The sequence below is a fragment of the Gymnoscopelus microlampas genome (genome assembly GCF_963454915.1).
Source record: "Gymnoscopelus microlampas genome assembly, chromosome: 13".
Taxonomy (NCBI): Eukaryota; Metazoa; Chordata; class Actinopteri; order Myctophiformes; family Myctophidae; genus Gymnoscopelus; species Gymnoscopelus microlampas.
Genome location: NC_139950.1, coordinates 26,361,443 through 26,498,331, shown reverse-complemented (window position 1 = coordinate 26,498,331; position 136,889 = coordinate 26,361,443). Strand labels below are relative to the sequence as shown.

Below are 136,889 nucleotides of genomic sequence, written 5' to 3'. Positions count from 1 at the left end.
AAATAAAGGACACATTCACCTTTTGACTGGAAATTAATAACAAATTATTGCAGACAAATTTGGTGCATTTTGAAAAAAATGGACCGGTGTAAACGGCTAATTCAATCATTTGGAAACGTTAATGCGAATTAATTTGTACTGTGGAGAGAACTGTTTTCCACAACGCTGTGGAATATAGATTATAGACTATATAGACTTTTTGAGTCGTTTGTTTTATTTTTAGCTTATACTCCGCTTTGAATCGACTACATCAGTCAAAAGTAAGAATAGGCTACAGTTCCATACGCAAATATTTGTGGAATATCCTATTTATGAAAAATAAACAATGTTGATATTCGTATAGGCTATAGATAAAGTGAGGTCTTTGTAAATCTATGTTTCAATGTATTTAACACTCTAACCATTCGCCAATAGTGTTAACACCAAGGTAATCGATCAAAAGGGAAACATTTTGACGTGATCACATCTTAATATCCCGTTGTCTAGTTTAGTTCGTGTGTGTGTGTGTGTGTGTGTGTGTGTGTGTGTGTGTGTGTGTGTGTGTGTGTGTGTGTGTGTGTGTGTGTGTGTGTGTGTGTGTGTGTGTGTGTGTGTGTGTGTTGGTGCGCGCGCGCGCGCGTGCATTGGTGCAAGTGTTACAGTCTGAACACCTTTTAATTTTTTATTTTTTTTACCTCAAATGTTGACGTAATTATTTGGGGACATTGTGTCACACAGCGGGGCTTAAGAAGACTCATGAACAGGTGCCGCTTTCATATCTCTCTTTCTAACGGTGTAGCCTAACTTATACACCCTCAACCGGCAGCCGCGAGGAAACAGTGGTTTTCAACTCTTTTCATATCAAGGTCCATTATGTTTTTGGCATTTGAGCCACGGACCACCATTTGATAAGATTTAGACTCTCAGACCCAAAACTTAGGATATTTTGTTGTCGTTGGATAAGATTTTGTCAATTCAATGTATTGATGTTGGTAGCCGGAGAGATAATAACAGGCAAAATAACAATTATTTAATAAAGTAAAGCAGATGTTTAGCAATAATTTAACTCTTGAGAGGGAAATGACACCAAATGGACCCTTACGGGTCCATTTGGTGGCATTTTACGCTCTCAAGAGTTAAAGATCAAGGGTCCATGTTGGTACCAACTCTCCATCATTTAGCTGGGGACCACCTGGAACACCCTCATGGACCACTGGTGGTCCCTGGACTACTGGTTGAGAACCACTGGATTATAGTGATACTGTAGGCCTGCTTTTAAAATGGAATTTGGCGTTGTTGTTTTTTCCATTCATCTGCTTCTACAAAAGGACGAAACAACGTCATATATTGCTATATTCTGACAGCCCTTTTGCGTCAAAAAGGATTGGATAAAACTAAAGAAAATATAATAAGACGCCCAAGTCTCGACTTCCCAGGGAATTGGAGACTTGGGCGTCTTATTGGGAAGTCTTCCCTGCTGAGAAAACGACGTGTTTATCGTATCTGAATACAATTTGGGAAGAATTGGGAGATTTTTGTGCCTTAAGCGTCGGGTGTCCTCACTGGCCCTGTTGCTGTGTGGATGCATGGTGACAGGCGGTCACCGCGCCCAGTCAACCTGATACCACAGTAACATTAGACACAGCTGAATCGATTATCTTTGCGGCATGGAAAACACGGCAGGTTTATTTCGACGTGCATCATGTGCGGCCGGGTTTAGAGAAAAACATTTCGAAGAGATTCTGGATTTGGTAGTATAGGCTATAGTATGTAGCCAATAGTCTTGCAGAAGTTGCAGGCCTATATGGGCGGGCGACATCGGTACCAATATCCGCCCCCACCCACACTCACTCTCGGGTGAACCGCACACTTGGCGTTAAAGTTCTTCTGAGTTGTGACTTTGAGTTAAGAAACTATACCCAACCCAATAGTTTGAGGAAGTTTTCATGCATAGGTTGGTTTCATGCCAACCTATGCATATGTGTGAGTGTGAGTGTGAGTGTGAGTGTGTGTGTGTGTGGTGGGGGGGGGGGTGTACCAACCTGACCTTGACCTAGCACACCCCTCTCCATCTGTTGACGACAAACAATGTTATTCCATGCACTTTCTCCTCATTCCCTCTCTCCTCTCTCCTATGCTTACCCCGTCCCCCCCCCCCCCTCATCTTTTCCTTTATCCACCTCTCCTCCTCCTCCATCTCCCCTCCTCTCCCCCGTCCCACAGCTCCAGTCAAGGCGACATTGATCAAAGCCAATATAGAGCTTACGCTTGGAGCCCACGCACGCCCGCGCAAGGGAAGGGACCCACGCGAGGGAATCTCAATATGTAAATGACAGCGTCATAAATCAGTCACGCGGGCATGCTTAATGCATTGGCGGTAGAGACTGCGTTTGTGTGTGTGTGTGTGTGTGTGTGTGTGTGTGTGTGTGTGTGTGTGTGTGTGTGTGTGTGTGTGTGTGTGTGTGTGTGTGTGTGTGTGTGTGTGTGTGTGCGCGCGCGCACGGGGGAAAGGTGAAAGTAAGTGTGTATATTTGTTTCTTCATTTTTAGCTTCCATTCAATCTCCTGAATTTGTGTTTATTATTTTCAGTTATTTTAGTTAAGCCACAAATTCCTAAAGGCTACTGTTAAGGGAAATGCCAGTATAGCCAAAGGCAAATAGGCCTTCAATGCATTCAATGGTTTTGAAACATTATTAAGCTCTTCTGAGACGTAAAACATCTGTTATAATATATTATGATTTTTGTAAACGGGGAAATCCAGGCCTTTTGTGCAAAGGCCAGTGTAACAGAGCCGAGGCGAGACACACAGCCCATGGGTCCAAACATCCCCGATGGTCACATGCGTCCCTTCTATTCCACGCGCGACAGCTCCGGGGAAATTGAGTGACTGGGCGCTCGGGCGCATTTCAATATATGGAAATGACCGGGGGCCTCGCGAGATAAATCAGTCCTTCTCCCCTCACTCTTTTCTTTTCGCTCCCCTCCTACCCCTCGCTCTCTCAATCTCCCCCTCTCTCTCTCTCTCTCTCTCTCTCTCTCTCTCTCTCTCTCTCTCTCTCTCCTCGCTACCCTCCACTCTCTCCCTTCATGCTCCATCCTACCTATTCCTTCCACTTTCAAGCACTGGCTGGCACGAGGAGGCTGTTATTGTAGCGTTTGTTGTTCCTTCTCCCTAAACGTCTCCCTGCTTTTCGTTAACCTCCGAATTATCACTTTTCGACCGTTCGTTTGACTCTGAGACTGAGGTGCAGAATTAGTGTATAATAGGCTACAGATGAAAGTTACAGAGGGATAAATGAACACTTAGAGGCCTCATATAACTGGTGAAAATTAGCTGTTTGTATATGTGATGGTACGTTGACATTCAGTGATTGATGCGTCAACGTTAATATAAAACAAATACTTTAGCTCTCGGCTCTGCTTTGAAAAACTGATGTAAGTTATTTTGCACAAAGGAAGGAAGAGAGAGAGAGAGAGAGAGAGAGAGAGAGAGAGAGAGAGAGAGAGAGAGAGAGAGAGAGAGAGAGAGAGAGGAGAGAGAGAGAGAGGGAGGGGGGGGGGTGGAATAACATATAGAAACCTGGGAATTAGCTTGAAATCCCCGGTAAATCTAGTCCCTGCCTTTCGCAATGGAATTCCAGGCTCCGGTGGTCTTCACCCGATCGCCCAGCATTACAAATCCATGCGAATGGATCTTGATTTCACTAGGTGTCATTATCACACCAGGGGGGCAGGAGAGGGGGGGCGCGCACGCTGCTCGTGCTCTAGGCCGGTGGCGTTAGATGGAAATCAGACGAATTATTTGGCTATAGGCAAATTATAAGCCCCCACCCCTTCCTTCCCCATGTACCTCGCATCTCCTTTCCTCCTTTGTCCTCTCCTGTCTCCTCTTCTCGCTCCTCACTTCTCATCCCCTTCCTGTCCTCTACCATTTTCCTTCTAACCCTTCTCTCTCTTCCTCCTCCTCATCTCTCACAGTGCCCTCTCTCTCACCATCTCCATATCGTCCACAGTCAAATCCTGTGTTCATTTATCCAAACGTATAACACTAGTAGTAGGCCTATACACCCTCAGAGTTAAATTCAAGTCAAGCTAAAGGTGTAGTTCAGCCCAAAAAAATTGGCTACTTATTTTCTATCAATTACACGCCCACCTGAAGCCTTGATTTAGCATTTTTCATGGGGTGTGTAATTGATAGAAAATAAGTCAATTTTTTGGTGTGAACTATTCCTTTAAACATGGCGTAAATCCAGTGTTTTGATGGCAACAACGTGAAAGCGTGTTTGAATAGCTAAATATCTAAATCCATAGGCCCCATGCAGCACCAACCGCGTAATGTAGGCGTACCATATAGATTCCGCCCTCCACCGTCTGCCCGTTAATGCGCGGACATGTTTATGGCTGTAGTAGTTAAGTCGTTGTTAATTTTACACTAAACGGTTGTTATGAAGATGAATGGCGTTGAGAGAGATGGCGCACTTGGGACGGCGCAGCATTTATCTGTGCAGGGAAGGAGGGGGGCTGACTCACACAGCCTAAATACTGTGGAGCTGGGGCCTATAAATCCACCTTATTGGAGGGTGGTGGAGACGTGTGTCTATATGTGGAACGTACAGGTTACAACGCGTTTATTATGTCAACTAAGGACTCGGCATGGGGGCTGAAACATATTCTCTCTCTCTCTCTCTCTCTCTCTCTCTCTCTCTCTCTCATCTCTCTCTCTCTCTCTCTCTCTCTCTCTCTCTCTCTCTCTCTCTCTCTCTCTCTCATCTCTCTCTCTCTCTCTCTCTCTCTCTCTCTCTCTCTCTCTCTCTCTCTCTCTCTCGGCTCTTGTAGGCAGCTAAAAATCGAGCTCCGTCTTTCGTTGCACTTAAAAACGCGGACTCGGGCGCCATCTACTGTCCAACTAGAGACATTGACATGGACGTGGAGTTATCGTTGTCCTCCACAGTGTCCAGATAAATCAAACAGAAAATCGTTGCCAAGACTTTTTAGAACTTAGCCTACTATAGGCTCTACATACATACACACACACACACACACACACACACACACACACACACACACACACACACACACACACACACACACACACACACACACACACACACACATATATATATAGCCTACACGTACACACATAACACAGAGTAGATATTTGTAAAATTAAGGATAATCCAAAAGTGGAGGTAGATGACGAGATGGATAAATTGCGATGTTTTTCTCCCTCGGCTGAATGAATGCCACCAGAAGCCAAAACGGTGTCACGGTTCATGTTGTAGCCTATAAGGCTCTGACTGACAATTGTGTGTTTCGGGTTTGTGCACAATTCTGAACTGAACACTGTGCATGGATTATATTTCTCATAGTGGCTCTATTGTCCTATCTATGATTATTTTGTATTCATTATTATTGACTGATTGATTTGCCTATATAGCGAACATTTGAAAACTGGACATATTTGAAAGATGGAAGACAAACATCTCCGTGAAAACTCGTCCAATGTCCATTCCTCCCCTAATTTTGTTTAATAGTTTAGCATAAAGCGCTGTTTATTATAGAATGACTTGTAGAAATATCCAAATAACTGTTGGACAGGACCATATTCGAGCTGTTACATACAACAGAATAACTCAGAGAGAGGCCTATACGTACAGTATATATATTTTAAAAACAATATTGTCTTAAACAATATAACTAAAATATAGGCCTATATATTCAGTATATTCTTCTGAATGCCTCTGCGGCTACCAATTCACTAAAACCGTTTAAAAGTGCTGCACATTTGAACTCTCTGTCGGCTAAATATTGTAGGTGAAAATCACTTTGAAGTTGTTTAGAGATCAGTCACAAGATGGGAAATATGTCGATCCCTTCTGATTGAACAAATGCTCTAAGAAGAAAGAACAGACAATTGAAAAATATTATCATCATCATTATTACGATTATCTTATTATTATTATTATTTAATACACACATGACAGCTATCATTAGTCTCTGTTAAGCACTGTCCTACTAATCATTAGTCTATCAGGGCTATAAATCCAATCTAATAATCCCCCAAAGTCAGACGTACGGTCTACGTAGCAACGAACCTAAATTAAATTGGCGCTTGTAAATTGTCATAAGCGCAGCAGAGCTTTCTACACCTTCAGAAGGATGAATACGACGTACCTCCGAGAGCTCAGTGATAAATCATGTATTTTTAATGAATATCAATAGAAGGGGGAGAAGAAAAAAAAAAACCAAGACATGAACCCGCTATCTAATTTGATTAAGCGGTGCTTAGGGCGGAGGGGGGAGGGGGGGGGGGGTTGCTTGGGGAATAGTGTGATAATGACTGGTCGGGCGTTAGGCTAACACCAAAGCTATTTTAATGGTCTCTAAAGCGCTGCCGGGGAGCCCAACTATTGGCGCCGTTCAAACGACTAACAACCAAGGGGGAGAGAGAGGAGAAAAAAATCCATCTAATCTGACATGACACCCCTTATGTTCGGCCTGTTAGCGCGCAAGAGTAGTTAACACGCCGGGAGTTGAGCGCACCTGTCAAATAGTAGTAGGCCTAGGCTATAGGAACGCAAGCGACCCTCTCTGTGCGACGCACAGGCCCGTGTGTGTGTGTGTGTGTGTGTGTGTGTGTGTGTGTGTGTGTGTGTGTGTGTGTGTGTGTGTGTGTGTGTGTGTGTGTGTGTGTGTGTGTGTGTGTGTGTCTCTCTCTCTCTCTCTCGCTGGAGCTTGTGAGTGTGAATGTCCTCTTGTTATATCATCCCACCCAAAGAGAAGAAATACAGAAACTCATCATACACAAAGTAGTGAGTTTTATACCTCTAAATAAAACGTCACACCAACGTGGCACTGGCAACTGAAAACAGACCCCATGGTGATGTTACCATATTGGTAAACTGCATGGACCTGAGTTGCGTCTGTATACTTGGACGGTCCACTTTTATCGGCTACAAGCTCGCCAATGCATGGCTTGAGCTTGTAGATCTGCTATTTTTTACTAATATTCCCCCAGAATATGGATGCTGGGGACGGTGTATCAAGTGGTAAAAGGAAAAGCTGTTGTAAAAACAAGAGCAAGTGATTTGGGGCCTTTACGAACCCCTGTTAGAACAGAGTGAGAGAGGACTAGTTCAGCACCAAGGACAGCGCTCACAGCCAAGGAGCGCAGGAAGAAAGTCAGATTTATGAAAGGTTCTCTCTCCCTTATTTTAGGTTAACACTTTCCCGTAGATCTACTTCGAGAATGTGTGTATAGACTAAATATATGGAAATTCTACTCAACTGTAGCTATTGATGAATATGAATATTTAATCAATAGCTCAATGGACGCGCATGAATGTGTTGGAATGCAAACAAACACGTGGACAGCGTTGGTAAGGATGAGGAGCTAAAGAAAGACCAACAACGAGAAAGGGCGTCTGCATTGGGGTTTAAGTAGTCTAGCAGTGGTTCTCAACCTTTTCAGCCCGTGATAAGCCAAAATAATCACATTTGAACTGGGGACCCCCCACCCTGACAAGCACTTGGAATAGTAGGCATCACATTTAGTTTGACTCGGTTCCACAGATAAATATTGTGTAAATAGCAGATCTACAAGCTCACGATGCCTTGCGTTGCGAGGTATTGTGAGCTTGTAGATCGGCTATTTACATAATTTCTGTCTTAGTTTTTCTTATATTATTTGACAATTTGGCCAATGTTTCACCAGTTAGTTTGTTGATTACTTTTGATGCGGTAATGGTCTTTTTTCTTTTCTTTCTAGGTATTAAAAAGGTTTTTAGTTAAAAGTCCTTAAATGGTCACTTCGCTGTCATCTGGGGACCCCCCAAAATCATGGACCCCACAGGTTGAGAACCACGGGTCTAAAGGTCTCGGTCTTCCTCTCCTGGAGAAGCAGACGTGTTTTGTCCAGTCTAACCACCGTGCCCGACGGTGCAATACACATGAACAAACCACAGGCAGAGGAGAACACAGATCATTTACTTTCTCCTCTTGGAATATTCACACACAATGTAAAATCTGAGTGCTGAATTAACTTTGAGAGTGGACAAATGTAACCAAGGATCAGTTTCCTATACACTCTCGGAAAAAAAAACGACGTTGGCAATCTCTTTTTTCAACAATACATTCTCAGTTTGGCCAAAGAGCAGCCTCGTTTAGAAAAATAAATCCTATTAATAACAGAAATGTTATATTACTGCACACATATATGCAAAATGTATATGTACATTTTTTGTTCATTTTACCGGTCCATTTCGTTCCATTTGTACACTTTCAGAGTTACAAATGGATAAATTAACACTGATGATTTGTATAAGCTACATGCTTAGTGGGCCTTTTGTTTGCTGATGGCATATATTGCCGTATCAACCGAAGAGAAAACAAACTGTCATGTTGCTTACAAACTCCGTATAGCAGAAATAATGTCAAACTGAAATTCCCCATTAACTTGTAATGCCACGAAGGATATGAGCAGTACTGTAGCTACATAGAGAAATCGCGAGTGTTAGTTTAACCAACATTTATCAAATGAACTAACATATGTATCAAGCAGCACAAATCCAAAACCATTTGTTCTATTCGGCAAAAGTAACATGTTTACTGTGTACTGTGTTTAATAACTTAAGTTGTAAGGTTTAGAGCAGTAAAGTATTGTAATCATTCGCATATAGGCCTACATATTGTGATCATTTACTCACTGTTACATGTTTGATGAGAATGCTGTCTTCTTGTTTCTGCACAGCTGTTGGTTGCATTTATTCTGCATCGTGGCCTAAATGTAAAATGTAACCCACACTTCTGTAAAGCGAACTGACAATACATTTGAACTGAAAATGAATGACTATTTCATCGGATCCCTGTTATGGAGGTATAGGTTAAAGTAAAAACATAATATAGACTATAATAATAAAAAATATACATCAAATCGTCTCCCCTTTCATCTTTATGTAACTTTAAGGTGTGTTTTATTCAGTAGTTCAAGTTTAGTGAATACAAACAGCTATTGGAGGTGCATTTTGGGGAAATGTGTCTATGAAGATTACAGAGTAATAACTGTAATTCAGTGGTGGAAAATAACTAAGTACATTTACTCAAGTACTGTAGCCTGCTTCAGTACAATTCTGAGGTATTTATTTTACTTTACTTGGAGTACTTCCAATTTTCAATCATTTTATTTCTAGTCCACTACATCTCAAAGGCAAATATTGTACTTTTACTACTTATTTGAAAACGTAAGTTAATAGTTACTTTCTAGATTAAATGTGTTAAAACATACATTAACCACTCCAGCCCTATACATACTTTGGCTATTTGAAATGAGTAGGCTACTTTTACTTTTGGTACTTCAAGTATATTATTAAAGGTAGGGTAAGTGATTTACTTTGGTTAAAATAAGTGTTAATTGGCTCTTTATTCTGATAGTACTCATTGCTATAGAGTGTTTGTTCAGTAAAAGGGGTCTCCAGCTCTTTACTAAACAGAAAATGCATTTTCAGTGCTCTCTCCTGATTGGCTTAAAATGTGTCACGTATACCTGAAAATGTACTATATTCTGTTTAGGCTACTAAAGAGCTGGAGAGACCCCTGTTACCGAACAAACGGTCTGTAGCAATGATTACTATTAGAATATAGTACTTTAACCTTTTTGACAAAAATTACCAACACATATCACTTACCCTATACCTTTAATATTATGCCAATACCTTTTGTACTTTTACTCAAGTAAATTTTGAATACCAGAATTTTACTTGTAACAGAGTATTTCTACAATGTGGATACTTTTACCTGAGTAAAACATGTGAGTGGCCCACTTCTTCCATCACTGCTTCTTCCTACCTTGTCAATCACCACCGCTCTACTATCTGAGCCATGAGTCAAGCCCTTCAGTCCATGCAGTGCTTCTGTTTCACCACGGAGTGGTGCTAACGAGCATGTGAATGGTTCAACATCACCATCTCCCCTGTAGATAAATCACAGCACAGGTGAATGCAGAAAATCTTACCTGAAAAATCATACGCACGCACGCACACACACGGATGAAAATGTGCAGCGTTGTGAGCTTGTAGATCTGCTATTTTCTTATTTCTTAAACTCTTTTTTAATATATGGACATTATTCGATTTTTCATTTTATTTATGAAATACTTTTGAAAAATGTTGAAATTGTTTTTAATTGATGAAAAGTTGTGATTTTCTTTTATATAGGAAACAAAAAAAAGGAGACATTTACCCGTGACCTGTAAAAATTGGTCCGCGACCTAAAGATGGGTCCAAACCCTCATTTTGGGACAGGTGGGAGAAGTAGCCTACTCATAGATGTTACTTAAGTTAAAATAGCAATACCACAATATACAAATACTCTGTACAAGTAAAAGTTCCATACTCGAAAATAGCAGATCTACAAGCTGTAGATCTGCTATTTTCAAATAGTATAAAAGTATGTATAAAAGAGGGTTTAATAGATAAATGCATGTTTTGTAATCATCTACATCTACCAAGTAACTAGTAGTAACACACATTTTCATATAATTGTTGTGAAGTAATAAGTTGACAATATTGGAGTAATATAAAGTATCAAAAACAGACATACAGACATCAAGTTAGTAAAAGTACCTCAATATAGTGCAGTATTTAAAGGTAGGGTAAGTGATTTGCGTTGGTTAAAATAAGTGTTAGATATCTCTATATTCTGATAGTACTCATTGCTATAGAGTGTTTGTTCAGTAAAAGGAGTCTCCTTGTATCTCCAGCTCTTTATAAAACAGAAAATGCATTTTCGTTTCAGTTTCAGTTTCATTTCCAATTTTATCCAACCAGGACAGAGGACTCAATCAGGATACAGATTAAACAAGTGAAATTGGAAGTGATGACACTAAGAAATGAGCAGGCAAAATTGGAACTGGAACACTATACAAATTAAGCTTAAAATGGGTACTTTCTCCTGATTGGCTGGGATTTTGACACCTACCGAAACATGTATTTTCTGTTTATTAAAGAGCTGGAGAGACAGGGAGACTCCTGTTACTGAACAAACACTCTATAGCAATGATTACTATCAGAATATAGTATTTTAACCTTTTAACAAAATACTTTTTGTTTTAACCAAAAAATATCACTTACCCTACCTTTAATAAAGAATACTACAAATAAAAATAGAATATGAATTGCAGAGCAAAACACATTTAGTCTTGAAAGTTCCAGCTCCTCACTGGCAGGTGAGTCAGTAGGATACCACAGCACTGACAACACAGAAATGTGTGTGGGGAGGAATCAATTAGCGTAACGACTAAATTGGGGAGAAAAAGGGGAATTTTGTTTTGCTATATATACTCTAAATGTTTAAGAAAAAAAAATATAAAAGATATTCAAAACACAAACTCAAAAATGTAAAAAAAACAAAAAACAGTAAGCATCCTGAGATGCTTACTCGGTTTTAATGGGTTATAATATCATTTTAAAAACAATGTAATACTTCCAAGCTATTCTCAAATCTCTCACCGACAGAAATTGATGAGACAATCACCGAAATATGGTGAACTAGCCTCTTACCAGGTTGCAAGGGAGGCTTTCTCAAAAAAGAAAAGAAAAAAAAGTTGAATATTCAGCACAATTGTATAAAATATATGAAGGGGGTCACTGCTTTGTTTGTCTCTCAGTTAAGGGGTCCTTGACCTGAAAAACAATGAAGATCCCTGCTATAGATCATTCAATAAGGGGGCCTCCCAGTCACCCCATCTCTTTAATGAACAGATAATACACTTTCAGGTGGGTTACAAGAAATGTCATCTAATCAGGAGAGAACTCATTTATCAGCTTCAATTTCACTGTTCCAGTTCCAATTTTGTCAGCTCATTTTTTTGTTTTTGTTTCACCGCTTCTATTTTCACTTATCATGCATCCTGTATGAAGTCTCTCTCCTGATTGGATACAATTGGTATCCCGACCTGAAAATGTATTTTCTGGGAGAGACGGGGAGACCCCAAACACGCTATATCATCAGAAAATAGAGCTATTTGACATTTTAACAAAAATAAATCACTTATATAACAATGAAAAGCCTTTGGTGAGTATCTCTAACTATTACATGGACACTATATGGACTATTTTAGATTTGCATCTGACCTCCCACAAAACACTTATACTTTTCGTCCGTCACAACTTGGTGGCACTGCTGCTGCTGAAGGTCTCTTCAGAACAAAAGTTATCTATTGGAATGTCATCAATGTTCTACGTCTGGTTGGGACTGGGAGCATGTATTAAAACGTTGGGTCTTTGATATATATTTTCAACACAACACAACCTGTGTAATGTATGAAAAACAATGCTTTTAATGAATGATTATTAAAAAAGGAATGCACATGCACTAAAGACTGACATTTGTCCTTTGTCCTCCATGGTCACCATCTTTTATCTGTGAATTTAAATGCATTCTTCAGTTCCTCTTGTTTAAAGTTGCTCCTTTGGAAACCAAACATCAAAACAATACATTAAATGTAATGAGATCAGTCAACGCTTGTGTCGTACCAATTCCTGCCACTAGAGTGGAGTAGAAGCAAGAGTAGATTACATTTTACTGCTGGATCATTCTGAAACAATTCGTGGACCTGAGAGAGGGCTGTGATCATGAACAAAGATCAACCATAATAAAGCAACACCATGTTATTTCCTGAACGTATTGACACCACACACTGCAAACAGTAAAATTCACGTTATTTAATTATGAACATGTTAACACCATACACTCCCAGAGGTAAATGAATACGGAGGATTTTACTGTGCAATTTAGAGCCCACCATCCTTATGCCAAGAGGCTGAGCATTATTACATGACCTACCTTGTTCCTGATGGCGTGTCACTGAAACAAAAGAGAACGTTCTTATGGTCAGTTACATCGACAGCGTAAAACAAAATGAAACACCAACAGAGACCACTGCCTTCAAAAATGCCATGTCCTTTTTTTTCTCTTCCACACAGTCTTTTATTTGTAAATAATAAAAATGAACTCTTGAATATAAAACATACACATCAGTAGAGCCACATCTGTTATACAAACAAGAACTGTTGCAGTGAATACTTTGTCTTTCGTCTAGAATGGTGTGTTGGGAGTTGGAGGGGTGAGGGGGGGGGGCATGGTACTGTAAACAATCAGTATTCCAGGAATAATACTGACAAAGGAAAGGGCAGTAGGCCACACCGCCGAGGGGCTTCAACAGAAACATCCGCGAAATGTACGTACATCCACGAATTTTTTAAATATATTTTTTCCCGCCGGCTTCAGAAGTCCAGTCCAAACTGTGTGTAGAAAGAAAGAAAAATAATGAAAAAGGTATTTTTTCCCATGTAAAATGAGAACGAACAGAAGAAAAAAAAATAGAAATAAAAGAAAAACTTGTTCCCATCATGTTTGTTCATGTTTGGTTGCAACTGGGAAAAGGAAAAACAGAAAGGCCTGTTGTCGGTGCCCCCTTGTGGCTCAAGGCCGCTCAGCGGCTCGCACACCTTCAACTAGACCAGGAATGTTTTGCGGGTTGGCGATGTGTTTTTGTTTGTTTTGTTTTGTTTGTTCGTATTGTAGATTTCCAAGCCATTCATCCCGACTCTTATATACAAGGTGTGCGCGTCTGTGATGGGTGTACTGTCAGATACACTCTTTTTTATGTTCATATATCTATATCTTTTATAATTTCTGTCAAACTCATAATTATAATATACATTTAGCTGTTATAGACACATTCTCTATCTCTGTCTCTAGCCGCCACTCCCTCTCATTCATCATACACTATAATTATAAATACACCTCTATGTCCTCAGGTAACCCCCAGGGGCTGGAAAATGCACAGTACTACAGAACAGCACTGTTGGATCAAAGGGTTTAAAACTGAAAAGAAATGAGAAAAACAAAACAAAAAAATATTAGCTTTCAGAGACTTCCTAATATGGAGATTCAGACCCGGAGTGGTAGGCGTGGCCTGGGGAGGTGGGGTGAGTTTTTTTTTTAAGATTCCCTTCCCCCTATTGGTCCGCTCCTGTCAGAGGGCGGGGATGGCTTGGCTTTTCTCTGTTCTTGTATTCATATTCAGTACGAGCAAACTGTACAGGTACATGCAACATACAAGCTGGCCTAAAAGTATGTGGAACTAACACACACAAGTCTAGTCTCAGTTTTTTTCCTTTTTTTCCCTTTTTTTTTTTTTTTTTTGAGAATTCTTCATTAATTCGTCTCGTCAAAAAAGAAGAAAACCAAAAAAACAAAAACAAAAGAAAGAAATAATCGTGCATGCAGCTTGGGGCCGGGGGATGTCCCCGAGTCATGCTGCTCCCTCCTGCTGTGGGGGGGTGGGTGGGGGGGGGGGGGGTGTTTAAAGGTCAAAGGTTGAGGGAGATGGGGATGGGGTCAAAGGTTATTCGGGCAGACGTGATCAGGCCGCTTTGTGGGGTTGTCGATCGTTTTCGGAGCACCATCGCTCGAAGACCCATACGTACACACACGTAGGGAGTCTGCACCTTGTGGTACCATAAGAGAGGAGAAATAATACATACAAAAAATGATCCAGCATGTAAAACAATAACAATTAAAAAATAGCTAATTCATTAATTTGGCCTCTATTTTTGAATCCCCTTACATTGTTTAAAGACGAAGACCACTAGAACTTTTTTTCTTTGGTTCTCCGTCCAAATAAAGGAGTCAAGCTAATCCTTGTGCTTGCGTTCATCTCTTGACAAGGCTAAGAATGTGCACGTGCAGGGCTCCCTTCCTTTGGCAGGCGGTGAAACCATGCCAACTGTTCCCCTCCTGCGTGTCCGCGGTGATGCCGTTACCGCGGTAACAGTGATAGAGGCACCAGTGCCGAAAAAACAAAAAAACAAAACAGGATGTGACATCAGCAGCTGTCAAAATGCTGCGTTGCCTATCGCTGTTCGCAGTCGACCACCTGCATCATTAATACACACATCCCTATGGCCTAACGGTAAGCTCTACTCTGATTGGCTGGGGGACAGCTTGCTTCGAGGACTCCCCCGTTTTGTCACTCGTTCGGGTGGGCTGCACAAGAAGAAAAGAAAAGAAAGGATGAGAGACAGAGAAGGAAAGGAAGAAGGAGTGAATATTGCAGGGCTCAGCAGCCCAAAGGGAGAAGGAAATAATGAAAGGAACATTTTGAAAACAAGAGTAGGGAGGAGGAAGAAAGGATGAAAAGTGATTGTCAGACTCCAGCTAAGCTCTGATTGGCTAGTTCTCTCTCTCTCTCTGTCTCTACCTCTCTCTGCATCTCCGTCTGGCTATTCATTGGTTGACGGGGCGTCTCGTCTTCCCTGGGCGTGTGTTCATGCACTCTGCTTGGGTTCAGGTCCAACAGCTGTGGTCCATTTTTATAAAGATATATCTTTAGGAGGGGGACAGAGGGGGGAGATGGGGGGATTGGGTCGTTACGGTCGCCTTTCCGGTCACTAGGATCGAACACCCGGAGGCGGTCCTGAGTTGTCCAATGACGTCTGGGAAGCCAGCCGTGTGAGCGGGGCTAACGTGGGGTCCACCAATGAGGACGGGGGAAACAGTTTGTACCAGCCAATCACTGTGCTGGAGAGGTCCAGCTCCTCCAATAGGATCTGTGCCACGCCCATGAAGCATTTGTGGTCCAAGCGTCCATAATCGCCCCACACTATGACCTGCAGGGCAAGAGCATCAATGAGGAATGTACAATATATAGACTGTTTAAAAACAAATCTATAATACAATATTGTCATTTAACTCTGAGTACAAATCCAGAAGGTAAAATAAAAAATAACAAAAACATTTGTACATTCTCAGAGTTATACATTCAAGAGTTTCAAATGGTCCATTTGGTTCAACTTGTACTCTCAAGAGTTAAATGTACACAGATGATTTGACTGTGTAGAGGTACTGCAGATAAGATGACGCATATCAAAGACTGTCAGTGGGAAAATGTTGGTCCTGGTCTGCAAGAATGGGCATTGTTCCTGGCACATGCTCCATTTGCCACGTTCTTTTCAGAGAAATGCGCATGGTTACAGCATTGTTTACTCTTCACATAGGAACCTGAGAAATACAACCTGCACAGACATTAAAAAGGTGTTGTCATTAAATATATTGACTACTGTCACTTAGAATTTCATGTCAAGATGACAGAAAGACCTTTGGTTTTTGAAAATTGTATCAAAGGTAAGTCATGATGTTACTTGGTTGTATCTGATTAATCTCCCATTGACGTCGTCAATACATTAAATGATGTATAATCTGGATGTGCCAACTCAACCCAGACAGGAAGAAGAGCATTATGCCTGGTCTTGCTTGCCTCCATTATAAACATCCTGTTCTGTACATTCCTGCAGTTAAGCAAATTTTGCCGTTGCTAAATGGAACTCTATTATTAAGATGTACATGTGACCAACAATCACCACTTGGTGTCGCCAAACTAACAAATCCTTCACAGTATGACTTTTAAAACAAGAAAAGAATGACATACAATAGATGTCATTGTGACTGGAGAGCTAGGACATATTATCCAATGTGAGAGTGTGTGACGCGTTGTGGGCTTGTAGATCTGCGATTTACAAAAACTTTTGACAAAATGTAAAAAACGTGGAATGTTTTTGCAAACATTTTTAGACCACAAATGTTATGCTGGTCCCTGGCACTAACCTTGTGGTCGTTGGACATGGATACAGTCAGTGGAAAAAGCATTCACATTTTTTACTTTAGTAAAAGTATCAATACTAATGTAGAAAATGTAGAAATACTGTGTTAGAAGTAAATGCCCAGAACTAAAAATGTACTTGAGTAAAAGTACAAAAACATTGGTATCTAAATGTACTTAAAGTACCAAAACTAGAAAGTAGGCTACTCATTATGGAGAATATCCCATTGCACAAGTTGTCAAATGTATGACATCTTTTGAAAATAGCAGATCTACAAGATCTGTGAGCTTGTAGATCGTCTATTTTCGAATGGACGAAATGTATATGAAGGTGAAGTGGTTAATGTAAGTTTTGTAATAATAATCAAAATCTACAAAGGAACTAGTAACTGAAGTTGTCAAATAAAGGTAGGCCTATTGCGCACATAACAGGCCTTCACATAATGTGAATAGACCTACTGTAGTGTGCACATAACACTATAACTAGCAAGGTTAACATTAGCCTAGTACTGTAGTAGTTCAGGTGACACATTGTCCAAACAATAACTAGACAGAAAAAAAGAAACACTGTGGAAACACGATCGCATCGTCCGTCATCAGCGTCATGGCTGAACGTCAACCTGGTTTTTGCACTTTCTCCATTACAACCCGTACATCTACATAAACGTTCAGGTTTCAAATATAAAGTGCTAACCACATGGCCATGGATGTTACAATTATATACGGGCCGTCAGAAGTACCCGTGTCTTCCGTATTGTTCAATGAAAAGCATTCTAATTCGATCAGTGGCCTCTTTCTCCGAATTTTCTCCATGCATTCAACTAAGCGACCCTAGCGGTTGGGAGGTGTATTGCAATCTGATACATTGTAACTGTATGAGGAAATGGCCGTCGATCGGATTAAAAGTGTGGCGATCAAGTTCAGCCCCCATGGCCACACACAAAAGTCGGCGTGCCTGGGAGTATAAGTACAATATTTGCCTCTGGATGTAGTGGAGTAGAGGCAAAAGTATTGAAAATTGGAAATACTCCAGTAAAGTAAAAAAAATACCTAAGTACTTAAGTAGGCTACAGTACTTAACTTAAGTATTTGTACTTAGTTACTTTAGCTCTGTCACTGTCCCCCTGTAACCATTGAACGCCGACACACGACCACAATAACAGAATAGTAAAGTTTTCAATCTATCAGATGTACATCTATAGACAGACAACAAACTAAACAATATAATTGAGAACAGAAGTTTAAACACAGCTCCAGTCGGCCGCCCGGTGGTCGCGATGCGGTCGTGAGGAGATGCCCCACTGGCGACTCGTAGATCTGCTATTTTCAAGCTGGTGTAGGCAGCAGGTTCTCTGGTGCTTTTCCCGCAGCATTCGCAATTTATATGAATGTTTTTATTTAGTAGCTGTGCATGTTAAAGTTAACCTGACGCTACCAGATCCAAACAGCTTGCTCCACACATTGTTTCACAGCTTATTTGGATCTGGGATCTCGGGAGCCAATTCGATGACGGGGCTGTTCCTTTTTTTCAAGATACTTGGTAGATGATTGGATGGGACCGTCTGTCTATCACCGTGTGGGCGTGCAAACACAACCAATCATATCGATGTGTCTACGTGACGTATGGTCGTGGCGACACCAGGAAGTCAACACCGTAGTCCAGTATTTCACCACAACAAGAACGCTCAAGAAGTTGCTAAAAAAAGTTATCATGGAGGTCGGAGATTTTTGCCGATTTTGTAACACGAATCTGCGCATAAAAGGTATTTTAACGGGTACAAGGAAGATATTTGATAAGCCTAAGCCTGCAAACGAAACAAGTATTAACGAACGCCTGATAGCGTTAGGTTTAACGCTGTTTAAAGACTCCTCCGTATCGTGTCTGATGTAGGTCATGTCTTCGCTTGTTTCAAAGAATGGAAGAGGATTTTTCCATTTTAAGGCGATGGGAAAAAGAGGACAAAGACAGAAGACCTCCAGAAACGGCTACCGCTACAGCAGAAACACCGACGTCACCTGAGGCATCCTGCCTGTGGTCACCAAACTCACCTCTCAGCGTTAAAGCGTTTTACTCTTGAGTCTGAGTCAGTCAATAATATAGCCTTACAGTCTTTCAACATGTCCACGATACACTTTAGATAACGTATATCTCATTGTGCTATAAAAGTCTGTGCAATAACTGATGCCAAGTAGTCAAAAATGTTGCAATAATTCACTGTTGCTGTTCATCAATGACTGGACCAAGTGCATCTTTATTTTTCTCATTACTTTCAAACACAGAAAATATGTATCTCGAATTTGCACTGTTTAACAAAGGGTACTTGAAAGGGATATGAGAGTGCACATAGTTGGGACCCTATTGAATATAGGCTACGCATGTTGTATTGTTTTTATAAACCTGTTATATATATATTGTTGTGATTTTCCCCTACCTGAGTATGCGCAACTGTAGCATTTAGTTGTTTTTTCTATAAATAAATATTTTAATTTGCCTCACTTGTTCATGTTTACTTTCTAAAACAACATCATAACATGTTTGTACAGTATCAAAGTTGGATCCCATGTGTAAAATGGCAAACTGATCAATGCCTCTAGCCTAATGATTTGAAACGATCAATTTTAACAGGGGGGGGGGGGGGGAGCAGGGATTAGAGTCATCATGCATAGTGAAAAGGGTGACATACAGTACCAGGACAGATGTAAAACAATGATGTACTTATTTTGTGATAAAAGGTTATCAATCTAAAAGTGATATATTTGCATACCTGGAAAAGAAACACCAGATTTTTTGCAGCGACAAACTTTTAATCACTTGCTTATGTTCAAATTACATACAAAACCATTTTAATTATGAGCATTCAGTCAACTAAATATTCCACAGCAGTTATCAGCAGGAACCCTGTTTGGGCTAACAGTCACGAGAGTTGCCTCCTCCATATTCAGCATCATGGTCACACGGCCTCTGTTCTTGTTATCAGCAGATGCTGTCAACGCTAAAACAGGTAAACCTGAAAGACAATAAGTGCACATATATCAGCAAACAAGCATTAATGAAGAACTGCTGTAGGCTATACTTTCTATAGTGTTATAAAGGGGAAATAATTAGGTTATTTATGTTATTGGGTAGCTTCAGTTAAAGACTGACATTTCCACATATCATACTGTATTTTCTTTACATGACAAATAACTACACTTGGACAGCAACACCCAGTCCCCTGGTTGAAAGAAAAATAAATCCTACATTGAGTCTAGGTAGCAGCAATAGTAACGTGCATAGTTGCATTACAACAATACAGTTACAGTAAGATCTGTGTTTAACATTTGGTCTGTTTGTGTGTGTTAGCTTATTGTTTATAATATAATGTTTGACCTAAATAAAACATAAATGTTACAACACTTCGTCTTTGAACTACTGTAACCGTATTTAGAAACACGCTGCTCTGTTTTGTTTTACAGTTTAACATTACAGTGTATGTGTAGTGTAACAATTATACTATACAGCCATTTAACGGCGTTTAGCTTACCATTTGTATGCGACGTGAACTTCATCGACGACAATGCCCAGTAGGTTTTCACGATACACTTGTGAGGAAAGCATATCACGCCATTTATCTTCCAGTAACCACGTCTCCGGGCTACCAAAGACCAGCTGACATCGGCCGTCGAGGATGTCGGTGTGTGCTGCATTATCTACGAGTTGCCCAGCATAGAGTCCCAGATTCGTAGCCTCTTTGATTTGATCTGCTACGAGGGCAGTCAAAGGAGACGATCAATATAGGCTTCGGCTTCGTCCCCAGTTCTTTCGCTACCAGTGGAGCTAGTTGGTAAATTAAACTCTTGCCGAAGCCAGTCGGGAGGAGAGCAAAAACATCTTTTCCACGCAGAAAAGCCTTCAGTGCCATACTTTGCTCTTCTTTCAAAGAAGAAATATTGTCCAGTTGAGAAATAACTAATGTTATTGCAGCATCTATCGTCATATCGGTGTTGCTCATGGTAGCGGCCATGTTGACTAGTGAAGAAACTACAAAACAACAGACGCTTCTATATGGCGTCACATCCGTCACATCCCTTAGCTCACGCTGATTGGTCCGTACCGGGAGCGGTACGGTGTTAGCTCAACCCCTTGAGCGATCTCAGATGTAGCTGTCTTGAGGAACCTGGTTACTCAATACCGCCACCTCTGGCAGGGTCAGGTTATGTTAAAGTATTGAAGATTGTTAAACTCAGTCTAGGTCTAGGACAGTGGTTCTCAAACTTTTCCAGGACCCCCAAAATTAAATGTATTTGGCCGCGGACCCCCATCTAAAATATTTTGTTTCAGGGACCCCCCCCCCCCCAGAAGCAAAGACTTGAGTTACAAATGTTCTCTTTAACAATATATATATTCAAAGGTTTGCACACATTTTCACGATTTTTCAAAAGTAGCAGATCTACAAGCTCATAGCACGGCACTCGGTGCCGCGCTATGAGCTTGTATATCTGCTATTTTTGAATAGCCAAAGTATGAAAGGTTAAAGTTATTGTGACGCTGTATTACCACATTTTTGCTGGGGACCCCCTACCCCCTCAAGGACACCTGGGGGTCCCCGGACCCCACTTTGAGAACCACTGGTCTAGGAGCTCTGAATTGGCATGTACGTGCTGTCCTTCGAACCCTCTCCTCGGGCAAAGGAGAGGAGCACGGCATGTGTGTCGCACGCAAGCACGCACACACACACACACACACACACACACACACACACACACACACGTGTCTCTCTCTTTTTCCTAAATAGTCAGTGTATATGTCGCTCAACTAATAGCGAAGCATCACAGGGATGCCCGTAGACACATAGATATATATATATCTATCTGTCTGTCTACGGGCTCCGGCCTTGGAGGGAGCGGGACTCCCGCACTCAGTCTGCCCGAGACAGCAGCAGCTGAGCGGCGAGACGAGAGCTGAACGTCCGCGAAATAACAGGAAATACGGCAACATGATTTTTTCTTTAACTTGTTAATTTGTGTATATAAAATATAGATTCCCTGTCGAATCTCCTAATTACACCAACATTATTCTTGTGAAGTAGGTAGTTTGTGCTTTTTTATTAAGATGTATTAAGTTCGCTTTGGTCATTTCTAGCATGGGGAAACACCGAGTGGTGCTCCCCGTCACAGAGTGCCCTATGACGGGCTCATGGAGAGCAGCGTGGGGGGGTAGCGACCAGACGGCCCGTTCAGTTATTTAGCAGCTTGTTTATAAACATTCTGCTGATTTGTTTTCCATAAATAGGTTATGTAGTAACTAAATATAGACTTATTTCTCATCTACAGCTGCTATTTTTCATTTTTGACTTTATAATGCGCATCTGCTTGCACAGGCCGTTGTGTGTGTGTGTGTGTGTGTGTGTGTGTGTGTGTGTGTGTGTGTGTGTGAGTGGAAAGGGGTGGGGCTAGGCCGGCCTTAGCTGTGAAAAAGGCCTCTGGTTCTCTCAGTGTCTGCAACTCAAATGGCCATTCTGGGTGTGTGGAATGTCTGACGTTGAATTGTAGGCGTGCACTCGGCAATAACCTTTATAGGTGGGCGGGGCTAAGAGGAAATTCCTGGCATAACTTGAAGGAGGAGATAGAGGACTGGATTCTCCAGTCAAAAATGAAGACATATATATTGATAGACGTTTAAGATAACGCACACGCGCGCACACACACACACACACACACAGAGAGAAGTGTTTACCTGTAACACTTTGCCCTGGGGACTCTCCTCGAACAGCAGGTGCTGCTGGTAGAGAGGCTCCAATGTCTTCCGTGCAATCTTGGTTTTCTTTTTGGCTTTACAAGCTCCATTATCCAAAAGGTACACTTTCACATAGGGAGCTGGATGGACAGAGGAAGAGAGAGAGGGGGGGGGGGGGGGGGGGGAGTGCAGTTAGAGAGGACCGGTTGTGCTCCCACAATTATCAGAAAGAAAGAGAATTATCTTACACATAAACCTAATAAAAAAAAACGCCCTGTATCCCTGAGGAAAAGTCAGTCCGAGTTACTCCACTCCTCAAGAAATTGCAAAGTTGAGAAGGAGAGATGTGTGCAATGCGTGTGTGTGTGTGTGTGTGTGTGTGTGTGTGTGTGTGCGCGTGTGTGTGTGTGTGCGTGCGCGCGCACATACTCGTACCTGGAAGGGATTTAGAGCCAGGTTTGGAAGTAAGGCCTCGTGCCCTGATCACCTCAACCTCCAGCTGACCTTTCTTGTCCATCATACCGATCTGAACATCTCCTATATAAAACAAACACACAAGCACGCACACACACAAAATGGGAGTTGTATGGAAATTCTCCAAGCACCAGGATTTCAAAGAGAATTCACAGAACAGAATCTGAATAGCAGTGTTGAGCTGTCACTCACCCATAGCAGGCGTGGCCAGTGTTTGCCGACCCACCAGCTGGGCGGGGCCTAAGCCATCCAGGAAGTCACTGAACTGACTGTGCATCCCTGAGAATATTAGACTGAAACACACACACACACACACACACACACACACACTTAATATTGATGGACCATTAAGCAGATGTGTAAAGTAACTAAGTACATGTACTCAAGTACAGTACTTAAGTACAATTTTGAGGTATTTTTCCTTCCAATTTTCAATACTTTTACTTCTACTCCACTACATCTGAGATCCAAATATTGTACTTTTACTCCGGTACATTTATTCAAAAACTTTAGTTACTAGTTACTTTGCAGATTTTGATTATTATTACAAAACATACATTAACCTCTTCGGCTCTATATACTTTGGCTATTTGAAAATAGCCGATCTACGAGCTCACAACCCGTCCCTTTGCACCCTGTTGTGAAATATTGTAGATCTGCAATTTTCAAAGGATTTTCATACATTTTAAAAAACTTGTGAAATGGGACATTGTGCATAATGAGTACTTTTACTTTTGGTCTTTTTTTGATGTCTTGCAGAAGGGAATTTGTTCTGATTAGGGGTACCGGATCGGTCTAAGAATCTTTGTGATTGCAGCAGAACCAAAATAAGGACCAATACATTCTATATCATACAGTATATAAAACTGCTACACAGCAAAATCCTGCTGAAAAATATTTTCAATTTATTTCATTTTCAATGTATCCATTTGTAATTGTGAGAGTACGCACGTGGACCATTGCAGGTCCATTTGGTTACATGTGTACACTCTCAAGAGTTAAACGAACACACAGGGTTTTACACTCTGGTACATACTTTCCCTCAGAGCTGTAGCTGTTCATGCTGCCGTCTGTGGACTCTCTGCTGGCCTGTCGGTTCATGGCGGTGCCTCCTCGCGGGAACTCCACCGCCATGCCCGTCTCCACACTCCTCTGGATGCTGGAGGCTCCCTTACCTTTCTTCCCAGGCGCCTCTGTATAGCAGTCACAAAGGGAACACAAGTCAGAGGTCACCCACATTCTGATCTGGGCTGCCTTGTTACCAGGCGTGTCAGAGAATGAAAGAAATATCAATATCGTTGCTGTCGGGTGTGTAAACCAAAAAGTGTTACTTTTCAGGAAATGGAAAAAAGAACGTGTGATCCAATGGATTCAGTGTAGTTATCATTTTGTAGATCGGCTATTTTTGCTACTAAGTAGGGCATTTACGAAAACAAAAATGTAAATATGGGCATAAAAGCTTTCTACCCGACAGCAAACATATATAATTCTGAAAAGCCTGATAACTATGGGCCAAGATATGTTGTGTACACTCCAATGGTGATTGGTGACATAACTTAGCAACAGATTGACTGGCATTATAGGTCAAATGGGAGAAATACATGATTCCTGCCAGATCAAATAAGCACAGCATATTGACCTGGAATAATCACATATTTAGAAGAACTGAACCGTTTAAGGGATTTAGATCAATCTGAGCAGGGTGATGATGTCACGGGAGGTGGGGTTTAAGATAGTGATGACAATAGAGTGATTGGAGAGTGATGATCAGGGAATACAGAGGAAACGCTGTCATGTTGGAGGGGTGATGGGAAAAGGAAACACTCCAACATTGTACATTTCTCCATTATGTTCTTCCCTTTTTTCTAGCCTAATGTGAATCCTCTAGAGTCTAAAATGAAAGTTGTATCACCAAGTCTATGAATTCTAGATGACCAACAGAGGCAGTGTATTTACACTGGATGCTTCCATCTAGCACATGCACAGGCTCAATAATCACACTAGGTCACCTGTGAGGCCCCAGTATAAAACCCCACCCCATCCCCATAGACTGTTCCAAAAGAATGCCAAGATTCCGAAAGACAGAGAACCCTGTCTCGTAGAACCATATTCTTTCTATCCAATTTTATCTGACTGCCAGAAGCAGTGTTTTTACCACTGCATGACTTATACCCTTAAGGTCACAAGGAATGCTTGCCATGCTAAGGGACATAAGCATAAGACAGCTGTTGCCACAGGATGTTGTTGCCAAGCATGCAGCAGCAACATTAACCTTGTAGAACTGGGCAAAGTTGTGTGACAAAGCGCAAATAGCAGCAGCACAAATATCCTGTTCAAGAACTCCTTTCACTGCAGCATTTGATGTTACCACTCTCCTGGTAGAGTGGCATGAGTGGGTGGGTGGGTGGGGGTAAGCTGGCAACAGATGTCACAGGGCCTCTCTGCCAGTAGGCATTGAGACAGGCCCTTGTCACATACTGGCCAACTGCAAACTGAGTGACCTAGTCTGGTCCAACTGTACCAGACTGACTCTGGCGTCTGGGTTTCCCAGGGATTGAAGTTACACCAGAAGCTTGTGATTGCCCTCCAACATAACTAACCAGACAAGCCTTAGTGCAGGGGCATGAAACTGCAGTTCATGCATGGGCTAAACGACACCACTTGCCTCATGATTTAAGCCCCAAGACATGCAGGACATTGGATCATGGCCATCATCCACTTGGAGGGGGGCCAAGCAGGAGACACAGATATGTGACCCTAACATTGGACCAGTAGCAAGTACACTGTAATCACAATAAAGTGAGTGGCAGGTGGCTTGCAACACAGCAGTTACTGAAATAGCCAACGGTTATTCTGGCCCAACAGTGATAAAGCGGCCCAGCAAGCACACAATTAAGTCCTTGCTTGCACGTATCAAATTTTACTCTGTTAAACACACAATTAACAATCAGTGGCCTCAAATGGGAATGTTGTTGTCTGCAAAAGAAAGTGGAACACAAGAAAACTGCCACTGAGACAATAATGGCACCCACAGCGGGGAGCTAATTTAACGTTAGTAACCACCAGCTGATAGTTGACCACCAGGAGTAACAGGCTAATACAGGTCTACCGAACTTAACTATGTTAATTGCAATGTGCCCAACCACCGAGGCAAAAACAAGAAGCCTAATGCAAGAAGGCTAATAATGAGAGTGGTGAGCGGTCATAACCGGCTCGACATCACAGATGGATAACCACCCCGCCCCGGTGAGGCAAGCGAAACCTCTCCCCGCCGATGTAGTGCAAACTATGACTGACCACACGAGCTGAAACAGCAAGATGACCGGGCTAACTGCAGTTGTGTTCCACGAAAAAGGAGGTGAAATAGACTTGTTGCAGCCTCTATCAGGCTTTACTGACCTGCTATCATTAGTCCACTCCACAACCATGACAAGATACTGAATGACCTGGGGTTTAAACTGGGGCGTAGGCCCCATCATCGCAGGTGACTTTGTTGGCATAATTACTTGAACATGCACAAGATGGAAGCATCCAGAGCTAGAAGCATCGTCTCTGGTGGTCAGGGAGAATGAAGTAGCAGCTCACAAAATGGCCATTTCATCCGGGAAGTTAAGTGTGTTGCCACTCAAATGGTGACTGTGGATTTTACACTTAGGCATTTAACCGATGTCCTCATCTAGAGCAACTTGATACAAAGTGCGGTTATAGATTATGCTTCACTTCCTTATATACCAACATGGTAAAACATTTTAAAATTCAAGTAAATACAAGATGAAAACCAGTGTGTGTAAACAATGTCAACTCTCCAAACATTCCATGACAAACAATCTCTCTCAAACGTACTTGAATGTATGGGTGGGATGGTGACTATGGTGGTTAGCATGTTAATGCAATCTTACAGAATGCAGCCATCTTTAAAGTGATAGTTCAGCTTTATAAGAAGCCTACGTGGTTTATGATTAAGTGGGCGCCATTAAAGTCAATAAAAAATGGGTACAAAAGAGCTGGCCCAAAGAAAGACTTAACTTTGAGCCGTGCAAAAAAACTCTGAACTAGAAATGTGGAGGCTGGGGTGGTGGAGGCAAGGCCTTGCCAGCAGCAGCGTGTAATGTATAGCAGCATAAGAGTAGCAGTGATCACGTTGTAGGCGGGAGCCATATAAATGGACCACCTTGTTGTGACAATGGGCAGAGATTGGTGCATAGAAATGCGTGGCTGATTAGAAAACACTTATTCAATCAGCAGACTGACAGCTGATTGCAGCTGGGGCTTATGACTCCCGTGTCCTGCATGAACGAACGCAATGCTTCATTTCTATGAACAAATCACAAGCAATGCCTTAAAAGCAGTCTTATTATATTTCAACTTACTTTTTCCCTTATTGGTTTTCACTACCACTTCTGTCAAAATGCAAAACACAAACAAAAAACATCTATTTCCAAACCCGAAACTCACCGAAACCGATCGCTTCACATGAATCATTACAGCTTCTTAAAAACATGAACCATTTCTTTAGGCTACAGTTATGGTGGTTGGAATGTGTAGAGAACACAGCAAAATCCACAATTTAACACGGACAGTGTACAAACTGACCCGTAAGGGTCCATTAACACTAAGGACTTTTACAGTGTAGGAAGCGTGCAGGGGAGGGCTGCTTGTTCTGTGTAGTTATGACACACCTGCTAGCTGTGTCTGTCTCGTGTTTCTGTCTGCCCTTTGCGCTAGCTTGGAAGCTGTTTACTGAGTAAAATCTGTAGTGTTGATTTAACTTGTGCACAAATGGAACCAAATGGAGGGTCCATTTGCACACTCATCGAAGTTCAATTAACCTGTGGTTTAAAGTAACTAAGTGCATTCACGTATTCAAGTACTGTACTTAAGTACAAATTTGAGGTATTTTTACTTTACTCAAGTATTTCCAATTTTCAGAACTTTTACATCTACTCTACTCATCTCAGAGGCAAATATTATACTTTTTATACAGTTGAAAACTTGTGAAATGGGACATTCTGTATAATGAGTACTTTCTACTTTTGGTACTTTAAGTACAATTTGATACCAATACTTTTGCACTTTTACTGGAGTAAATTTGGAATTCCAGACTTTTAATTGTAACAGAGTATTTCTACATTGCCGTATTGATGCGTTTACTTGAGCATTGAGTACTTTTTCCAGCACTGCAATTAACGATTAACGATCTTAATGTGCAGTTTCAGCAGGTTTTAAATGCTTCCGTCTATCTTTGCAGGGCTTGCACAGGTTTTCAAAAGTCAAATTCAAGTACACTACAAGCACCTTCAAGGATCATTTAACCAACTTCCCTCAAAGTAACATCCAGTTGGAAAGCCACACATACATATTTAAAATATTAACGTGTTATTATTATATGCTGTTTCAAGGAAACTTTCTTTTACAATACCTACAACGAATAAAACATTTTCCAGCACCAACACTTAATGAAAGCATATTCCAGCACTAACTATTTGTCACCCTGTCTGTCTACTCGACAAAGTAAAACTCTCTGTGTTAATCTACGCATTTGTACACACTCAGAGTTAAATGAACACTCAGGATTTTACTGTGTACCTGTTTATCTAACTATGTGTCTGTCGGAATATCTGACATGACTATTTGTATCTGTCTGTCTATGCTTTACCTTTCTGTCTTTTGGCCGCCTTACCCCCCGTCGCCTCTGAAATAACACACAACAAACACAAATAAACAACACTGGAATGATTGAACACATAACTGGAATGTGTGACAGTCTGTGTGTGTGTGTGTGTGTGTGTGTGTGTGTGTGTGTGTGTGTGTGTGTGTGTGTGTGTGTGTGTGTGTGTGTGTGTGTGTGTGTGTGTGTGTGTGTGTGTGTGTGTGTGTGTGTGTGTGTGTGTGTGTGTGTGTGCGCGTGTGTGTGCGCGCGCGCGCGCACACCCGTATGTATATCTATCTGTCTGTCTGTCTGTTTGTCTGTCTGTCAATCTCTGTCTATGTCTTCTAGACAGACTGTCTCACTCTGTGGCTCTTACTATGTCCCTCAGCCAGTCTGGTTGTGTGCTTGTGTGTGTGTCCACATGTGTACCTATAGCTCTTTGTTCTCTTTGTCTGTCAATCCACAAGTGATGCGCGGATCACTGCAAAACCCACAGCACCCAGGGATTTCAGATTGAACCATAGGTTTATCCATAGTTCGGAGAGGTTGAAAAGAATATTGCGATCTGGTCAGGTGGGTGCAGGTCAAATACGCTGCAGACAACATTGTTACAGCCTAAATTTCAGTTACATTAACGTAAAAAACGTCTGCGCGCTTTCACCCTTTTTTGCGCTTGCTGACTTTTTTGTCTCTCACAGAGGTAGAGGGGCAGAGCGAGAGCTATTCCTCATTAATAGCGTATTCATTTTGATTCAACTTGGGAGCGTCACTTCAGCAAATGTTGACCTTTCATAGGTTATACGCAATGTGTAGTAAGAACTTGGCCTGTAGTTTTGACGTTTGCGGTCTACATTAATACGCTGCCCTTGTGTTTTTAGTGAACATCAGTTATAATGCTTTGGCATGCAGCAAATTTTTCACTTTGAAGTAGTTCTAAATAGGCAGCAGACCCATGCTATTTTTGTGTTTCCTAAAGACGGCGGATCAGGTTCGGATCGTTGTACGTGCATGAAAATGGGCCGACTGGTTCAAATGTGCTCTCACACCGAGTCGGGTGGTCGCAGGTTGAACAAAACCTGACCCACGCATCAATACTGTCTGTTCATCTGTCTGTCTCTCAGTCCATCTGTCTGTAAGTCTGTCCATCTGCCTACATCCATCCGTCATTATGTCTGTCTGTCCATCCTGACCTGTCTGGCTGAGTTGGGAGGTGCTGCGGCTACGTCTGGACGGAAGGACTGCCACCACCCGTTGGCTGAGGCTGTTGCGACGCTTCTTGACCCCTCCCCCCAGGCTGAGCGCCGTGTCTGATTGGCTGCCGTCAACGTGGTCCGTGCCGTAGATCTCACCGCTGACACTGGTGCTCTTCAGCATCTGACGACCTGCGGCACGCATGGCACGGCTGGGAGTGGTGGAACACCCACACATTCATACACACGCATGCATGCGCACACACACACACACACACACACACACACACTCACACACACACACACACACACACACACACACACACACACACACACACAGACATGTAGGGGTGCAACTGTTAATCAATCGATTGAATCCATTATTTAAAAAGTATTGGATATAACTAACAGGCACGGCCTACTCAGGAACGATGTTTGTGTCCCTTTTATGCCCATATATGGAGATCTCTGTAAATGTCTGTCTGCCTGTGTCCCTTTTATGCCCATATATGAGGATCCCTGTATCAGTCTGTCCATGGCCCTTTTATGCCATTAAATGGAGATCCCTGATGTCATCAGTATGAACATTTCGGTCAGATCGGCGGTTCTGGACAAGTGGATCATTGAAGATTTGTTTTGCGTTGATTCATTAATATATAAAAAGTAATAATAAAAAACATAAAAAAATGTGCTTCTCGATTACTCGGTTCATCGAAAAAGTAATCGATGATTAATTGAATAATTAATCATCTGCTAAGAAAATAATCGATTGTTGCATCCTTAAATCTGCAAACACAAGGAAGTGAAAACCATCGAAAGTGTTCAAACATTTGGATTGGAGGGGGCAAAGACAACTGCATGTATGTCGATGGTTCTCAAAGTTGGGTCCTTCAGGGGGTTCCAGGGGGTCCCCAGCTAAACTACTGATAGTTAGGAACCAAATGGACTCTTACAGGTCTGTAAGATGGACTCATGAGGGTGCATCTTACAGGTCCATTTGGTTCCATTTGTACAAATACCACTGACGTTATGTGTACCTGAACCTTCCCCGGGGTCTCTCTGACTGTATGGACATGTAGCTGGTGCTGCTGATGCGAGAGGCACTGCTGGTACGAGAGATGGCTGACACGTCGCTGACATCGCTGTCCGAGGACTTGTGGGAAACGTTCTCGCAGCTTCTCCGCTGGTCCTTGTAGAGCTGCTCAGAAAATGGTTCATGTTCAGCCGACACTCCAAATACCCGACAAACAAAGTTACATTACACTATAAGTAGAATACACAGGAGAGCTGTTCACTGTTTAATGAAAAAAAAGAGGGAGGGAGCGTCTGACCTCCCGTTTGTTTTTGAGGGCTTTCAGGTCCAGGTCCTGCTGACTGGAAGTGGTGGCAGGAGAGGCCCGGTTGGAGTGAACCCTCACCTGCAGTTGCCGCACACGCTCTTCTGATGCCAGGGCTACACACACACACACACACACACAAGTATGCATGTGTGCATACAACGACAATTCAGTGAATGCACAAAAACAGACAAAAAAATCTACGCAATGTAGCGTTAGGATGCAGAATAATTGCTTCTTAAATTGCACATTTAAATTAGCACGTATACGCGTGACACACACTAACCTTGTTCTACATTGCTGCTCTTAGCGGGGACCTGTGGAAGCTGTCTCACTCTGCGGGCGGAGGACAGAGACGAACCACCTTGGGGGTGAGACCTGGGGGATGGAGGAGGAGGAGAGGAAACAGGGAGATGTGGGAAAGGAGCAAAGTCAGAGAGGAGGAGTCGAGGTAGCGAGACAGAAGGAGAGAAATACGGAGGGAGGTGAACATAAATGGCAGAGATTACAGCCGAGAGAGAGAGAGAGAGAGAGAGAGAGAGAGAGAGAGAGAGAGAGAGAGAGAGAGAGAGAAAGGAGGACATGCAAGAAAGGCACACAGACGGATAAAAAGAAAGCGAGGGAGATGGATGGGAAGAGATAGAAAGAGGATGAAGAGGAAAAAAATTAGAGTAGATAGAATGAGAGGGTCAGTCTACAGCAGACCAGTATGTATACCACAGCACCAGTCCTATACTGGTCTCAAGGACTCGGGGTCAAACACTGCAAAACGTTTGAGCCACACATCAGCAAAACCCTTTCCTCTTTTTTAAGTAAAACTCTGATTTGACTGCACACAACACAGAACATTCATTGACATCAAGTGATTGCGATTATTACTCTGGAGGTTGGAAGAACTCACTTATTCCCACTTTCATTATAGGAACATTCTTTCAGTTGTCCCCGCTTGCCTTATTATGCAGAGAAAATGAAACAAAATGTTGTTTGGAAACATCAACATATCCTATTACATAGGAACTTTTTTGCAAGCTGGACCTCGGCTGAAAGGCCAAACAGCGCAGAGGGGGCATCGCCTGTTGCAGCAGTTTGTCAGAATGCATGTTTAGCGAAAGCAGGGAACTAAACCCTGGTACACTTTTGTCAGTCTGTTGCCATCTAAAGGTAGGAACAAAAACAAAAAACTGGTCTTGGGACACTGATGTCAGCAACACAGCTGCAGGTAACAAAACTATATAACTGGATTTTAGGTGTGCCAATGTGAAAGCATTGACAGTAGTCAACAATATTGTCATCGGCACATAATTCTACCAAGGTGAGCCTAGCATGTGTTTCACCTTCTATGGTTTTAACCTTTGGAGGGCGGCAAACAAACAAAAGTGTCCAGGTGCTGAGGTACACTATAAGCACAATCAGCATTTGGGGTGGAAGCCATGTGAGGACAACACAACCACAATGACGGTTATAAAAAGATCCTGTTGTGGAAAAAAGCAGCAAATTAATATTCAGACAGTGAAAACAAAGGAAGCTTTAAGCAGAAACACCACATATTGTACCTGCACATTTATTGCTATTTATTCACACTCATTCATTATTACCATGTATTCACATGAAGACAAAAATCAATGGTTAAGAAATCCCACCAGCATTGACTGTGGCTCAACGGGTTGAGGCACAGTCAAATGTTTTTATTTTTTATTTTTTATATTTCATGTAGCAATTGAAATGAATGTTAAAGACCAGCTGAAATGAAAAATATGTTTTTCACAATTTTAGAGCATATCCGTGGTCATAAAGGAGATGGAATTAACAATTAGATGCAAAACATTTTTCTTTTCATGTGGTCAAAAGTCCCGTAATTACTTCCTGTCAAACAAAAATGTAATGTGTGATTACATTAGCAAGTCCCTATGAGTAATCATGAATCCTGATTCACCTGTGTGAGTTCCACAGCTCAATGTTCCTGCTGTTGGACTGGTGTTCTGGTCAGAGAGTGCATTACAAACGTTCCCGTTTTAAACTGAAACAGTACACTAAAATATATGTCAGAATTTGTTTTAGGTGAGAAATAGGCAATGTACTATAGTAAGTAACAAACATGCTTCAGCACTGCCTCTCTCTGTTTCTGCCTCAAGGTGTGAGTGCCGACACAAGGCAGGATTCCCATAACCCGGGGTGACGGGAGGGTTGGTATAGACTGTGATTGGCTGAGCCTCTGTTTTCCCCAAAAAAAATCACAATAAAGGTTGGGAAAAAAAGCCATTGCTGCTGGACTTTAAAGGGGTACCATCAGGATTTTCAATGCTATCCCTCTATACTGTATATGTTTTAGGGCTAATGGTCCATTAGCAGCTCCAAAGTTGTACAGGACACTTATCTGTGACCACACACTATATCATTTTTAGAGACTATTATCATCATCAACAATTAACTTAATTAAATGCACATTGATAGTGATAGCGTCCCTTTAAAGCAGTGCTTCTCATCTCAAGTCCTAGGAACATGGCAGTCCTCTGGGATCCCGGTGAATGAAATTAACTATACTATACAAAACAGAGACCCACACACACACACACATTGACAACACATCCACTCACCTTTACACACACATGTACATACACATCTACACGCTCACACTGACACGCACACAAAGCGGAGAGCTGTGCCAACAAGTCCAACACACAAATACAACACGCACGCACACGCGCGCACACAAACACACAGTTGAAAAATGAACAGGGGAGTTCTTCTCCACTGGAGGGGATGGAGTGATCAGCCCGGGTCTGATTTGATTCTATGGGTCAGACTCAATGTACAGTATGTGTTTGAGTGGGGAAGTAGGGGGAGGGGATGGTCCCCTTACCAAGCGGCCGCAGAGGGGCCTTCTTTCCTCTGGAGCCCCTCAGGATGGAGGTGGGCTTAATTTGGACTCTGACACACACACACACACACACACACACACACACACACACACACAACGCAACATACAAATCCCACAGAGCCCAGCCACACAGTGCCAAGCAGCATGCAGAAAATAAACACGAAAATAAGGAAAGGGATAATAAAAATGGGGACAGGGGTGAGAAAAGAACATAAACAAAAATTAAACAAAAGGATAAAGCAAACAAAGCCTGCTAAATATGACATCAGCAAAGCTGACAAGCCAAGAACCTAGTACTAATGTACTGAATAAAAATACCTGGTCCACATAGCCTATAAAGAGGCCTAAGATAGATGGGATAGCAAGTTGCAAGAATCTAAAAAATGTACCTGGATCTTGATAAGCAACCGTACAAGTTGGTGAATTACGCTTGGCGGATTTCATGAAATCCTTTTTTTTCTCCTGCATTAAGATTTCCTATGTTCAAGCTGCAATCCACAGTTTTGTGTACATTGTCTCCCTCTCCTGGCAAAGAGAGGTAATTGCAAAGATGTCAAGCCTACAGTTAAGTGTATCTATCGTCCAATCCAAAGGCCATCTGCTTCAAATGACAGGTGTCCTACCCAACACCAGGATTTAAATGTCCGAATGGAAGAGTAAGGAGACCACCTCCAAACACTGCAGATGTGCAAGTTGTATTGTACTACCATACTGTACTCTACCATAGAGAATGATTAAAATAGTATTTTACTTATGATATGCCCCAACTATAATGCCACGATCAAAGGAATATTACTATGGCTCTGAACGTTGCACACCTTTGTAATGTTAGTGGTCTGGGAAATTAAGCTTATTTATTTATTTATCTCTGTGTTCCATGAAACTGAATTAAGACATTAGACAAGATGAGTGCAAGAACTGAGAGATTACAGAAAGACACATATGTCTGACTGGTGTCTAATTCCTACCAGTGTATACCTAAAAATATAAAATCTGAATAATAATAATTGTGTAAAAATGGATGCAACGATTTTTTGTAAACCTTAATATTAACACTAACAGGCTAGTTATTATGACAACACTGATAAACATGATAATGTATTAACCACTTAAACCCCATACTTTGTTGACCGGGGTCCAACCGGGTAACCATGTATATAGGGTTTAAATATTTTTTCTCAACGACGGGCCCGGGGACCTGGTCCACTTGGTTCTGTTTGTACACACTCTGAGTTAACACTGCAGATTTTACAGTGTAGATTAGGGTCCCAGAGATAACCCTTAGTACACTCTCGGAGTTACAGACCCGCTGGTGGTCCCCAGACCCGACATTGAGAACCAGTGGTTTAACTCATTGACTGCCATTGACAAGTATACTCATCATTTGGTGTTTTCAGTGATTTCCGCTAGAGGGCGCTGTTCCACAGCCTGTGAATCATGATGATGATGATGATTTAGACCACAGCCAAAGTTCAACAAAATGGAGCTGGTTTTGTTTAGTATCATAGGATTCATAAAAATCTGTTTTCTCTGCTTTCTGTTGCTTTTTTGCGAAAACAAGCTACATTCAACTGCCCATAACTATGGAATGGATTATCACAGCGGCACAAATTATTTTCTCTGATTCTACGAGATCCTCCTACGTCTTTTAAAGCGATCGGCGGGTGAATCGGTGTGAAGAGTAATATTCTATGAAGGTTAGTGAAAACGCTCTTAATCGCTGGCAAGGGCAGCTACAGACGATGTTTTAACTCTGGCAGTCAATGAGTTAAGTGGTTAATGGTGAATGGCACTGCTACTCGGCTGTGGTGTGGCCTGCAGTGCCTTACCTGCTACTGTCAGGAAGCTTCCTGCCAAAACTCTGACATTCAGGGGCTTCCAGGATCCCAGGTTGCCTGGAGAATGGCAGAACGACGAGTGGAGAACAATGATACAAGAACAGAAAAACAAGGATGGATGGGGGGAGGATGGAGGACAGTATGATGGAGGAATACATCAGTACAGATCGAGTTGGATTCTCTTTGGGCATCCATTGACTTTTGACTTTATGAGTTTATGAGCTGGACCAAAAGGAAATAAGGAGTGTGATGTGATTGATGGAGGAGGGGGGGGTGTCACACTCACTCGCTCATTCTTCAACTACCGTGTGTGTGTGTGTGTGTGTGTGTGTGTGTGTGTGTGTGTGTGTGTGTGTGTGTGTGTGTGTGTGTGTGTGTACCTCTTCTTTGTACCGAGGTGATTTACAGCCTCCTGAAAAGGGTGTAGCATCCATATTCTCCATTCAAGCCATAAACATGAGAATGATGAGGATGACACATACACACACACACACACACACACACACACACACACACACACACACACACACACACACACACGCACGCACCACGCACAAACACACGCGCACACACACCCCTATGATGTTAATAATGGGCAATGTGAGTTACATGTCATTTGCACTGAACTTTCAGCCTTGACCAAAAGCACCTCTTCAGGCACTGGGAGCAGAAGACGAGTACACATAGACTGCACACAGTAAAACCCTGAGTGTTTATTTAACTCTTAAGAGTACCCTCAGAGTTAAATAAACACTCAGAATTTTGCATTTGACTATAGGGCCAGAAGAAATTAAACCTCATACAGAGCGCAAACTGAACAGCACCATAACCAACAAACACCATAGCGGGGGCCAAAGAAACACAAGCTGCACGGCCACAACTAAACGCTCAACAACGTAGACAGCAACAAAAGGGCACCAACTACATGACAATTAATCTGCAGCACGTACAAACTAGAGCAACATCACGTCACCACAAATAAAAACAGCCATTGGAGTTAACTTGTGCACAGCGGCAGCATCGAGTGGACAAACAGGAACGTGTTAAAGAAACAGCGCTAAGCAACATTGTGGCTTTTGACGGGGTCCCACATCATGATTTGACATATTCACTCTCACATGTCCACACATTATTCGCCACGCAGCTGACTGGTAGTAGTTGTGCACCGGTGCCACACAAACAGCCGATCTGTAAGCTCACAACGTGTCGCATCTCAGCTTGTTGTGAGCTTGTAGATCACCTATTTTTGGCAACCAACACCGCCGCACAACTAACTATATTTTTTTTTTTTGGGGGGGGGGAAGGGTCTTGAATTCAATTTAATCATTTAGTAGTTAATTAAATATGTATTCCAGTTGCAATTATTTGGTTTCAAGCGATTTCAGAAAATAAAACAAATTATAGTAAAGAAATGTAATTAAAACGTAAAAAGATTACTTGAAAACAGCAAAAAGATTTTCCTACAGTACGTGTCACTTAAAATAATTATGATGACATAAATTTGATGAAGAATGTGATGAAACAAAATCAATCCCTATGCTCGTAATCTTTTGCAGTGTAACAGGAGCCAGCGGTTAGGAGGTACAGTATAGCAGGAATAGTTAAGAGGGTTAGGTTTGAGGTTAGTACATTTGCTACCAGCTACTAAGGACACCACCAGAGTCTAGCAGAAGTAAGACAGAGGGAATGGGAGTAAGGATAGCTGCAGACGATACTGTAGGTAGAGCTTGACATTTGCCCAAACCCAATCTGGGAACCCATTCAGTTTAAGAAAACATATTTTCTTTAATTGAATAGCCTTCTACTATATTTAACCTCTGGAGGAAAGCTCGTTTCAATGCCTGAATAACGGGAAATCAGGCTTGGCTACTCCCCTTTATGCTAATGTGCTTGCTTCCTGCTCAAGGGCCTGCCCCCTAGGAGAGCTCATATTCAACTAAACAGCGATCCTGCAGACAGATTTTCATTACAAATTGAAAATCTGTCTCATGAGAGATTAGTCCAAACCCAATGGGACTTGACTAAACCCAGGAAATGAAAGTCCAGTCGAACCAAATCCATTGGTTTGGGCTCAGATTGAAAAATATGACAAATCAGCCTGTAGTGCGTGGTTTGGGGTTCATTCAAAATTACTTAGGGTTCGAGTCGGGCGGGGTCAAGCTCTATGTAGACGCAGTCACCGAACCAGGTAGGAGTACCTGTCATCTTCAGGAGAGGCGTGTTGGATTAGAATCCTGGGGCTCGCCGGACGCCTCCAGGGCAGAGAATGGTACAAAGGTTTTCTATGTACAGGGAAGACATGATGGCTCAATTTCAATGAAGCTGAACGCACCCTTGCACACACTATGCTCTTCTCCAAGTAGACGCTTCATCACGCTCTGCAACTGAAACCTTCACCACAGATGAAGACCCCTCAACACAAGATCTGACCTTCTCATCAATTATCTATCCAAAGAAGGCTTTTGACAATGTGTAAACTTTTAAGGAATTTGATCCAATTTAGCCTCACAACCCAGAGGGTTGATTTAATTCTGATGGTCCATTTGGACCACCTGCGAGTTAAATGAACTGATTGATTTAATGATTTTACGGTGCATGTTAAGAGAAACATTTTATCCAAAGTATTTAATACTCCACAAAAAGGGATGTTTTGATTTTCTAAGGATTTAAACCACACTTCTGATGTGATGTGAACTTAATGTTAATGTAACAGAGATTACATATAGAACCAAATGGACCTCAGTGTCAGTGTTAATTAACACTGTGGATCTTATTTTGTGATATATCCTTCCCCTTAACACGTACAACTTGACAAGAGACCTGTTGTACCAAAGAGTAAGAGTTAACATCTAAACCTTGACAGACCTGCTCTATATTCTGAGAGCTGTACTCATTGCTATGTCTCTCCAGCTCTTTATTAAATGGAAAAGGCATTTTCAGGTCAGGATACCAATTGTATCCAATCAAGAGAGGGAGAGCTCACACAGGATACAGATTAAACAAGTGCATTTGGAAGTGATGACAGAAAAAAATGAGCAGACAAAATTGGAACTGGAACACTATAAAATTGAAGCTGATAAATGGGTACTCTCTCTTGATTGGCTAAAATTGGCAAACGACCTGAAAATTAATTTTCTTTTTATTAAAGAGCTGGAGCCTGGAGAGACAGGGAGCCATGTTACTGAACAAATACTCTGTAGCAATGAATACTATCAGAATATAGCTTTAACCTTTTAACAAAAAACATTTTGTTTTAACCAAAAGATATCACTTACCCTACCTTTAACCACGTTTACTTTAAAAATGTTTTTAAAAATTGCGGAAATAGCAGATCTATGAGCTCATTGTTGTTGTGAGCCACTGCTACTTTTGAATGGCATAGTTATACGACAAAGTAGGACTTTCTCAGTATTTCTCAGAAACATAAAGCGATATACAACTTAACAGACCTGTTTGGATCCTCAGTAAGAGATATCTAAGAAATCTCTTTACATTATTTTGTGGTTGCAGCTGGGGGAGGTGAGATCACCAACAACCAGAAAAAACACACCAGAATTCCTTTATAGGACCCACTGGGAACACTGGTACTGATGGTTGCATGTCAGAGCACAAGATCTGTGCTTCATATAAATCACACATAGTGAAGTCCTTTAATTTAACAAAGTGTGCCAAATGATGGAACACATTTTTACACTATAAGTGTTAAATTAAAACTGAGGATTTTACACTGTATGCATGCCATGACATGACTGTGTAGCAGCTGTAAACTATCTAGTATTCCTTCAGGCATAACTGTCCCACAGACATAAGTCAACCTTTCTAAAAAGGTACAACCATTAGATTCTATTATTTATTCGATTAGTATCTTAAGAAAAACAGAGACAATCACAACAATCTTATGCTCCTAACTTCAAACTTACTGACTCAACCGCACAATCTATAGATAGTAGAAATGTTCTTTGAGAGGGCAAAGCTCTCATACAGAAATCACAGAAATTATTAAAGTAATGGCGTGACTTCCCTGTGGATTTGAGACATCATGTTGATGACGTTATATTAATGATGGCATTCTCAGGTATTTACTTCCTCGGCCTACTGGCAATGTGCACAAGAAATATGGTGCCGATTGGTCCAGTGGTTTGTGATTAGCCGCGGAGAGGCACACAGACAGTCACACAAACGCACTGACAGACCCTCTTCTAGACAGCTGGGCCCCTAGGAACCACGCCGTAAAAAGAACGTCAGGTGAACGAGTAAGAAAGTCAGCTCTGCTAATTGTTGGTGTGAAGGTGAGAAACATCAGAATCTGTGAGCCACTTAATTTACTGTATATTTTGCAGAACAAACTACATATTTTCACATATTTTGTACATAGTAAAGAGAAGGATTTGACAAAGCATAAAGGATGCAAAATGAAGGCTAAAGTAGGCTTGGGTGGTAATTCACTAATATGGTATAATACCCCGGTATTTTGAAATCCTGGCAGTATCCTTTTCACACTCATAAATTATGAGTGAATTTAATTTGGTTATGAAATTGGTGAAATAAGCAGCTGTTTGAGTGGTTTCCGTCAGTGTATTCCCACATGGGCCGGCCAAGTATACAGTATCAATGACCCAGGTATATTTGGTTGGACAAATTGGTCAAATTGTATTTTCCATGCAGAGAAAATGACAGCATCTGTGACCAATTAACAAGCATACAATCTTCCTCACGCTATGGTTCCTGTCCCTGTTTGTTCACAGTACACACAGAGTACTCTCATTTTCTGATTATTGTGAATTATTCTACGACTTTTGGAGTAGCTTTAAATTCTATGAAAGAAAACTGCAACTATGCTGCGTCGATAGCTACAAGAGCACAATAAATACAATAGTAAGATACCATATACTCCGGTGTAATGAGTGCAAGGTATGAAGGTACAAAAAATAATTATACCGCCTAAGCCTAGGGTAAAGCAAGGTTATTATTTTCTGCGACATTTGTTGAGGTGCATCAGATTTCTCAGCATCATCGCTTTTAACACCACACTCCAACAACTCCACCTCAGGTGGTGGAACTTTTAAATGTGCAGATGTCAAGCAGGGCGTGGGGAGCATGACCATTTGGCTTTGTGGACTGCGGAGCTCAGGCACGACTGCGTAAAAGAACCATGAACAAGGCTTAAAACAACAGACAGGGTGAGGAGTGTTGGGCACAGCTTGGAGATTTGGGTGAGGCTGCGAGGCTAAGGAAGGGACTATTATGCTGTAGCTTGTACAAGACTAGAGAGAACAGTGGACACTGCGAGTTCTCTATCTATAGGAACAGTGACAGACCAGAGAGGAAGGAAATATAAGCGACTACAAGGTGAGAATGACAAACTGACGATGAGGAATAGGATAGAGGAGAAGAAAAGAGGGCAGGGAGCTAAAGGATGACAGGGAAGCTAAAGGAACACAGGGGGAAAAAATAACTGAGAGGGTGGAGTCGATGGGGCACAGGGCTGGTACCTTTCAGACCGTGGTGAGGGGGCATGATTGTCTGGAGTCAGACAGTTGATGCTAGCGCTCCTAACCCTGTCCAGAGAAGGCTGCAGATCACTAGTCACCACCAGAGTACAACATGCCATCCAATGCAGGAAGAGAGAAGAGGAGGAGAGAGGAAGAGAAGAGGGGACAGGAGGAAAGGACAGAACCAAACACAAAGAGAAAACAATGGACAAAAAAAATAAAAGTTAGTTCGACAACAGAACCGTGGTTGGTTGGTTGGCATGGAGATGGGATTGTCGGGTTGCCACGGAGATGGCTTTGTTATGGAAACCTTGTCGTTGTCATTTCCTTGGTCTAGGAACTTTTCTGATGACATAATGACCTACAACGAGGCTTTTGAACTCAAAGTGGGCTGTAGGAGTGTGAGTGTGTGTGTGTGTGTGTGTGTGTGTGTGTGTGTGTGTCTTACCTAACCGTAATCTCGTCTGTGAATCCGGGAATGCGGTGGTGTGTGATGGAGCGACGAGTTGCCGTGGCAACGCTTGACCCCACAGCAACACTCGTCTTTCGATGTGCAGGCAGGGTGGAGCTATGCCACGACAACAACAAAAACAAAAACAAACAGCATGCAAAACTAAAGGAACTAAAACAGGAAAGGGTCTCAAGCTATTTGTTGCTGGAATACTCACATAAAGAGCCTGGTCCATAGGATTGGGGATCAAATAATAAAAGTGCATGTGGGTGTGCATGTGTGCATCAATGAGACGCGGGTCTGCTGAAGCCTGATTTATCAGCTGTTTAGCGACAGCTAAGGGAAGTTAAGTGTCTTGCTCAAGCATGTAGACAGAGCGAGTCCAGTATGATAATATTGTATCTGTAAAGTAATTCACTGTGCATGGATGCATGGAGGCTATGTGTGTGCAACTGTGTGCATCTCCATTTGCACATATTTCTGTATTATCAAATGCAATACTTAGTGTACGTACGTACAGTATGTGTTCATTTAAATTGACATTTTTTTGCTGTGTACTTTGCTGATTTGTACTCTCAAACTGGACTTACCTGTACGTGACCTTGCCGGTGGCATTAAATAAGAGGGGCATCTTAGGTGGCAGTGTGCCACTGTGCCTAGTAGACCTCCTGACATCCACGTGGGTTGTGTGACAATGAGTGTGTGTTTTGCATACATGCCAGATGATAGAACAATACAGAGGTAGAAAAATGCAAGCAAGGTGAGATGAGAGGGGGAAAAATAACGCAAGAGTTGTAATCACTGGAATAACATTCCTGCATGGGAAAAATTATTGTGAACTGGAAAGTATATTAGGACTTATCAAGCTCTTTTTGGGACATAAAATCAATATATCATGCAGCTATGTTCACATCTTTGGCAGTACTATTTGGTTCATAAGTTCCTAAGCTTGAATTGTTATCTTGTCGTATTTTAAACAAAACAAGCCTAAGTTTAAGTGATGATTTATTTATTTTTTTGATTTCTTCAACAGATGCTGTGCTTCTTGAAATGAGGATAATTAATTGATACTTGAGTGAGGTTACTGGACTGAAAATGTCTTGAGATGGAGCCCACTGGTTAAGTAGCTCACAGATTTGTGAGATACTGTTTGGCGGCAGCACCAAGGGAGTGCCAGGGGGGCAATTGGAAAGGAGAAAACAGAAAAGAAGAAAACATTCATAATATTATTTTTTTATTATTAAATTCGTAAGATTATAGTGCCAGTTTAACCTCTTTCAACCTGGTTTCAATATTTTGGGCATGTCATTATTGTATTTTTAAGCCATTTTGCAAATTGGGGGGGGGGGGGGGCAGCCAGAATCTATGGGGTTCCTGTCCTGGTAAAGTTTGGGAACCCCTGCTGTAGATGACAGATTAGAGCCTCGACCGCATAATCACAACGTCACCTGTTTGTTTCAGTCAGTCTGCTCTTGGTTTCCCATCTATCCTGTCTAGATACAAAATAAATCATCTTTACAAAAAGGTCTTGAGATAGGAGTGATATGTCTGATTACAGGATGTTTGTTTTTTCTTACATTATAACTAGGGCTGTCAATAGGATTATTAAACACTTGAAAAATGCGGTACATTTTGAAAAGATAAGAAAATTATGATTTATTTTTTGATTAATCGTGATTAACTATGTAAAATAATGTGTTAAATCACGATTGAAACATTTAATCATTTGACAACACTAATTATAACAGATTAACTTTAGTGCCCGCATGCCAGAGTGTAGAAGCACACCAGGTTCTCAACACTACCGACACTCTTAAAAATAACAGTCAACTTTTTCAACACATCTCCAGTCTAGTCAGGGTAATTAGCACACAGTAAAATCTAGAATGATAAAATCTTTATTTCAGAGTTACTCTGAAACTAACTGTCCAGATTCGACTGTGCAGTAACAAAGATGTGATAATCATTAAGGTCTGATAATGGAGCCGATGTTACATTTTTAGCTATTTTTATGGCATGCTTATCCAGCACCGTTTACAAGGAAAGAGCAGGCTTGGGGTTCATTCAGCTTCTTGCTCAAAGACACTTTGTCAGCCAGGGCACACAGCAGGGACTATACAAGTCTATTAACTAACTATCAAAACGTGGTGTTCACAGCGGCCAACGGTGAGCTGTCCCTTACTGGAGATGGGAATGTGGGGGAAAAACTGACATTTTTTCCCAAGAGTGTAACTAACTTACCTTTTTGAGGGAGTGTTAGATCAAAGGGTTATGTGGCACTGGTGCGGACATGATTACAGGTGATAAGAGCATTTTGCTTTAACCTCCCCTGTCTGCCAAAGTAATGGAATGCAGGGTACACTAAAAACGTTTGAGACTCAATTTAACTCGATTTGACAGGAGAGCAACAAACACTTCTTTGAGAGAGTTATGTTTTTCTATTTGTAATCTTTGTGACATTTGGAGTGGCTTTGAAGATGGGAAGCCACAGTTTGACACTGTTGTATGAAAAGTTTGGGGGATGGAAATGTGGACATTAAAAAAGGCATGGTGCTGTAGTGCCCTCCAGTGGTTTTAGGAAGGATGGCAGGACTCAGCGACTCAACTCATTAACTCCACCATTGAGTGTGATGGATAAAACGTCTGGCTTGTGTTTGTCGAACGTAATGGTGCCAGTATATAGGTGGAAAGAATTATTTAATTTCAGACTTTCTCTGTCTAATTTTCTATCTCATACACACACACACACACACACACACACACACACATGTGCACACGCATAAAACATACAAGACTAAGAGTTCCTCCATATAGACACCTTTACATATCTCTGAACGGAGGTTAAAACATTAAACCAGGCTTCTATCTACTATGTTTTGATGACGATGAATTTGATCAAAGAGAGATGACATATGATCAGATGGTGATCATATTACGGCCATAATGTGTCACAGAAGGCAGAGTGTATGCAGGTTCACAGTCCAACCAAACAATTGACAAATCATAAAGAATAAGGAGGGGTCTAGTTAGTGAAATTAATTTGGTTGGAACCTGGCCATGCATGACACACGACTGCACAGTAAAATCCAGTCTGTTAACTCAATTCAGAGTTCAATTAACGTGCCGGATTAAGCTGTGTTGACACGGTTGAGTCAAAACAAACTACACACACACACACACACACACATAAAACAAATGTACAGTCACCAATGTCGTGAGTGGCTGGTTTACCTGGTGTGTAGGCACTCAGCACTTTTGCCCCGCATTGATTGGTGGATCATGATGACCTCACTGTGGGTTACCATGGGGATGGGTGACACATGAGGAAAATCAACAACGGAGGCGAGGACCAGAGGACAGGAAGAGAAGGTGAACAGGAGAGAGAAGCCACTGCTGTACTAATAGCTTGTACACACACACACACACACACACACACACACACACACACACACACACACATGCACGCACGCACGCACATGCGTGTGCAAACACACACACACAAAAGTTAAGGGGTAGTAATGGGGGACTAGCAAAAGGGAAGTAATGAATAAAGTGAATAATTCGATTCTTGACTGAACAAATTTGTCACTCTCACAGAATCACATGGGCAAATTTTGCCTACAAGCCTTCTGCTGTTCAACACATTGTCATGTTCTCTGCCCCACACACACACACACACACACACACACACACACACACACACACACACACACACACACACACACACACTAACTACAACACAAACTGGCGACAGCTCAGACAACTCCTGGAGACAGAATTAATGAGAGTTAGATACAGTATAAGCAGTGCACACGCGCGCACACACATGCACACCCACACACACCTGTCGTCCAGGTACTCCTCTTGCTGGGGACCTCTGGTGGCGTGGTGGTAACGGGTCGGAGAGCGCGAACGGCGGCTTTGAGTAGTCTCGTCGTCTAGACTCCTGCAAGTCAGACAGAGAGGAGTGACAGAGAGATAATCAGACAGACAGACAAACAATCAGAGGTGAAAGGTGAACCCTCCCAGATCCGTTAAAGGTTCCATTTTTACACTCTGAGTTAAATGAACACTCAGGACTACACTCTTAAAGGAAACACTCAGACAGACTGTTGGCTGTGTGCTGCAGTTAGTGAAATGCGTAATTTATACTTGGTCGCACTTTGTAGATTGGCTATTTTCGGTGCGCGACACTGGTGTGCAAAAAGTATAAATCAGGCTACAGCAATGCAGGCAGCACTGTCTGTTCTGCACCCCAGCAGGCCCAGCAAACGCAGCCAACACACTGTCATTTCAGCAGTACTTTCTGTCTCTTGAGATAGAAAGAAATAACCCACACTCACTGTTGAGTAAACCTCAAATATCTTGTGCAGCATTGATATTTGAAAATGATGGCACAGCTAAATATTCGAAGATTATTCAACATTTTTCTTCTAAACTTAGAATACCTCAAAACCCATACTGGCTCACCTCAAGTCAGTGTTGAGCACATTTTCTCTCTCACACTTTTTTTTTGTGTGTGTTACCTTTATGTACTTTTCACTTTGTTTTGTTTCTCCTTTTTATTGTTGTACTTTCTGTGTGAACTAGGCGACACGTTCGCATATTCAGTTCAAATTGTCTCTCGATGTTTTTGCTTTTAGTTTTTTTTTTTTTTAAGGAGAGAAATCATCTCCTTCCTCTTCTATTACTATACTATATTTAGGGGACACTGGGAGGCTCTCAGGTGTTTGATCGCAGCACAGCAGGGAGTAGACTTGCATGTGTGTCCGTAGGCAGGTGACCTAACCGTTACACCAACAACAGTTGTTGCTATTTCAGTTTTTGTTTTATCATTAGCTGTTCTTTTTATGGGAGAGTATGTCCCTGAAAGAGATTTGAATAACTACCCTTTTCCAGCCTTAAATCGTTCTCACTTAAAGGGATAGTGTAGGGTCATTTTGACCATATGAAAACAATTACAATTATGCCAGCCTTATCTATTAAAAATCCTGCGATTATAGTTATACAGTGCAGGCACTTATACAGTACTATATTTATTGTTATATATATTTTTCCGGTGTGAACGCACTACCTACTAGTTTGAATCAATATACTGTACACTAGACTCTACTTCAGTATACACAGAATTAGAATAAACTCCACAGTATACACAGAAATTATATATAACTTTAGTGGATCATTGTTACTTCCAATTTCCTTTGTTCAAGCTCACTAGTGGTGACACTGACCTATCCATGGGGTCATTTGATAATCAGATCCATATCCTGTACACAGAGACTACACACATAGTGAACAATGACGTCCCAACTTTTCTCCACGCGGTACCTCTGTGCGGGGACTTTGGAAGGTCGTGAGCGGGTGCGTTCCTGCTCCTCTCGATGCGGGGACACAGAGCGCGAGCGGAGGTTCTGGCTGGGCGTCCTCTGCTGCTCGGGGACCTCAAGGGTGGAGGCGGGCTCTCGCTGCCTCTCCCGACCGCGCCCGTCTGCTGCTGGGCACCAAACGAATGTACACATGTACACACATGCATGCACGCACGCACACACACACACACACACACACAAACAAAGGCACAGAGTGTGCGCACACAGTGACGGACAGATATACATTTGCAAGCACACACACAGAGAAAAAAGGACAAAAGGTTTGTAAATATTCAACTTGCAGTAGAAAGAAATTACCATTGAAGAAGTCCCACTTTTTACATGTTTGCAGCACTTTGATTTCACCCTGGAGAGAACTGTTTGCTTTTGGTACTAATGCAGAATAGCTGCAGGCCAAGGGAACACCTTGCATGACTATTAATGCCGTAGTGGTACAGGGTAAAGGGACTTCTTTAATGCATACACTACAAGAATCTGAGTGTCAATTGAGTGTAGTTAAATTGACATCGATTTTGCAGTGTAGTATAAACTATAGTATACATTTACAGGATATAGATGCAAGCACAATAGCTACCACTCTGTTATAGTTGGAGCTGTAGTACAGATATGAGACATGAGTCGAGTCTCTTATCGTGGCAGATGAATCAGGAGATGCCATGCCAAAGTTTCAGTTTGCCAAAACACAACACCAAACCCCAAACTATAGTCGCATGTGAACAAATAATTGTCCAGGCACAGAGAAACATTTTGTATTGTATAAATAAATACCCAAATGTACTTAATTAATTCATGGTCTTTGTGGAAACTGGAAAATGCTACTTTCGGGTAAAAAGGAAAAAAGAAAGAAAGAGGGGAAAAACTCAAATGTACCGTGATGTAAGTGTAAATGCGACTAAGGATAAATATGACTTTGTTCTTTCATGTCATTACCGAGACAATGACCCCTTTGAAACTCACAGTTGGGGCAAAGGAGGGGGCTTAGTGTTGATTTGGAAAGTGATATCAAGATTATCCATCATTAATATATCATGCAAAGGAAATTAAAAGGTAATCTGTTAGAATAATGGTTTGTATTTTCCATTCTTGTCTTACAGTCTCACTCTTTAAGTCAGACCCTCAAACATCATGTAAATACTGCAGACACACACAAAGAAAAATGGCAACGTCACAGTTATCGTTGTACAAAAAGAAAAACGACGGTGGTTAGCTGGTTGTTAAACCAAGCAAACGCCTCCCCAAATGACATGGAGTTGAGGTGTGTGTTGGAGACTTCTTCTTCTCCAAGTTCATTGTTCTACGGGTATGCGTGGCAGAACAATGCCTCATGGGAACACGGCTCCAAGGCATGGAGCCTGAACTACGACCTACTAGGCCGACAGTACCCATGATGATGAATGCCCTGCAACACACCAGTGTGTCCCACTTGTAACGTTATTTGTAGAGGCAGACTGACTAGTCATACAGGCCCACCCAGGTTTTTTTAAGGGAACATTGACTAAGAATCATGGTATACTTGAAAGTACTGCCGCCCATTTGCCAAAGAATGCTTTTATCAAAGTTATGTTATTGTTGGACTTTAATGCATTAGAAAGTTCTGATTAATTAGAAATTAGTCACTAAAGAAATGTAAAGCGAACTTCAAGTGTTAATGACATCTTAACAGCAGCAGACATGCGCAACAAGAATAGTGTTTATAGAAGTTGTTAAAAAACACATTATGTGTAAAAGTTATTTTAAAAGTTATTATATATCAAAAATAACTTGTTTAATTGAAAAAGTTACCCGGTGTGCCTTTATGTATTTAGGTGAGGTTTTAGATTTCCAATTAACAGGTTTATGCAGTATGATGTACACATACTGTACAGATAGACGAACTGAGCCTAATTCTCTCGATCCAATACATAGTACAGTGTACTGTGTAAACCAAAGGCCATCACAGTAGAACTGAACATAATTCAGTTTAAGTTTCATTGTTTGAAATAAATTAGTTAACATTTTCTCACATTTTGTTTTGTTTAAGTTTTGTTTTGTTTTAAGTCCAGGTAAACCATACAACCTTGGGAATGCCTGCTTATCTTTCCCACCCCAACCTGCCATCTACCACCACTACAAATAACTGAGACTGATGTGGGAACACTGTGTGTGCGCGATACCCTAACCCACCTTTACACACTACTGTTGAACCCTCATCAAACTCAGGGTCTGTTACACGCTGAGAACCTACACAACCATAGACACACAGTACACACATAATTATAGACACACACAGTACACACACATATGGAATACATACAGTATTCAGACAGCTTTTGTATCGACATCTACCTGTACACACACACAAACACACACACACCTGGACAAAGAAAAGACTATAATCTACATGTACGATCATACAGGGGATTGTTTCACACACACACACACACACACACACACACACACACACACACACACACACACACACACACACACACACACACACACACACACACACACACACACACACACACACACACACACACACACACACACACACACACACACACACACACAGACGTATAAGGAATACACAGACAGAAATGTTCACTCACATGTGATTCCATAAAATAATCAACCATTTACATAGCACACACAAACACATACAATGTGTACCCCCCAGACTTACGTTGTAGCTTCTTGCTGGGGGTCTCGGTGTGCGTGTGTCTGCGGGCCAGGAATGGGGATGGTCTGGGCAGGGGGATGGAGGACACGTCGTGTGTCTGCAGGGGGTACCAGTGGGGCTGGTCGTCTAACAGCGCCGTCTCCAACTCTATCAGGACCTGACATAAGACAAGCCACGCTAAGATTGTGAACGTGTGTGTGGGCGCATGCATACGATACACATGCTTGTTTGTGTGTGTGTGTGTGTGTGTGTGTGTGTGTGTGTGTGTGTGTGTTTTGTTGGTTACCTCTCCCATGAAGGTGCTGTCCTCCTCTGGTAGTCTGGACTGGTCCCAGACCGTCAGCTCCAGCATGTGGTTCCTGAAGTCCCTGCGGTGGATGTGTGGGTAGACGAAGGTTTGGTTCCACTTGGGTTCTCCCGTCTTCTTCACCGTTTTGGTTCTCCGCTTGCTCTTATCGCTGTGTGGGACACAGGCATGCATGCACGCATGAGTACAGAGACACACACACATGTATTGTTGCTCTGTATTGTTGATGCTTCTTGTTTTTCTTTTAGCCTTGTATTGCTTTACACAACAGTACTTTTTCGTTTCCTTACTCTTTACCTGTACCTAAGTAACCTTAACTGCTGTGCCGCCTCTGGGCGACTTTTCCCCCAAGGGATAATAAAAGGTATCTATCCACACACACACACAGTCCAGTTCCATAATAAATTGGCTCAGTTCATCAAGCCATTTAAATATCAAAGCAGTTCAGTTACTTCAATGAAAATAGTTCCAATTTGGAGTATCCCGGTTTTTCAACAAAGCACATCTACACAAGCTCACAACGCGTCGAGATATGGCGCGCACGCGCGTGCACACACACACACACACACACACACACACACACACACAAACACAGTATATATACAGTATATTTAGCAGTGTGTTTGCTGTACCTCCGGTCAGGAAGGAAGTACATTTTCACGTAGGGGTTTCTCGGCCGGCCGTCCATTCGAGGAGGAAGCTCCGTCCCCTGCATTACGTTGACGATCAGCTGGTGACCCACTTTATCATACCACAGCTTAACCTGGAGGGCAGAAACACACACACGCGTACTGTTGTACATTCTGTATATGAAAACAGATTAATGCAGACCCACCACAGTACGGTAGTACATACACATACACTCACAGAGAGTTGTCCAGGCATGAGTTGCGGTGCGTCTCGCAGCATTCCGGGACTGGACGGAGACAGGACAGATATGGACGGTCTTTCCATCTTCTGGGACTCAAAAGAACTGGAACCTGCTGCCAGAGCCACAGTACACACACGCACGCACGCACACACACACATGAGAAGTTCAAAGGAGTAGGCTAGCGAACACATAGATTTGTAATTCAAGACGAGTCAGTAAGATGTGCGGCTTGTTAGGTATGTGAGGTGTTGATCTTTGCTTCGTCAATTAAAGCATATCATTGTGTGCGTGCGTGCGTGCAGTCCAGTGTGTTAAAATGAATAGTTTCTGACTGGTTTTCAATCATTTGAATGATTGTTTACTTTTGTTTCACAAGTTAATGTATTGGGTCAGATTTTGATGATGTTAATTATTACTAGTATATATACATTCTTTGTTTGTACTTGATTGGGTTTTAGAATAGTGTTATTCTATTTTAGAAAAGCCTCCTGTGGACAGGTGTTGAAAACTAGCACTCGTGCCATATAAGCAATGCATCTGGTTGTGCATGTGATTGTGATGTCCATGTCAAATAAATAAACATAAAACATAACAAAAACAGAGCGAGAGCACAACTCATACGAAACTAGACAAAAGAATCACAGAGAAGTGAGAGAAGATGTGAAGAGAGAGATAAACACAGACAATGACACACAAAAAGAAAAAAGAAACGGACACACATACACACAAATAAACAGACTGACAAACAGAGATAAGGACGGACGGGCGGACGGGCGGACAGACATACACACACACACACACACACACACACACACACACACACACACACACACACACACACACACACAGACTAACCGACAGAGATTAACAGACAGAAATAAGGAGGGACAGAGACAGTCAGACAGACATTTTGACAGCAATAAGGACAGGGAGACAGACAGACAAAGAAACCAGACAAAAGTATAGACACAAAACAGAGAGAGACACATACTGTACGCCCACAAATAAACAGACAGACAACATTAACTACAGTAAATAAATCATAAAAAACAGAGAGGCAATTCAGAGGAGATACGTACTAGATTCTAGAGGGGGGTGGGATGTGTCTGGTATTCTTGGGATATCACTGGAAAGACAAACAGTAGAGACAACCTGTCAATAACTCTGATATCTGACTGGACCAAATCTGAGAAAGCGTACTGTTCCAGAGCATTAATTTCACTCTGAGATTGTAAAACATTTCATGTTAATTAACACAAATAACATAACTTAACTCTGAGTAGTGTAAACATTTACTTGTAAGGGTCAATTCTTACACTCTCAGAGTTAAATTAACACTGAAATCTAACTGCATATAAATGCACAGGCACGCATGCATTACAGATGTATTAGCTAGGGACCTCTACAGTTAGATAAAGGTTATTGCAATTGAAGGTTATTTTGACTTTCAGGTCAAAATATGGTTTAGGCTAAACGTCATGAGAAAGTACACAGCAAAATCATCAGTGTTCATTTATACATTTGTGACTCTGAGAGTGTACAAATCTAAATGGATCCTTGCAGGTCTATTTGGTTACACTTGTACACTCTCAGCTTTAAATTAACACTTGAGGATTTTACAGTGTAGAGAGATGATAGAGGAACTGAGCTGTTATGAATGCAGTGTTTTCCAGAGGTTGTGGTCCCTATGGTGGTCCAGCGCAGTTTTACACAGATCCATTACAAAACGCACTTGCCAAAACCGAACTCTCTTAAGCCTGATTCATACTTTGTCGTAAGACAGTGTCGCCTGTGCACGCCTATAAATGGCTATTTTCTGCGACTTTGTTGTTGTTGCACAGACGGCTGAGGTTCTCATTTATATTTTGTATCTCATGTGTCGTTGTTTGGCCCATAAAGTATTTGATTGAGGAACAGCTGAACGCCCAGTAGTGGTCACATCCAGTTCAATAAGTTGTTGTCTTGCCACCACCACTTTGAATAACCCATAAATCACTGGAAAACACTGGAATCCGTTGTTTCATAAGTTAAGTAGCTGTCAGCCATTCCTGCATGCCTCCCTGTCTAAGGTGTCAATGGTAAACCAACATGATCAAATGAATGGTAGGCAGCTTTTGAGCCCATTCCAAAAACAAAAAATAAATAATGAATAGAACGTTTTCACAAACATGGCCAATATACGTTCGTTTCCTCTTGGTAAAGAATGTTTTTTTCTCACCATTACCAACAATTTGAACCGCATGAAGCCTAGCATCCCTGTTTTGGCCATGTCATAATAGGCAAAGAGATTTGGTATAGAGGGAAAAGGGAAGGGACCAAGTATAGACCCATGGCAGACACCAGTCAAGAGAGTATGCAGGGTTTAAGTGGTTAAGAGGACAACTTTCTGCCACCACAGATTCTGTCTGTAAACATTTAGTGTTTCAATAAAGCAAAACACGGTACAGGTGGTTATTGACATATGTACATATTTCTTTATTTTCGTTGCTGTCCAGCAGAGACCAGCTAACTCAATTTTTCTGCTTTTGCATTTTTTTTCCATAAATCCGGGCCATTGAACACCCTTTACGTCTGTGTGTTGATTAAAAAAAAATTTAACCAATGAAAAGTATTAAAAAGCGCTTCTGAAAAAAAACAGCTAACTCCATTGGATCTTCAAACGTTCTGCTAAACCAGCTAATTTCACCAAAGGGGGGTGGAGTTAGCTGGTTTAGCTGACTCCAGGCTCCACCCCCTTTTGACCTAAAACCTCATTGTGAGCTTGGAGATCCATTCAGCTGTTCTTATCAATGATAAACAAAACCTCCTAACTCCACTTTTTTTTGTTCTTGTCATTTCCTGAAAAATGAACATTTTGGAGTTAGCTGGTTGCTGCCGGACAGCAGAGATATGTTACTTTTGTCATGACTGGACAATAAAAAGTGATTTGATCGAGGGTAACGAAATGGTAACTGTAATTAAGGCTTATGGTAATTCCTCTGGACTGTATATGTAAATGACAACAATGCTATATTGAAACACAAAACAAGTGAACACAGAATCTGAGGCAACAGTAAGTTACCTTCTAAACAAAGCTGGTAACGGTATGGTAAATAAAAACATAAAATCTACAAAGACGAAATGGAAGTAGGACTGCCACGTTTGTGAAAAGGTTTGTGTAAAACTAAATACTATTTGCTTAATGTACAGTAGCCCATCCTCCCAACTTCAGCTCTAGTGTGTTTGGAAAAGTATCACTGAATGCACCTTTAGATTTAAGACATCAAATACTGTAGGAATAACACTTGGCCTCTCTTTGGATACAGGAGTCATTCACAGCAATGAGAAAGGACACAATTAAATCCTGTGTTAAACCTTGTTATTTTAACACGGAGGGTGAACAAATTGAACCAATCGGAACCTATGGGTCCATAATGGATTTGGTTTCCTTAGTAGAACCAAACAGACCCTATAGGTCCATAATGGATTTGGTTTCATTAATAGAACCAAACGGACCCTACGAGTCCATAATGGATCTGGTTTCATTAATAAAACCAAACGGACCCCACCGGTCCATAATGGATTTGGTTTAATTTGTTCACACTCAGGTTTAAACACTCAAGATTTGACTGTGGATACATCTAAAACACAACAAAGAGTTAAAAAGCCTTTTGTTGATTTAGAAAAAGGGGATGCAAAATGACCATCTGTAGTAATTTTTCACAATTTGGCTTCCCATTCGCACGCGTCAGAAAGACACAAGTCCCATGTTGTCGTGAATGAGAATGGAGTGTGAAGTATGGGAGGATTAGGGATTCCTAATGCAATGGGCTGTTTATTTACTTACTGATATTTTCTATACACCCTTCGCAAGTGTTTGGAGAGAAATTAATACGTTCAACTTTCTTTTTTCCCCTCATGAAGGAGCACATTAGATTAGAATGATCATATATAATAAACAGATGCTTGAGTTAAATAATGCATATTTTTTTCATATGAAATCCTTTCTCATAATAAGGCGTTAAAGGGAAACTTTGCCAATATTTAATGTTAATCCTATCGTTCTATTTCGAGGAGGACATGTGAAAATGTGATATAACACTTCACAAAATGTTCTGTGTCGAGAGCTTGCCCTGGAAAATCGCTGCCAGCCTACATAAAATGATACGTTTCAATGGCCCCTTTTACACAGGCTGTTCAAGGCGAGAACGTTGCCCCATCATTCCGCCTCGCTGTTCTGTATAAAAAGTACGGACACAGAAAGGGGGGGGGGGGTCATTGTTGTGCCACTTTTGAGTCGACAGTGGAGGTATAGTCACATAGCTGAATCTACGTCTGTGTAAAAGGGACAGCCGGTACAGCGGGACAGAGGTGTGATATCTAAGGTCCACGCACCTTTCTGCAGTGAACCGCTCCTTTCGTCAGTTAAATTTCTCATCATTGTTATTTTCGCAACCCAACCCATTGTCATTAAAGACAGACAGTTATGAATTGGCCTAAATTATTTGGCCTAATCTAAATGAACAATACAAAAATCTTTTGAGACGTAATTTTGCTTAAGTAATTAAAGTAAGTAAGAATGGCTTATTTCGGTATCAGCCTAGAACAAAGTTGTCTTTCAATGCACTAGACCCCCGGGAGATTGATTGCTGAGTTGGAGCGCAAGCCGTGATACTCATACGCTGGGTTTAAGGTGCCCAGGATCGAACCCAGGACCTTGCGGTCCAAAGGCAAGTGCTCTGCCGACTGAGCTATCCGTATTGGTGTAATAAATGCTTAGGCTATCAAAGTAAATGTATAGTCTACCTGTACCCGGCAGCAAAAGCACACAGACACAGGCAGGTAAATGCACTTCTTTACAGCAGTGTGGCCCCCGTGACTGGCAGAATGAAGCCTTGGCCAGAACAAAACACCTGAACTTTGTTTGGCTAGAACCTCTTGGAGAACTCTGTTTTGGCAGGCAAGTTCTTAACGACATCATTTTGTTCTTATTACCTAGCCTGTCCAAAAAAGGTTCGGACATCGGTTGGACTTAACACTTTAACACTAGATGCTGACACTGTTGTATTCCATGTCACGCCTCTGATTCCAGGAACGCCGGACTATGTAAAAGTACACATGGACGAGGCTTCGCTTGGCTCAGTGTAAAAAAAAAAAGCCGGCAATAATGATGCATCTTCCTTATGCCACTATTGTGGGATATCTGTATAAAAGTGACAAATGTGTTTTATGTAGGCTGGCAGCGATCAAGTGCAAGCTCTCGTCCCTTACCCAAGACACAGTAGGGTTTACATTACATAGCGGCCACTCACACTATATCGCTTTCACTAAACTTCACTAAAAAGCAACACAAACTGCACATTGTTATATAATAGTCTACATAAGGGAGCTCTCATTTGAATATTGATTTAATCACAAAGGCCATATTGTTGTTGTTTTTTATCAAGATCTCCAGCCACAGGATGTGACAGCGCAGTATGCTAATCTTGTCTTGACTTACCCAATAGGTCTAGACACCACCAGTTCTACTTGAGGCTCTGACTGGGACTCCAGAATGATGTTGTAAACTTCTTTCATGGTTGCCCCTGGTAACAGTTTTCCGTTCCATTGTAAAACTTCGTCCCCTGAAAGAACATTTTCACTGATGAGCCATTAGTCTGTGTGAGTGTGTGTTTACGATTGAATGCGTGCGCGTGTGTGTGTGTGTGTGTGTGTGTGTGTGTGTGTGTGTGTGTGTGTGTGTGTGTGTGTGTGTGTGTGTGTGTGTGTGTGTGTGTGTGTGTGTGTGTGTGTACATTTACTGTACTTGAGTACAATTTCAAGGTACCTTTACTATACTTGAGTATTTCCATTTCCTGATACGTCTACCCCACTACATCTCTGAAACAAATGTACTTTTCACACCAAACTACAGTTACAAATTACTTTAATTAATTATCTAAATTGTTATTACACAACATACATTAACCAATTAAGTGTGTGCGTGTGCGTATGTGTGTATGTGTGTGTGTGTGTGTGTGTGTGTGTGTGTGTGTGTGTGTGTGTGTGTGTGTGTGTGTGTGTGTGTGTGTGTGTGCGTGTGTGTGTGCGCACGTGCGTAGCCTACCTGCCCGTAGATGCCCCACCACATCAGCCAGGCTTCCTTTCTTGACTTTGGTGATGAAGGCCCCCAATCTGCCTGTCTCTGTTACCCTGCCACCAACCACCTAAGAGGCAGAGAGATGCCGGTTAATAGATGTGTTGATACATAAAACATTTATGAATATATTTAAAAAGCCTGCACTTCCTGATTAGTCGATTAATCAAAAAAGCGATCGATAGAATAATCCGCAAGGAAATAATCGATAGTTGCTGTCCTAGTCAGATCTGTGTATCAGTTGTACTATAACCACTCAGTGTTTGTTTTTTTGTGTGAGGACTGTCTGGTATTATTCTGTCTCTGTCTATACTCACTATAACAACACAGATAAATAAATGTGTGCGTGTCCCAGGGTGCTCTGACCTTTAACCCCAGGAGTGCCCCGGCCTCTTTGGGCATGTTGGCGCTCCTCTTGCTGAGGGTGATGTGTCCAATCAGATGGTCCCCCTCTTTGGATGGCTGCCAGGTCACAGGATGCTGCGGCCGAAAGGAACACACACAGCAGTCAAGAAAACACAAATCCAGCAGTACCGATGCACAATACACACAAACAGTGTATATGCGACTGTTGAACAAGGCCTGACCTGTGTGTGGACTACCATTCTATGTGAACCTGACAATGCGTTGATACTCTCTTGTACATACCTTGTCTAATCTCATGTACATACATACCTCCTACTAATGTGTATCTACCTAAGTGTTAACCACCTTGCACCTTATGTCTAACCTCATGTACATACTGTACCTGATGAGTTATGCTGTGTGTGTATATATATGTAGATATCTTTGACTTTTGCCTCTCCTTTTGTCTTTACTGTTCGATTTTTTCCTGCTTGCTCTCCTTGTCCCCCCCTCTTCTTTTCTCTTTCTGAAAACAACAACAATGATGGCGCTTGCACAATGTATTTCACACACTTCTTTACACCTGTAAACATGTGATGTGGCAATTAACTCTTTTAACTGCCAGAGTAAAAGTGTAATAGTGTCACCCCAGTGCCAGCGAAAACGTTTTTACCTACCTTTGAAAAATCATGGAATATTTTCCGTGAACGCTGTCCGCACGGAGATCGCCTCATTACACGCACGCGCATCTTTTATCCACGCGCAGTAATCCATTGCACAGCTGTGGCCAGTTCAATGTGCCTTGTTTTGGCCATAACGCAAGAGGAACGGAGATATAGGCATTTTCCCATAGGAAATAAACAGGAAGTAAACAAGCTGTTTTTTTTTTACTTCTGGGTCAATTCCGGGTCTGACGTCATCTGGCAGTGAAAGCATCATTCATAAGGTAGCCAACAGCTGCGCTAGTGAGAAACGCTAAAATCTAATTATTATGTAGATTTACTTGGTAAAAGCTGTACTCACGCTAACCCCAAAAAGTTCTGGAAGACCATAAATTCCACCAGAAAGCAAAATTCCAGTGCCCTCCCCACTCATCTTAGTCTCGGAAATTATGTTTTAACTGATGAAAAAGAAATATGCACAGCTTTTAATAACCATTTTGCTGCTGCGGGCCACCTCTTTGACAATTTGCACATAAGCAATGCTGCTGCTACTGCTAGCGAAGAACTATCTTTTAGAGACTGCCTTTTCTTTTACATGATATTTATCGCAATATCAACCAGAACGCTCGCCTGAAAACACACTCATTTTGGCAGAACACTCGCCCCCAGCGGCGGACTTTGGTAGCCAGAAATACGTGGGTCCGATGGTTCCGAGGTTCCCATATATGGAGATCTCTGTATTTGTCCGGCTGTGCCCCTTTTATGCCCACACATGGAGATATCCCTGATGTCATCAATATAACGTCATACTACTGACGTCACAGACTCGCCTCCAAGTACTATGATAATCAGTGCGGCACTATACTCTGACAAAGGGAACTTTGACAATGGGTTCAACAGGTATTGCATAACTGGAGGGACATGCATTCCCAGTGTGGTTAATGCAGAAGAGCTGAAATTGGCGTTAATACCCACCCAGTGACTTACATGCCATACAGTGGGGTCATGAGGGTAACACTCCCAGTCACCTGTAAGACAAAAGGAAGACTTTGCTAGAAGCAGATGACATATGCAGAAAAATGTACACACATACAGTATATCATTACAGTCCATACAGCCACATACTGTACATACATTCCCATTGCTTATAAACACTCACCTATTTAATCATCCAGCCATTCAGTAGTCCCTCTCTCGCACAGGAACGCATACGTACATGCATGCGCGCGCACGCACGCACGCACGCACGCACACACACACACACACACACACACACACACACACACACACACACACACACACACACACACACACACACACACACACACACACACACACACACACACACACACACACACACACACACACACACACACACACACACACACACACACACACACACACACACACACACACACACAGCAGTATACACTGTGCATTCCAGCCATACTCCTACCATACACAGCTCGGGCCAGATGTGGGGCCTATTCATCATGTATTTGTTTAGCAGTGGCCAGGGTTACGTTTATTGAACACTCAGAGACAGGACAGAGTTATAAATATGATTATATCACTGTTACAGCAGCAGCCGCAGACATGAGACCTAGCATCTATTTTTGTAACGCGCTGTTGAACACAATAATTCCCAGTTAAACATTTGTTTGCAATAGGAGGATTAAAAATAGATTTCCTAGTTATCCTGAGGTAATTACTAGAACCCGACCAATACTGGAGTTTTGGGCCAATGCCAACACGGATATTAGGGAGAAAGAAAATCCGATCAACATATTGTGCGTGTGCGTGTGTGTGTGTGTGTGTGTGTGTGTCTATTTGGATCTATTCACGTCTTTACAGTACATTGACTTTGTATGTAAGTGTGGGAAAGAGAACATTTTGCTTCACGTCTGGAGTGTACACAGCTTTAAAGCAGAAAATGGGGCTGAACATTTAAACCTTTTAAGTGATTATTTATTAGTGGCAGAATGAAGGGGAGGGGGGGGTTATATTGTATAATTACTTAAGAAGGTGCTAGAGAAAGGGGTCACCAAAATCTGTAGAGTTCGTCCTGCAGTCTGCAAGTCAGCAAGTTTCATTATTTTTGCAAGTGGAAACTTTGGCCTTAAGGACGAAGGGTCATAGGGTCACTGAAATCAGCAGTGTTCATCCTAGGGGAAGCTAGTTTTATGGCAATCAACTGAATCAAGTCAGTAATTTCAAAGATACCTTGTTTGGGAATAAAGTAGTGTTAGTTGGCTAGATGGACAAACATTGGCACCTGTAAGCCAAAAATACGCACACAAAACCTGTAGCAGACGACCCAAAAGCACAGTAAATCTGCTGTTATTGGTCGACAGTCGGTCTATTGGAAGGACCGCTTTAGAGCCTTGCCATTGGGGATTAACATTTAACCCATTAAATTCATTTTAGAGCTATATATATATATATATATATATATATATATATATATATATATATATATATATATATATATGGCAACATACGTTTTTCAGAAAACTCTTAGGATTTAGAACAGTGGTTCTCAAAAATAGCAGATGTACAAGCTCACAGCGCGTCACTTCAAGCCGTGCTGCGAGCTTGTACATCAGCTATTTTTTAACCTTTTTGAAAAATCTTGAAAGTGAATATTGAATCATTTAGAGTTATTTTTTTAGACAAATCTCCTCTTCAGGGGGGTCCCTGGCACAAAACATTTTCAGATTTGTAGAATCAGCCTCGGGTCTTAATGGGTTAAAGGGATAGTTCACCCCCAAAATTACTTTTTTCCTATCGATTAGTCACCCCATGGAGACTTGAATTCATGTTTTTTTCCCCCTTTTTTTTCGCATTCCTATGCCAATAATTTGATGACCGGCAGCGGTTCCGGTAGGAGACGCAAAGAGTCTCCTTTGTGTCTCCTACTGGAACCGCTGCCTACCGGTCCACTGGTCATCAAATTATTGGTCTCCATGGGGTGACTAATCGAAAGAACAAAAAACACAGAAACAACAATACGGTAACAAAATAAGAGCACAGTGTATGATTTTGAAATAAAAATGTTTCTTCACTTGGGCTGAGAGCTGCTGAACCATCCCTATGAGACCATTACACCATGGTGCTAAACGGAGGCTAAAGACTACTGGTGGTAACCCAGAGGGCTCTGAAGGTCTGAGGCTGATCACTGGTGACAACATATAGTCAGTGGTGTAAAGTAACTAAGTACATTTACTCAAGTGCTGTACTTAAGTACAATTTTGAGGCATTTTTACTTTACAGGAGTATTTCCAATTTTCCATACTTTTACTTCTACTCCACTACATCTCAGAGGCAAATGTTGTACTTTTACTCCACTACAAATATTTGAAAAGTTTAGTTACTTGGTAGATTTTGATTATTATTATTAAAAAAAATACATTACCCACTTCAGCCCTAGATACATTTCGGCCATTTGAAAATAGCCGATCTACAAGCTCACAATGCGTCACATTGTGAGCTTGTAGATCTGCTATTTTCTAAAGATTTTTATACACTTGAAAACTTGTGAAATGGGATTTTTTTTCATGATGAGTAGGCTACTTACTACTTTTGGTACTTTAAGTACATTTTGATACCAATACTTTTGCACTTTTAAGCAAGTACATTTTGAATTACGGACTTTTACTTGTAACAGATTATTTCTACATTGCAGCATTGATACTTTTACTTAAGAAAAACATTTGAGTAGTATTTCCACCACTGCCTATAGTGACATTATGTAATCTTACAAACAATGCTATGACAATGGACATTCCAGTTCTCACCAATCACTGTAGACCCTTATACTGTAGAGAGTGTGTGTGTGTGTGTGTGTGTGTGTGTGTGTGTGTGTGTGTGTGTGTGTGTGTGTGTGTGTGTGTGTGTGTGAGTGGATATACTGTGTTTTGTGTGTTCTGTATGCGTTTGTGTGTGCTGTACATTCACTTGTGCATGTGTGTCTGTCTGCTCAAGAGACTGTGGCCTAAACTGGAACCGTGTGTGTGTGTGTGTGTGTGTGTGTGTGTGTGTGTGTGTGTGTGTGTGTGTGTGTGTGTGTGTGTGTGTGCGCAGGCGTGTTCATGCATATGCTCATATGTGCCTTTCTGTGAGCTCCCACACGCACGTGCATGCCTAGTACACGCCTGCATGCTCCTGAGCAGTGCTGGAAAGTAACTAAGTACATTTACTCAAGTAGGCTACTGTACAGTTTTTGAAAGAGTGAAACAGTTTTGAGGTACTTTTACTTTACTTGAGCATTTCCATTCTTTGATACTTTATACGTTTACTCCACTACAATTATTTGACAGCTTTAGTTACTATTCAATTTGTAGATTTAGATTGTTATTACAAAAACATACAAAAAAGCTCACAATGCATTGTGAGCTTACAGATCAGTTCTTTTTTTGTGACACATTTTTACAATTTGGTTTTGATAGCTATACTGTTTGTACTTTTACTCAAGTAATTTTGTTTTTAATTTTTACTCAAGAGTATTTCTAATATATGGCATCTCATTTACTTAACCACTTAAACCCCAGCATCAGTATTGTGGGGAAAGCTTTCGTTGAAAATAGCAGATCGACAAGTTCTGCGACGTGTTGTGAGCTTATCGATCTGCTATTTTCAGCGAAAGCTTTCCCCACAATAACGAAAAAATTCAAAAGACACTAGGCATAGAGCCCTGAGGGACTCCGCTCAACCATATGGGGTTTTAAGATGTTAAGTAAAAAAGAAAAAAATAATCTGAGAACTTCTTCCACTCCCCGAGTATGATTTACATGCCTGGACGCTTCCTCCACTGCCAACAAGCACATCTCGGCTCTGACACAGGCTCAGCCTCAAGCTAAAAAAGGAATAAGCCCACCGATCTGTTTAGAACCTCGTCCCGACAGAGCACTCTCGTCTTAAGACCTTCCACTTGATCGATCGTCACCTGGCCTGGTTCCCGTCCACACAGTGGTGCGTGCGTGCACACACACACACACACACACACACACACACACACACAGGCACTTCAACTAAGAACAAACCGCACTAAATCAAAGTGGGCTTATGTTAAAAAGTGTTGCGTCATATAACAGTAGCTGTGCAGGGCTTTAGGCCTAATTTATTGTGACGAGTGCAGATCTGTTCTTTTTTTGCAAAGTAACACCCTCACGCGATGGGAGTATAAATGTGGCTTTACAGTTAGACATAGCTTACAGAGTTAAATGCTGGGAGCATCGTTAATTGGAAATATGTGCACTGTAAAAAGGCAAAGTGAATGTATGTGCTGTTGTGTTGTAGGTTGAAAAATAATGATGGTTGCCTATACATGTTATTTTGCAGAGCATATCCTCCTTAGTGGACATTAGTAGCAAAGATGCTGACATAATTATAATGTTATCATTACATAACAGAGGTGCGTAACGTACTGTAAGTAGAGGGGGCAGAACACAGATTTCTTCAACACAGCACAGTAGCTTTTCTTTCTAATTTTGTATTCTCCAGCATCACAGCTATGAGCTAGCACTGTGCTCTGTGTCATGCTTGGACAAGATTGGAGTGTTAACAGCGGGTTCTCCTCTGGCTCGGGGGATATAAAAAGGGCTTCATAAGGTCAAACAGGGTCAACAGTAGTGTCAACTAGTGTCACACACTCACACTCACACACAGGCTGGGATGTTCCTCCCCAGGGCCAGACTGAAACCAATGACACAGACACACTCACACATGTGCACTGTAGATGCGCAAGCACATGCACTCTCAGACACACATACTGTACATACATGCATCATACACACACACACACACACACACACACACACACACACACACACACACACACACACACACACACACACACACACACACACACACACACACACACACACACACACACACACACACACACACACACACACAAGCATGAAAACATTACATACAGTTCGTGACAACTATACAAAACTAAACAATTACATCCAGTCGTCAAGCTAGACTATTGCAGCAGCCATTCATGAAAATACAACTGAGCTAAAGAACTACCGCACACAGAATACAAATTACATATTTTGGTAGTCAATGATACAAAACAAATACTGTTCTGCTAACACGTACAACAGATGTGACCATTTTTTGCCAAATGACACAAGAATAAATATACAAATAGAGTAGAGGAAAGAATGATCATATAGAGAAGAGAAAAGAGAAGAGAAGAAGCTTCACTCCTTCCTACAGGACAGATGGTTGTAGCCAGCCTTACCTCTCCCAGCAAACACAGCATTTTGAGGCAGAGAGATGCTCTCAAGATCCTCAGTGTGAGAAGACAGCAGACTGACACTAAACAGCACTCTAGTCTACTCTACGAACATCACCCTCCCTGCCAGAGAGCTCCACGGAGGGAGTGCACACACACACACACTAGGTGTGTTACGATTGTTACATAATCTGTCACGTTATTACATTTTACTTGACTATTTTTTAGCATGGAATTATGGCGATTATGCAAAACAATTGCGATTATCTCAAAAAATTGCGATTAGACGATCATGTAATAATTGTGATAGGCACACACACACACACAGTAAAATCCTGAGTGTTAATTTAACTCAGAGTGTAAAATACAAGTTCATTTGTTTACATTTGTATATGCTCAGAGTTTCAAATGAATAAATTAACACTGGATATTTACTGTGCAGACACAGATATAAACACACATATGCATAACACACAGACACACAGACACAGACACACACAAGGCATTCAAGATACTCCTGAATATCTGCAGACCTGCTACATACAAAATCATGGTCTCTGAGACTTGAGACACACTAGGGCAAACCTCAACATAATGCGCACGCACACACACACATGCACACACGCACACACACACACGCGCACACACACACACGATACAATACACACTAGCTTTGAATTGTGTTTCTATTATTTTCAGTGTGTTTATCATCTTGACTTATACCAATAACGAGAAAAAAAAAAAAAAGAATGTCTGAAAAGGAATGATTGGATCCGTCAGCAAACTCTACATTTTACATTGAGTTTGCATCTGATGTATGATTGCTACAGTATATGTATTCTTGTTATTTGAAGCCTGACTATGTACAGTATACTGTAGCTCAAACCAAATGCCAACTCAAGTTCCCAGTCCTACACGTACATGAGTACACAAAAGTACACATGCTGAATAACCTCACTTTAACTGTGTAAATTAACTGATATCCATTGGTTCTGAGATACCACTGTTCATTCAAACTGTAACGAAATAAAAAAGTAAATGAAAAGGTAACCTAAAGTGTGCATGCATAAATTAATGCATTTTCAGCACCCTCTGGTGGACAATTTGCAGACAGAGTGGCAAACAGACAGTGCATAAAGGCAGACAAGAGGCAATCAATCAATCAGACTCATTACAACAGTTTTGCATCTCTTCACAGCTCAACCATTAAAACCCTCATTAAGTGAGGATCAGACCGGCTCTCACCTCTCTCGCTGACACTCTCGATCTCAGCGTCCTCACAGCTGCTGTACTCTGGCGTGGTTCCTCCTTCCTCCTCCGAGCTGCTGACACTCGTCTGCCTCTTGCCTCCGCCCGTGCCCATCCCCCGTTTCGTCTTGTAGGGTCGTGGCGGGGGCGGCCGCAAAGACTCCGACTGGTCCGAGCTCAGCGAGTCATTTCGCAGCATGCTCTCCGACTTCTCCCGTTTGGTCCGTCTCATCTGAGGTTGGGCCTGGCCAGGACTAGAGCCCGGCCCTGAACCGGGGGGCTCTCGGAGTTCAGGGGGTTGCTGTTGTAGTGAGGGGGCGTGTTCATGCAGCCCGCTAACCCCGCCCACCGTCCTCTGTCCGGGCCTGCTGCCGTTGGCTCCCGGCCGCACCGCTGGGCCCGAGACCCCGCCTCCCACCTCCCCCTCTCCCGCCACTCCCACCCCTCTGCCCTGGGGATGCATGGGGTGCCCTCCCCGACCCCCAGGGAGCACCACCCCTGCTTGCGGCGGCTGACATGGGTATTGGCGAGGCGGATGGTGTCCGCTGGGGTCCATCATGTGGTGGTAGGCCCCCTCTTCTGTCTGTCCCCCAACCGGGTCGTGCTCCAGCGAGCGTACCTTGGTCAGCCGCCGGCCCTCCCTGCGCTCCCTGGAGTCTCCTCCTCGCAGGTCCCGGTCCATCGACACCTGGGTCTGCAGCCTGGGCTGTCCCGGACGACGCTCCCCACGTCCAGCTCCTCCTCCCCTACCATTTCTCCTAGAGAAAGCCAGAGCAACAAAGAGAGAGAGGAAGAGTACTGTACATAAAACATGATATTCTCCTACAGATGCCTTTTCATTGTCTCACAGTAATCCATTGTCCCCTAGCCAAGAAAGAAGCAGTTCACTTCCAGGACAGAAAGTTGGCTTACGTGTCTCGAGGCGGCTCGCTGCGTGAACGGGGGTCGATACCAGCCGTGGTCCCTGGGGTCCTGGGCCTGTTGGGGTCCAAAGGAGCCGTCGTGGAGCCCAGGGGAGCCTGGGAGCGGGACCGGAGCTTCTTGTCACCGGGGGTCAGAGAGATGGAGGGATCGCTGATGGCGGTCTTCTCGACCGGACCGGAGAACCACTCACCTGGCTTGGTCAAAATCTCCTGCTGCTTCCGGCAGTTATTACACACCCATATCACCTGGAGGGAAAAAGGATATAAGTTATATGGATCATTTATTAGTACATACTACCTACTACCTCAAACATCTGCAGGAACTAACCGTGATACTGCTGGTTTTCCATCATACCAGAAAAAGCACGCAAAGTGCGTCTATTTCTAATAAAATAAAGGTTCATGTGATCCGACGGCTCGGGCCCGTAGGCGGCCGCCTACGCTCCGCCACTGAAGTGAATTGCATTCACCTGGTGATCTTGTAATTGTAACTGTCTAATCAGGGATTATTTCATAGAATGTCATTTTTTTAAAATACAAATAAAAATAAAAGATGGCACCAAAGAGACGAAAGCCAGGTCAATGTCCCCAGCACGGCCTGTACCAATGTGTGGGACTGGGACACATCACATGTGATTGTCCCGCTCCACAGCCCTTATGCCATGGTTCTCCATGGTTCTGAGACTAGGGGCTGATGTAACGGAAGTAAAGGAATATTGTTTAAGTACCGAATACGTTCAGGGTGTGCTCACAGCACTTTTATTTTACCTCTTAAGATACAACCGTCGTTGAATACGACTTTAACCAATCTTATGTTGATATAACCGGCACATCTGCAGTGGTTGGAGGTCAATAGTTATTTGAAGCAGTTGTACAGAATAGATGCACCGACATCTTTATTGTAGTTCAGACATTGTGCGGGAGAAAGAGACAGACTTAAATGTAGTTTTAAAGTGACCTTATGCAACTTTGTGTTAGGTATTTATTTATTTGAATCAGGGTAAGTATATTAAGAAATAAGTTTCAGATGTTTTAGCATACAGTAATTCCAAGAATTTTCTTTATGAATGAGGACACAGATTAGTAGCTTCACTGTTTTCCAGCGGCAGAATCCATCTCAACTGATGTCTAACATTTGTCAACCAACTGAACACAGACTTCCAACAAATGGCAGCCGTCTGAAGTCGAAAAAGGAAGGGGGCGGCATTCTTCCTGGAGAGCATCTTCACTGCCAATGAGCTCATCCAGAAAAAAGGCTTTTAAGATAAACATGGCATATACACGTAGAACAATGAATGTAATACATTACAGGCTTCCTTTGGCTTCAAACAGAACGCAAAGCCAAATGATAAAGATACTCAATTGCCATCATAAAAAGATGCCTCTATTGCTTCCCCCAATCATCTCTCCATTTCCACATAAACCAGTAAAGTAGCAGCATATTATACACACAGACGTAATGTAGTCATAACCAGGCCTATATTAACACCTGAAACATCAGATGGAATTAGACAGGACGGGAGGGAGGGAAGAAGCAAAGGATGGTGAAGGGATGAAGGAGAGGAGAGACGGTGAGCCACCAGGGTTCTCATTAGGGCTGAATGCTCCCTGGTGAGCCACCCCTCTGAATCATTCCTTCTCCACTCTTTTTCTCCCGACTTCCATGTTCTCCCACCCTCGCATGCCAGTCCTTTATGGCTGCCATCCTTTGTCATCCTCCCCATTCTACCTCTCTTCGACCCATCACTTGCTCACTTCTTCCCTCCCTCATTTCGCTGTCCCTAAACCCATGTCCCGCTTCACCCCCACCTCCCATTACCCCCCCCCCCCCCCCCCTCCCTAGAAACCTTTTTTTGATGAGCCTACAAAAGCCGAGGAGAGAGGAGCTTCACACCAACGCAGCTATATTTATCCACCAAACACCCCAGCACCACTCACACAGCAGATAAGGGACACATGAAAACAGCCTCCAGTCTGTGGTTCTCTACAGTCAAACCAAAGCAGTCAACTGCTACATCACTGGCTGCTCTACTTATCTGGACTATTGTCACAGGTGTGTCAATATTAGCAATTTTGTGAATAACCCGGAAAATGTGCCTGTTTGTGGAGGCCTATTCATAACTCCTCATGTAATGTTGCAATACAAATATGACTCATTTTATTTTTACTTAATGTTTTATTTTATTCAATTATGTTTAGATACAGCAGGGGGAAACAGAAAAGCAGGGCTGCATTGTGAACGATAAAGAAAATGTATTGCTTCTTGCTTATTCAGATAATTGAAAAAGTAGAATTAATTCATTAAGACAATTATCGATAGTTGCAGCAAACGTTTGTGAAAATGAATGAATTAATGAATACATGCCCTTTTCTTCAAGTTCAAACGTTCAAAAAATAAAACGACTGCATTACATGCAAAAACTTTTTTTTGCCACCAAGAGGAGTCATCCCTACTGTAGGTTAAGGTCCCATGATGTTACATAGTACAAACACCCCTATTAGGGACAGGCAGGGGGTTTTAATATGGAGGGAATATAGATTAGACGGGCTGGCTCTGTGCAGGGCTGGCTCTGTGCACAGCCATTTCCTACAGTCCCTCTGTGGTCTTCACTCCATGCCACACTGCAAAGCAATTCCTGTGCAGCGACAGGCACAAGGGAACCATGCAACGCCCGCACTTCCAGGAAGTCATTTGGTGTCTGCCTTTTCCTTTGCAGCAGTGGCACTGCTCGATGCTGTCCCGGAAGCTGCAGCGTTGACTAGCGGGAGCGATGGGAGTGGGCATGTGCTCCCAGGTGGTTGTGGCGGCCCTGCGTCTCCAGGGGGTCGTACTGGATCTGCGTCTCCAGGAGGTTGTGATGGATCTGCGTCTCCAGTAGGCCACTCTTCTCCAGTAGGCCGCCCTTCTCCAGTAGGCCGCCCTTCTCCATTGAGAATTGTTTGGGTATCGGCCACAGTACTGGCAGCGACCGTATGCCTCACCTGGGACAGAGACAGGAGCAGCCAGTGTACTCCTGCCAGGGTCTCCCGGTGTCCTCGTTTGGCATGTTTCATTTGTTTGCGACACCAGAAACACCTTCCTGGTCTGCCAGGCTTTCTTACGGCTCCTGGGGCGCTTGCGCTTTGATGTGGAGGAAGAAACTGCGGGAGCCGTGGTCAATTCAGACCACACGGCCACCTTTCTGGTGCTTTGGCCTGTCAGGGAGTCACCTAATCTCCAGAACGGCGACCTTGAACGGGCAGCCTTGCCGACTTCCTCATCTCTCCATTTTCTTCGGCGAGTGGCTCTAGACCTGTGGGACCATGAAGGGGACCCTGTTGAGGCCCTGGTCAATTCAGACAATTTAGCCACCTTTCTGGTGCTTTGGCCTGCCGGGGAGTCGCCTGATCTCCACAATGGCGAGGGAGACCTTGAATGGTCATCGTGGCTGGCTCTCTTATTTTTCTTCCCTTTTTGTCCCTCCCTCTGAGTCGAGTAGGGAGAGGACCGTAGAGACAGTGAGGCAGTGGTGTTGGATGATGGAAGCCACCCATCACCTGTGTCGGTTTGAGAGCAGGATGGGGAAGAGTATGTTTCGTCTTGTTGCGTCCCAGGACTATGCTTCTCTTCTCTGAAACCACACATACATGGGAGTATCTGTTAATAGGTCATGAAATGTTCACCCGATAGTGACACCCAAACCATTAAGTAATCCTAATGCTGCGTGACGCCACTGCAAACTAATGTAAATAACTGATACTTATTGATTAAGCATCAAAACATTTTCTTAGGCAGCCGTTGTCATAACCTTTATAATTGTAATGCCTAATTTGTCTCTCGTACTACAGTGTTCTGTGCTGATGGCAAATATACAAGTTCACGCGCCAAAATCTGTGAGCCGCTGTGAGCTTGTGTATCGGCTATTTTAGACACATGACAACGTACGTATGTCAAAGTATATATATCAGGCTCAACAGTCCACAAAATTCACCAGTTAATTTCAAACAAAAAAAACTAAGTAAAGACATAATGTGCACTGAATTTAACATTTTCAACCAAAATGTATTAGGGGTCCATTTTCACCACAATGGGCACTGGACACTGGGTGACTGAAGTTAATACTTGAACGTCAGGCACCTCCACATGCTGCATTTCTACACATCACGTAGAAAAAAAAAAGTTAACAATTCATCGAACTTGAGACAGTTTTAGGGGATTTCGGCCACGCCCACTTGTCACTCCACCTGTCAAGATGCCCCACGCCCATTTTATCTGCCCACGCTTCCCATGTGAAAAGGCCTTAACCACATGAACCCTGTCGTCACAATTTTGGGTATGTCACAACATTTGGGGAAAATAGGCTAACATTTTGCGAAAATACACTACCTCAAATGTCACGATTTATAAAGAGACTTTTCTTTGGAGGGAGTGGCTGCACATAACTTAAAGGAGAATTTTGGACTAAGTTTCTCTTACCTTTTCTATGACGTTATGATATCTTAGGATGAATGGTACAGTAGAACATTTTCATAACTCCATCCTGGGTTCACCACAGCTTAAAACATGCGCGGATAGGCCTTGCATATTTTAATAGCTTTTTCTTTTTTTTTGGGTGAGATCTGACGTTCATAGTGACAGAACACTGTCAAAAAAGAAAAGGAAAAAAACAGAAGTCTCGCTAGACGAGATTGAAATCTCGAGATTTCAATCTCGCGAGACTAAGGTTTTTTTTTTTTTGGTTGCATAATGTTCTGTCACTATGATCTCACAAAAAATAAAGCTATTAAAATATGTGATCCAACGCAAGGCCTATCCGCGCACGTTTTAAGCTTTGGCGGACCTGGGATGGAGTTATGAAATTTTTCTACTGTACCATTCGTCCTAAGATGTAACGTCATAGAAAAGGTAAGAAAAACTTAGTCCAAAATTCTCCTTTAAGCACTGATATAAGCAGGCTCCATGTGAAGCCAGGCTACTAACACAGACTGCCTATCCTTAAGTGAAAATTAACAATACAGTCATTAACTGGAACATTATCCATGTTTATGCAAGATACTGCATTATGATTTACGTTGTGAAAGGACATCATGACATGTATTGACAGCAGCATGATCCTTTAGTCATACTAACAGCACCTAACCTTAACTAAACCACACCAAAGCCACATGCCTAAACAACTTAACCATACAAACAGTGCCTAAACCTTACTCAAATGATTTACAAATACTAACCATACCACCCCATGCCTTAACACATCCAGCTGCAAGCTGTAACCATTTTGATTGGGTCCTTAATTACAATTAAACAATGTACAGTAGGCTACCTCAAACGTCCTGTGCAATTAAGGTGCATTAGCCCTGACCAATCAAACTGCGCACAACACAAGGGTTCTTAATTACAATTAAACAATGTTACAGTACCTCAAACGTTAAGTGTAATTAAAGGGGCCATTATCCTGGACCAATCAAACAGCGCGCAACACAGGGTCCTTTATTACAATTAGGTGTACAGTATCAAGAAGAGCAGTATCAAAAGCTCTGTGTAATTAAAAAGGTGCCTAGATAAATTGTGCAATTGCTCCATCTTTCTTCTATACAATCAGAACCAGCAGTTGACCATTTCTGATCAAACGTCACATAGAACACACGTTTATTGGCCTTACAGTACGTTATCACATTGAGAATGATGAATTTAGATTTACTCAATAATTACACAATATATGCGTCATCAATAACCTCACCTCGAGGGATATTCATCAGATGAATAAATATGTGTTGCTTGCTACTCGTTAAGTAGGCTAGCCTATACACACTTGAAACTGCAGATAAAACGTAAACCCTCCCTCCGGAAATCGCATTTCTCACATGAAAATGAGATTTCCGGAGGGAGGGTTTACCAGGCTAGAACAAACGCTCACCAATACCCCGAATATAGTCCTGAAACATGACTGTCATGGATGAACTTCAACCTGGTGTTTGCACTTCCTCCATTTAAGGCCCGAACATCTACATAAAAGTTCAAATTTCAAATATAAAGTGCTTACCCCATGGCCACGGATATTACAATTATATACGGGCCCTCAGAAGTACACGTATCTTCCGTATTATTCAATAAAAAGCATTTTGATACGATCGGTGGCCATTTTCTCCGTATTTCCTCCAAACGTTTTCAACTACGCGACCGTATCGGTTGGGAGGTGTACTGCACTCTGTGATACATTATTATTAACTATGAGAAAATGGTTACCGATCGGATTAAAATGCTATTTATTGAACAATACGGAAGATACAGGTACTTCTGAGGGCCAGAGTAGAATTGTAACATCCGTGGCCATGGGGTAAGCACTTTATATCTTAACGTTTATGTAGATGTACGGGGGCCGTAAATGGAATAAGTGAAAACACCAGGTTGAAGTTCATTCATGACGGTCGAGACAGACGGCTACACCCAATCTCTAGTTGCACAAAATAGTTACTCACTCTAAAGTTACTGATATAGAATTCCTCTGTTGTGAGTCCTGGCTGAGCCAGGCCTCACCTTGACCGTAGCACTGCTCCCAGCCCCAGTCACTGACCACGGATCTGTCGGAGTCATTTTCGAAAACAAACCAACCATCCTCCATGACCGCGTGCGTCTATATGAGCGTCCGCTCCTCTCCTCTAATCAATTTCATTATGCGCAGCTGGTGGTGGACGGGTTCTTAAATAGCTCAATGGGACTGGTCCGTCCCTCGGCTTTTAACATGACGTCAAACTTTCTCCTGTCTGAGCAAAATCATCCATACGCTATAATATAACCTCCTAGGCTATGCATGCTGCACATCTCGAGACTCGCCAGCATTGTTTTGGAGGAATTGTACTTTTACTTTCCACTCAACAGGAAGTCCCTGTTATATAACCCTAACCCTAACCTAACCCCATATATATATATATATATATATATATATATATATATATATATATATATATATATATATATAGAGCTTTTATATATATAGATATTATATTAACCACTTGAACCCTAGCATTCCTATTCTGGGGGGTAACATTCACTGAAAATAGCAGATCTACAAGCTCACAACAATTAGAGCTTGTAGATAGTTTCAGCAAAGAGATTAGGTGAAAAAGGGCAGATCAAGTATTGAGGGTTTAAGTAGGTTAAATGTCTGAAAATACACATTAACATGAATCCAACATAGTAATACTTAATAGGAAAGACCATGTGTAAACAAAAGAAGAACAACAACAACAGCAAACATGAACCCAACACTGAGTATAGTATTGTGAAATAAGTCAATGAAGCTATATGACAGCTGTGGAAAAAGTAGTGGGGGTCCCTACTTCATCTCCAGCCTGAAAAATGCCTCATTTAATGCCTTTTGTCTCTGTGTGTATGTTAGTTTAGTATACTTAAGTTTAGCCATTTAGTATCACAGACATTCTAGGGCTAACTTTAGTTTAGCCTAGTTTAGCTGAATTCCTGGATTTCTATGTAAGTAGGGCAATACTCCATTAAACCTATATACAATGATGATGAATGGTTGTTTTAACAATACTACATATTTACTGATTTACACTTGTTTTGCAAAGAAATTAGATTACATCAAACACCCATACAAATATATCTGTATTTCAGAAAAGTCACAGGCTAATTAGGATGTTGTATACACTACTTGTGAAGGTGTTTGTTAATAATGTTTAATGCTACGCTGTAAATACCAATTTAATGTAATTTCCCTACTGTACATTTGAGAAGAGCTGCAACTGGCATTCACTGTTCTTCAACAGTGAATGTGTCTGTACTGCATTTTAACAGGCTTATGTTTGTCTATGTTTTAGAATGAGATGTGCAATGCCATCGCCTCCCACTGTGTTGTTGTGGAGGGAGACAAAGGATTAGCATCCCAACCTATTATTAAAGCTGACATTATAGATTTGCAGTACAAAAATAGAAAGAGGAACTCTGATATAGCGTAATAACCAGAGCAACCAAGGCATGATAATGTGTGCATCATAATGCGCAAACACAAAAGCACAGTATAAGCACACCATTGTACAAATACACAAACAGTTGTGGACAAACACACAGATATAGGTACAGCTAAACTGTACATACAGGACCGCTTTCACCCCCTCACATGCATGCATACAGGTGTAAACATTAGGGCTGCCTGCAACTATTGATTATTTTCTTAGCGATTATTCTAGTGATGACTTTTTTTGATTCATTGAAAAAGTGAACCGAATATTTTTGTATTTCTTTATATATCAACAAATCGATTTACCACTTAAGCTTTCATGTATTCTTCATCGCACAACAGTGTCGTGCAATTTCTTTTTAAAATTGCTGATCTACAGTACAAGCTCACAGCGGGATTGATTATAATTTATTAATCAATTATTTAATCTTATTATCTATAATTCTTTATAATGGATTCAATCGATTACTTTGATTAACTGTTGTAACCCTAGTAAACATACACGAGAGCGTACTCACATGCATGCTCTATACAGTACACAGACCGCCACATAAACCCCACCAGCAGCAGCAGCATGTCACATGACCACAGTGACACAGACCCTCAGAGATGAGCGTACATGTGAGGGAGAGTGAAAGAAAGGAGAGACAGAAAGAGAAAATGGCTTATGGCTTCTCTAGGAAAACTAGGACACCAAACCTCTCTGTGTGTTTGTTTGCATTGAGCTCCATCTGTGTGTGTGTGTGTGTGTGTGTGTGTGTGTGTGTGTGTGTGTGTGTGTGTGTGTGTGTGTGTGTGTGTGTGTGTGTGTGTGTGTGTGTGTGTGTGTGTGTGTGTGTGTGCGTGCGTGCGTGCGTGCGTGCGTGCGTGTGCAGCAGTATTCATGACTGTGTGTGCAATATGATATAACAATGAAATGCTGGGAGTTCCTACGGTTGGGTGCTTGTTTTCTGGAAGGGGGGGGGGAGTAGGTTCTCGGTAACCATAGTTATCACATCCTCTGGATGGAACTTGGGAACACCTCAGCAGCTCAATATACCTGTTTCGATTCCCAGCAGGGGGTGACTTGCATTACACATAATCCCATTCACGACTGTTTCTCTCTTTCCTGTCTCTCTCAATACAAAAAAATATGTTTTAAACAATGCAAAAAACTCCTCATCTGCCCTGCTGCCTGACCTGTGCTGCTCTGTGGAGCCTAACATGACCTAAATGTACTTGACAAGACCCTCATACAAGCTGTGTTGTTGTTGTTTGCACATACTCTGCAATTAAATTAACCCATCCTAACTATTAGGAGCAGCGGGTAAGTGCCATTAATACACGTGTGTGTGTGTGTATGCGTGTGCGTGTGCGTGTGCATGTGTGTGTGTGTGTGTGTGTGTGTGTGTGTGTGTGTGTGTGTGTGTGTGTGTGTGTGTGTGTGTGTGTGTGTGTGCACTCCTACCATGCCTGTGAGCTTCTGTTGACCATGGCTGCTGGCATGAGCCTGGCGAAGCTCACACCTTTTTATTTCATACTATTTATTTTATATCGGAAAATAGCAGATCTACAATGCCACAACATGTTGCGCTGCAACGCGTTGTGAGCTTGTAGATCGTCTATTTTCGGTGCACGACACCCATGCGCAACTAAGTATAACTCTGGCTTTAGAGAATCACTGCCAAACATACGCTTACCAGTGTGATCAAGTAGTGTGATCTTGCTAAAGAGAGCAACCAGGTTTATGAAAACAAGCCCAAAAAAGCAACTATAGGTCACATGAGCACTTTAAACCTATATCCATCGGATATTTGAAAATAACATACGTGTCGCACAGTGTTTAGAGGCTGACTTGTGAGTCAGACCACAAATCAACAGCTATTAATGGCAATACATCAATAGGCCTGTCTTTAAGAAATACAAACATACTGTAAAACTCCACGACAATCAAAGAGTATTTAACATATGACAGGAAAAGTCAATTAATCCACAATACGTGTGTGGTCAGCTCAAAATGTGAATTTTGTTTATTCATACATCGCAACAGAACATACATACATACATACATACTGTAGTAACATGTAATGTACTTTGACAGTGGCGTCTAGCTGTCCATTTGCTTTTCAGAACTCCACTATCTCAAATGCCAAGCCCACAAGCTGTCCCAGTCAAATCAAATGTTGAAATGACGATAGAGAAGAGATATTTTAAGTAGGCTACAGTATGTTATACGTTACAGCCGTATATTCCCACGAAAGTAATGACATCTTTGTTGTCTTACATTCCAGCTCATGATCTGCTCTCTCCCTCTTTCTTTCCTGTATTCACCGTCATGCTCTTCTTCAGCACTCCCTCGGGTCAGCCGGGGGCTTCCCTAGCATTACGCACTCATCTCTGTCTTTTTCTCTTCCCACTCTCTCATGAATTCACACTCTGCCTCTCTCTGCCACCCCCCTCCATCTCCGCTTGTCTGTCTGTCTGTCTGTCTGTCGCTCTGCTCTCCCCTCTTCTAGCGCTGCTGCTGCCTTGGTTTGCTCTCATCCATACAGACGTTTCTGTGTCTGTCTATATCTGCCCCTCTATCTCTCTCTCTCTCTCTCTCTCTCTCTCTCTCTCTCTCTCTCTCTGTGTCTGTCTGCACACAGCCGCTAGATTTCTACACACACTAAACATGACATACTGTCATGTTACACAAGCCACTTCCATTAGATTCACGGTCCTCTCCATAGATCAGTCAGCGAGGGTGAAGAAATGATCGCCTCCTGTGTCACTCACAGGTGAGACCAATGGATCAGCCTCCTTCCTCTGGGGAAGGGAGGCGGGAACCAGGACGTGGTCTCTGCCAATGACAGTATAACGCATAGACACGGGCAGCATGTGCGTGGCTAAGTGTGTGTGTGTGTGTGTGTGTGTGTGTGTGTGTGTGTGTGTGTGTAAACACACTGCAAACAAATAAAACACTCTGGTAAATAAACATACAAACAACCATAACTACACCCAAAAGTCAACTACTGACTTTGTAGGAGGATCTTCGTCTCTCACAGGGTCACACACACACACACACACACACACACACACACACACACACACACACACACACACACACAGACAGACCATATCTAGATTTAAACGGTGAATCAATAGTATAAATAATGTAGTGATGTTAGAGAGGGACCAGATGAGGGAGGGGGGTATCATACATTTTTCTGACGTGCCATCAGCAGGTCGATGCGAGGACAAGTTCAGCTTCATCTTTGTGCTCACACACACACGTACACACAACCCACTTGAGCTTGACACACAGTTCTAATAATGCTATTGATGACAATCAGGGTGCTGCTATACTTTTTACCACTAGATGTCTCTAACGTGCATACATTTACCCTAGGTATAGTCAATTTAATGTGGAGTCAATTGAAATTAAGAGTGAGAATGAGGCAGTAAGTTTGTATTTACTGTATGTATGTATGTATGTATGTATGTATGTATGTATGTATGTATGTATGTATGTATGTATGTATGTATGTATGTATATTGTAATATATATATTGTAATATATATATTGTAATGTGTATATATATATATATTGTAATGTGTATATATATGTGTGTGTGTGTGTGTGTGTGTGTGTGTGTGTGTGTGTGTGTGTGTGTGTGTGTGTGTGTGTGTGTGTGTGTGTGTGTGTGTGTGTGTGTGTGTGTGTGTGTGTGTGTGTGTGTGTGTGTGTGTGTGTGTGTGTGTGTGTGCGCGTGTGCGTGCGTGTGTGCGCCAACTTCGCCTACAATAATGAGCGCTCAGCCATAACAGGGGAGAAAGATGGCCGCCTTAAGACCAGTCAATGAGAGATGGACACGGAGACAGAGGAGGCTAGCAAGACCGGAGATCAATAGTAATCATGGAGCTCCATGGTGTTAACAACAGATGACACATGACTCTCACTCCAGCCCCCCCCCCTGCCCCCCCCCCCCTCTCTCTCTGTCTCTCTCCCTCTCTCTCTGTCTCTCTCCCCTAACATACCGGACATGGAGACACACCCGCCATGTGCTGGAGTGACCACAGACATCGTCCAACCTCTCTGTGGCTCTCGAGAAGAACGAATGTAATGTACTGTATATCGCCTTTGAAAATGTCAAACCATACAGCATGAGAAAATAACCCCCCAGAAAAGATGCTGAAGTATGGGATCCTACAGTATGATGAGCAGTCACACTGGCTGAGGGTTGTCCTAAAATAGAACAGTCCCTTGGGGGGGAAAAGTGTAGTGATCTGGGTATAGCTCCAAATGCCAGAACTTCTGCTCCTAACACTGCGTAAGAAAAGGCAGGTTGGCCTTGATGTAGGGAGGCCAACCCGTGACCCAAAGGTTGCTGGTTCGATCACCGGTATTGACAGGAGGGAGTATTCCATCTGGTGACTGTAAGGTGGCTGGCTGGTATTAAATCAGCGGTGCCCACAAGCAATGCTGACCCTGTGCTCTGACATATTGGAGGGATATGCAAAAAAGACATACTGTAGTTCCTGTGTCAATGGACCAAAAAAAGTATTTCCTTTTCTCCTGTCATGTCTTCCAAAAACACCAGGGAGTGGTAGATATGAGTTAGTATAGACACCACCAGATACCAGTGTGTACTGTAGATGCCAGTGTGTTGCTACAGTAATGGTGAGTAGTATACCAGTATATACTGTAGATACCAGTATGTAGATACAGTAACAGTGAGTATACCAGTGTCTAGATAGGGAAATACACATCTTAGCGGAACAAAATGACATCTACCTTGGCACAGATTTGGAAAACAACAGCACACACATTTACATAAGTGTATCACCAACGGACTAAGGTCCAATACAAACACTGAGTAAAGACATTGAACAAATCAATGATTGGGATGTGCCAGATTTTTATTCAGTTAAAGAAAAAACTGCAATAATTGTTTTTGGCGCAAAGGAGGAACGACTACATGTCAGCACTCAGATTCAAACAGTAATAATGTTAAAAACCACAACCGAAGCCAGAAATTGTGGGGTAGTCATGGATTCAAGCCTGAATTTCAACAGCCACATTAAAACACTTACAAAGGGCAGCTTTGAGCCTACAATCTCCTCAAGAATATATCAAGGATTAAAGGACTTATGTCTCAGCAAGATTTGGAAAGACGTTCATGAGTTCATCTTCAGTAGACTCAACTAGGACTACTGCAATGGTGTCTTTACAGATCTCCCTAAAAATCGACCGGACAGCTGCAGTTGATTCAGAAGGCTGCTGCTGTCTTTAGTAATGCCACAAAAGTGGACCATAATCACTCCAATTCTGAGATTTTTACACTACCCCCCCGTCTGTCAAATAATTGATTTCAAAATACTACTGTTGGTCTAGAAAGCATTGAATGGTTTAGGGCCAAAATACATTTCTGATCTTGTACTACATCATGAACCATTCAGACCTCTCAGGTAATCTGGGACAGTTCTAAATTCTGTCCCCAGATTAGAATCTGAACTACTCGCGGAGAAGCAGTGTTTTGCAGCGTTTTTATGCATTGCATATTTGGAAAATACTCCCAGAAAAACTGTAGATCTGCTACAACTCTCAGATCTCAAAGCTAAAAACCTTTCAGTTTGCCGCTGCCTTTTACTGAGGTTTACTAATAATTTCATCTGCACTGTAATTTCATTCTCTTATTGTTTTTTTTTTATTGTTTTTACTTCTTTAAATTTTTATTTTAATTGGACTCAGATGCCCTTTTATAATGTGTTCCTTTTGCACTCTCTTAATGTTCTGTGTCATAATGTGTTAAAGTAACAGTGAGCGGTATATCAGTGTGTAACAGACAACAGTGGATAACACATTTTTATCTGTTCCTAAATTAGAATGGGTCTAAAAACAGCAATCAGCTGTTGTGAGTTATGACCTCATAAACACACACACAGGCCCCCGCTCACATACAGCCCTAGACATTACAATTAGAAGGATGTGCGTGTGTGTGTGTGTGTGTGTGTGTGTGTGTGTGTGTGTGTGTGTGTGTGTGTGTGTGTGTGTGTGTGTGTGTGTGTGTGTGTGTGTGTGTGTGTGTGTGTGTATGTGCGTATGTGCGCGTGCGTGCGTGCATGTGTGTGTGTGTGTGTGTGTATGTGCGTGCGTGCGTGCATGAAATTTTATGTGTGAGCATCAGAAAATGTCTTTGCAGATGCATGTGTGTGACAGAGAGAGTGAGAGAGAGAGCAACCCACAGCACTCCCAGGAGAGGGGGTCTGAAGACTTCAAAAACAGCCTTGGCTTCAGCACAAACGCATGCAAGTACACACACACACACACACACACACACACACACACACACACACACACACACACACACACACACACACACACACAGGTCTCCCAACCAGAGCTCAGAAATCACAGCCGATAATGAGCCCAGAATTTCATTAGCATGGAAATGCGCTATAGACTACATACCGCCATATACAGTACATCACAACACACACTGTACACTATATATCAGCTAATTTTAGTGCGTAACTCACGAGAACTGGCTCAGTGTGCGTGTGCGTGTGCGTGTGCGCGTGCGTGTGCGTGTGCGTGTGTGTGTGTGTGTGTTTTCATGGGATGTCCAAATTAATGTTACCTGTACTGAAGTCACTCAAGTGCTCATGGGAACACACTGGAGTTATGTACATGAAAGGCAGTGGTGGACATAACTAAGTACATTTACTTGAGTACTGTCCTTAAGCAAATTTTTATTGTACGTGACTTCTCTTTGCTACATTTCAAATTGAAATATTGTATTCTATGAAGGGACTCTTGGGACCCAAACTTGACAAATATATTATGAATTAACCACTTAAGCCCTATTTCAAATATAGTGACACTAGCTGTACAGCTAGTAGATCTGTTTTTTTTTTAAATGTCGGAAAATGTAATATTTTTTTGGGGAAACCCCAAAAAATGTACTTTGTAATTTGTACTTTTGAATACTTCAGCATTTACTTGATATACTTTGTCCACCACTGAAGACAGGAATGAATATTTTAATGACCTCCAGTAGAGCAGGTCACATTATGGTTTGAAAAAAGGGACAGGGACAGGACAGAAAAGTAGCAAAATACACAGTAGAAATTCAGATGACACTGAAAGTGCCAATGTTAGGACCTTAAAACATATTCACTGCCAGGTATTAATTAATTAATCCGCCAGTGCCAGCGGTTTTACCTTATTTTGAGTCGTTTTGACAATCCAGTGATCTTTTTTTTTAACCCGGATGTAAACAAACGGTGTCTCCGTGGAGAGACGAGTCTCTCCTCTTTCCACCGGAACAAAAACAGTGTAACTGTGATCGTCCGTTATAAGACCATTATGGCATCAAAAGTAATCAACAAACTATTCTATAAAAACTGGTCAAACATTGGCCAAATGGTCAAATAATATAAGACAAAGGCAACAATTGTGAAAATAGCCTTTTTCACAATTAAATACCTTTTTGTAGATCGGCTATTTTCACAATATTTATCTGTGGAACCGAGTCAAACTAAATGTAATGCATCAACTCCTACAATTCCAAGTGCTTGTCAGGGTGGGGGGTTCCCAGTTCAAATATGTTCATTTTGGTGGTATTAGATCACCACTGATCTAATACATCAATATGTCAATGTTACAAAAAAGTCAGTGCTTGACTTGAGAGAGAAGAGAAGAACCGGGGTCCAATCAAGGTTTAAAACTGAGAACATCAACTCAGAGTTCTCTGACAGAACGACTGCTGGAGTGGAGACACTTTCATCTGCTTCCCAGCATCCAATGCTGATTCTCATCCAATGGGAGCATAATCTGGCAAGAGTGACTTTGCACCACCAGTAGTAGACCACTGAGCCAGGCAAGATTAATCAACCCCAGAGTAATTAAATGAATCCATGTCAAGTAGCAGTTCAAGTCAGGACAGCCATCCAACTCTATACTAACTAGCCAGTCATATATAAAACTGATGAAACAGCATCCTGGTGCATTCCCATACAGAAAGGACATACAGTAGGTGACGTAGGTTTCCAAATATACAAAAAGTTACATTTTACAAGATATTTGTCTGAAATTCTTTTGTTGTGAAACTGTGAAATATTGTTCTTGGGGTTCAGAACCAACAGAAGGTTTTTTTTAGGCTGGTTAAAGTGAAGGGTGTGTGATCATGGGTCATGTGAGCTTGGCCCAGTTCTGTCAAAGTAGAGCTTTGGCAGCGCCACCTGGGGGTTGGGAGCAAACAAGGGCAAGTGAAGATTTAACCTGACATTAAACACCAGCAGAGGAATTTATTTAGCTAAATTCATAGTCCGTTGCATGATGGTGTCGCTGGCAAAACAAATAACAAATTTGCAAGCAAACAAGGCTGTTTGAAGCTTGTAAATATGTTCTTTTCGGCATGTGATTCCATCATAATATAGAGTATAAATTAGGCTTCGAGGCTTTTCTAGAGAGAGGGGTGGAAGAGCGTAAGAAAGAGAGAAAGATAAGTAAAAGTAGACTCACCACTTTGTCCTCCTGCAGACCAGATGAGAGACACACAGACAGACAGCGTCCCCATGTGGATGAAAGGGCAGAGAGAGACCAAATGAGTCAGAATAATTTGAACGTGGGTGTGTGTGTGTGTGTGTGTGTGTGTGAGAGTGCGTGCGTGCGTGCGTGCGTGCGAGTGTGTGTGAAAATTCAGCAGGTCATTCATTCATATTTCAAAGACCTCCCACCTCTACTCCTCACACAGGATGAACTCTCCGCTCAATTGAAAAGTATTTAGGACTATCTGCGTGCTTGCATGCATGTGTGCTTGCGTACATGCGTGTGCGCGCGCATGTGTGTGTGTGTGTGTTCAACTGTAGGTCTAACATTGTGTGTGTATAGTGTGCAGGCGTGTATCTTTATGTGATCATTAAATGTCACAATTGGTGGTAATGTTGAGGAAAAGGCGCGTGCAGAGGTGGAAAGTGACTTCATCTACAGTATTTAAGAGGAGATCCCAAGACACACAGCCAAAAAGACACACACACACACACACACACACACACACACCTTCAGCAGGTGCCCCCTGCTGTGTGTGTATAGGGCAGCTTGGACCCCTTGAGGGTCCAGAGACAGAGAGACAGAGACCTCCTCCTGGTCCTCAGCACAGCCTAATGCCCAATTAACCTTTACCAGCTCCTGCCATGGGTCACACACACACACACACACACACACACACACACACACACACACACACACACACACACACACACACACACACACACACACACACACACACACACACACACACACGCATGCGCACACGCACGTGTGCGCGCACACACACACACACACACACATACACACACACACACACACACACACACGCACACACACAAATCTGCATCTATCACACACAAATGTACACGTCATCGACACATGCACACAGCATACACGACACACACATAAAGTACAAATGTGCCACATGCACTGTATGTATACTATACTTCATTCACCACATCAGCAATCGCACACACGCACACACGTGCACGTGCACGCACATGCACACACACACACACACGCGCACACGCACACGCACACACACACACACACACAAACTACTCGTCATCACCTACTCCTGAGATCCAACACCCGTGGCCGACTGACCTGGACAATCGGCAATGATTTTGTATGTATATACTCTATGGGTCAGAAGGCAGTGTGTGTGTGTGTGTGTGTGTGTGTGTGTGTGTGTGTGTGTGTGTGTGTGTGTGTGTGTGTGTCTCTCTCACCGTGTTGGAGCGCAGTGAGACTCGGCCCCCGCAGCGAGCACAGAACTTGGTCTGGCAGTAGGAGCACAGGTTCCCGCAGCCGTCCGCGAACTTGGTCTTGTGACAGATGCCGCAAGTGGGGGCGTCGTCGCGGTGTGTGGAGCCCGCCGCCGACGTGGCCTGACGCACCACCGTCTCCCTGTAGCTCGACAGCTGCTGCTGGATGCCCCTGTAGGGACCGACAGTAGGATTAGAGCAGGATTCACCATCTGAATGAGAGCCGCCTCGTTGTATCTTTGAGGTTCGTTCATGCAAGGACGATACAAGACAATGCTAAAGGAAATGTGATAGATGAAAGGTGAGTGGGTCTTTGGAGGGGTGGGTGAACTTAGCTGATATCTATTTGGTGGTGTTGCATAGAAATTAATGCCTAGCTGCTTTCTATAATATTGCTTGCTGGACATAATGTGTCCGTAGCAAAAGCTTCCGGTCTGAAAAATTAAGCCAATGCGGAAGTGACTTAAACCTGCATTCTATCTCATGACGAGCCAGATGTGACTCCATTGGTTGCAAAAGGGAGTTTGAATGTACAGTAGTCCATCGGAAAAATTACCCTACGTCTCACTTGATAAACGTTTTCCTAATGAATTATTGTTTTCAATCACTAGTTTCAAGTCTTCTTCAATGTAAATTATGGTCCCATTTAGATTATAATAGACTATAAAGCAGGGTATGTTTTAGTGTAACCAATGGACCTACATAAACAAGGAAGACAGACATTAGTCCAGCCCAACATAGTTCCTACTATATATTAGCAATTTAAGTCATTCTAAAACAACGTAACAAGGGCCAATAAATGACAAACTGCACATCAACAGGTGAACCAAAACACAGTGAATCTGTCTGGGGGCAACACAATTATACAGGACAATAATTATTGATTCCAATTGTTATTATGTTATGAACAATGTTATCAGACATTTTCTGTCTTTATTGATAGTACAGTGGAGATTGACAGGAAATGGGAGAGAGTCTGGTAGTGACACGTAGCAAAGGTCCGCCAGGCTCAGGAATCGAACCGCGACAAGATATCAGGCTGAGTCAGAGGTTATACACGCCTTAACCACTCCAATGCCCCCCCACACACACACACACACACACACACACACACACACACACACACACACACACACACACACACACACACACACACACACACACACACACACACACACACACACACACACACACACACACACACACACACACACACACACACACACACTCAGAGAGAACCTGTGTCATGACACATTGTTTTATCTGTTCTTTCTTGGATCTTATTTGCATGTGAAAACAACTAACGATTATACTTACTACGGCATGGCAAACAGGTGAATGTAGTGCTGTACGGGAATAAAGAGAACTTTGAAGGAAAACCTGCAGTAGTCTATCCCCTGCTATTGAGCCCATTACATAGACCAGTGGTTCTCATCCTTTTCTGGATCACGGCCCTGATTGGAAATCTCTTAAGCGTTCGCGGCCCACCCCTCTGACCACTTAACACGGAAAACCAGAACCTGCAATGGAGATGTGTTTCTCTTTACTATGGATGTTTTTTTTTAATCTATTTACTTTCTTTTAGCGACATACATTACAGTATGACATGACAACAGAGAGAGAGAGAGAGAGAGAGAGAGAGAGAGAGAGAGAGAGAGAGAAGACAGAGAGAGAGAGAGAGAGAGAGAGAAGACAGAGAGAGAGAGAGAGAGAAGACAGAGAGAGAGAGAGAGAGAGAGAGAGAGAGAGAGAGAGAAAAGAAGTAAGTGCTATACAAGACCAGTGACGAACCCACCCCTCATCACCCACGTTTGACTCTCTCCCTCTCAGTTCAAACTAAAGTAATGGAGAGAATAGCCTGAATGAGACCAAAGCCATGTCTTCTGCAAAGGGAGAAACAAAAACAGTTACCTGTTTGTGAGGTTTGTTTCCCTTGGTGGGTGTGGGTTTGAGTCCCACAACTTCATTCATATTTATCTCTCTTTAAATGTCTTTTTTTTATGCCTTAATCACTTTGAATCGTGCTGTACAAATAAACTTTCCTTGCCTTGTCTTACTAATAATATAATAATACCACGAATGAGGCAGACCTGGACAATCTAATAAAATGTGAGTATGTCTGTCTCAATAAAGAAAACACAGAAGAGAGAGTGCTGCCTGCTCCACTTCCCAGCAAAGATCACCTAGTGTTGCGCACCAAAAATAGCCGATCTACAAGCTCACAGCCTGTCAGAGCGCAACGCATTATTAGCTTGTAGATCTGCTATTTTCAGTGCGCGACACTGCATGCAACAAAGTATATCAAGCTCTTAACACCACTTAAACCCCAGCTCACAACCCGTCGCGTTGTGAGCTTGTCAATCGGCTATTTTCAGCGAAAGCTTTCCCCACAATAACAGACAACAGAAAAGATACTAGTATTGAGCCCTGAGGGACTCTGGGTACCCATATGGGGTTTGAGTGGTCAAATATTTGCTGATCCTGAAACAGCTTATACTCACTGACAGAGATTCGTTGGCACAGCCTCCTCCCCTGCCACATCAGCCATGATGACAAAAGACACACACACGAAAAACCCAACTACAAATCCCAGTAGCAGCGGCTGCGGAATGAGCCGGACAGCTCACATGTCCAATGGTTTGGCAGCGGAGCAGGCCTCATGTTCCTGTGGGGCCTGTTGGAACGAACCCATCCCCAAACAACGTAAGAAACCTTCTGAGGCTGATGGCACACTGAGGTAAACCTCCTCACAGACACACACACACACACACACGCACACACACACACACGCACACACGCACACACACACACACACACACACACACACACACGCGCGCACACACGCACACACGCACACACGCACACACGCACACACGCGCACACACACACACACACACACACGCACACACGCGCACACACGGACGCATGCACTCGCACACACACACACACACACAAATATAGCACTAGATGAAACACAGGTGCATAAATGTCAAGGCATCCATCAGCAGACACATCGTCCAACACACACACACACACACACACACACACACACACACACACACACACACACACACACACACACACACACACACACACACACACACACACACACACACACACACACACACACACACACACACACACACACACACACACACACACACAGCTCCCCATCTCTCTCCCTGGAAGTAGCGGAGAGTAACCAAAGGTCATCAAGAGGTCACCTGCTGTTGTCACCACAGGACCCAGTTCCTGAGCCATGATTCTCACTGTGTCCCACCCCGGTGTGCCCCCCCCCCCCTGACTCTCCTATCTCCTTCCTTCCTGTATTCCCACTGTCCACCTACCTACATCTTTCTCTCTCTCTCTCTTTCTTTCTTTCTTTCTTTCTTTCTTTCCTTCCTCACCGTCCATATTCTATCCTCTCTTCCCACACAGTAAAGTCCTCGGTGTTAATTTGGGACCATTTGGTTCATAAACTTTCTGAGTCAAATTAACAATATGGATGTTAGTGTGCACCTCCCTCCTTCAGAAGGTTTCTGAGCTCTACTGCATCAGACAGCTGTTCTCCACCAACCTCCTCAATGTGTCTCCGTACATCTGCTCTTTTACTGCAAGAGCACGCCAGAAACAGAGGGAGAGACTGGGGAATCCATGAAAGAGAGAGAGTGTGTGTGTGTGTGTGTGTGTGTGTGTGTGTGTGTGTGTGTGTGCGTGCGTGCGTGCGTGCGTGCGTGCGTGCGTGCGTGCGTGCGTGCGTGCGTGTACGTGTGCAAGTGCGTGTGCGTGAGTGTGCGTGCGTGAGTGAGTGAGTGAGAGTGAGTGAGAGGGGCGGCAGTGGCTCAGGAGGTAGAGCGGCCGCAGTTCGATCCCGGGCTCCCCCAGAGTTAGTGTCGAAGTGTCCTTGAGCAAGATACTGAACCCCTAAAATTGCTCCCGATGAGCAAGTTGGTGCCTTGCATGGTTTCCTCCGCCATCAGTGTAGGAATGTGTGTGTGAATGGGTGAATGTAATGCACAATCATCAAAAAATGGCATTCATAAAATCACCCTCCTAAGACGTTGATGTCCTCATAAGTATAGTAATACAAACATGCATGTGTGTGTGTGTGTGTGTGTGTGTGTGTGTGTGTGTGTGTGTGTGTGTGTGTGTGTGTGTGTGTGTGTGTGTGTGTGTGTGTGTGTGTGTGCATGCGTGCGTGTGTGAAAAAAATGTAATAAATGAAAGATAGCAAGAGAGAGAGACCAAGATATTGAGAGTGAGCGATAGATAGGCAGATCAACAGTCAGCAAACAGATTCTGTTTATGAAACCTAATCAGTTGTTTCCTAGATCATAAAGCTGTTTTATATGGTTATGATTATATGATTTCCCAATAATTCAATGTGAATCCTATCAAACAAAACGCGTCCTTCTCCATAGGCTGACAGCAATGTTCCAGCACGAGCTCTGAAAACAAAAGTAGAATTTTGACATGTCCACAGAATGTGGGAGGATGGCTTTTAGTTTTTATGCTTCATAGTCCTGGAATCAGCTCCAGAAAGACATTAAACTGGAGCACTTAATCCCTTGGTGATTTTAAAAGTTTACTTCAGACGTTAAAACCTGCAGAGAACTGCATCTGTTTTTTAAGGTATTTTTTGTCTTTATTGACAGTTACAGTGGAGAAAGAAAGGAAATGCAGAGAGAGAGATGGGGAAGGACATGCAGGAAAGAGCCTCGGGTCAGATTCGAACCCAGGCCGGCTGCACAAGGACTGAGTATATGCGCTCTACCAGGGGAGCCACCTGGGAGCCCCAACATCTGTTGTTTTGTTACATTTTGTATCAATGTGTAATTTGTGGTTTTGCATTGTGTTTTAGTGTATTTATGTTGTAAATAATGCCTGCTTGTTGCTTTGTTTCTGAATTAAGGTGTCTATAATGTTTAATGCTGTTGCCTCACAGCAAGAATGGCTTTGAATCCTTCGAGTGTGCATGTTCTCCTTGTGTTCCTCTCACACCAGAAGACATTATGGTAGGGAGGGACATATTGCCAGTGCCTTTTGACCAAAGGCACTGGAGAATGGCTGCTCACGCACTGTTCCTAAAGTAAAAGTTAGGATGAGTGAACCATTTAAACCCCTATATTTTGTCTAACAGCGTCATTGCGACGCATTGTGAGCTTGTAGATCTGCTATTTTCCGCTAATGTTTTCCCCACAATATGGTTGCTGATGCTTTGGACTAATTATAAGTATGTGAAAGCTGGCCTGTGCTGGTACTGTAGCTCTGTCAGTTAGTGTACCAGGGGCACCGGACTTGACCAGGAAGAGGGGAGACACTTACAAGAATGTAAGAGAACTGGGTCTCTTAGCAAAGTGGGCCTCTTGGCAAAGTGGGCCCTTTTGCGCAGCATTACGTCACATTTTGTATTCCTTAATTATAATTGCATCTATGACTATGTCTTATTAAAGTATTATGTTTAATCACACACACAAACCCACACACACACACACACACACACACACACACACACACACACACACACACACACACACACACACACACGCCCACTGCTTCTGCATGCTTTAAAACATATGCAACCACAGAAAATAAAGATAACAATAAACGTAACGTACAATGTTTATAATGGTTATTAGTTTCTGGGAAGGGCTTATGTCTATGTCTGTCTGTCTGTCCGTGTCTCTCTATGTGTACGTCGCTCTGGGGAAAAGAGACAGTGACGAAGAGAGTGCTATTAGGGTAGAGATCAGAGAGCTCTCAAGGAGAGACAGCGAGCTCCTTAAAACAAATCCAAGAAACATCTACATTCACGCAAAATAAGACACAAGGTTAAAGCAAAATGAAAAACACTCCAGCACTTTTCCCATACAAACGAACATGTATACTCCGATCTCTCCGAATCCATTTTCATACAAACGCACATGTACACCGCTCTCCCCCGAATCCAGATCTCCCTTTCATCAGGTCATTCATTAAATTCATTCCCCTAGAACAACATTAAAATAAGGCTTTTGTGAAATGCTAATGAGGATTGGTGCGTTGTACAGTAAAAAAAAAAAACTGTCCGCCATTCACAGTAAGAAACAACATTAGCATACACTATCCTATAATTAAGCCATGCCGCTTGCGCTAACGAGCTAGCCGAGTGCTGTGGATATACTAAAACTAGCGCTGCACTCTGACTCCACAAGCTGGAAGGAACACTTCAGCTCTGACAATGAGACCCTGAATTAGATGCAGAGATTATGGATTACACTCAAAACTGACAGAGAGAAATGTTGTGGGGGGGAGCATCATCGTCATTGAGAATGTGAATTCCATTACACAGAAATCTACAGAAGAAATCTTAGGGAGAAAATACAGGACAAGGAAGGATGCGAACAGGACTTTGACCACGCAGTCAACAAAAGGGGAATGAGGAGAAGAGATGTTTCACTACAAATGTAACCGTTGTTGTTAAAGGAGGAGTTCACCCAAAAAATGACTTATTTTCTATCAATTGTACACCCCATGAAGCCTTGAATCCATGGATTTCTTTTTGTTTTTGTGGCATTCCTAACTTCCTAAGCCAATAATTTGATTCCCGTCTCCTACCGGCTAATGTATCCGGTAGGAGACACAAAGTAGATTATTTGTGTCTCCTACCGGATACACACCCGGTCATCAAATTATTGGCTTAGGAATGCCACAAAAACAAAAATAAATCCATGAATTCAAGGCTTCATGGGGTGTGCAATTGATAGAAAATAAGTCATTTTTTGGGTGAACTCCTCCTTTATAACTTTTTTTGTGCTATGCCGTTAGTCCAACGTCCCATTGTTCCTAAGTACCGTCGGTCCGACGGTGCACATTATATGTAACTCAGTGGTTCCAAAACTTTTTAGCTCAAACCCAAAAGAGAAATTAGACGTTTGCCCGGTACCCAAACTAGTGAAAATAGCAGATCTACAAGCTCACAACGCGTCGCTTTGCGCTGTGTTGTGAGCTTGTAGAGCTGCTATTTTCACTACGTCTTTATTTATCTATGGAAATTATTAGGTGTTTTCATTTTATTCATTAAATACTTTTGAATTTTTCAATGGATGAAAAGTTGTTTTGTTTAAACAGTTTTAAATCTTTTGAATATATATATTTTTTAAATTAGATATTTGTTCGAGACCCATAATAATTGGTCCACGACCCACGGTTTGGGAAGCAGTGTTATAACTGACCCTAACCCTAACCTCACACAAACCCTAACCCCCCCCCCCACACACACACACACACACACACACACACACACACACACACACACACACACACACACACACACAGACAGTACACACACTTGGCCGAATGAGACTATATCAGAAGTGGTGGTGGAGTCAAGCTGTTCTAGCATTTGTTTGCTCAGAAACCCACAATTGAGTGTCTAGCAACAATGAGCCGTCACACAGCCTGGCTGCGTATGTGGAGATGTTCTTCAGAACATATGCCAGATGTGTACCTGGCATATAAAATGCTGACGTCCTTGTGTCAGCGAGTGAACCGTAAATCTCGCTTCTGTTTCATAGATTGCTGTAATGGAGGTTATAATGATACAGGTCACTGGCCTTTTTACCTGATCACCTGATGGGATCAAACAATATTGTGTGTGTGTGTGTGTGTGTGTGTGTGTGTGTGTGTGTGTGTGTGTGTGTGTGTGTGTGTGTGTGTGTGTGTGTGTGTGTGTGTGTGTGTGTGAGAGAGAGAGAGAGAGAGAGAGAGAGAGAGAGAGAATGTGAGTGAATGTGTATGCAAGGGAATTTGTGTTTGTGTTGATTAAAGGCGTTACTATGGTCCATAGAACAACACTGCTTTATGCATGCATGCACTCTCAAGCACAAACTGACAGTAGGGAGACTGAAAGGGATAAAGAGTAGAAGAGACAGACAGTAGGAAAGCTAAGAGACAGACATTAACAAAGATGAGAGGGAGACAGTGTTTGACAGACAGACAGACAGACAGACAGACAGACAGACAGACAGACAGACAGACAGACAGACAGACAGACAGAGTCTCGGAACACTGAGAGGGAGACAGTGTGGGAGAGACAGACAAAAGGAAAGCTGAAAGGGAGACAGTGTAGGACAGGCACCGACCAGAAAGTAGGAAGGCTGAGACTGAGAGAGAGAGAGAGAGAGCATCTAAGCCACTGTGTCATCAACTATACCTAAAAACCAGAACAGCCCCGCCACTGATATTAATTTAAAGTCCAACATAAAGCCCGGGCTTGTCACCCCTTAAGTGGAACATTTTAGCTATTCTCTATAGGCCATAGGCCATATCTAAACCAAACACAATGATCCCATGTGTCAACATTTGCTCAATGGCACAATAACACACTCAACACTCCATGCCCCCTCTCCACTGGTTGTTTCTTGGATTTACCATTGTTCATAAATCATAAAATGTCTTATTGCTTGCTGTATTGTAACACCTTGCCTCAAACCTATTCACCAACGTGAAACACTATACAGACTTGAACTTGACCTTGAAAGACGAAATACAATGTTTTTCAGCCGTGTTTTTTTTGTCTTGGGGCACCATCGCTGCCGGCCAGACAGTCACAGGAAGCACCCGGGTGTTCATAAAGCAGGGTGGCCCCCCACCCCATCAGTTCCTCATTCTTTCAGGTTCTTCCTTTTTTCCCTCTAACTAAAATAGCCTTCAGTCATTCAGTGTTTTTGGCTCAAGTCTCGAGGCATCATCGTTGGCACTGCTAGCCTTCCCGCTCCTGGGCGTCTATAAAGCTGGGTGGCCCGCTGCCTGGTGGCTCCGCATCGCTCCACTTTCTCCCTGTAGTGACTCAGACCCCTGGTCGGGTATGAGTCATCCCCCCCTGCTTCTTGGATCGATATTCAAAAAAACAGGTATACATAAATCGAACAACAATGAGGCCAAGTCAAAAACATGGTGAGAGAACATTACTTTGCCGACCATTTAGAAATTAAGGCCAGATTTATACTTTGTCGCGCGTGGTGTCGCTTGACGAAAATCGAAAACCTACAAGCTCTTCGAGGAACAGTGCAAATTAAGTATAAGCGCCTCCCTGATCAGTGAAGATGATCTATCTATCTATCTATCTATCTATCTATCTATCTATCCATCTATCTTTTGTAGCCCATTTTTTCACACAGTTTTATGTTTGTTTCTTTCTCCCTGTCATTCTCTCTCTCTCCTTTTTACACTCCCCAAAATCCTCTTAATTTCTTCGCTCACTTCGCTCACTTGGCAACCTCCTCCTCTTTCTCCCTGCATCTGTAGACTGAGCACCTCCTCCCCCTGCTCTTACTGTAGAGGAGTCATCTACACGATTGATTGGAGTTCATTCAGTGTCTTATTATAGACCAGTATTAAAAAATCCCTCCCCCCTCCTGCTATTTGGGAAATTGAGTGGAAGGTAAAAGCACGCCAGAGTTAGGAATGAGTCTCTGGTCTCAGTGTGTGTGTGTGTGTGTGTGTGTGTGTGTGTGTGTGTGTGTGTGTGTGTGTGTGTGTGTGTGTGTGTGTGTGTGTGTGTGTGTGTGTGTGTGTGTGTGTGTGTGTGTGTGTGTGTGTGTGTGTGTGTGTGTGTGTGTGTGTGCGCGTGTGCGTGTTTGCCGAACAGCATTTGTTGTTAGTTGAACAGTATTGAACGCAAGTTGAATGGTATTACAGTCGCATTGTGATTATCTGAGAAGCATTCTAATGCAGTGATTCTCAACCTGTGGGTCTGGGCCCACTAGTGGGCCGTTGCAAGTGGACCCCACTGGCAATTGGCAAAACACAATATGTTTTTACTAATACAACATTAATATAAAATAATGTTAATACTTTTCCACACTGGCAATATATTGTCAGATCTATTGGCTTCAAACTAAATCATTTTAATTAACATTTTGCTGACAATAACGCCAAAAACTGAACAGCCTGTTCCTAAAAATACACCAAATGCACAGGAGCAACTATTTATCCCGCTTTCAAACGAGGACCGGATCTATGGCACTCTGCCTGCCTGGCTGCCTACGACCACAGCACACCATGCCAATGTACCACTCCCTCTCATGTTGTATAGCACACTGTGTAAGCAGAACACCATTCAATGTTAGTTGGACATTATTGTCAAATCTTCCAAATATAGTTTGGGTTATAGTCAAATGGGGAAAAAAAGAAAATAATCAACTGTGTGTGTGTGTGTGTGTGTGTGTGTGTGGGGGGGGGGTGTATGTGTGTGTATGTGTGTGTGCATGCGCGCACGCACGTGCATGCATGCATGCGTGTATGTGTTTGTACAAGAGAGAGTGGTTTGGCATATCAGGCCATTATGTTGTGGTGTGGCAGGCTACCATCTGCCACTAGGGACACAGGGAATCTCTCTCTCTCTCTCTCTCTCCATCTCTCTCTCCCTCTCGTTCTCCGTGCCAGGGTCTGTTCTCCCTGTTTCCGTCAGAACATTCACCATGCTGAGCTGCCTGGTGTAGCACCACCTCCCCCAGCCCCACACCCTCTCTCTCTCTCTCTCTCTCTCTCTCTCTCTCTCTCTCTCTCTCTCTCTCTCTCTCTCTCTCTCTCTCTCTCTCTCTCTCTCTCTCTCTCTCTCTCTCTCTCTCTCTCTCTCTCTCTCTCTCTCTCTCTCTCTCTCTCTCTCTCTCTCTCTCTCTCTCTCTCTCTCTCTCTCTCTCTCTCTCTCTCTCCCCCTCTCTCTCTCTCTCTCTCTCTTTCCTCTCGTCCATCGTTACTTTCATCTCCCTTTCCTTGGTTAAATATATTACAGTAATTCATATGTTGTTGCACGCCGGTGTCGTGTGCCAAAAATAGCCGATCTGCAAGCTCACACGTGTTATTTTCGGGGTACCTGTCTGCACCCTCCCCTTTTTAATTGTTTGTTCAAGGTACATCTGCTCGTATAGATAGTATTGTGGACACTGGAGAATTACATAGAGAGAGAGAGAGAGAGAGAGAGAGAGAGAGAGAGAGAGAGAGAGAGAGAGGGGGGCAGAGAGTGAGGGGAAGGGAGGGTGGGAAGGGAGAGAAAAGAGAAAAGGACATTACGTGCGTCACAGGCCTGATTTGAAACCTGCAACACTACAAGGGAATGCACCGTGCAATTTTGTTTCCCGAAAAAGGAATTCCAAAAATCCGACGCCATCTTAACCCCATTAAAACCTGTGTCATTTTAGATTTTTGCATTGGCTATTCAAAAATAGCAGATATACAAGCTCGCAGCGCGTCACTTCCGCGCTGAACACTTTTTGAAAAATCTTGAAAGTGAGAGAACTACTGATTTAGAAGGCATCTGTGGCGTAGAATCGGCTATCAGGTCTAGCCAAATTTTGGCCAGATTTTAGTGTGCATGTTTACTGTGGCCCCCTGCCAGCCTCCATTGTTGGTGTGTGTGGAGGGGGTAGACAAACACATGCCTCCTCCTCCAACACACATGGAGTCACCAGCCGCTTCTTCTCACCTGGCAGGAGAGTGTAACATGCAATTGTGTTCGTCTGAGTGCCCAGCCAAGCCAGCGGCACTGCTGCCGGCCCGGGTATCAAACCCACGGGCCTCTGTGGTGAGTGAGTGTTTTATCACCATGTCAGTGGTTCTCAACCTGGGGGTCCCAAAGGATGCCACCCCAGACGACAGTTAAATGATATAACTTTAACCTTAACTTTTAAAAACTCTTTTTTTTTTTAAAGGGGGGAAAAGGACCATCACTGCATCAAGAGACCTACAGTAATCAACAAACTATACTATAAAAACTGGTCAAACATTGTCCAAATTGTCAAATAATAATATGTTTATATAATATAATATATTTATATATATAATATAATATTAATATATATATAAATAAGGAAAGAAAATAAATAAAAGAAAATCTACAATCGGCTATTTTCACAATTTTTATCTGTGGAACCCAGTCAAACATTTAACATTTAACACCTCAACTCCAACATTCGAAGTGCTTGTCAGGGTGGGGGGTCCCCAGTTCAAATATGACCATTTTGGGGGGTCGCGGCCTGAAAAGGTTCAGAACCACTGCTCTATGTCACCTGGACACCCCATTTAGGGACGGAAGAAAAGCATCTAAAGAATGCATCTCTCATGGTCTCTGTAGTCTGTACCTCTCCGAGTGACCGTTGACAAGTGAAAATGGAGTATGTTCACTTCCTACAACAATATTACAAGCAAGCCAAGAGTCAGAGCCAAGGTGCTCAGACAATTTTAGTTACTGTTGAAGCTAGAAGATCACATGAGGTCAGCGTCTCAGGATTTAAGCCAAGGAACAGGAAGACAAAAATAAAACTTTTTCTTTCCTCAATTTTTTTTTTAATCAAGAAGAGCCAGGTAAAGTAATGAGCAATCAATGCCAATTCCCTTCCTTGGTTAACAGCCAAAGTCAGGCTGCCAGAGTTAGATGGTACCAGCACATTTCAACTAATTAACCTAATGCACAATCTTTCATTCAGTCCTTCCATTTTCTATGCCCTCTCAATGCATTTCAGGGTCACTGAGCAAAGGGCAGGGAAACCCCCTGGATGGGTCAACCTGTCCACTTTAGGACCAACGCTGGCAGACAATCAATCAAGGGTGGTGCCTGGTGTGTCAGGCCAATTTGTGCACTGACCATTATGTGAATAAGTACAATTACCATCTGTATTTTCCATCACTAATTCACTCTTTAAAATGTTTTAGAGATTTGTAAAGATTAAATGGCTTGACCCAGGACTGGTATGGATTTGTAAAAGATTTAGGCCTTGCTAATTTGATTACAAATGACCACAAAAGTTGGCTAAACACTTCACTGTGCTGTACACCGGTATGCTGGAAAGGCAAGGTCAGTTGTGATAAGCAGTGATAAGGTTCACTTCTCTGCTATAGTGGTCTAGATAAGGGTCATGGGTCACTGTAATTATCTTCAATTGAGGAAGACCAAACTTGTTTGAAACATTTGCTGATTTCGCACAGTAAAACTTTTTTTTTAGCATCAAGCTGTTTGTGCAGACTTTTCCTTTTCCTGCTTCTTCACATGAAGACTCCTTCATTAACAAAATAGCTTTCCACTGCCTTTCCAAAAAAACGTCATGGGTACAAACAAGGTCACATTTGTGCAAGGCCAACATAAAATGATAAAACATAAAAAATACCCTACTGTACCAGGTGTTGCCAACTTGCCATATACGTACTGGGACATATCAACAAGGCTGGCAGTTTATAATGTGACAACTTTCTTTGACAGCGCTGAAAAATCCAAAAGAGGAAGTTGTGTCAAAGGGTATGATGGGAAAGGAAGTCCTTATCGATCTCTGCAATATATTCAAGATGTAATAAAATGTCTATTTGTGGTTAAACCCAGTAAGTGAGGTCTTAATGATGTCCTGCAACATTATACAGCAAATACCAGAACGGTAAGGTTGCATAGTTTGACTTTACCTCCCTATTAAGATATAACATCTTGACAGTAATGCATTTACACCAAAAACTACAGTAAACCTGGTTTGATGTGATTTGGTTACATTTGTAAACTCTCAGAGCTACAAATGGATGAATTACCACTGAGGATTTGACTGTGTATCTAATAATACAAACCTCAATTTAGTTGTGTTCTACATGTCGTTTGTTTTCTTGGTCTCAAGGTGAGATGTTCCCAGCTTGATTCAGCATTGTTCTCACCTTGACTGCACCTGCACACACTATGTGTGTTTGTAGTTTTAAGTAACCTTTGGGATATATTTATACATTTCTGCATTATTTAGGAAGGACAGTGGAAATAGACAAAAGAGAGAGGATATGTACCATGTATCAGCTTGAGAAAGATAAAAACGAATAAATCCCTATTACACACTACAGTAACACATAAACTAGTTAAATCACCAGATTGCCCACATATACTGTATATAGTAGTGATATACAGTAAGGCTGAAGCCTGCCTTCAGTTAAGGTTAATTGCAACTATCGATGGTCAATCAATGTCTTCTTAGCAATAATTCTATCCATTACTTTTGACACTTTCTCGTAACAACATAAATAGCTGAAACACAGAGATACGAGGTCTCTTGCCTGACAGCGACGATATCACATTGTTTCTATAATCAGAACATATATAGCCTCTGAACTGAGGCAAATAATACACTAACTGAACAGGATACTAAACGCCAGCCTCAGCTTCTGACCCTTACCGCAAAACATTAACTTCAGATTATTATCTGACATCCGACAGAACGCTGGCCCTCTTCATCTAATTAAAGGACACGAGAGGAGACTTCCCATCACGCATTGCTGCTGATGCTGCTGCATGCCGCACATCGCATCTCTGTCATTTTAGATTTCTTTGGGCTATTCTAAAAATAGCAGATATACAAGCTCATATGAGCTTGTAGATCTGCTATTTTAGAAACATCTTGAAAATGTGTGCAAATCTTAGAATATGTATTTATTTTTAAGCGAACATTTGCAACTCAAATCTTTGCTTCTGGGAGGGGGTCCCTGGAACAAAATATTTTACGAATGTTCGCTTATATATATTATGTATACTATATTGAAAGATTTTAGATTTTAGCAATGTAATATTTATATAGAAGATATACAGCGCTGCGAGTTTGTACAACTGCTATTTTTGAAAAATCTTGAAAGGGTATGAAATTGAATTGTTTTAACATTGAGTGCCAATGACGTCTTTTGACGGCCATTTTCAGTGTGCCATTAGTGCCAATGACGCCTTTTGACGTCTCCCCCAAAAAACATTTTTTTGGGGTATTTTATTTATTTTTTTTATCTCAAAGGAACTAGGAGAAAATCATTTTCGAAAAGTTTTTGCTCCATCCACTTCAATATTAAAAGTGAAACGGAGAAAAAAATCAAATTTTTCCTCCCATTGTAAATGCTGTATTTCTGAGTGAGGCATGGCACTTTCAAACATCAAAAACAAATGTCAACGAGGTCACAATGACCTCGTTGAAATTTGTGAAACCACACCTGTAGTGACTCAGTGATTAGCAACCATCAGGGGATCAATCACACTGAAGACAAACATTCTGTGACCAATTGAAAAAGGTAAAATAATAGCCTATTCCTTGGCACTGAATGAGTTGTTAACACAATTCTTCTCTGGAGGTCCTTGGCACAAAACATTTTCAGATGGGGGTCCGCGTCCAAATCAATTTGGGGTCCTTGGCATGAAAAAGTTTGAGAACCACTGATTTAGGAGGCCTTTTTAGAATCGGCCTCATGTCTTAATGGGTTAAAACAGCAATTCTCAACTGGTGGGCCGTGAGGATATTACAAGTGGGCCGCCAAATAATTGCCAAAACACTACGATTTTATTGGTAATTAACATTCATATCCACAAATGTATGTAAAAAAAACTTGAAAGACGACTTTTCATGGTGATAAATAGAGACTTAACACGAAAGCCGAATGTGGTCAGATGGGTGGGCTGCTTTTGACTTTTTCAAGTGGGTTTTTAGAACCACCGGTCTAAAACCTAAAGAGACGGATCCCACATGGTTATCCTTCATGGGTTTGCATTGTAAGCCTCTGTTATAACTTGTATTTACAAACAGACTATTCACAGACCTAGGGAGTTAAATGGAGAAACAGAGAGAGACAGACAGACAGACAGACAGACAGACAGACAGACAGACAGACAGACAGACAGAGAAATAGAAAGAGGGGGGGGTGAAGGGAGTGGAAGAGATACAAGGATGTGGGAAAGGGTCACAGAGTGAAAAAGAGAGAGGGGCTTGAAGAGACTCTCAGCTCTGTCAATAACACACCTCATTACTTACACACTGTCACAGACCCCCCCCCATACGCACGCACGCACGCAAGTAATTAGACAGATACCTAAGTCTATTTCTGTATCCCGTTTCACAGCAGATAAAACAGACAGTAGGAACAACTAAAGATGAAGAGAGAGAGAGAGAGAGAGAGAGCGAGAGAGCGAGAGAGAGAGAGATCAACACCACTGAAGGAGAAAGGGAGTAGAGAGAGAGAGAGAGAGAGGGGAAAGATAGAGCTAAAGGGAGAAAGAATGTGGAGGAGAGATGGACGGACGGACGGACATGGGGAGAGGAATCAACAGAAAGAGAGAGAGAGATTGGAGAGAAGGTAGACAGATGGAGAGAGCACCAGAGCCAACAGTGGAGCTAAGTGGGTAGTGAGTTCCCCAGACAGAGTTCCATATGGCCTGGCATCGCCATACACACACACACGCACGCACGCACGCACGCACGCACGCACGCACGCACGCACGCACGCACGCACGCACACGCTCACACACGCACACGCACACGCACACACACACACACACACGCACTCATAAAAACACATAAGCTCTCATAGAATCTTTATACAAATATGCACACATGCCCAGTAGCCTATATATAGACATAATACTGCACAAACTGTACACACACTGCCATACACTCATATACATAGGCCATCGCATATACACATTACACATGATGTGTACCCCCCCTCCCCACACACACACACACACACTGTATGTACGTAGCTAGTTTTGATACACATGCCTGCCCCCCCCCCCCCACATACACACATGCCTATGTGTGACCCGTAAGTGTCCATTTTTACACTCTCACAGTTAAATAAACACTACGTATTTCACTGTGTACATGCCCGCGTGTAGAATTATGTACACACTGTGGACGAGGTCCCATGTAAACATACAAACACCACATTTTATCCGACTAATTTAATGCTACTGCTGGGTCGCTTACAAACAAGCTCACATGAAGGCACAAATACAAGAAACGTCACGTGTGTAATAATAAACATGCCTGCCCGTCCCCGATCTATACATTCATACACAGTGCCACAGCGTGTGAAGGACACACACGATTTTCTATTCAAATTGACGCATGCATTTACGGTACATATATTTTATTGCAAAGTAGAGCATGGTGTCAACTTTTCAAAGCCAGTGCTTCTAACTTCTGTTTTTTAAGAAGATCTCGCAATGCAATGCGAGTTTGTAGATCGGCTATTTTTTGCTACTTTTGTGTGACACTGTAGAAGAATGACAAAGTAGGACATATACAAAAAAAACATAAAAAGTTGAAATATGGAGATACAAGGTTTCTGACCGACGGCGACGAAATGAAAGACTAGCTAGTTTCATGAACACCTCCTCTGAGTTCTGAGTTCAGCTCTTCCACCGGAGCACAGGGCCTCAAGGGAGGACCAGGACCGCAGCCAATCCCTGAAGGAAGTGAGGAAGTGACTCTCAGCCAATCCCAGGGCTCCATGAGGTTACTACAGTGCTGCTGGGCCATCGCCATGGCGCCCTGCTGTCAAGAGACACCTGGCCAATCAGGATGGGCGATGGGAGGTGTAAACAATCCTTACATTACTATATGCCGTTATGTTAAAGAGCGATTGTTGCCTAACGTGAAGGCATTTGTGTGGTATGTGAGTGTGAGCACGCGTGTGTATGCAACTGTGCATGCTTGCACCCAAATAACTCCCTCTAATTCTGTGGTAGTAGACATTAAGGTGACACCATACACACTACACAGTGTTGTTAATTTGTCCATTTGTACACTCTCAGAGTTAAATTAACACTGAGATTTTTACTGTGCAGCTAGGCTCCTGACAGAAGCCTCTATAAGACAATTTGGTCAGTGTGTGTAGTTTGCCATGAAAGCGCTTTAAACATACGGTAATATCATTATACCAAAAAAATGGTTTCGGGCAGGGGAAGGGAATGCTGCCCAGAAAACTGAAGATAAATTGGGAATGTACGGAATCAAGATGGCTATAAGGTTGGGATGGACATGATGTCATAAATGGGTTGGTATTGTAGGATCCCTCAGAGAAACAGATGTTGTTCCAGCTGATTTAACTTCCCTAATCCTCCCACTGCTTTGTGGTGGTAGATATCTACTACGACGCACGCACGCACGCACGCACACACACACACACACACCACACACACACACACACACACACACACACACACACACACACACACACACACACACACACACACACACACACACACACACACACACACACACACACACACACACACACACACACACACACACACACACACACACACACACACACTAATGGAATAAATGCAAGCTTTATCCTTTGATCATTGTGTGGCAGGGAAAAGTATTTGCTGCTGACCGTAGAAGTGATGTGAACTAGGACACGACGTATGGAAGCACTTCGTCGACACGCAAACAAGCTAACAAGGACAGCGAAGCCCATATAACATCAAAGGCTGTAGAGTAACAGAGAAGAAAACAATTGTGTTTCAAGCCCAGCACGGCGAATGAAATCGGCAGTAAACAACTGACAACACCGAATTAGCAGAAATAGCAGAGTTTCACAAAGACCACAAAGTAAGCTGAAGTGTGACCAAACTGATATTTTGTATAGGATTGTTTGGTTTTACTGGCTGATAATTGTGTTGTTCATATCACTCCGCGGCCCTCATCATACCGCTATGTGGCCCTGCACATCAACGTCACATCATTGATCTGACCGACATGCCCATATATGGGCAAATGGTATATGAGAGCCAGTTGTCCAAACTTGCTGATCCAATCGATATGACCATATATGGTCATATATGGAGACCATCTGACCAATCGACTTCAAACTCGCCGTGCATATTGCCGAGGCCGTGGCTCAAGCGAAGGAGCTAGCCATGCTTTCGCTAGGCATAGTACTGAGTGGGTGGGGTCTGATTTGATTTTAAAAACATAACATTAGAGCATCATAAAATCATAAAAGGCAACATGCAAATATTACAGCATATAATAATCATAAATATACAACTTCACACGGTATAATGTCTAGAACTCAGACCTGAGCCGAGCAAGTATAAAACACTGTCTTCCTTGCCAAGCTCTGTTTGGAAAGTCCCGCCAAAGCTGAAAAGAAATTATCGTATTAATCTTATAAGGTGTGTTTCCTTTACAGACTGTTTGGTTGCCCCCCTGTACAAAACTATTTTTTTGTGGGTCTTGCATTGAAAAAGTGAAATGCTGTACTTGCAAATTGGCTTGAGAAGCTGTCTGGCTAAATGGAAAACATCAGATAAAACAGTTTGAGTTGTTGACAGGGTTACCTGATATTGCAAAATCCATATGTGACACACTGCATTCATCTACCCAGTGACATGGAACTACAACTGCACAACAAGGCTTCAAGTAAACAATGAGCTAGGGACATCTGTGATTGTGTCACTAGTTATTTAACCACTCATCATCATATGGTATTTTGCACGACGGATATAGCAGATTTATAAGCTCGGAGCGCATAACATAGCGGTGCGTTCCGAGCTTGTAGATCTGCTATTGTTGGAGCGCAACACTGGTGTGTGAGGTTTTTCCTCTCTTTTTTTTTACACACCTCGAAGACTCCTACAGTACATATTACACCTGTGATCATCATGAAACAAGTGGGATTACTATTTCATGCACTGATTACAGTGCTTGATTGAAATGAATAACGGAATAAGTGGCCTGATACCAGACTTGATGGCCAATAATTAATCCTGGGATGTGGGCACATAAAGGAAATAGAAGTGGTTGATGCTCAGTATGATGGTCCAACGCTAAAGAGACACAACAAAGCCCTCATGTATTTTTCATGGCTTCTTGAAAGCTGTTGAAATCTTATAACTGTTATGCCGCTTTAATAAATGGCTGTCAAAGTAAAGCATCTCTCTCTCTCTCTCTCTCTCTCCCTCTCTCTAACACAACACACACACACACACACACACACACACAAACACAACTGCATGAGAACGCACTCATGCACACTTGCACACGCCCTTATACACATGCACACATACACTTGCACTAATGCTTGTCAATGCAATGATGTGCATGAGTGCAATGCGGCACGGTGCCATTTAGAACTCTATTCAAACTTTAATCATACATACTCTTTACCTCTCGCATAAACATGTATAATCAAACTCTCACATGCACCACCAAAACAATTTATCAAACATTTTACATTTCAAATGTCAGCATCTCTCTCTCTCTCTCTCTCTCTCTCTCTCTCTCTCTCTCTCTCCTCTCTCTCTCTCTCTCTCTCTCTCTCTCTCTCTCTCTCTCTCTCTCTCTCTCTCTCTCTCTCTCTCTCTCTCTCTCTTCTCTCTCTCTCTCTCTCTCTCTCTCTCTCTCTCTCTCTCTCTCTCTCTCTCTCTCTCTCTCTCTCTCTCTCTCTCTCTCCTCTCTCTCTCTCTCTCTCTCTCTCTCTCTCCTCTCTCCTCTCTCTCACACAAGTTAAAAGGAAACACTCACACTGTCATTGTGTTTTTCAGTTCATTATTTGCGATCATATATTAAACAATATTTACCATGCTACCATGCATATTGACATACAATGTACATTATGTCTATTAAGCTCCTACAATTCCCATGGTGTATTTTCATGAGTAAGCTCCTTACTGGGATGCCCACTCTCTATGGCCGCCATTACATCAAACTGGTTAAACTTTTCTGAAGATTGCTATTTTGATATAAACCCCAGCGTAAAAGGACAATGTCTGGCCACCAAGAGTAGCGGCAAAACATAAAAATAAATTAGAAAGAGGAATTGGCAGTGGGTCATCGGAACCTCAGAAGTTTCAATAGTCGATTTCACATTCACAGATTGTATGCAAGTGACACCCCTGTGGGGTAAACTTTTAAGCACATAATTTATTTTATTTTCTACCACAGATTTTGTGTGGGAAAAAGGAGCAGACCAATAAAGAGCCCTGGGGGCTCTGGTCAACTAGGGCTTAACCACTTGAACCCCAGCATATATATTCTGGGGGAAACGTTAGAGAGATTTGGTATAGAAGGGGGAAAAAGCAGTCCAAGTACAAAGCCAATTCAGGTCCAATTTACTAAGTCTATGTGGTTAAGTGGTGTAAGTGCACAACGTCGGCTGCGTTTCATTCACAGGAGTCCGTTCAGTGTTATGGCTGCTATGGGATTGCTGCTATGGGGATTTTCCCTACAACAAATATATCATGATATTGTCCCTTTAACAGTACTGATTCCACCAGTTAAGCAAGCCGCTTGGAAGGAGACCTGATCAAATTGTGCGAGACACACACACACACACACACACACACACACACACACACACACACACACACACACACACACCATCTCAATCCTGCCTAAGCAGCAAGCTGCTGCACTGCCTGTAATGACTCAACAGCACCTGGACTGGATTGACTGGCTGGATTATGTCCATCTTACATAACGGTGGGACAATAATAGCGTGTTTGGCATTTTGTTAGATACTAATGATTGTGTGTGACGTGTGTGTGACGTGTGTGTGTGTGTGTGTGTGTGTGTGTGTGTGTGTGTGTGTGTGTGTGTGTGTGTGTGTGTGTGTGTGTGTGTGTGTGTGTGCGTGTGCGTGTGCGTGCGTGTGTTTTCTCAACATGTAATTTCACTGAACACTGATGCTAAGTTTTGTGTATTTAGTGTGTATTGAGTGTGTGTGTGTGTGTGTGTGTGTGTGTGTGTGTGTGTGTGTGTGTGTGTGTGTGTGTGTGTGTGTGTGTGTGTGTGTGTGTGTGTGTGTGTGTGTGTGTGTGTTTGGAGGCGTTGTTTCCTTTATCCATGATTGATGTCTGCTGTGTCTGACAAGTATGTCAACTGTATTGTATGTAACAATGTTCTGCCGTCTAGGCACTTTGTAACTGGCTGTTTTCCTATTGTCTGACTGCATTGGCAGTGTTTATGTCCTTTGTACAAGGCATTCTTGTACTTCTGTTGATGTAGACATAAATAAATATTTCAAATGTGTGTGTGTGTGTGTGTGTGTGTGTGTGTGTGTGTGTGTGTGTGTGTGTGTGTGTGTGTGTGTGTGTGTGTGTGTGTGTGTGTGTGTGTGTGTGTGTGCGTGCGTGCGTGCATGCGTGCGTATCAACTAAATCGCAAACAAAAGACATTCAACACCTGGGCAAGCTTGATCATCTGAAATCATTTATAACTTTTTGCAGTACCCATACATCCTTACTTCAATGCTTTGTATTTACAATAAACAACAGCCGTATCAATCTTGATCACCCTCAAGAGTTTGGCACTCAGTGCTTCCTGGCACCTCAATTGCTGCCTTGTCAAAATCAATACATTTACACCGATGTCAATTGATGCAATATTATCACTGTTCATACATCAAATCTCATTAATTCAACCAAGGCTTATATCTCATATTCCACTTATCAAGCAAACTAAGAAAGAAGGACAACATGAAGAAGAACCATTCCATTCCAAAACAGATGCAGCCAACAGTACAGGAAGGGGGCAAGGACCTGAAGTGTTTCGGAAATCTGGGACAGCTTTAAAGGAACAGTCCTCTGTGCCGTTAAACCGGCAACACGGTTACTGAGAAATGTCCACTGCGAAGGTTGTTAGCATTTTGTAGCAATGCTAATATAAATGAGTAAGCTAGTGTCTGATGCTGGCTAACAGGTTCCCTTACCAGGACATTTCTCATTGACTGTAGTTCTTCTGATTGAAAAGCAATCTTCAGTTGTTTGACAAGAACCTTGGGATGTGCGATAGTAAATCCCACCCCAAGACCTACCTAAATAAATGAATAAATATAAAACAATTGACTGTTCCTTTAAAAGTGGTAAGCCAGGTGAACGCAATTACATTATCTACCTACTAGTCTGTGGTCATGACTCATGAGGTAGGCCACTTTTTGAAGAGACGGGTTGTCATTACATTTTACAATCAAAGATGGATGCACGGCAGCTTCTCACCTGACATCATTTTGTTGTGGAGGTTTCTTCTGCGCAACCAGGTTGACCGATCTCACTTGGATGGGCTTCTCCTCTCTGAAATACAGAAGAAGTTGTAGGAAACAATGTTACAAGTCTTATCAATGGCAGTACTTTCATGACTTTAAGAAAGGGAACTGTTGGACCGAGATTGGAGGCCGCAGATGATGCATCTTCTGATGTGTCGTAAAAGTGTATTCTCATCCATAAACACAGAGGTTTCTGATCAGTCAGATCACAGAGGGAGAGGGAGAGGGAGAGAGAGAGAGAGAGAGAGAGAGAGAGAGAGAGAGAGAGAGAGAGAGAGAGAGAGGGGTGGATGTTAGAGACAGACAGAGAGAGAAATCCCCAAGAACAGCACCATCAAACACAGATGTCTTTTTATGTCCAATTCTGTCTGAGCAAGTCTCTTCCTGCTAAGAAATGCTTAGTTCACAAGTGAAACATTGCTCTCTGTCTTTTTATTCTCTCTGTCTTTTATCTCTGCTATAATGGACGGATGAGCAGGACAGGAAAGAGAGCATTGACAGAGGGAATGACGCGCGACACAAGCCAAATTTGAGCCTATGACAGCATGATTCGGTGTGTGCCTGTGTGGTATCACAGGCGCTACGTGGTTGGTTTCTGTCAGCTTGTTAGAATCTCCCTGTCTCTGATTCAAGCTTTCCAACTTCAGCTGAAGAACGCTGATTCAAAATGAGATTGCCCAAGGAAGTGCGCTAAAGAAGCAACAGGATTTTGTCAATAAAGATAATCTGTTCTCATATCTCATCCCTACATAGCTGAAAATAGTCTGTCCTTGTTACTTGAAGTATATTGGACATTATAGTGTAGCTCATATGTATTACTTGACAAACATGTTTGACATTAAATGACATTGTATCATATACTGCATATGATATTGTGAATGTGAATACAATGTGAATATAAACGTCAGTGTGTAATGGACAATGAAATCCAATCAAGCCTGTTCAACATTGGTAGTAGTTATTTTAGCAGCGGGGGAACTCTGTACTCATGCTCTGTTTTTATCTGTAGTATCAGTCTGTTAATTAACAGCATTGACATCGATATATGCGGAACAGCACAGAACAGTCACGCAGTGTTCATTTATCCATTTGTAACTCTGAGCATGTACAAATGAATATTCCAAGAGTCCCATGCCTCAAAGACATCATTATAAACAGTGGTGGAAAAAGTACTCAAATGTTTTACTTAAGTAAAAGTATCAATACTGCAATGTAGAAATACTCTGTTACAAGTAAAAGTCTGCATAGCATGCACACACAGCCAGCCAGACACACAAACACATGAGGGCAGAGTGGGAGGATGATATATGAAACTGGTCTTGATCCAGATTCAAACACATACATAATGATTACACACTGTAGTCGCTAACTGGTTGAGCTACCGGCCGTTCCCTGACTTCCGCATTCAGCTGACAGTCACAGGTTGACTGCAGAGTGTAAACAGACAAAGATGCTGTGTTTTTTTTTGTCACAAAAATAGCCCATTTTCAAATCCATGTGACTCCTACTTGCAGGAGGTTATGCACAGTCAAATCCTCAATGTTAATTTATTTGTACACTCTCAGAGTTGAATTAACACTGAGGATTTTACAGTGTAGTGACCTAACTTCCTGTTTCACTTGCATTAAGGCCAATAGGTTGGCTCACACAGCAACAAAATGCATCAGTATTTTAAAGTGCTAATTTTCCATGGACAATCATTTCGAACGAGAGTTGTTTAGTCAGAGCTGGTACCGCTCTTGGACGGGCATTCCTCAAGCCAACAGAAGTATTAAATGATTTCTGATGGGTGTGGTGGAGTAATAGAAACACTGCATATTGAGCTATAGGCCTATACTTCAGATATGGCTGATGACTCATACATTCTAAGTCAGTGGCTCAAGTTGCAGTCCTAAAGGGACCCACATTTCTGCTATAGTTTACCATTCAACCAGCCTATTAAACTGAAAAAAGGTGTCCCGGGTCTAAATGATAAATGATAGAGGGAAAACCAGCAATAGTCTGCAGGACCGATTTTGAAAAAAACATTGCTCCAAATGCCTAGAAAAGGGTTCTGCGTACTATACCTGCATAGGCTAATCTCAACCACACTAGCGATTCATCACAGAGCAAGGCACAGTACACTTCTCACATTGCATGCATTACACCCTATATGTCCCCGACGTGCACACACCTTCAATGCAGCTTCAGAAAATCAAAGAAGGGAAGGGAACAGATCAAAGGGCTAATGTCCACACACACACACACACACACACACACACACACACACACACACACTGCTTGGCTACTGTATCTGCCTTGGATCTATCTATAACTCAAAGAGGATTCTCTGGGTTCCTTTAAAGGGGGGGGGGGGGTCTAAATTGACCCTTACAAGTCTGTAACTCTGACAGTATAAAAATGGAACCAAATGGACCCTAACGGGTCCATTTGGTTCCATTTGTATACTGTCAGAGTTAAGGGGAGACCTTGGACATTTATAAGTTTGACTGGTCTATATGGGTGATAATAAGAGAAAAGGTGCTAAAAGACAATATAGGTTAGAGACACATATGTGCAACAGCAGTGCTGCTGACAGTCAGTCTGGCCATTTACTGCCGTTAGGCTATATATGACATGACTGAATCATAGCGCTTCTAATACATTATGGTGTGTGTGTGTGTGTGTGTGTGTGGGGGGGGGGGGGGGGGGTTGATGTATGGCCACTTAGGCTGGGCTACATATTGGACATTTCCTTCTTTAGATGCAATGAATCGATCTTCCGTTCCAGTGCTGGGTTATCACTCCGCACCGAGGGCTTAAAATAGAAAGGCGACCGTAAAGCTGTGGAGCGCTTCGCTAGGTGGGTCGGGCTATATCGGACTATCCATCCATCCATCCATGCAGCTCCGATCCGAGCCGTGCGAGAACGTGAGAGAGAGAGAGAGAGAGAGAGAGAGAGAGAGAGAGAGAGAGAGAGAGAGAGAGGGAGGCACGACACGAGCTCCGCGCTTTGACGTAATAGGCTGTCTATCTACCCGATGCGTTTCGTTTAGAGCAGTGGTTTTCAACCCTTTTCATATCACGGTCCATTATTTATTCGGCATTTGAGCCACGGATTCATCACCGTTTGTTATCGTTGGATACGGTTTTGTCCACAATTCCATGCTGTATATTGATGTGGTAGCCTACCATAGGAGAGACAACAGGCAAACGTTGATCAAAAATAACAATTATTTAATTAAGTAGCCTAATGCAGATGTTTAACAATAATTTAACTCTTGAGAGCGTAAAATGAAACCCAATGGACCAATTCTCCATTTGGTTCTATTTTACACTCTCAAGGGTTAAAGATCTAATAAGGAGTCCATTTGGTTTCCAACTCTCCATCATTTAGCTCACGGGGACCACCTGGAACCCCCTCAAGGACCACTGGTGGTCCCCGGACCGCTGGTTGAGAACCACTGGTTTATGGAGTCATGGGGGAGAATAATTCAGCCTAACGTGGAGGGAGGGGGGCTTCATTTCAGCGCCTCTCATCATGATGACAAATCACAGACATGTTGAGGAGAAGACTTGGGACGTGGGGGGGGGGGGGGGGGGGGGTCACAAATCAAAAAACGAGTCGCCCCTCATTCAAAAAGACATTTACAGGCACCTATTTCTACCCTATTATCAGGCCTGTCCTTTTCCCCCCTTTTTTTCTCTCCTTTTTTCTATAGCTCTATACAGCGGTCTCTGGCGTATATATGCAACATCACTGGCCTACATACAGCTGGGAAATTCTCAACCGCACCCCAGTGCTTAGAACACGCACGCAAACAGCTGCTGGGATGCATATAGCACACAGAGAAATGGTAGTAAGCTATACATAATAACACGAGTTGTCTTTTTACTGTTCCCAAAAGATATAGGGGCTCATTCTCAAATCCATACAGGCAACATTAGGCATCCATCTCCCGCAGCATCTCCAGGATATATATATATATATGAATGGGATCATCGATGACGCTCTCAGTCTCCACACGGCATGCATGCTGCTGCTGTTGGGTTGACTATTTGAAAAACAACGTATATATGCATAGTGTGGGCCAGTGGTTCCCAAACTTTTTAGCTCGAGACCCAAAAGAGAAATCAGATGTTTGCCCAGGACCCAAACTATAGTGAAAATAGCTCACAATGCGCGGCATTGAGAGCTTGTAGATCAGCTAGTTTCACTACTTCTTATAATTTATGGGATTTCTTAGATTTAAAAAATATATATATTTTTAAATAATAATAATTAAATAAAAGAGTAGGAAACAAAAAATAAAGGAATATTTACTGACTCGTGACCCATGAAAATGTGTCCGCGACCCACAAACGAGTCCCGAACCACTGTTTGAGAAACAGTGGTGCATGTAGTAGGCTAATCACATGGTGATGATTGCTGACATGGGTGCGGTTGAAAACATGAAATGATGACTTGTAAGCTATTATTTGTTCTGTATGAGGGGTCCGGGGGGCGTCAGCATGCAGTGAGTACAGAGTCAGTGTGACGCGGACGCCGCTGCGTGTCTCGTGAATGACCGACACACCCCTTCCTCCTCTCCTCATCCTCTAAGAACCAAGTTACACCTGTGATTTCAGGGTATCTCTCCCCCTCTCTCTCTCACACACACACACACACACACACACACACACACACACACACACACACACGCACGCTCGTGCCTTGACTCTGCATATACTAGCGAGCTGCTTCTGTCAATGAAACAGGCGCTACTAGAGGAGCAGGCAACAACACAGTCCAGGTACAATAGGCCTGTACATACATATTAACTGTATCAGCCTGGAGCTACAACATACTGTGGTCTATATGGGCCTATCGAGAGGCGTGTGCACGTAGGGGTATAACTACAGTATAGGGCCATGGTACGTGTGGATAGGCTGCACACACACACACAGAGAGAGAGAGAGAGAGAGAGAGAGAGAGAGAGAGAGAGAGAGAGAGAGAGACACACTAACTGTGAGGTAAACGTTTGGTTTGGTTCACCCAAAACAGCGGTGGGACAGCGAGACAGGGCGAAGTGGACCATAGCCTATCTATATCATCTCTAACTGAACGGAAGCGGTCCAGGCCCTGGCTCACTCAGTCTCTCTCTCTTTCCCACTCTGTCTCCCACTCTGTATCTCAATCAGTCTCTCTCTCTCTCTCTCTCTCTCTCATATCTCACCCCCTCTTCCTCTCTATAGCTCTTACTTTAACATGGCCTCCTCCTTCGCCTCCTCCTCCCGCTGCCGAGCCAGCACAGCCATGATGATCTTCCTCTCCTCCTCCGTCAGATGGCTCAGGTCCGGCTCGGGGATGCTGGCCGGCGCGACGGGTGGGCGCGGGCCGCCCCGAGGGCCCACCGAGGCGGACATGTTCTCTCTCCCCTACCTCTCCTCTCCTCTCCTTATCCTCCTCGGCGGCTCGGATCACGGACAGAAATCCCGCTGGCGGAGCCCACGGATCACGACATGATGGCCCACGGACAAATAAGCAGCAGCGGCGGCGTCTCGGGCAAGTGATGCAAGGCGGCGGAGGGCATCGGCCAGGGCGGCGGCGGTAGCGGCGCTGGCGGTCCCGGTGATAGTGGTCGTGCTGCCTCGGTTCCTGTTCCCCTGTTCCAGCGCCTTCTCCTCCGCCTCCCTCTCCGGCTCTCGCTGCTCCGCTATCTTCTCCCCCCACCCCCCGCCCGCCCGCCCGCCTCCTCCTCTCCCCTCCACCACCACCTCCAGTTACGGGGAGCCCATACCTCCGATCGCGTATACGCGGGGGAGCTCGCTTTCCGTCGGGGGCCGGGAGAGAGACTAAGCCGCCTTTGGGGGTCTCTTCGTCGGCCGGGTTGAGGCTGTGGGCTGTCTGCAGGGCGAGGCGGAGGTTCCCTGGTTCCCAGCGCTGCTGCTGCTGATGCTGCTGCTGCTGCTGTCAGGGAGATGGAGCCGTCAATGGGACCGCAGCCCCTTCCAGCGCGCTCACGCGTTCTGCAGCGGGAGCGCGCAAACCCTCATTTGAGAATGGGGGGCTCAGTCACCGTAGAGGCAGGCACGTGCACGCCATTGCTCCTCTCTGTCGCGCGCGCGGTGGTGGAAAAAGTACTCCCGTTTTTTACAAGTAAAAGTATCAATACTGCAATGTAGAAATACTCTGTTACAAGTAAAAGTCTGGAATTCAAAATTTACTTGAGTAAAAGTACAAAAGTATCGTATAGGTATATCAAAATGTACTTAAAGTACCAAAAGTAGAAAGCACTCATTATGCAGAATGTCCCATTTCACAAGTTTTCAAATGTATAAAATGTATACAAATATTTTGAAAATAGCTGATCTACAAGCTCACAATGCATCATATTGCAACATTGTGAGCTTGTAGATCAGCTATTTTCAAATAGCCAAAGTTTAAATAGGCCTGAAGTGGCCTGTGTTCAAACTCTTACTTGAGTGAAAGTACAAAAGTATTCAAAATATACTTAAAGTACCAAAAGTAAAAGTAGCCTACTAAAATGTTTGAAATAGCACATATATGCAACGCCTTGTGAGCTTGTAGATCTGTATTTTCAAATAGCCTATGAATAAAATAAGGCTGAAGTGGTTAATGTAAAAAATACCTCAAAAGTGTACTTAAGTAAATGTACTTAGTTACTTTACGCCACTGACTATAACGATGTGTAGGCCTATAGCGTGTTGATTAGTAATAGCCTAGTAGTTCAGATCAGATCAAATATGTTGGATGAATCATCAGCATCCATTAAAAACTAAATTGTTCGTGATTTCAGCACCATGGCCAGCGTGTCGCTGGCCATGGTGCTGAAACCCCGAACAAGTTTTTGTTGTTGATGTAGTGAAATGTTTCCTGTGTTTCTGTGACTTCAGTTTTGATTGATCGATTGATTGATTGATTGATTGATTGATTGATTGACTGACTGACTGACTGACCAACCCAGAGCCTGTATGCTGGTAGACACAAGTATTTTGCGATATGTTGTAATAGTTGATTATTATAGACAACATTGTAATTACAGATTTGTATTTATTTATTTAAATAAACATAGACTATTTAAGGTAATAGAGGATATGCGTGTGACATCATCATCAAACCCGGAAGTTATGCAGGAATGCCTACCGAGTGTCAAAAATATACTTTCTGGCCTTGACAGCCCATGCATCCAAACAGAAAAGTCATATCTGATTGCATTAAACAACATTAAACAATGTTAAACTCACTTTGCATGTTGCTTTGCCACTCGCTTTGCCACTCGATGTGCCATTCACTTTAAGCATGCGCATATCCTCTATAGAAGATAAACCTTTCATTCATTCAGGTGTCATAGCAGAAATACTAGTTAGAATGAAAGTGAAACACAGGAGAGGTAACCGGTAGGCTAATAAGATAAATAGAATTAAAGATGAAATAGGTAAATTGTGAGCTGCTGCCCCTCTCTGTACTGCATGAATGAATGTGAACACAATACAGTCTATCAATAACTATACATGTAGCCTACAGTGTATATGAATGTATGTACATCTATTGCTACACATCTAGCAGCTGCTTACTAAGTGTTAGTATGTAGATAACAATGGCAGTTATAACGTTACAATGGGTAATGTATGTAACTCGCTTGGTCCATATATCATGTCTAATATATGTATTTGACTGTTATGGGCTTTTAGTTTGAAACTACATTCGTAGGCTTTTCCTGTGACGTAAATGGTTGACGTTGTGCTGGATGACCAATAACAGAGGGTGGTTTTGTCTTGGTCCAATCGCCCGGAGGGATGGTCGCGTTGTGATTGGCTACATTCAAGAAGAATCATGTTCATCAATTTCACCATAGAAGAGGGAGGTGTATACACACTAGAGGTAATTTAAACTAGAATTAACTTTGCAGTTTAGTGGACATAATTATATTCCCCTTTATAACTCTATATGGGGTCTTCCAGATAAATTATCATTATTAAGATCTCGTCCCCCTGACAACCAACTAGCCAATCGCAGCGTGAATATCTTCTAGGGTATGGGATCTAGACTGTATGTTAGGACATTAATAGATCCTCGAACATTCGCATGATTCTGGTAAGGCTGAACAACTCGCTCTTTTTTCTTTAGAGTGCATTCGTCTTCTATTGCAACACCGCTCATTTAAGCCTTGTGTTTCTGTTTTGTCTTTTGCATTTTAGCCCATTCTGATGATATAGAAAACATCGTTAGGGTAGCGGACTGTCAAGACATGCATAGAAAGTAGGCTACAGTTCTGGTGAAAGCAACATTTTGCAACCGTTGACTGTAGTAGAACAGCACACTGGTGTGGAAGAAGTGCTCACATTATTTAATCAAGCAATACAATTTTTTTGAAACTTAAGTTGCTAGTTATAACTATTAACTTAAGTTTTCAAATAATTGTAGTGGAGTAAAAGTACAATATTTGCCTCTGAGATGTAGTGGAGTAGAAGTCAGTGCTGATTTACTGGAGTATTTCAAATTTTCAATACTTTTACTTCTACTCCACTATACACCTCAGAGGCAAACACTTTTACACTTTTACAGTTTAACTTCACTATAATTATTTGAAAACTTTAGTTAATAGTTACTAGGCTATTTGAAAATTGATGCGAGGCGTTGTGAGCTTGTAGATCTGCCATTTTCAAACATTTTAGTACTTTTACTTTTGGTACTTAAAGTATATGTTGATGCCAATACGATTGTACTTTTACTCAAATAAGATTTTGAACACGGGCCTTTTACTTTTAGTTTTAACAGAGTATTTTTATATTGTGGTATTGCTCCTTTTACTTAGTAAAATATCTGAGTACTTCTTCATAGGTTTGACTATAGCATAGACATAGAGTTTAGCTATACTAGTAAAGCTAATGCTGGTAAATACTGTATCTATGCTTTCAGGACCATAATCCATAGAGGTGCTGAGACTTGAGAATTCAGGTTCCTTCCATTCAGATTACTATTGCAAAATGTTATTTCAGCTGCGTCGTCCTGCTGTGTGGGGTTTAACCTTTTAGCAGTTCATATTTCGTAGAATTCCCTATATAGACGACATAGTGGGCTATACTGTCATGTGCTATAACAATGTCAATACTCATCTATAATACTGCATATTATAATTACATGTTAGAGCCATAAAACACATTGATGTTGCCTTAAAAGTTAGGCCTAGATGATTAGTTGTTTTAATGAAAAACATAATTTTTTTTCTCATCATATGACTGATGGGTTTGGTTGAAACACTGGTGCAAGATTGCATTTATTAGACGTATTGATGATTATGAAGTAATTTCTTTCTCAAAGTGGGGACCTGGGTTCCAGAGGGTCCCCAGTGAAATGTGTTAATATCGCATCACAATCATTTTAACCACTTAAACCTTTTCTTTGGCTACTCAAAAATAGCAGATATACAAGCAAACATTTTTGCAAATCTTTGAATATAATATTTGTTAAAGCGAACATTTGTAACTCAAATCTTTGCTTCTGGGGGGGTCCCTGGAACAAAAATATTTTGACATGGGGGTCCGCGGGCCAAATACGTATCATTTTGGGGGTCCTTGACATGAAAAAGTTTGAGAACCAATGACTGATCTATGTTACCTCTCCCCCAGTTCCATCCTTGTTGATCCGTCATGTTGCCTGTGCTGGTGGTCCATGGAGGGGCGGGACGGATCCCCAAGGAGAGGGCAGACTTGTCTGGCGCCGGGGTGAGGGCGGCCGTCCGAGGCGGGTACACCATCCTCCAGGGTGGGGGCAGTGCCATGGATGCTGTGGTAGAAGCAGTCACTCTGTTGGAAAACAACCCTGCCTTCAACGCAGGTAGAGCACGGACAAAATAGGCCTGTCACAGTTATTACATACAGTAATCGCCTATGTAAATTATTTGGTAATCGCAATTACTTTGCATAATCCTCAGAATCGTTTCCATGTTGAAAAATGTTCATACATTTTCTAATATCCCCCCCAAAAAAGAAGAGCAAAAACAGCAGCTCTACAAGCTCACAATGCATTGTGATTGTGATCTTTAAATGGATTGTATGAACTTATCAAATACAGTATGTATGTCAGTTATTTATCATACATTTTTTGTTTACAAAACAGAAATGTTTTTTTTATTTATATGTGCCATTAATTAAATCAGTAAAACTAGTTCAAGACAAATACTTTATGGCATGCCTTTAAGATATTTTAATTATGGACATTATGGCCAGATTTTAAAATTCCATGTTTTTGTTGATTTAGTTATTGCTTTGTTGGTGTATTTACTTGCCTTACCAGAACACATTGCAGGCTGCCGATTACTTAGAGTCCAATAGATCGTCAGCGTACTAAACTGAAGCATTTGATTAGATGTGTGTCCAAAACAATGAACAAGAAAAATAAGGTCCAGGTTGAATTTGGCTTGAATTCCCCTTCAAATCGGTGGCTTTAAGCTCACTGCAGACCTTTAGACTAAAACCTAATCTGAACTAAAGTAAGAGTTTGCTCTATGAGTTTGATCATGCTTTTCTCTTTTGATGCCAATGCTATGCTTCAAACTGAAACCATATTTGTATCTTCCTGTTTCCCATCATGCTTCAGGATGTGGGTCAGTGTTGAACTCTAAAGGGGAGGTAGAGATGGATGCCATAGTCATGGATGGCAGAACGCTAGCTAGTGGAGCTGTGTCTGCTGTACGCAACATAGCCAACCCTATCCAGTTAGCACGCCTGGTTATGGAAAAGGTACGTGCAGTTACATATACACACACACACACACACACACACACACACACACACACACACACACACACACACACACACACACACACACACACACACACACACACACACACACACACACACACACACACACACACACACACACACACACACACACACACACACACGCAGACACCTAAACCAAATATTCACCTGTGATCCGATAGATAAAAATGCACATGTAGTGATAGACAGAGATAAACAGATATAATAATAAAAATAATAATAATTATATAATAATAATAATTATATATATATATTCTAACACACAATGATTGTTGATGGATTTCGTAGCTCCAATGTAACAATAACAATATTGCCTGGTTATTAACACAGTGCAATACGATTACGATCCAATGCCTGTCTTAGTATCCACACTTTTAATGCATCCTGATTAATTATGAATATGTTTATGATACTAATATAGATGAATGCTTTTAAGCTATAGTTTAATGGCAACGTCTAGTCATCATTGGCCACAGAGGGCCAACATTGTGCATGTTGTCGTTCCAACAGAACACCACATCCCATGATAATGCTAATAGGGAGGTAACAGTTTGCAATGCATTGATTTGTTAAAATAAAGACGTAAGACTGTTTAGCAAACAGCAGAGTACCTTGGACTTGCAGCAGAGCAACAGTGCCCATATTCTCTTATACAGTAACAGGTGATTTAGCTAATTCATTAATCTGTCTGTAGTTGTTATGTTAATTAGGGAAATTACTTGGTGTAGTGTTTGGGTGGAATGGACACCTGCATGCACATGGCCATCTGTGACACATGTCTGGAAACCGTTGTTCTAATGGGGATTAGTGACCTTTGCCTTCTGTTCCAGACAAGTCATTTGTGTCTGACGGCAGAGGGTGCCAGTCAGTTTGCACGGACTATGTGCGTACCAGAGGTACCAGCAGAGTCCCTCATCACGGACTACGCCCGAATGCGCTGGAGAAAGAACCTGGCCCCAGATGCCAACCCTGTGGAGTGCCAAATGTGAGATACATGATCAACTGTATTCATGTTTTTAGGAAATACTCAACTTGTTGATGGTGTGTTGTGGATACAAGCCTACCTCTTTCTCTTCTGTTTGTCTAATTTCCTTCCTACACTGTCTTTATTAACAAATAAACAGGTATTTTCTCAATAAATGAATGCTGTGCATGCAGGGGGAAGATGGGGACAGTGGGAGCGGTAGCAGTAGATGTGGAGGGGAACATAGCGTGTGCGACCTCTACGGGTGGTATGCTAAACAAGATGGAGGGACGAGTGGGCGATACGGCCTGTATAGGTCAGTATACCTCTTAGTTCCTACATATGTATGTAGTTAGAATCTATGTCAAGAGTGCGGTAAGATCACTGGCTAGGTTGCACGATTTTATTATCTTGGCTAAAGATTCAAAGGGGTCAAAGAACAGTGATAACATAAAAATGCAAAAATGTTACTTTGAGACACTGACCATTGACCCTCAGGGGTTCGTAGAAGGATTTATGTGTGTGTTCATGTCTGGCAGTGGAGTCTAGAGCTACAAACCACCACACAAAAGCATACACACATACATATTGCATTATGTTAGAGTTATGTTATGTTATGTTATGTTATGTTATGTAGCCGTGTGAACCAAAGACTTGTCCAGCATTTGGCTACATACTCTCTAGAATAATATCATTCACAGGTGTGTATAGGGTACAGAGCCATGGTTTGTTTTGTAATGTTTTGTAATGGGAAGGCATCAACCATGAGTGGAGTTTGATCTCCACCACTCTACCATTATCTGTTACTTATTTGTCATGATCAGTAAATGGATGACTACTGCAGATTGCCATGATATTATGGACAGAATATAACACTTGATGTAAATGACCAACTTTATAGATGACCAATAACGTAACTAGAGTTGAATACTACTCCATTTCAAAACAATGATTCATGATTAAAAGTAACAATTTTAAGGTATTTTAAATATGATTGCAAACACTGCTGTCCTGAATGTTCCAACCCCTATGAAGTTCCTGTTTGTTGACCCGAGAAACAATACTACTGTAAACATTAAGGGAAACAGACAGCTAACTAGGTAGGCTTTTTTGCTAGTGGTGTGATGTTTGACATGACACATTTATGTAAACTTGTACCATGAGAGCTGTCATGACATGTACAATACTAATTGTAACATGACACTATGTCATTGGTCATAAACTATCACTGCAAGTCATGACAGGTGTCATGACATGTCTAGAACATGATTATGTCAGTCTTGTGATGGTGGGTTCAGGTAAAGTGTTACTAACATGAGATTAGCTGTAAAGCACCTGTGTGGGTTTCTAACCTGAACTGGAAAACAAACTACAAATTCAGCCTTGGGTTTCATGCCCCTTTAACAGTATAAAGTGTTGTTGACACTGTCATCTAGTGTTGCTGATGTGCAATTGCGTTGCCATCTATTATCTTATTTCCATCTTCAGTAAACCATCTTCAGTAAAAAGCTAAAAGGAAATCAACTGAGATTATACTTCTTGCCTTCTGTATGGAACCCTGTTGAATGAAACCCTTGAATCTTCAGAGAGTCAATGAATGTACATTTGTGGCATGCTGTTATAACTCCATCCTCACCTTAGTGAGGATGGAGTTAAAACAGAGTATGATGTGCAACACAGGTCTCAAGGGCACTAAACGGTCCCAAACGCTTTCATCGCAGCAGTGATACTGTATGCATTATACAACATCGTCCTTACAGTAATGCATTTTGTGCTTGACTTCCGTGTGTGTGTGTGTGTGTGTGTGTGTGTGTGTGTGCGTGTGTGCGTGTGCGTGTGTGTGTGCGCGTGCGTGCGTGCGACTGTGTGTGCGTGTGTGTGCGTGTGTGTGTGTGTGTGTGGCAGGGTGTGGGGGTTATGCAGATAACAAGGTTGGAGCAGTGTCTCCTACTGGACATGGAGAAGCCATCATGAAGGTCACTCTGGCCAGACTTATCCTCTTCTACATGGAGCAAGGTCACTCCTCTCTGTCCTTCCTTCCAAGCCATCATCACCTTCCCCCTCATCTCTCCATATGCCCATGACAGTAATTCCCTCATACCTTCCATGTGATAATGACACTTTATTTATAGCGCCTTTCCTACATGAAAGGTGAAAACTTAAAATGCTCTACTAGAAAATATAAAACCTAACTCAAAATGCTCTACTATTTACACTAGACCACTGACAATATAAAACCTAACTCAAAATGCTCTACTATTTACACTAGAGACAATATCAAACTGCTTCCATTAGAGAAAATATAAAACATATATTCACCTCTCATCTGCACCCAGGTCATTCTGCGGAGGAGGCCAGTGACTTGGGCCTGGCCTACATGAAGGAACGGGTGTCCGGTCTGGGTGGGGTGGTGACGGTTGACCCCCAGGGGAGCTGGGCAGCCCGGTTCTCCAGCCAACAGATGTCCTGGGCTGCGGCCCAGAAGGACACGCTCTACTACGGCCTGTACAAAGGAGAGCGCTTCACTCAGAACATCGATGACCTGCACTGAGGAGAAAGTTGATGGAGACGTTTAGTGTTCAGGTGTTGGGAGGTTATGTTGTGTGTATGTGTATGTGTGTGAAGGGATGCATTGGTCTTGGGATGTGGTAACACGCCGTGCAACCCCTTTTTTGAGCAGGAGCACGCGCATGCACACGCATCGATTTAAAACAACCCCTTAATTCACACCTCAACAAAGTTTACAAAGGCTCCCGACTGCCGGGTGTCACACCAGCATGAATTAACATAGGAATGAGCCTAGATGCATATCAATTGTCCATTGTGTGACCTGTAGTGTAGGTGTTAAGCGACGTGCACGTGACTTTTTTTTAAATAGCGTCCCACCAGTACCACTAACAAAATCACCAATACAACACTGTGTGTGTGTGTGTGTGTGTGTGTGTGTGTGTGCACTACACGCGAGAAATATAGAGATAGAGAGATGCTCTATCTTCTTTGCCTGTCTCTGCATCCTAGACACACACATTCATGTGATGAGGAACTCGGTAATCTAGTTCGGGTTTTGGTTTAGGAAAGTAATAATTAGGCTAGGAACTATTAGGTACCAATTTATGTCTGGGGCACCAGGTGAATTTATAACTACCTAATGGATCGGAAACTAGCATTACCTGAAAGTATTATGCGTTAAAACCACTGATTATGTCAGACCAGGCTCTCCTCTCACTCAACTGTTCCACTTTCACTAATATAGGCCTACATCTCTCACTATTCTTCACATTTTAAAAGGACCGATGACATTTTATCTCGAGGTCTAGTTTTGGTTCTACAATTTAGGCATTTAGCAGGCCAGGTGACGCTTTTATCGAGAGTGACTCATCGTACTTTATAATGTTTTTTTCTAAAACAAAATGTCTTAAATGCATTTTATTTTCACAATCTGTATTTTGTATTGGAAATGTGAGATTTAATTTTAGACACATTTACCAGAAATGTATTTTCTTGCTTTCTTTTTAACTTAACATCTTCTTTAACAAAATACAGTACATCACACTGTTTGAACCCAAATCTTCCTAACTTTACAGGCCTGTTTGGCACCTCTGATTGTTTGGCTTTGTGTCCAAAACAAAGCCAGTGTGTATACAATGTTGTCAATTATATGTGATGCTGAAGCTGAGCCTTTATAAAAATAAAATCCTTGAATCCTAAAAATAAATACTATCATGACTATTGTGTACCTCATTTTCCAGTGTCTACTACATGCACTACCCAAATCAGTGCACTAGATGGAGCTACTTGATTAAACACTGCGACTGGACGCCAAGCTTTTTCAAGAGATAATACCTGAAGTAGAGGATTGGCAGACAGACTAGTAGCAAGGCTAATATTTAAACACTTTGGCCCAAATAAAACTCAAGTGACATGGGCTTCCACTGTTGTCAGTCATTGGCCTATATAGATTCACAACATAAGATTAGGTATGCTCAATATTACAGGACATCCTACATGGCTGGTTAAAACAACAAAAATAGATGATGTTCAGTTCCTGTGTTCCTGCAAATCCATACACAGTACAATTCTCAGTTAACTCATGAGTTATAATGGAACACTGAGTATTTTACTGTGTAGCATCAGAGGAATTCGATTTATAATTCTTGAAATGAACAAACTCTCTACTTTGCTTTTCAGAATCCAGTGTCTCCAACCTTTAATCAGGATTTAGCTTATTTTTTGGAATGAAATCAGATGCTCTTCTCTATAATGGTGGAATGAGAATCAAGAATCATTTTTTAAGTAGCCTATATAAGCTACCTTTGATCATACATCAATTAAAATATTTAGTTATAAATATGATAACAATGAACCAGCTCAGTGCCCTTGTGGTTAGAGTGTCTGCCCTGCGATTGGGAGGTGGGGGTTCAATAATTCCCCGGCCGGGTCATACCAAAGACTATAAAATGGGACCCAATGCCTCCTTGCTTGGCACTCAGCATCAAGGGCTGGATTGGGGTTAAATCCCTGTGACATACCATCATGTCCAGGGGATGTACTTCTACATCATGGCTGGGTGATGTACTTGCACATCACGCAAGTACACCCCCACACTACAGAAACAGGAGATAGGCTCCTGCCCCTATGGGGCACATGGCTCTGGAACCGTTGGTTCTCAAGCCTATACTTATTATGACAATGAAACCTCTTCACAAACTATAAACAAACTTTGAAAGTAGGCTATTGGAAAATAATAAAGAAACCATATACATTGTAAAATTAATCAAATGTACAGTATAGTGTCCCTATACGTCATTCAACAAAAATTGGTGAACATTCGGCGATAGCAGATCTACAAGCCCATGTAACACAATGCATTGTGAGCATGTAGATCTGCTATTTTCTGCCCTAGTGTGTAGGTGATCTATGTCTGCTTTTAAAGCAACGTTGTCATCTGATCTTTAAATTGTGGTTTACTGTAAACTCTTGGTCCTGGCTGGTATGGTAACATAGCTCCATGTTGCTTTGAGTGTAAACTCTGAAACCTAAACACGTTTGTTGTATTTTGGGTGTAAACAGCGTTAGGACCCGGAGAGATAATAACCGCATTAACAGGTTTACTGCTTCAGTTTGTGTTCTAAACAAACCATATAGGCTATACAATCCACCTGTGAGGATCTGCACAGTAAGTTATTATTTGTAACTCTGACAGTGTACAAATGTAATGCAGTGGTGGAAAGTAAGTAGCCTACATTTAATCAAGTACTGTACTTAAGTATAAATTTGAGGTTCCATGTTGTAATACTTTATTACATATCAGAGGCACTTTTTACTCCCCTACAATTATTTTTAAATTTAAGTTATTAGTAACTTTGCAGTCCTTAATTCTTCCTCTATTCAAAAATAGCTGCTCTACAAGCTCACAAAGTGGAATGCATTATGAGCTTGTAGACCTGCTATTTTTTCATTTTATTTTCTACAAAATTAATATATAACATTTAGAAAAGAACTTGTGGGACATTCTGCACAATGAGTAGGCTACTTCCACTTTTAGTATATTTTGATGCCAATAATTTTGTATGCTACTTTTACTCAAGTAAATTTGGAATGCAAGGACCTTTACTTGTAACAGTATTTCTATTGCGGTATTGATCCTTTTTTATTTTTTTTATTTTTACTTTAATAAGTAAAAAAAACAAAACGAAGTAGGCTACATCTTCAACTGGATCCTTTAGGGTCAATTTGGAGCATTTGGTAGTGTTGTAAAGTAACTAAGTACATTTACTCAAGTATTGTACTTAAGTACAATTTTGATGCATTGTGAGCTTGCAGATCTGCTATTTTCAAAACGTTTTTATACTTTTGAAAACTTGTGAAATTGGACATTCTGCATAATGAGTACTTTTACTTTTGCACTTAAAGTATATTTTCATACCAATACTTTTATACTTTTACTCAAGTATTTTTTACACTGCAGTGTTGACTCTTTTACTTAAATACAAAATTTGAGTAGGCTACTTTTTCCACCACTGGCACTTGGTTATTATTATACAAACACTGTGGGATCGAGGTGAGATGTGGGCTCTTCTCTTCCCTGCGCAGTGCTGTGGTTATTGGCCAGCCCAGCTCTGCTCCAGCAGGAAAAGGGGCCGGACTGAAGGACTCCTGTCCTGTCCGGTTGGCTTCGACAGTACAAAGCCTCCAGGACCTTGACAGGACCACTTGAGCTGTGACAGGAGACAAGAGACCCGGGTGAAAGCAAGGACAAACGAGCCGCATCCGTTTCGAGAACTTCTGCTGCTCCGTCGGTGCTGGAGGGAAAGTCGTTTTCATCACCGATTTTATTTTTTTTTAAATCTCCTGGAGTCGGACTTGTTAAGAACTTTTTTTTTTTTTTTACCATGGACAAGTGAAGTGCATCGGGTTTTTGGGAGCATCGAAACGGTTTCCCGACCCCACACGCACCCGAACTGTAAGATAATATAATTATAATAGGCTACTGCTGCAAACTGTTGAGAAATATGACTCCAATGTCAAATTACAATAGGACATTGTGTGTGTGTGTGTGTGTGTGTGTGTGTGTGTGTGTGTGTGTGTGTGTGTGTGTGTGTGTGTGTGTGTGTGTGTGTGTGTGTGTGGTGCGCGCGTGCGTGCGTGGCTTGGCTGCTAAGGTGATAAATTGTTCTAAATGGCATTTCTAGTTCTCTGCTTTAGGATACTGTGGCTGATGTCCTGGCTACCCGTTTAATAGGCCTGCCCTGTGGCTTTGGAAGTAGCCTCATTTATTACACTACATCAACATGGATTACACATCTCCTCAGGTCGCCAACAGGCTCATATTACCATATTCTATAGACCACTGTAACACTGAATGGTAACCCAAGTGTCAGATTAAATTTAGATTATTAGGCTAAGAAAAACGACAAACATCGAAGGAAAGTGGCTTGACGGTGAGATTATGAATCTCATATAATTTTACACAGAGCGTGAGCGTCTTTAAATAATAGATAGTCCATAAAAATGATAATAGCAAATGAAATGATGATAAAAATGGTAATAATGATATAGGTTTATAATCCTGTACACTTCATATTCTGTGTGGATTCCTACCCCAAAAATAGGCGTATAGGAACCGAATAAAACTTTCTAAAAATGTTTATTCCTTTCAATTGATGCTAGATCGGCACAGTGTGTTCTATTTAAATAGCTACAGATTCAAACAGGCAATCTGTAAAGGGCTTCTGAAAGCATACTGTACCTTCTCAGATGGGCCTATTCATGTGCGCCCTGTGCTCGGACTCAGAGAGAGAGAAGCCGCCTTCGGGGTGCATAGCAGCCTTTCCCCTGGGACGGCTCGATTCCGTTCCCAGGGAAAAATGGAACTGATGAGGACAGAGAAAAGCTATTCATAGCGAGGGGGACAGAGAGGAAAGCGACGCTTTCATCCTGACAGGACCAGTCTATGAATAGAAACGGATACTTGTGACCGGCCGTCTGAGCAGTCTAGAGGAGCATCATAAGAATTTAATTGTGAATGCACCGGGTTGTTGTGTTTTTAGAAGAGAGTTTTCCAGGGAAATAAATAATCTCTCTCTGTGCTTGCATGAGTGTGCATGTGCCTGTGCGAGTGCGAGTGTGTGTGCGTGCGTGTGTCAGAACCGGTTTGTTTGCGTCTATCACGGCCCCTGTTGCTTTGTGTTTGAGGAGGGGTCTCCGGCCGCTCCGTTCCCATGGAGATGAGAAGAGCCACTTCCTGAGTCTTCAGTGTGTCCCACAACTCTGAAGGGCAGGGAGACAGACAGCTGGAGAGAGAGAGAGAGAGAGAGAGAGAGAGAGAGAGAGAGAGAGAGAGAGAGAGAGAGAGAGAGAGGGAGAGGGGTTGTGGTGGTGGTGGTGGGGTGCTAGACAACTAGGCTAGACATTATTGAGACTTCTGTGCAAACATAGAACTGACCAGGGCCAGTGTGCTGTAGGCCTGTATAGTTTTGACATACTGTAGCTTTGACACCGCCTGACTTGAAGGGTCGTAAATATGAATGTGAACGTAGCCTCACTCTCTTTTTTCTGTTTCTCTTATAGTGGCCCTTCTCTGTCTCTGTCTCTTACTTGCACTGTGATTCTGTGTCTTTCATAAATGCAGAATGTCATGCGAGGTGTTATCATTAGCCATCTCCAGTGAGGTTAAGGCCAGCCAGGGGCGAGAGAACTTTTTGTGTCATTCTACGTGGATTCTCACAAATTTGCTGAAGGGGAATATAGCATCACAGAAAAAGCTGCTTTCAGTTACATCACTGTACTCATCAGTGATGCAACTGAAAACAGCCTTTTCTGTGATGCCATTTTCCCCTTCAGCAAATCTGTGAGAATCTACATAGAATGACAAAAAGTTCACCCTTCGTCTCGCCCCTGGCCTTAAGCTCACTGGAGATGGCTAATATTGTAGAAAGATCAACTGGGATATGATTTTTGTGTCACTATCATGCAGCGCTGCTACAGATGTGACAAAATGACCCCCATGCAAGCACTGTATGCTTTACTAGCTAACTTTATTTGCTGTGATGTTTGGGGCCCGGGGCGGTGTGGAGGAACATTAACTCGTCATTTGTCCTGTAGGAGTGAAACCGCGTTAATGATCGGTGTTCCGGTGTTCCGGACCACCGCGCCTGTTAGCGTTCTGGACCGTGATCGGAATACCGCCGTTCCATTACCTCTACAAGGTCAGCTGCCAAGAGAGGAATGGGGTAAGGGGGAGGGATGGAAAGAGGGAAGGAAAGAAAGAAAGAAAGAAAGAAAGAAAGAAAGAAAGAAAGGCAATATTACAGTAGAGAATGAGAGGGAGTAGAAGAGCAAAAGAGAAGGTAGAAGAAAGCAACAGAGAGAATAGAACAAGAGAGAAAGCAGAGTTGGTGAGAGAGAGACAGAGAAAGAGAGAGAGAGAGACCGAGAGAGAGAAGAGCAGAGCTGCGGAAGGGGAGGGAGGGATTTAAGGACAGGGTGGGGTTTGTCTTATCAGATAAAGAATGGAAAGTTTTATAACCACACACACACACACACACACACACACACACACACACACGTACACACACACACACACGTACACACACACGTACACACACACACACACACACACACACACACACACACACACACACACACACACACACACACACACACACACACACACACACACACACACACACACACACACACACACACACACACACACACACACACACACACACACACACACACACACACACACGTACACATAGTATGTACATACACACACATACAGTATGGCCTCACACATACAAGTGGAGGTCACCGCCATTGGTAAATGTCAAACATGAAGGTTTAAAGGAGACATGAATTATACAGTGAAGGACAATCAGGGACTGCAGTGTGCTGCACGTCACACTGCACGTCACACCGAAATGACGTTCAAAATTAAACAGAAGGCAGCTTGCAGTGAAACCCAGATAAAATCCTGAAAGTTAATACAAAACCTAGGATCACGGTCGCAGGGAAACAAACTAAATAAAACTTGCCAAGCATCATTCCATACTTTTTTTAAAATTACATTTGTGAAGCTCTGTTACAATTGATTCCAGTGTCTTTTATCCAGCGACCAGCAGCTACAGGCTGTGGGGGCCTGCTTTTCGAGCTGACAGGTCACTCTCTCTCTCTCTCACACACACACACACACACACACACACACACACACACTCTTACTTAAGTTGCTGTGGAACTACACAGTCAATATACAAACATATTGGGACCCAAATGGTCACATTTGTACACTGAGGATTTTATGCACTGTGGTAGCTAACCGGTCAGTCATAGTTAGCTGAAGACTATTAAGAGTGGGACAGACAGACCAAAATTCCCACCAGACACCGGCTGATCTATAAAGTGTGTGTGTCCTTGTATCTCTTACAGTGTGAGTGTGTATCAGCAGCGGCGGTTGTAGCAGGGGGAAAGGCGAAGGCTGCAGAGGTGTGTGTGTGTGTGTGTGTGTGTGTGTGTGTGTGTGTGTACCAGAATGTACAGAGTTGAAGTTGTTCACCAGTATGATACTGAAAGGAATGCTTTGATATAGAAGGCCCTGGATCTAAGCCAGATTGAGTGATCTGCTGCGTGTGCGACTGCACGCGTGGGTGCATGCCCGATGATGTTTGCATCTCCTTGTGTCTGTGCATGTGCTGAACTTATCTGATCAGATTGATTCTAGGATACTCTCTCCCTCTGTGTCTTAGCAGCTTGTCAGTTCTTGGCTATAGCAACATTTCATGAATGGCTCAGTAAGTGACACATCACAGTGTTTCACAAACAGTGGGTCGGGACCCATTATTGGATCTCTGCCCTATTTTTATGGGTTGCGAGTAATTATCACTATTCTTTTCCAGTTTCCTTCAATTAAAAAATATGTTTTAAGTTATATTTTTGTACTTGGAGTGTTGATTGAGCATTCAACTTGAGTGTTGATTGAGCATTGACTATATTCACACAGCGGCCATTTTGCTCTCACGTCATATTTGCGGGTTGGGAAGAAAGGCCACCCGGGTTAACTTAACAGCAAAATGGCCACCGTGTGAATATGTTGAATAGAGGTACAGATCACTGGCAGAGTCCTTCACCCAAACTTTTGTGAGTGATTGAGTGAGAGAGAGAGTAGTGAATGTATGGTATTGGACAAGTGTGTCTTGGGTAGTGGGGAAATAATCCACAAACACATGCACACATACAGTATGCAAGCAAAGCAAACATGCACAATTGCATACATGATTAAGATTTAATTAATACTACCTTCATTTCTCTCTCTCTCTCTTTCTCTATCACACACACACACACACACACACACACACACACACACACACACACACACACACACACACACACACACACACACACACACACAATAATAAACATTTCTCTCTCTCCGTTTCTGTCACACATGCCCTTACCCCGGTGTATTGAAAATAATTTGACAAAAACCTGTCTTTTTTCTCCATTAGTGTACTACTTTCAGACTCTCAATTCTCTCTGTACATTAACCCAACACAGTAAAATTGTTAAGTGTTAATTTAACCCAGAGAGTGTACAAATAGAACCAAAGGGACCCAAGGGTCCATGTGTACACTGTTTTACTGTGACTGTATATGAACTGGTACACCCTGCTGTGAGCTCGAGGGCTAAAAGTCAGAGCTTCCATCTCGCCACTTCTCTCCTTCCTCCTCCCCTTTTCCTGCCCCATTTCCTCCTTGCCTCTCTCTCTCTCCTCGCTGTGTGTGAGCTGGTTGCCAAGTGCTAAGAATGTGGGGAATGCAGGATTGCAGCGTTCTGATAAAGTTTGCCTTGTTCCCCCAGTGACCTGGGAGAGAGAGAACACAAGAGCAGGACCCACAAGACTGCATGCGTCGTGTAGTTGACCACACACGAGTCACGACACACACCCGTGCACGCACGGACGCGCGCACACACACACACACACACACACACACAAACACACACGGACGCGCACGCATACACACACACACACACACACACACACACACACACACACACACACACACACACTTTGAGCCAGGCGCATTGGTGCATACAGATCCACACAGATAGTGTGTATGTGTATACAAATACATGTATTGTGCAGTATGTATTTGGGACAAGTCAGTCTATACACACAAACACACACACACCACTTCTCTCTCTTTCTATCTCACACCAAAACACACGTTTGCATTACTGTACTTGTACAGTAACCTAAATAGTTTCCCAATTGTAAGCCTAACAAAAATAATGTACGGTAACCAAAAAAAGAATTCTCTTGTGAAGACCAGGAAAATTGTACTTCTCATACTGTACTATACTTGAGATTTGTACCTTACAAGTATAGTAAAAAGAAAACCTAAAGTACAAACACACACACACACACACACACACACACACGCATACAAAAACAAAATACACAACTCAATCAGCTAACACACAAAGGCATGCAATCTGAGTTTAAGGAACACACAGGAAGGCAGACAACTGGCATTCCAGTAGCATTAGCTTAGCTCTGCATTGTCCCATAATCCATTAGCTGTACGGATAATAGACTGTCAACACTTAAGAATACGCAGACAATGCGGGGCCAAACATCAAGGGGTCCCAAGGTCCTCAAGGATTATGTCTATGTCTATAATTAGATACCATATATCATTGGTTCTCAAAGTGGGGTCCAGGGACCCCCAGGGGTCCTTGAGGGGGTTTCAGGGAGTCCTCAGCTAAATGCGTTAATATAGCATCACAATATTTTTTATACTTTGGCTATTCAAAAATAGGAGTGTGTGTGCAAAACTTTGAATATATATATTTTAAAGCGAACATTTGTAACTGAAATCTTTTCTGATGGGGAAAGTGTAGGACAGACAGACAAAGACCTGAGAGGAGACAGAGTAGGAGAGAGTTGGGTGTGAGCCTTGACATACTGTAGGATTTCACCATAATGACATCGCTGAACACTGGTAAACAGATAATCGTTTTACAAAGTTATGTAAAGTTTGTTACATTTTGGTGAGGACTGAAATAGGAAGTTATACACTGATGATTTTAAAGAGGAAGTTGTTTTGTGGGCTGAACCAGAGTTCAATGGTCTTAGAGAGTGTAAGGGAGGCAGTGTTGCCAGATGTACGATCAATATTTGTACCATAGTTTTACCCTCTTTAGGATGTGCGATCAATAATGCCAAAAATGCCCAAATGTACGATAATTTCACCTTATCACAAAAATGTGTGTGAATTAACTAAATTCCCTGGCTGTTGATTCGGGATCTGGTTTGTTTTTTCAAAATAAGTCAGTAAATCTGACCCTAGATCTGTAGTTGGAGGCATTAAAAACAATTTTTGGCTGTGTACGATAGTTTTCTTTTAAATACGATAATTTTAAGCCTCCGGTACAATAATTCAACATTTCCCATCTGGCAACACTGAAGGGAGGGCTTTGTGATTGTGTGCGTGCGTGTGCGTGTGCGTGTGCGTGTGTGTGTGTGTGATGGGAGTGACATTCCTGTCCTTATCAGTGCAACATGTATACACGAATGCATGCTCTTGCTTTCCCTCATGTAGACTGTCTCTCAGACTCTATCTCTATCTCTCTCACACACACACACACACACACTTACAGTACCAATACTTTCACACATATGTACACATTCTCTGTCATCCTCCTCTCTCTCTCTCTCACACACACACACACACACACACACACACACACACACACACACACACACACACACACACACACACACACACACACACACACACACACACACACACACACACACACACACACACACACACACACACACACACACACACACACACATATTGATGTACAGTACTTAACAGAGATTGAGATGGTTTGTTATGAGAGAAAGAGAGAAGAGTCACACATAGACACGTTTGTACAGCCACACACAATGCCAGTCATGTCATAAACAGAGATGGGCATTTTGTGATTACTGTGTGTGTGTGTGTGTGTGTGTGTGTGTGTGTGTGTGTGTGTGTGTGTGTGTGTGTGTGTGTGTGTGTGTGTGTGTGTGTGTGTGTGTGTGTGTGTGTGTGTGTGTGTGTGTGTGTGTGTGTGTGTGTGTGTGCGCGCGCGCGTGCGTGAGAGAGACAGGAAGTGATAGTTTGGGTTGGGGAGGCAGGGGTCATAAAGGCCGCAGTGGGAGTCCTCTACACTCATTTGCGTGTGAAGAAGTAATTAGTGAGTGTGTGTGTGCGCGCGCGTGTGTGTGCATGTTTCTGTTTACGTGCATAAAGGTATTTGGTTGTGGGAGTGTGTGTGATGGCTAAACAGAAAAAGAGAGTTGTGTTTACATGGTAAATACATGTGTGTTTATCTACGTCTCTCTCTCTGTGTGTGTGTGTGTGTGTGTGTGTGTGTGTGTGTGTGTGTGTGTGTGTGTGTGTGTGTGTGTGTGTGTGTGTGTGTGTGTGTAGTGGGGGCTGTGGTTGTGGAATGTCACATGCCTGACAGAATGCTTACTGGACAACAAAGCAAGTCAAAGAAAAACACACTGGGAACCATTAACCATGTTCGTCACTGCCGGCCCAGTAAGCCCATACTGGGAGGCCAAGAGTGGGAGAGTGAATGCAAAATCTGCTATGTACATTACAGCAGTGGCTCTTAATGTGGGGTCCGGAGACCACTGGGGTCCCAGGGGGTCCCCAGCTAAATTAGTAAATATATCATCAAAATCAGTTTTCCCACTTTAACCCTACTTATACTTTAGCTATTCAAAAATAGCCAACATATAAGCCTTGTGTGTGTGTGTGTGTGTGTGTGTGTGTGTGTGTGTGTGTGTGTGTGTGTGTGTGTGTGTGTGTGTGTGTGTGTGTGTGTGTGTGTGTGTGTGTGTGTGTGCGTGCGTGCGTGCGTGCGTGCGTGCGTGCGTGCGTGCGTGCGTGCGTGCGTGCGTGCGTGCGTGCGTGCGTGCGTGCGTTAAAAATACATACTAGACTACTCTCTCTCTCTCTCTCAGGTCAGTTGGCAGTCAGGGCTACTGTAAACATCCTTGACTGGAAGCTGATGCCAGTTCCTAAGGCTTTCAGTCGGATGTTTGCAGCAGCCGACTGCTGGTACCATCGCCACGCTGCTTCCTCCTGACCCACGGTGCCTTACCACCGGACTGACCTGGAATCTGGAACAGACGGCTGAACAAACAAAGAGGAAAACCTTTCTAGGAATCTTTTCTCCAACTATTCCTCTCAACTCCTCCTCCAGTCCAAATTAACTGCATCCGTAGTTCACGCAAACATACATTTAAAAGAAAAGTGAGAAAAGTAGTCCAGAATCTGCAGGAGAGGTGAAGTAAAGCGGATGAGGGAAAGTAAGAAGGATGGAGATGTGATCAGGTTCAAGGTTTCCTGATTGTTACATCTTAAGAACGGGTACAAAAGACTACAATTATTGTAGCAGCAATGCTAATAAACGAGAACAACCATGAGGAAATAAAAATGGAATAATGAAAGAATAGCAGCAGTAACATATCCATTCAGGTCATCTGGTTAAAATGAGAGAGGACTTCATCCCCCTGAGAGACAGAGAGAGAGAGAGAGAGAGAGAGAGAGAAAGAGTAATGGAGAAGAGGAGAAGAAAAGATGTGAAGGAGAGGAGATGAGGACAGGAGAGTCAGATCAGTGTTGGTTCTGTTCAGATCTGAGGATGTTGTGGGCGGAACCAAATGTAGAGGTAAGGAAGGAACTCGTCTAATATTACACACACACCCACTAGACACACACATACACAAAAAGCAGTACACACTTTAAAACGCACGCACACACTCCCTCTCTTTCTCTCTCTCATACATTTAGCAAAGGGCCCCCTTGAGATCTTTCTCACATTTAACCCTTATTCAGCACTCCAGGGAAAATCCAGCCTAGAACAGGATCCATTGAGGCTGTTAATGTTAGTAATCATAATAAATGCATTTAACACTAAGACTTATGACACATTAAGCATCGATGTTTTAGTGCCAGTGAATAACAATTTTTCTAGCAGGATATTGGGAAACATAAAGAGCTTTCGTAAGAAACATCCAGCACCATGCACTGTGTTTAAAACCAGGGACTCTTTCTCATCTCTTTCATAACAAAGTCATATACATACCGATACCGTACATATAGTGCATTTGTAGGATTTGTGTACCATTTCGCCTCTAGTGGCTCCAATTGGATGGTGTATCTTCATAAATTAACCATCTTTGAGCACACTAGGGGATAACCTTTGACCTCTGAGTCCCAGGAAGTGTAAACATCCTACACTCTCGGCGTCCACCCCCTGGTGGCTGGGAGTGGGACTGTTTGCGCTGCCTGGCTTGGAAAACTCATCTGAAAATAGAAATTGACAGTAACTAAGTATTTCAGATAACATTACTGTACTTTGTGGTTCTTGAATCACTCTAGTGATAATAAATGTACTTAAGGAGGGTAAACAGCCTGTAGTAACCCTGTATTATGCCCTACATATTCAACTCCATTGTATTTCTGTTGCTCTTACTTGTTGCTTTTGGAGAGGGTAAACTATTTAATGACACATTTGCATTTTAAACTAGGCTAAATGCAAAAGAGGAAAGAATTGCCGAAATTTGAAAATACTCTAATAACTCTGAAAACATTACTGTTTCACTATGGCGATGCGCGTTGGGAACGCACACCCATCCGGTTATGCAATAACCGTTGTACCCTTTGTCAGAGTACTTAGTGCAGTATCTACTCATTATCATGGTACCTGGAGGCCACTATGAAATCATATTTATGGCAACAAGGATCTCCATATATGGACATAAAGAAACAGACAGACAGAGATTTATAGATAGTTCTGCAAGTCTGCTGATCCAACCGGCTTCCCACTCAGCACTGTACCGACTTGGTCCCTCTGCGATACACACGCCAACGTTTGATCTGTTCTCAAGATATGCGGGGGACAGACAGAGATGTTGAGCTTTTATAGATAGATGAATATAGAGTGAAAATCATCTATGCTGCAAGAGACCTTTCTTAAGGTAGAGGTTGGGGTGGCGGCATTGGCTCAGGAGGTAGAGCGTCCGCTTGTGCATTGAAAGGTTCCTGATTTCATCCCCCCTCTGGGTTAGTGTCGAAGTGTGAATGTAATACACATTGCAAAGCGCTGTATAAATGCACCATGTACCAGTTTGTTTTGTGTGATAGTTAAATGTGTTGGTGGTTTCAAAATAAGAGATGCAAAAACAAGTGGTCTAACAAAGTAATCAACAGTATCATACGTAAACCATAACTACTGCTACACAGTAAAATCTTCACTTTTGTACACTCAGTTACAAATGGATAAATGAACTCTGATGATTTTACTGTGTAGTACCACTACTTCTGCTTTCAACTCAGAGCTTGAGTTCATAATCTGTCATTAGTTCTGATTTAGTGAACGGTTTGTGTACAGTACTTATCCCGACGTCACTGGCAGTGGAAATGGCCCCAGAATGCTGCGGGACACAGGCGGAGGAGAATGCTCCTTGCTTGGAACAGGATATAGGGAGCGGCTTGTTCCTATTGGCCAGTTTGTCTGACCCAACAACCTCGGTCATGGCTTTCCCACTGGGCCAAGAGGGAAGGACCACCCGTCTGATAATACACACAGATTTGTACTCGGAACCACACACCCCCAAAATATGCACATTGCAAGGCACACTCATGTCTCTCTCTCTCTCTATCTCTCACACACACACACACACACACACACACACACACACATTCAGGGAATGGACAAACAGGAAGTGAGGGTAAAAATGATAACATTAACTCATCTTAGAAGGCTTTACTCTGAACTAACTTTAATAGTAACGGAAATGTATGCGTGTGTGTGCTAGTCTAGGATCAGAGTCCATCAGTTCCCTCTCTCCTATGCCCTAGAATAAAGATACCACGTACAGGACAGTGACGTGATGTTGTAAACTACAGTAGCCTGTAGTGTAATGGGGCCGTGACATTACAGGCTTAATTTATAGTTTGTCACACACTACTTTATCAGCAAGTGTCGCTTAACATGAATCCCATATTTTCAAATGGAAGTGTCTTCCATACACTTCTGTCAGTCGAAAATACATCATTTTAGTCACGGGAAAGGGTGAGTGCAGGGGTGGAGCTTCCGGTTGCGAGGCAAAATTACACCAAGTGCTGAGTTGAACTTTGCCTTATTTGATGCCTTGGCATGTAAAGCAAAGCAAAGTTTGTTGTTTACCCAGGGTGTCGGACTAAGCACGAAGCTTGTTTCCAGCCGGACCCTGCATGGAAGCCTTGCTCAAGGGCTATTCAGCGGTGATTCATGATTGATGTGATGAATTGGGGAATCGAACTAGGGACCTTCCGGTATCAAGGCCGCCCCTCTAACCACTAGGCCACCGCTGCCTCTCCTCTGCCATTGTGCATATGTGACCATACCCTAGTCTCGCGTAGCCAGACAACTATTCCACAATCTCTGAATGCCATATAGAGTCTGGAACTACAACTCCCAAAATCCGAGAGAGGAAGCTGGCACTTCCGTTCACGAAAATATATTTTAAAATATCTTTACACTTTACTTTTTAATTTCCATTTCTGCTAAGCAGCAAGCTATGTATACTTAGATGATTTGTATTTATATTAGGATAAATTTGCGCGAC

The 136,889-nt window shown here is 42.4% G+C and overlaps 2 protein-coding genes across 3 annotated transcripts; one reads left to right on the top strand and one right to left on the bottom strand.

Moving 5' to 3' along the window:
- Positions 1-15,432: 15,432 nt before the first annotated feature.
- On the bottom strand, positions 15,433-112,365 carry rims1a (regulating synaptic membrane exocytosis 1a; the record flags this gene model as incomplete). Its single annotated transcript, XM_084076786.1, is given in 33 exon segments — positions 15,433-15,651; positions 22,357-22,496; positions 22,792-22,893; positions 23,023-23,123; positions 23,867-24,021; positions 29,636-29,882; positions 30,708-30,868; positions 31,002-31,123; positions 31,294-31,385; positions 35,715-35,780; positions 36,104-36,160; positions 37,922-38,005; positions 41,216-41,305; positions 41,664-41,783; positions 42,257-42,334; positions 44,898-44,957; positions 45,511-45,612; positions 46,995-47,160; positions 49,716-49,869; positions 49,999-50,170; positions 50,652-50,782; positions 50,887-51,002; positions 51,970-52,016; positions 56,370-56,493; positions 56,976-57,075; positions 57,372-57,485; positions 59,000-59,040; positions 65,505-66,265; positions 66,420-66,676; positions 82,877-82,888; positions 84,136-84,343; positions 106,934-107,008; positions 112,202-112,365. Coding segments are annotated over 33 exon segments (4,638 nt in total).
- A 4,248-nt stretch (positions 112,366-116,613) lies between these two features.
- Positions 116,614-122,329, top strand: asrgl1 (asparaginase and isoaspartyl peptidase 1; the record flags this gene model as incomplete). Of its 2 annotated transcripts, none has more annotated exons than XM_084076603.1 (6): positions 116,614-116,800; positions 117,563-117,705; positions 118,578-118,732; positions 118,906-119,027; positions 120,617-120,727; positions 121,048-122,329. In XM_084076603.1, the coding sequence occupies 6 exons, from the start codon at positions 116,614-116,616 to the stop codon at positions 121,260-121,262; spliced, it is 933 nt and encodes a 310-aa protein (XP_083932729.1). In that variant the 3' UTR covers positions 121,263-122,329. The 2 variants fall into 2 exon arrangements, with proteins under 2 accessions (XP_083932729.1, XP_083932730.1); XM_084076604.1 differs by having other exon boundaries at positions 120,617-120,797; positions 121,048-121,133.
- Positions 122,330-136,889: the final 14,560 nt, after the last annotated feature.